The sequence below is a fragment of the Perca flavescens genome, chromosome 9 (assembly GCF_004354835.1).
Source record: "Perca flavescens isolate YP-PL-M2 chromosome 9, PFLA_1.0, whole genome shotgun sequence".
Taxonomy (NCBI): Eukaryota; Metazoa; Chordata; class Actinopteri; order Perciformes; family Percidae; genus Perca; species Perca flavescens.
In genome coordinates, this window is record NC_041339.1 from 26,627,716 (window position 1) to 26,748,230 (window position 120,515).

Genomic DNA, 120,515 nt, shown 5'->3' on the forward strand with positions numbered 1-120,515 from the left:
AATTCCCAATATATCCCAGTGTTTGTCTCCATGGCTGACTAACATATTCAGACACTCAGTGATGTTATCCAGCAAGTCCTCTAAACCATAAGACAACAGCTGTGTTGTTTAATCCTTCCTTCTACTACGGCCTATAGCCTAGGAGTGTTTCATTAATTAGCGCCCCTATCAGTGGCAGGAAATATGACCCACAGGAGCGTTTTCCCACCTCATTTCTAAACCACACAACGTAACTGTCGCAGTTTTAAACCTGTCGCTATCATTGTGAAGCGGTAGCAGTTTGGTTAGCTTTACGCACCGAAAACATTTTATTGAACTATTTAGTTAAGTTTAGAAAACAAAGAATCTCTATAACTAAAGATAGCACATTACACGCTGCGTTGATGATAAGAAAGGTACACACTTCCTGTCTCTTAAATGGGCGTGGCCTCGTTTGAAAGTGTAGTGAATGTCTTGTGGATGGATGAAAAGTTACATTTGTATAATTTATTTATACTTTTTTTTGCTAACATCAGATGTTTACACATATAAAAGCCATGTTTAGCATTACGAATATTTGTTTTGTTAGGGCGTTCGCATTAGTTACCATAACATAGCTTTTCTGTGTTGCCAGCTCTCACGAGAGTTTGTTCAGAGACAGAAACAGTTGTCAAACAATGGGGCGAAAGAATCAGTCATAATCTATTCTCATAAAGAGGCGTGGCACTGATGAAACCCACGTGACACAGATACAGAAAATGACTTGGGGCATTTCAGTTCTAAACCATCTCTGGTTAAAATTCTATGAGACTTGGTCAGTGGCGCATAAAGCCATCATGGAGCCAAAAATCGATGATCGGTACTGTTTCTGCATTGTGCGGCCCATAGAGCGGTTGCCACCCCACTTACCGACCTGTTGAGTCCAAAAAAACTTTTCCACTGGTCTGAGAGTTGCCAGCAGGCGTTTGATTGTGTAAAGGCTTTTCTGACTCATGCCCCAGTCCTGGCTGCGCCTGCATCACTTGCATCAACCGACATTTTAAACGGACGGTCAAATGCAGGCACAGCCAGGACTGGGGCATGAGTCAAGCCTTTACACATTCAAACACCTGCTGGCAACTCTCAGACCAGTGGAAAAGTTTTTTTGGACTCAACAGATCGGTAAGTGGAGCGGCAACCGCAGAAAAGTTTTTACAGAAGCTTCTGTAGCACCCCGCCATCCCTAAAAACTGACGCAGTGAGTGACATGAACGAGGACGAGGGAGGGATAGAATGGCTTCGACCTTTCAATGCACCGGCTTAACTTGACCCCGACCCACAACTTTTCCTAAATACTGTACAGTAGACCAAATTCACATTTTGCCAAATTGAGTGTAAGGTTGGCATCACGCAGCCTTCCAAACACTGCATGAAGCTGCTGAATAAAGTCATAGTCGTAGATTACAATATCATCCAAATAGGCTTTGCACTCCGACAAACCCAATAAGACTATGTTTACCAAGTGCTAAGACCTCTGCCGGACGAGCATGCTACGTTCACTTCAGTGCTTCGCTAACTTGAATGGGGATTAAGTGATTTAATCGTGCGCCTTTTCTAGACTTGTTCAATGTTTCCAAATTCTGATCGTAAAATGAGTCACTCGCTGGAGTTATGATGCTCCAACGAATTGATCCACAGATTTACAGACGTGTCCGTCGCCATGTAAGTCTATAGGAAAAAGTCTTTTTGGGCCACGTGATGGGCCGGGAGTTGCAATTCAACTGTTTGGCCACTTCAATTTGCTTCCATACCCAGCACACTTTGTGGGGGCATAGGCTGAACGTGCCCCTACTACTTACTTCACGTCCGGTTATGCATGCGACACAGAACATGAGGTAGTTCTGTTAAAAAAACTCACCTTTACTTTTATTTTCAAATGAGACACAAACCCCGGTCTACTGAATGAGAGTCCTGTGTTTGTTTGACCCATCTATCCATGGCACTCTTCTACTTCATCACCTTTTTCAAACAAACATTTGGCCATTTCTAGGACGGTCTCATGTTATCTCATAACATGTCACAAATGAATACCTAAAGGAAAGCTTGTAGAGGGTTGTTTCACTGGAAGAAAACAATTCTCACTTGTAACATCAGCCGGTCTTAAAGTTACAATACCTGTTTAGCATGATTACGTAGCAAGATTATTTTAACTCTGATGCACATGTGACACATTAAATGACTTACATATAATTTTACAAATAAATATATGTTTACCAATACTGGGAAGTAGCTACTACTCAGCCTTTGAAAATAGTTGATTGGCTCTGGAGGGAGCTTTTCTAAAGGCTGAGAAAATAACACTGATCATTTCTTCAAGGTTATCTTGGTTTGGGCTCGGAGAATACAAATTTGTAACAAAAAGAGTGTGTTACAAATAGGGGGTATGAAGATGTGGGTGTTTACCAGGGGAGTAGGATACAGGCCAGTTGCATTATGGGAAGTTTAACCCTTAACGCCGACTGTCACTAATTTGCATCAAACCCCTTCCATTCCGACTGCAGGCGAGATAGCGTGTGTATTCCCCCCAATGCCGGTTTGTTTACATGCGATATATAACCTCAGAACCTTTTGCATGCACTGGTTTCTCGTAGGACCGGTCGGAGTGGGAGATACATCCGGTTCCCGGAAGCGAAATTAAACCTAACCCTACCCCTACCCCTAACCCTGCCCCTACACCTAACCCTACCCTTAACCCTAAAGAAACTACTGTCAATGTTTGGGAATAGAAGAGTGTTTTCTTTCATGCCGTTTTCAAGATCCATGTATTTGTCAATTACAGTTTAGAAGTTCTAACAACTGTTTGACATGAATGAAATCTACTATGTGTTTTATTAATTTTACCATTTTGTAAAGAATTTTACCATAATGCCTGTTGTCGCTAATTTGCATCATACCTAAATTTATATCTATTCCATATGCTATAGACAAATTAACAATCTCAACTTAATTTAGCATCAGCTTGGAGCCAGAAACACACATAATATTTTGTTTATATAATTGTGAATAAATTCAGGCGTCAAGGGGTTAAGCTCCAGCATTTATTTGAGCTTGACTGCTACTAGTGACTTTTAGGTGGTTGTGACCTACATGATTGAAAGTCAATCTACTCTCAAACTGGACCAATCAGGGCAGAGCTGAACAAGACTGTCTGATACACCCACATACAGTAGGTAACAAAGCATGCCTCCATAGAAAGGCCAAAAACAGAAAAAAACATCAAGCTAAATATTATACAGGCACACATAAATAAATAAATCACATAAATTATCCAGCCAAAAGTGTTTCCTTTGAAAATAATTTGTACTTAATAAAAGATTATACTACTCAACATGCTCTAAATGTGTAAATGTACTGTAAAGGGATGGTTCACCAAATTCAAAAAACACAACTTTTTGTCACCTCAGGTGGTTTGTATCCCTAGTTTTGGTTTTATTTACCCATATTCTAAGTAACCATTTTAAAATATTTTCTCAGTGCTGTGAACAATTCCATTTACCTCCACTGTATCAGGGAGGTGGCAGATATCTCATCACTTGACTCCGCCAGATGGATTGCTTCGCATTTGCTCGGCATATCCATCTGGGAACTTTCCGTTGGAGAACTTTTGGGAAGGGGCGGAAATATTGGTTAGCTGATTGGATGAACCATCTGTCTATCACCTATGTTGGTGATAGACGGGCCAAATCAACCAATCAGATCCACGAGGCGTATGAAAATACAACCACAAGCCCGCCCCTGCTGCTGCAGGCAAAGCATAGCTCGTTAGAATATTTGCCGTTTGTGTAACGAGAATTTAGGAATAAAAGACACCATTTCAGGTTCCCGGACCATATTCCAAAAGAAGGATCCAAGAGAAAAAAAAGCATTAGCGAGCGGCTAACAGAATTAGGGCTACCGCTGTCTGAAAATACTGGTTAGCTGATTGGATAAACCATCTGTCTATCACCACCTAACCCACCTCAAAACCAACGCTGATTGGTCGGTCGTTTGGTGAACAGCTCCAAATTTTCTCTATCTCAAGATGCCAGACTGATCTGCGAGTGGAAAACTGGAGCTCGCGAGATCAGGACGGTCTCACGAGGCTAGATATCTCAGAGACTCAATCCAAAACTGGACAAATAAAACCAAAACAATCTTTGGGTGCACTGAACCTATAAATGCACATTAAATTGTGCATTTCATGTGCTGTAAAGCACTAAATCTCAAAATTGAATATCTCAATATCTGTGGAAATAAAACCAAAACTATCTATATGTAGATACATGTATTACTGTGATATGGTGTATTTTATACACTAGAAAGAACATTTTCTTTGTATTTTTTGTCAGTAATTGTGTCCAAAACCATTACTAGCTTGCCTGTTACAAAACAACACAACAGAACCACTTTCACCTCCAGAAAGAAGAAAGCCACCCACAGTCTCTCCCAGCCTAAGAGACCTGCTCCAACGCAGCACCCGCTAATTCATTACATTCCCCAGTTAAATCATCATCCAAGGGCAATATTTCCCTTCTATGGAAGTACTAATTAAGTGCTTAGGATACTTTTCTACGGTGTTAGTCCTTTTCTCTGGCACGGAAGCACCTGGCATGGCACCCTGCAGATTTGACATGAAATCTGAAGTATACACAAACTTTTCCTCAGAGGCTTTCTTTAACTTTCATCCCTTCTGCAGTGCCTGTCTGTCTCAGTGTGCAGTGTACAGTAGGAGACGGGAAGCAATCTCAATATTGAAGTTTTCCAGGGCTTGTTAATTTTCACATTCATGTGAAGCTCATGTATGTGCCTGTATCCTCGCCTTTTGATGTGCTGAGTCATTCACATAGCACAGATGGGTTGGGGCCCTCCACAAAGGCCACAATGAGGACACTCATGACCAATGCACGCAAGGATGTGTGTGTGTGTGTGTGTGTGTGTGTGTGTGTGTGTGTGTGTGTGTGTGTGTGTGTGTGTGTGAGTGTGTGAGAGAGAGAAGAGAGAGAGAGAGAAAGAAAGAGAGAGTGTGGGAGTGGAAGGGCATTGAAGGAGACTCCTCTATGCACAATCATATATCCTGCTATTCTGGTTGGGTTATTCAGCTATCCATTTATGTAGACGTTTCCAGTAGAGTGAGCAACACTTTCTCACTCTCCTGAAACAGAGAGGTTGCATTCCTGAGGCAGATATGTCACATGTGGCGTGTTTGTATTGGAGGGTATGGGAAATTCGGGAAATAGGCTACATTATCTGGCATTATCCTTTTGGCTGCTGAGGCAAAGGACCAGCACTCTGAAGAGGGCGGATAAGGAAATTAAAAATTCCACTTCCAAGAAAAAGAAGGCATCAGTGAAATATAGACGTGTCCCACTTTCTTGACTTCCCGGAGAATGCCTGCGTAAACTAGTTTCTATTGGTCAGGAACCACACACATATTGTGTTCCTGTTACTCATGGCAACATCACAGGACTCCCAGCCATAATTTAACATGAGCTCATATGAAAAGGTTAGAAGGTGCCGAAACTTTAATCCATTAGTCTTGTGGTTTGACAAGCAGATATGTCTGTTTTTAATCTGTTTTTAAATTGTATGAAATGAAAAAAAAAAAAGATTGTGTTTATTCACGACATGGAAAGTGTTCATTACTTCCTGCAAAAAAAATACATCTTGATGTGACGCAGGGAAACCCTGACATCACAGAGCTAACGCGGTGGTCTGCTCATAACTTAAATAAATATGTGTACTACAGCGTTGAAATGGTTAGTGGATGCAGTGACTCAGCGGGTGCACACACACACACACACACACGCGGTAAGATCATCTGTTTGGATTCCAGCAGTTGCATCTGGGACTAAATGCTCATGCAATCGTAGGGGTGAAGTATAGATGTTATGCAGGTTTATCACACACTTACAGCTCCCCCAGTGTGTGGGAGTGTGCATTATTTAGTCTATAACAACCTTTATTTCATTTGTAGACTTGAAAACAATATATCTGCATGGGCGTCATTTTTTCCGCACCGCTCCTTTAAACATACTACAACCAAACTTTATTGTAAGGGCACACTATAGATATCTTTCTTTGTATTTTTGTAGTATGTGTGCGTGGATATCAAATGTCTGTGTGTTGTGTATAGGCTATTTGACACCTTAATTTCCTTCGGGATAAATAAAGTATCTCTATCTATCTATCTATCTATCTATCTATCTATCTATCTATCTATCTATCTATCTATCTATCTATCTATCTCCTTGTACACAGATCTGTTTTTCTTTCTTTAAATAAAAGCACCAAAAAAAACTACTAACAACTTTACACACAGTGACACACAAAACATAACATACATAATGATAAATAAATAAATAAAAATGATATGCTTGGATGCTATAACATATTGTATTTGTGTCCGAGAGAAAAAGCACAAATCAAAGGAAAAAAAATAAACGTATATCATATACTGTCATATACTACACTTAAACATACAGTATATACATGCACATATATAAGTTTTGCTTGTATAGCCTAGGCACAGTGGAGAGTTATTATAAAGGTTTATGGTCAAATTTTTTTGTATCATTTTTTTCTTTTTTCTTTATTAATTTACTAATGATCCTGCATCTTAAAATAATTTTGCACACACCTACTAATAATTTCTTTTTAATTAATATTTTTTAGCAAGTTGCACTATCTTGGATTAATAATCACTATATTTAATTTTATGCATGAAATGAGATTTTATTCATTAATCATTTAGTATTTGCTTGTTTGTCAATACTAGAGTATGGGTCATTAGCTATGTTTTCATATTCGTTTTGTGTTTGTGTATTTCTTTTCTTTAAAAAAGGGCAAAACATTTGTTTGAACATGTAACAACAACAAACACAAGGAGGGGTTCTTAAAGTATTAGCCTTAATAAAGAAATAAAAGAAATGTTGAGGTTTCTTTATATGTAGAGAATATTACAGAATACGGAAGAGGATTAGGGCCACTGGTGAAAAATGTATTTGAGTTCAGAATTCTGACTTTATTCTCAGAATTCTGACTTTAAACTCAGAATTCTGCAAATAAAGTCAGAATTCTGAGTTTAAAGTCAGAATTCTGACTTTAATCTCAGAATTCTGACTTTCTGATTTCTGAGATTAAAGTCAGAATTCCAAGAATAAAGTCAAAATTCTGAGTTTAAAGTCAGAATTCTGACTTTAAACTCAGAATTCTGAGAATTAAGTCAGAACTTAAATAAATTTTTCACCAGTGGCCCTAATCCTCTTCCGTAACACAGAATGCTTTTGGTACGGTCATAAATGTGTTGACTCGTGATATCGAATTAAATTTATATATTGTCAGTGTGCTGCTTTCACAGACAGTGGTTACTTTTATTCCTATTGTATTACCATTACGTTGCCTTTTACTTACTGTTTTACAAACTGTTTACACTTCTATATCTATATTTATTAAATTTCATTACGCATAGGCTACAATAATTTGCAAATAGTCTACCATACATTTATATTTTAACTTGCACTATTTTCTGTCTTAAATTGGGTTTTTTTACTTGCGTGATTTTGTTATACATATTCAATGAGCATTGTTGGAGGGAAGATTTTCATTGCCAACGACTGCTTCTCTGCAGTTATTGAAACTTGAAACTACATTCCTTATATTTTGTCGCCCTCTGGCCGCCACAAATGGGAACTACACAGAGCGACTTGCAGTTTCACATTTTGTCCACTAGACTAGGGGGCGATGTCGTGTACACGGAAGCAAAAACCACTCAGAGGAAAAGGGAGGAAGTCAGGAAGCTCCCTGTTTGTGACAGCCGTATTAAAGAAAAGCACTGTTAAAAAAAGGCCGGACTTGAGCTTGAACTCTCGTCCTTCTCGGTTAGAACTCGACTCCCAAACACGCCGCTGACATGTCAAAGAACACTGTGTATGCCCGCTTCAGGCGACTGGACGTGGATGAGTACGACGAGAACAGATTTGTGGACGAGGAGGACGGAGGAGAAAACCAGCTGGGTCCCGACGAGGCAGAGGTGGACTCCCTCATCAGACAATATCCTTTAAATGATAAGCTAGCCTGTCTGTTAGCATGCACGATTTTCTGAGGAAAACAGCCGACAAGTCTGTGTTTGCATTTTGGGTTTAACATTAGATGTATCTGCATCTTTCCTCTGTTGCTTGTATGAATGGGCGTTTTTAGCAATTAGGCCGGTCACTGTCCAGACTTGCCTGGCTGTCGCATTCCAGGGATTTCTGCACATAGACTTGCTGTATGTATATTAACTGCAAGCTAGCGCATTTGCATAAATACAAGTTCACCATTCAGTCTTATAAAGCCTTTATTAACCGCTGTCTTTCAATAATGGTGCAACTTTGAGTTTCTTCAGGCTAGCCTAGTAAAATGAGCGTTGCAGACGCAGAGGTTTGTGCTAAAATATGTTTTCTCTTTGATACAGCAGTTACATTTTGGGTGTAATTGTTTATGGAGGGGCTTGGGAGTGTTTCTGGAAAGTCTGTAGCCAGCATTCTTCAGTCTTTTAGACCTTATAAGGCAAGAAAGTGCAGCACTTCCTCATAGAATAAGACAGTTACCTCCCACCTCATGTTACAATGTGACAATAACAACATGCCAATTATGAACATGAAAATCAAAGCGACATGTTCTTATGTACAATCCCATATGGCACACTGCTCCTGCTGGTTTATTCTGGCTGTGAAGAGTACAAATTCACTCTGTGCTACTGTCTGAGCACAGAAACACTGTAAAGATAACTAAAACAATGTTTTTTTTTGTCTAACTGAAGTACTGTATCCATATATATTAGCTCCTGCTGAACTGTTAGCATGTATTTTTGCCAGCACAAGGACTGGATTTTCCATCATTCAAGTTGCATTAAGATGGTATATCTTTACAGGCAGTATGGACAGGATGAATTCTATAGCAGATATAGCAATAACTCTTATAATATACATATGGACATGTGAGTGTTGTTTTAAGACATACAAGTGAACCTATCCTTTAAGGTGGCCATTTGCATTGTATAAAAGCACATTTAATTACATGTCAATTTAAATGTGCTTTACATTGAAATGCATGTGCAAACACCCACCCAAAGACAGCGAAGACCCCACAGCAATCTTGCATACATAAATCACACAGACACACACCTCAACAGTAACTGATCCTAAGCCTGAGGAGTTTTCGCTTTTGAAAGTGGAGACGTGACAGATCTCAGGAAGAATCTGCATCTTATTCTAAGTTCAGTTAGAAAACCCAGCAACTGATGACCTGAGAGGTCTGACTGGATTGAAGTCAGAAGCCAAGAGTCATAAACACACAGAATAGTGATTTCTTGACACTGGGCTTATGTATCATATTTGGGCTTGTTGCCAATATTGTGATTAGGAGGTGGGTCCCTGTGTGTTGCATCCTTAACCCTCCCTGCACAGGGAATGTCATGGAGGCTTTACAAGCAGTCCTGAAGAACCCGCCAATCAACACAAAGAACCAGAACGTCAAGGTGGGCTTGATTTTCTTGGTCAATAATGCCACATTCTTGTTCTTCTAATGAATAATTTATATTTTTAAATGGTGAAACTTCTAAATGACATTTGTGAGATGAGGTACCTTGGACATATACAGTAGAGAGATGTGGGCAGTGATTCACATGTCTGGAACCAGGCTAGTAATTAACTCTTTAGCAACTCTTGTCTTCACACACACACACCCCCCTCCACCCACCCCCCATTTTCTTTTCAGGATCGTGCTGAGGCTTTGGTGCTGAAGGTGCTCAGCGCCTTTAAGAGCAGTGACATTGAGAAGGGGGTGCAGTCCCTCGACAAGAACGGCGTTGACCTGCTGATGAAATATATCTACAAGGGCTTTGAGAAGCCGTCAGAAAACAGCAGCGCGGTCCTACTGCAGTGGCATGAAAAGGTAAACGTCTAGGCAAACACAAAGTGAGAGGGAATCTTTCCAAAAAAAAAACATCTGGAGAAAGTATTGATTTTCACTATTTTTCTTTTTAGGCTTGTAAACATTCTATATAATTATACTCTCCTAAACATAATAAGGGCTGTTATAATGCAATGCATTCAGCTTGAGCAAACCAAAGAATTTTAAAATGAATGAGTCAAAAAACTGTATTTAACGTAGATCAGTGACCGATCCGCTGTACAAAGTCAGTATTTGCTCTGATAATAATCTGATTGTTGCATCCTTTATTGATTTTGTATATAACACTGGCTTGCCTGGGGAGTCAAGCGGAGAAAGGGAGTAAGTTGACATTTGAGATGAAGCAGATGAGCAAAATTTAAATTAAATAATGTCCAGGACAATCCAATCCAAGCCTGAGGTATGAAGACATAGTGCCTTTTGACATGAGAGAGAATGAGAAGTGGTTGAAACATAAAGTCTGTAACAATGTTTTCTTTTGCTTTAGAAATATTTTTGCTCTAACTTGTCAAAGAAAAGTGATAAATGTGTAGAAGCAGTGACCAATTAATGATGATAATTAACAAGTATAACATGAATGTTTCTTTAAAAAGCATCATGTATGGGGTTTGTAGTTTGAGGCCATGGTGGGACTGTACAGGCCAATTTGAGATGGACTAGTTGTGGCCACAACTCTGCATACAGCATGAGCTACCAGAGTCTGTTTTCTGTGAAATAAATAAGGAGCCTCACCATATTCTTCTTCCTGTGTCTCCAGGCCCTGGCAGCTGGAGGAGTGGGCAGCATCGTCAGGGTACTAACAGCAAGGAAGACGGTCTAAAAGAGGAGTGGAGTATCAGTTTATTCCACATCACTGACACACACAGGATACTGTTCATGTAATCATAACAGATGGCATAGGGACTAAAGGAAAAAACTGATTTTCACCCCAATGTGATCCTGCTGTGTTCAAGGCTAGACTACAAAAAAAAAAAAAATCAAATCAAATCTGGGTCACATTAGGTTAAAAAAAAAAAAAAAAAAAAAAAAGGTTTTTCTTCTTTCTTCCCATTAATGATCACAGCCGACTAAATCATATTTCTCACAGGGTGCTACAGAGAACCTCATATCCCATGTGTCTGTGCTGCTTCCCTGATCTACTCACAGTATCCCGCTTTCTCTCCATGTCATTTCTATGCACACCAGTGGTTCCCAACCTAGAGGAGATAAATCGTAGAACAAATGCAAGAAAAACACATTCCCACTAAAGGAAACCTATGTGAGACCTTTCATTAATTTCCTTTGCTTTTTTGTGAGTTACTGGATAATTTTACCTCTTATTGGTCACAAGCCATAGAGGTTGGGAGCTACTGCTGAACACAATACTGTACCTACACACTCTTATATGAACAACACATTTGTGCTCAATCACAGGTGTGACTCTTAGCAATGTATCCTCCATTGACTTCAACACAGAGGGCTTCAGCTTTGCCTCTCTCAGAAAAAAACCTCTGTATTTGTTTTCCATCGTTCTCTTGTGTTGTCTCTACAGTAGAGACTTCCCGATGGAATAAAAGCCTCGGTAAATCCTCTCATTGCCTCGCCCTGTAACACTTGAGCAGTGGGAGGCTCTTAAAAAGCACAGTCACAGATGGAGGGTGGTGGATTTGCTCGTGGGGGTCACCATTTACCCTGTGGAGTGGGAGAAAAGGGTGTCATCCATCCATCCATCCTTTCAAGCTGCCTGCTGCCCCGGTTCAGGGATTATTACACACGATGCATCTCCACCGCTACTCTTAATAATCCCATTTTACTGTTCCTCACATCCCTCGTGTGTGACTCTCATGCACCCTCTGCTGCTGTACGGGGCGTCATGTGGCTCTGCTGGTACCGTTTATAGGAGCTGCATTTATTTCTGACATGTCCCTGAGAATCCTTTCTCAGATAGTTTATTTTTATTTTTGGTATTTAAAAGAAAAATAATCTAGGATTAAACATTTTCCTCTTGGTTTTGTTTCATAGTAGAGAATTTTTTGCTTCAAGGCCAAATCCCTACTTGATCGAAATTAACAACACTGCTTAAAAGGTTTGACAATAGCAGCGTGGTTGATTTGCAGGAAAGACTAAGTTAAGATAATGAATATTTTGTCTCTCTGAAAACGGAGAGGGAATTATGTAATTTAAAACAAATATTGTTTGCATGATCCCACTTTTGAGTATTTTCTCAAGCATTTCATACCTGCCCTTTTTTTTTTTTTTTGGTATTGAATCAGAGTTTCAAATTGCACTCGTTGATTCAAACCGATCCTCCACACATGGTAATGTCTGGGAATAGGAAGTCATGCTGTTACTACCACATATGCTTTTTATTTCCATACATTTTATAACCCAAGCAGGAAAACTGGAAATGTAAAAGTTTTATCTGCCTTATCAGGTAGATTACGTCTGTTGCCAAATTATTTATTTTGCTTTCATGGAAATATTGTAGCGTACGTTGATGAATTATTTGCCCTTGTGTATTGGAGAATAATTTTTATAACAAAGTGGTTGAGTTCTAACTATAAACAGTATAAATGAACATAAAAGCAAAGTGTAACGGTCAAAAAGTTGCTCTTTTGAAAATATTATGTAGACATAGTGATTAGGGGAATTCAGTTCCAGCATAATGTTTTGTTCCTGCTCATTTCCATTCACACACACGGAGTGGAATTTTCCAATGGATGTTGCTTTTTCTGAAACACGCATCACAGTTGTTTTACTCAAGAGTTATCACCAGTTGTTATTGAGACATGGGTTTTCATGTTTGAATACTGTCATCAGTGATGATGCATCCAGACATTAGATTCCTTTTCTAATGCAGTAAAGTCTAGTTTTACATGAAAACAAAAGGAGAACAGCCTGATTTCTTCATGTATTTCTAGTCCCAGATGCTCTTCCTCGGAGGACGAGAAGACGAGGGAACGTAACAAACTGATGTACAAACTGCCTTACTCAATATTACTTTTTTATGTTTGTGCTTTTTTGACAAATAAATAAGGTATGAATGCTTATCATTACTTTGTCATTAATTTTTATGTTTTACATGCACACAAAGTATGGTGAATACAAGTCCGGGTCTGTATTTATTACTGCTAAAACTGAAATCTTGGACTTAGAGTGCACTCAGAAAGTATTCACTTTATTTACAGTGTTATGTTGCAGCCTTATGCTAAAATGGTTTAAGTTGACACTGACCTATCACATCAACAGAAGTAGTCTGAGGTCCTGAGGTTTTCATTAAGGATCTCTCCGTACTTTTCTCCGTTTAGCTTTCCCTTCAACCCTGACCAGTCCCCCAGGTCACTCTGCCATAAAGCACAGGCCAGTGGAGTGTTGCAGTGATGTTTGTCCTTCTGGAAGTTTCTCCACACAGGTGACCCATCAGTTTATTGGTCACCTCACTTACCTGGGCCCCTCTCCCCCGATTGTTCAGTTTGTCTGGGCTGCCAAACTTCTTCCATTTATGAATTATGAAGGCTACTGTGCTCTTGGGAACCTTCGATGCATTATTCGAATTCAAATTTTTTTTTGTAGCCTTCCCCAGATCTGTGCATCGACACAATCCTGTTTATGAGCTCTGCAAGTAGTTCCTTTAACCTCCTGGCTAGTTTTTGCTCTTGTGTTTTCTGCTGTAAGACCTTCCACAGATAGGTGTGTGTGCCTTTACAAATCATGTCCAATCAATTGAATTAACCACAGGTGAGACTCCAAACAAGGTGTAAAAACAGCTCAGAGATGATCAGGAGAATTAGGAGGCACCTGAGCTAAAATTCAAAATGTAAAAAAGTGAAGGTCTCTGAATACTTTCTGAATGCTTTAAGTGAAAGATAAAAGTAAATATCCTTCTATCCAATAATTTCATCCCTATTTATATAGTTATACATTTCACGTTACATTTGTTTTTGCAGAAACAAATACAAGGATAAAAAAAGAACAATATGGCAGATACAGGGTAAATCTTTGTCTCTGATTGGCTATTCCAGAGCATACATGTTCCTCTTACACTTTTCTGTAAGTAGCTAGATAACTTTGTCTTATGCTGCATTCATGCCACCTCGGAATAACAGGGACCGCCTATTTATGAATAATTTGAAACATATTATGTTTGTGTATGTTTCTTGGCAGAGGCATTTGTCCACATTAAACAGTTTATTGTCATTAAAATATGTTCAGTGAACCAAAGTCGCCTCCATCAAACGTCAGTTATCAACACCGCGTCACCAACTGGGGAACTCGGGTATCAAAATCCAGCCCGAGTTTCCCACCTCTGATTCCCACAGGACGTTACGTGAATGGTGACGTTTTCGCTCGGAAAAATGTTTTTCAGATGTCCATGAACGCACGGTTATTCCCTATTCCTCACACTTACTTCCAGATGTGACGTGCTCATTAATTAAAAGGATCATGGCTGTTTTATGCAGTAGTGCTGCAGACATACACAATGCTTAATTTTAGTGTATATATATATATATATATACACTTTTTTATTACAAAATGGGTACAATAAGTACAGTATGGCAATACATTATGCGGAAAACAAAACATATGTACAAGTCATAAAAATAAAATACATCTTGGTATCAACTATTGGAAGGAGCAGTATATGGCACATTGATGATGTAATCAGTGTAATAATTAGATAGGGTTTCTATTTGTGAATGATAGGCCGCTACCTGAGGATGTAGAATATGTGACAGTCAAGTTTTCAATCTCCAAAATGAGCACCGTATCTGAACAGTCACAACTCCACTTTGACGACTGATGACACAAGGGCTGAACAAAGGTGGGAACTGGCCATTTTCTCATTCAAGCACTTCCCAATAATTTAATAATAGGTATATGTAAATAAAAGGCTAGCTAAGATTTCTTGAGTAGGATAAAGGCTAACTTTCTGAGCCAGCCAGCGGTGGACGCTTCGGCTTTGAGGAACAAAATCTTGTTGATCTTATAAATAAATCTGAAGGGGCAGGGGAAAGTAACAAGGCAAAAATATCAGATGTTTCACTGAGAAAGTTCTAACAAACTGCGGTGAGGATTCCAGGGATTAGAGCCAACAAATAGCCAGTTTTATCCAAGCCACCTGTTAACCTCTAGTGGCATGTAATGTATCCACTTTAAATCTACATCCTTACGTCCTCAGGGCTGTATGAACTCACTGGCCTCTCTCACACTGAGAGTCTTTTTTTCAGTTTGTTTACTGATGCTGCTGCTTTTCCAAAAACCACACCCACTCACTCATTTAGGACGCAAATTCATCACCACATCTTTGTCTCGTGTCATTTAAAGTGCTCTCAGTAAGGGTAGGCAGAGACAGCGATATAGACGATGAAGGTAGTCTGGTACTCGATGCCTCCGTGTTCGCTGTAGGAGAGGGCACGGACCTTCATGCGATATGTGTGGGGCTCTCGTAGCGCCTGAGTGGTGTACAGCACTCCCTTCAGGTTCTCGTCTCGCAGGGCAAAAGGTAACGTGACGTCCTCGTCCACCACCAGGAAGGTGGTCCTGGGGTGCATCACTCCGTCCTGTGTGTAGGCCACCAGCCTGATGAGGTCCTGGTTGGCTGCAATGCCGAAGGGAAGAGACAGCAGCTTGTACTCCAGGGCATAAGGGCTCAGTGCACACTCCAGGTCATTTGGTAGGCAGTTCTTCAGGCAAAAACTAGACACAACATAGACAGCACATTTCAGTTGAGTATACTGTGGGAAAGCTGAAAAATAATAAATATTTTCTAAGATAGATAGATGAATAGTTAGAGTGACTTTATTGTGTAAAGGGAAATTGCAAGTGCCTACCTAGTGTTTATAGTTAAAGCTCCATTGTGTAATTTTTGTATTCACTTTTTTGTAATTACTTCCACCAACTAATCAAAGTATTCTCGTATGCGTAGAATCTGCGATTCAGAATCATTCAGAATACATACGAGCGAGTCGCTCGAATGGCGGCAGCCATGTAGCGCCTCCATCTTTAAAATACATTAGCCAAAGAGGGACATACCTCCGCCTTTTGCGCTTTTACACCCTGTGGCACCGTGACGAATGCCAGGGAGGGGGAGAAGATAACGGAGTCGCCAAGGAAGTTAAAAAGAGAATTAAAACGACAACGCGACAGGCAAAGCAACAAGATCAAAGTTGATATTGGAGTGGCTATTCCAAGATGGAAAGAGCTCATAAGTAGCAAGGATTTTAAAAAGGGACGCTGAAGTTGCCTGCTTTCTTCTCAAAAGGTAATTCTGCCTATTTGTGTAAATTCAAAGTTCTATAGAAAGTAATATTCAGTTGGTTGTCATATACAATTTCACTGCTAGATGGGAGAAATTCTTAGACAATGTAGCTTTAAGGTTTATTTTTGAACATGTGCGCGGTCACGTAAGGCTTGTATCATGTGGACGCGCCGACAGTTTTGTTGTCGTTACTTAGAATTCCTCATGGGGGCGACAGAAAGTACGCACTATAGCTTTAAATCCGAAACTCTCTGCATGATATGGTACCACAATGGCTACGTGAAAAACTTTTTTTGATTAACTGATCCTTTAAAGTTTTAAAGGATCTAAAAATACAAACTGTTCCATGATTGCAAATCCCTTAAATTAAACAAATAGTTTGTGGTGACGGTTTATCTCTTTAATGGGTTATCCTAATTGAGTGTATTTCTGTGAAAGTGAACGTTTACCCTGTGGCTGGATCCCTCTGGTAGTTTGGTGGACAGGGAGTGTCAATACACTGGTAACTTCCTCTCATGTTAAAGCACATCTGGTTCGCTCCACACTTGATGTTCTGTTCCAGGCACTCGTCTACATCTGTCGATACAGCGAACAGCTTATCGTCATTACAGTACATGCTATAATGACCACAAAATGATGGTGATGGAAGGAAACTAGCTGGTGGTTCTCACCTTGACATGTCTTGCCATTGGTCATGAGGTGGTAACCAGCAGGACAGAGACACCTGTGGCTCCCTGGTGTGTTCATACACTCATGCTGACAGGTGTCCCTCACCTCACACTCGTTGATGTCTGTTGGTGTCACACACACACACATACGCAAACACACAAACAGCCACAGAATGATAGAGAGGAAATCAGAGAACATAAATGACACATTAAGACACATTTTCAAAGCTCACAGTTCCATATTTACAGCTAAACCCACAAGCAGCAAAGCAAAGAGAGTTTCTCTGGGACTCTATAACTTTCATACTCTCCCTCATCATAACCCTGCCTTTCCTCCATTGTTACCTAAGCAGGAGCCACCCCTGGACTCAAACCCCTGCTGACAAGCGAGGAAGCCCTGCTGTGAGGAATGTACGGGAGTCTCTCTGCGGCTGTGGCTCCTGTTGCGCCCCCTTGCGGTGGCTGCGTAGGAGTTGTAGCTCTGAGAGGCCAAGTTGTGGTACAGTCGCTGGTAGGAGTTGTGCTCAGGAGAGGATTGTGATGTTCGGTAGCCGAATGAGTAACTTTCATAGCTGGGCAGACGCTCCAGACCAGCACAGGATTTGCCATCACCCAGAAGGTGGCGCCCTGGCGGGCAGGTGCACTTGAAGCTGCCAGGCGTGTTGATGCACTGGTGGGCACAGGGCTGTGGAAGCCGCTCACACTCATTTATGTCTGCCCTCAGCACAAAGAAAGACCAGCAGCAGGAAAAGACAAGAGGACAGATTGATAGGAAAAAAGGGAGAAAAAGGTGCAAAAAGAATGCATGAAGTAATGGGAAAAGGTGATATTTAGAGGGATGAAAAGAACAAATGAGGTGGTTGGGGCCATGAAAATAGAGGAGGGAGATGAGAATGAGGAGGGAAAAAAGGGTATATGTCAATTACCCCACTGTACAACAATACATTTTCATGTCCCTAAGACAGAAATGTATTGAGACTATAAATACAACTGTCTAATTTGAATGAGAGACTGAGATTATTTCCTCTCATATCAAATAAAATGAACGCTTTGAAGATAATAACTTAAAACTCAATTCTGAAACTTCTTAACTTTTTATCTGAAGAAATTATATTAAATATAATTCACATATGATACCAGGTAAGAAATCCAATACATGCCAGATGAATATTTCACAAAGACATACATCAGCGTACAATGTTAATGAAATAGCCAGATCCAAACATAAAGGAAACAGTTTGAAAATTGGAAGATAGTGGGGGAAACAGAGTGACAGACAGAGTTGTGAGGTCATGGTGCTGGTCTTTTTATGGTTGATGCATCAAAAAAGGAGAAATTTATTTTCTCTTCCTCTGTAGTCCTTTCCTACCCTTTCTCATACTCTTATCTGACAGTGTAACAAGACACAGCATTAATGTAGAGCTTTAGAGGACCTGATACCATGCATTACATCTTTGCAGGGTCTTTAATGTTATGTGTTAGTCAGCGGTTTTAATTGCAGCATTTTAGAGATGCAAGCACTGGCAGAATGTCCGTGCTACGTTGCAGATGACAGCAGAGTTATTTAAGTTTTTCAAAAGGAGTGAGTCACTGACACAAAGAGAGAAGTTTGCTGGCAGAAGCGAGCAAACTGGAAGACTGGAAGAGTAAGGAAAGAGCATTGCAAAAATGTTTCACACTTTTTAACTGATTAAAATGCTGTATGCTTTGACAAATATCCTCAGCTAAAACAGAATTACACACCGTTAAGTGGAAGTATCACCTGCCTGATCATATGAAGCCCTTTGAATGTCATAAAAAATTGGATGCATGTTTTGTTATGTTTATGAGAGACATAAAGGATGCACGTACCGAGACAGGGCCGTCCCACTCCCTGAGATCTGTAGCCACGTGGACATGTGCAGTGGTAGCTGCCTCGGGTATTCTCACAGATCTGATTGTATCTGCATTGATGAGTGCCATCTCTGCACTCATCGATGTCTACAGCACAAAGGATACAGAAGTAAATCATGGTGCAGAACTAAAATCTCTCCCAGTCTGTAAATTATTAATATTGTTTACTTCAGCGAATGCTCTCTGGCTTAACAAGGAACACCGTATGTTTGTGAATACTCACCTACACACGTCCCATTGGCACCTTTAGTCATACCATTGGGGCACAGGTCAATACAGGTGTAACCACCCCGTGTGTTTTTACACTGCTGATCTGATCGACAAACCCTCTGTCTGCACTCGTTTATATCTGGGGTGATCAGAGAGAGAAGAGGTCAAATGCAAAACAAGTTTCTTCAAGGAAATTATTTTAGGTGAGGGCATCTGACTGTATTTTTCAAGTAATGAAATTATATAAAAAGGGCAAAAATAGTAACCTTCTATTATGAATAATACAGATAAAGCACTATACAGAGAGCTGTCTTACCTATACAGCGTCGGTTCCGGAGTTGAAAGCCCGGCTCGCAGGCGCATCGATAGCTGCCAATCGTGTTCAGACAGTGTTGATTGCACGGATTGGACTCCTGGCACTCGTTCACATCTGAGCAACAAATAAGACAATCGTAAAAAGTTCCACATCAGCAACACTCACAACAAATGCTCAGCTGATCAATAAAGCTTGTTAGTGTACCCGTGCAGCTGAGACCATCGGCTGTTCTCCTGAAGCCGCGCATACAGCGCATGACGCATCGGTAAGAGCCAATTGTGTTCTCACAGTCCTGTCCATCATGGCACACGTTCCCGCCCAGTGAGCACTCATCAATGTCTACGAGAATGAAGAGCACTGAATTATCTAAACAAGGATCTGTGTGTTTAATAATAATGTTGACAGCACTGATTCAGATATGAGTTGAGTACCCTGACAGGTCCTGCCGTCAGCTGAGATGGTGAGGCCTCGGGGACAAGAGCAGTAGTAGGTGCCCATGGCGTTGTGACAGGCATGAGAACAGGGTTTCCCAACCTCACACTCGTTCTCATCTACAGCACATAAATTATACATTGACAACAATGTTGCAACAATCGGAACAGATTTAAGCAAACAATGAGAATCTGCTAAGTATGTTAGGATAAGATGCTAAATCATTTAAAAGTGCTTTTAAATCCACTATGTGTCTTTAAAAGCAACTCTGAAATAGACTTTTAACTCAACATACCACTATTATTAACTAGCCATGGACTATAATGTTGTAGATTCAACTGATTCTTACTGAGTTAGTAACAGCATACTGTGTAATAATGTTGTGATAAACGTTACCTGCACAGTAGGGACCAGCAGACACCAAAGTGAATCCCTGAGGACACTGGTTACTGCGATCACCTGGAATCATGTAAACATTTCATCATTAATTGAAATTACCGTTGACAAAAATATGTAGGAAAATATGTAGGAAAAAAGAAAGATCAGATGTAAAAGGTTAACTGGGTTACTAAGCAACAACAGAGGAAAAATACTGAGCCTATTATTAAGTTAGTAGCCTTGTTCAGTCCATCTCTCACCCATAATAAAAATATTATTCCTACATTCAGTCCTTTTACAGACCAGTATTCTCACCTTTGGCGATACTAGCTTGGATGCTATACTCCAACATCTCCTCCAGGGGGTGGTAGTTAGCACTGATGGCTGTGGCATGCAGTGTTTCTACGAGGTAGGGCATCTTGCCCTTTGACAGGTCGTATGAGATGGTGTGGTTCCACGAGTAGGGCACACTCTCCCTGTCGATGCTGAACATGCGGGTGGACAGAGCGTACAGCTGGCCTGGGCCTGTCTGGATGTAATCCTCAGTGTAGTCCTGAGTCAAACAAAAGTGTACATGTGAGGCAGCTTTAAAGTGGCCATATTATTCTCATTTCAGGTTCATAATTGTATTTTGAGGTTGTACCAGAATAGGTTTACATGGTTTAATTTTCAACAAACACCATATTTTTGTTGTACTGCACATTGCTGCAGCTCCTCTTTTCACCCTGTGTGATCAGGTCTCTGTTTTAGCTACAGAGTGAGGCATCGCACTTCTATCCCATCTTTGTTGGGAGGCGCACATGCGCAGTAGCTAGGTAGGAATCACATCAGCTAGCTGTTTGTTTCTAGAACTTCATTTAATACAAGGCAGGATTAGCCGGGAGACTTCCAACTTTGCGTGGAATACATGCAGAACAGGGCCATGTAAGTAGCTCTTTTGTAGATTATGGTTAACTAGTGTGTGTTGTAGCAGTGTTTTGCTATTCAGAACGAGCTGGCATGCTAGCTCTAGCATGCTACGGTTAGCCACCTCGTTTCGGCTAGTGACGTAGAAAGCCCCGCAGATTTTGAACAGCTCACCCAGAGGCTGAAGGCAGAAGACATTCAGAAACCTGTATCTCACTCAAAACAGCATGGATGTTGTTTTCTTTCAAGTTTGTATGCATGTGGAAGCACCAGAGACACAAAATAACACCCCAAATCCCAGAAAAAGTGATTTATTCATAATATGGGCACTTTAAAGTATTTTAAAGTATTTTGACATGTTGTAGCTAAGCTCCACAATATGGCATTGTTTATGAAAGGTTATGCAGTGATGTAATGGATATGTGATTTGTAGTAAACTGGTTAAAATAGAGTGAAATACATGTTTTTTTTTTTTACTGCTGTTCCCCTTGATTTTATACAAGATGAAATCTAATCTAAATAAACTAAGTAATAAAAACACCTACCAATAAGCCACAAAGTCTAATCATCTGCATAGATTATTTATTTACCTTGATGCTGATGTCAGCATGTGAGGGCAGCTGCAGGATGTGTCCGTTCACTATGATGTCCAGTAACAACGCTCCATCTGAATCCAGGCCTCTGGCAATGTGGGTCATCCTTAAAATCTCACCTACCAAGATTACACCACAGATCTTTGTCATATTTCCCCCTACTACCATTATTCACATCCAAAACCATCAGTCCACAACAAGCACAAGATTGAACCCACAATGTGTATTATATAAATAGTAATTGTAATTGTAGTAATAATACAGTAGCACCCCGGCCTGTCCACTCTTACCTGTGGCAAACTCCACCTGTGTCTCTCGTCTGAAGATGCTTCCTGTTAGAGTGTAGCCGTTGACAGCCTCTCCTACTTCCTGTGCAGTGGTCCAGTAGACAGGATTCAAGATTGAGATGAGCTTTCTCATTGCAGGACCTTGAAATTAAAGGGAAAAGACGGGCATATTTAATTTATTATGAGATATATGAGAAAGTTCAAGGGAACAACTTAGGTGCACTAGTTGAATGGAGACAGGTTTTATTTGGTGCACATCTCATCTAAAAGTAAAAGATTTAAACATATGAAACTGTTGGAAAACTGACCTAATGTCCTTGGTACATTAGTAATAGTGGCCTTGATGATTCTGCCGCCAGACTTGCTGTCTGTGATGGTGGCATTGAGGATGGCGATGCCAAACTCAATATCGTTGATGTTCCCTATGATGCTTCCCCGTGCCTTCTGGGGTCCACCTGACAAGAAAAAGATGGCATTTGAGAACACTTTGAGAGCTGCACTCGACTGCGCACATATACACTATATATCTAGTTACAAAAAGGCCTCACCTGGGCAGGCCTGACTGTTACACCTGGACAGCTGAGAGGAGTCTCCTGGACAAGGCCGACCACCGTTGCTAGGAGACGGACTGTTACAGAGACGGACACGTGTCCTCTCTCCGCCCCCACAGGAAGCAGAGCATTCTTCCCACGGCTGCCATGAGCCCCAGTTACCGTCAACTGCAATGATATACCCCCAAAAACAAACATCATCATAAAAAAGAGACACAGCAGGGTGATTTTAATTACCTCATAATCTGAGTTTTAGAGGCAATTTAGTCTTTTTGGGATAATATAAAAAAGGTTTTAAACATGCTGACTCACCAGGACAGTTGACTGTGCTGCATCTCTGTATCTGTGTATCTGCACCTGCACATGCTCTCCCACCATTGGCAGGTCCGGGGTTGTCACATGTCCTGTAGCGCCTCATCTGACCTCCGTTACATGTCTTACTGCAGCTGCCCCAGCTACTCCATGGACCCCAGTTACCGCTGACTGAGAGAAAGAAAGTCAAAATGTCAAAGACAGAAATGGAAAAGACATAGAAGAGCAGGTACGTTACTGGGAAGAAAAAATAGATTTTATATATATTATTATATATATATATATATATATATATATATATATATATATAAAAAATCATTTTTTTTTATAGATATACAGATACATATACATATAGAGGATATAGTTTTTTCCTGTAAAGTAAAAGATGTTGCATTTGTAAAATCTAACCAGTACGACTGTTTAAAAGTTAGTATGGCTCACTGGGGCAGGGGTCGCTGTTACAGAAGTCAATGTGCACGTCGTTGCCTTCACACTGCCTGCCACCATGCTGAGGGGCGGGGCTGGCACAGAGGCGTGTCCTCTGTCTGGTCCCGCCTCCACATGAAACACTGCAGGCTCCCCAGCTCACCCAGGACGACCACTTCCCATCCACTGAAGGGGACAAGAGAAGAAGAAGCGGGACATTCAGTCACTTAGACTTCATTATTTGAAATTTCTTTCGATCTGATTTTACCACAAAGTTCAATCCCTGAGCCCTCACCAGGACAAGGTCTCTCCTTGCACAATTGTGTTTGGGTGTCGGTGCCCTCACACTGCGGCCCATCAAATGCTGGAGGAGGGTTGTTGCACAGGCGGACTCTGGACTGTATGCCCTTAGCACAGGTTTCACTGCATGGGCTCCATGGTAGCCAAGACCCCCAGTTACCCGCCACTGCAGGAGTGGAAACAGGCAGTCAATGTATACAGGCCTATAGTCACATATCACATACATATACTTAAAGTACTATTAGTAGTACTATTTTGAGGAACTTGTACTTGACGGCAGTATTTCCATTTGATGCCACTTTATACTTCTACTCCAATACATTTCTGAGAGAAATATTATACTTTTTACACCTCAACATTTATTTGACATCTATGGTAAATGTGCAATTCATTATGGGCAGTTGACTTTAGTATTTAGAAAATGACAAACGTGTAATAATATACAAATATGAGATTTTTAGATAACAAATGTTTGTATGGGACATCCATTTGAGATTAGACAATCATTCCTGCCAGGTACACCTCATCATACCAACTATTCATACAGCTGACAGTCTTCTGCTGCATTTACAGAAAAGGTATTTGGTCACTCACCTGGACAAGGTCTGACACTGCACATGATGACCTCCACTGCCTTCCCCTCACAAGGCCTGCCTCCATGCTGAGCTGGAGGGTTACTGCAGGTCCGGACCCTGGTTCTGTTGCCCTGACCACAAGTGCGAGAACACTCCTCCCAGAGAGACCACTCTGACCAGTTCCCATCCACTGCAGAGGGGAAATGGTACAGCCTTTGTTACCACATGTGCTATTTGCACACAGTCTCTTTTACAAGTACTGATTTATCAAAGCACTCTCACCTGGACAGGGCTTTCCCTGACAACTATGTGTCTCTGTGTCTGATCCTGCACAGTGACGTCCTCCATTGGCAGGTAGAGGATTGTTACACTGTCTCAGCCTCTTCTGGGACCCGACACCACAGGACACACTGCAACGACCCCACTCTGCCCACTCTGAGTAGCCCCCATGAACTGGAAAAACAAATGAATGCACAGTAACTTGAGGAAGTGTGCCTGACTGGCGTGTGGAGAGGACAGTGAGGTTGTTGTGTTTTTAGCGGTTCATACTGTAATTTTAAGCCAAAAAGGTGTGTCTGTCAGTAGGTTACAGAGCTCCGCGTGAGCACGGGCTTTTTTGACTGTCAATATAGCCAGCATCTACCGTTAGCTACTCCGCTGTGCTGTGGAGTAATGTCTGGCTATGTGAGAAAAGCGACTAGCAACATTGTTGTGAATGCTGCGGTCTCAGCCTGGCAACCCCCGTGAACCTCGAGTCTGGGCAGGAGGGGGCGGTGGAGAACGACTCTCCAGTATTTTGAATTAGTAGTGCAGTAACTATTTTAACGGCTAGCTGCCAGTATTACATACAATATTACATATTGCACCTTTAACTTGTCAATTTAGATGAGTTTGTTTTTGCTTTCACTGAGGAGGTTATAGAAGAGAATGAATACTTTTTTTTAATAGAAGTTGACTCGTCCAGCTCAACGTCCAGCTCACCTCGTACAGTAAAAGTGACTCTGACCAGCACTGATCCCAGCAAGTTTCTGGCCACACATTCATATTCAGCTGTGTCCTCCTTCTGGGCACTGCTGATCCTGAGGGAACCGTTGGACAGAGTCGAGAAGCGGTCGTTGCCCAGCAGGGGGCGCCCCTGGCGGGACCACTCTATCATGGGAGTAGGCTCACCCTCTGCCTGACAGTTGAGCACAACTGTGGATCCAGCATCTACCACTGTCTCCACTGGCTCCACTACGATGGTGGGTGCACCTGGAAGAAAGGCAGATCCGTGTGATTAAACCTTTAAGGAGGAATTACCATGATGTCACACATCAAAACCAGTTTACTAGACACAAGGAGCACGAAGAAAACAGCTACTGATGCTTTCACTGTTTAAGGTGCAATACTAAATCGCTGGAGTAGTCTTTTAGGTTATAACAACTTTCACATTGTTTATGTAGCAAATGCTAAATGTTATGCTAAATAGGACTGACACATAGAATAAAAGACACCTACTCTGCAACGTAAGGGTGACACTCCTTTCCACCACCCCGGCATCATTTGTTGCCACACACATGTAGTTGCCTGCATCTTCACTCTGTATACAATTAAATGAAAACAAGGTTCATTATTATAATACGTTATAATAAGCTTTTCAAACAGGCATTTTTAAAGTATGTGTCACACACACATACTTTAAAAATGCCTGTTTGAAAAGCTAAAATAACTTTTTATCAACATTATGTACGGATTAAGTGGTCCCAGTCTTATGTGTTTTCCTACCACTGTGCCATAGATGGCAAGAGAGCCGTTGTCCAGCAGACGGATGCGGTTGCTGATCTGGATATTTATCCCACTTTTGCTCCACCGGATGATGGGCAGGGGGTCTCCCCGGACCTCACAGTTCAGGATGGCATTACCACCAAGGGGTTCAATACGGTTGGAGTGAAGGTCCCCATCAATGATAGGAGGCTCTGGAGACAGACAGACCAAGTTGACATCATGGACGCATCACTTGATTAGGGTTGAGTTGTGAGTTACATGGTAGCTTTTAACTTTAAATGCCCCTACTTAGCAGTTATAAACAGCATACAAACATTTAATAAATCGCTTAAAACACACTATAACACAGTTGTATGCGGCTTTAAGGACATTTTAAAGTTGTAATGTATGTAACTATAGTGTCATTCATTAACTGTTTATAGACCAGCATCCACGTTGTGCCCACATGAGGAGTTATTTGTTAACAAATACATTACATACATCTGCTTACAACTACATTAAATGTGTTATAAACCATTTCATAAATGTTTATACACTGCTTATAAATGCTAAATAGGGGGACATCAGTAAAATGAAGCTGAGTGAAATAGTTTCATGGCAGTGTGGTTTTACCTTTGACATAGACAAAGCCCAGAGACTTGATGGTTCCTACGCTGTTTTCTGCCACACAGGTGTAGGTACCAGAGTCGTCTTTGCTCACTCTCTCTATCACCAGCTCAGTGTGGCCGTTCATGTGGTCGTAGTGAACTAAAGCATTAACCGAAGGCAGTTAGAATAGAATAAGAGAAAAACACAGTTAAAAGTCTTTAATCTAATATATCACGTACAGCCAAATAATTGGGGGGGATATAAGATTCAAAACATTTTCCTAATCAATGGGGACCTTGCTATATACCTGGGATGATGTTGTTGTTGAAGGCCCATGTGATTCTAGGTGGGGGGATGCCACTGACGCCACAGGCCAGTAGGAGGCGCTCTCCCTTGTTGAGGGCCACATCTCCGAGCAGCTCAGTGAAGAGGGGGTGAGTATGAACAGACAGGGTCGTTGTCCGACTGTCCTGTCCGACTGCATTTGTGGCAACACACGTATAACTTCCAGCATCGTCAGGCTGGTACAGAGGGAGGAGAGATGAGGAGAGTGGGAGCATTCAGAAAATCTGTAAATGCATCTTTTTGATGCAAGACAAGCCACTCAAGCCACCTACTGTAAGCTAAATTTAATACAAGCCAATTTCACTTTCCAGCAATCTACAGACATTAACAAACAGAAAGATGATTTGTTGTTTTCGCTGTTTCCCTTACCTGAGCGATGTCTATAATCAGCTCTCCAGAGGGCAGGATTGTGTACTCCCCTGTGCTTTCACTGAGAGGATTACCGTCCTTCTCCCAGGACAGGCTGGGCTGAGGGACCCCGTCCGCCACACACACCAGCTGAGCCTGACTGTTTTCCACCACTGCTACCTCCAGCTCTCCACCACGAATGGAAGGTGGGACTGCAAAGGAAGTCATTATCACATTTTTTTTTTTTTTTTTTTTCTTCTTGTTATGGTTTTATAAAATATACAATCACAGAGGCCCTAATGCCCTGTAAACTACATTTTACATTTTGAGACAAATTAGCTGGATTCCTAATTTAAGATCAGGAAAATGCTGCACAACAAAAAATTCCTTGCAATCACAGATGGTGTACCTAGTGAAGTGTTCACTCCCTTTACTGAAAAACTTCAGTAAAGGGAAATAGAAAACAAATGCACTCAAAGACAAAGTGCAATCAATGAGAAATGGTACTTGAGGTTTTAGGTGAATTGGGGTTTTAAATTATCATTTGGTGGTGTTGAGTGATGTGGCTTGAAATACTGTATTGACTGAAACTCACTCTGTACTGTGAGGCTCATCACAGCGCTGACAGTGCCCGCTGCATTGGCAGCAGTGCAAGTGTATCGTCCAGTATTGCTTGGCTGGATGAAGGAGATCTGTAGGGATCCTGAACTGAGCACCCGCTGGCGTACAGATTCAGTCAGCGGCTGCCCGTCTTTATGCCATGTGACAGAGGGGGGTGGGGAACCATCAGCTTGGCAATGTAGCGTCACAGAGGAGTCCACAGGTGCCAGATACTTTCGAGTCTCTGAGCTGATCACTGGAGGGACTGCAGGACACAGCAAATAGAAAAACCACATGGAGTCAAAACATTTAAATGTATTGACAACATTAGCAAAATAAGCAATTAGGCTACTAATGTTCGGACATGTTCGGACTTGTAAGACACATACAGTTACCTACAGTATCAGGATAAAGGGAATTTATTTAACAGTCAGCTCTGTTTTATGTTGCAAAATTTAAATATTTTGTATTGTTTCAAAAGTCTCATTTAATGCATTGTATCAGAATACCCCTTGATTGTAAGGTGTTCTTCTTTCATCCCTGTACACAACTGCTGAGTAATTACATAATACATCTGTCAGTCAAGTTACTTTGACTTGAGTGTGTGCCCCACCTTGTACTCTGAGTTTGGTCTTGCCCAGCGCAGTGCCTGCAGGGTTTTGAGCCACACATATGTATGTCCCAGAATCCGACACAGAGGCCTTAGTGATCTGCAGACTTCCATTAGGCAGCACTGTAAAACTTCCATCTGGCATGAAGCAAGAGACATGATGTTATGACTATATGACTTATAATTTAGGATTACTCACACATACACATAGACAGGATTAATTACCTGTGGTAGGTATATTGATGCCCTCCTTCTGCCAGGTGATGGTGGGTCTGGGCAAGCCTGTCGCCCTGCAGGGCAGAGTGATGGGGTTATTGAGGATCACATCCAGGGTGGAGGGATGAGACTGGATCACTGGGAGCTCTGAGGAGAGGGATGGTAAAAAATGAAGTAAAAGCACGTCAGAGTCATAGCCTAATGCAAAGTTCATAAACTGTATTATTTGTATCAATGAACATGCAGTTAAGTTCTAAACAATGCATGTTTTGGGGCTTTTTGCACTCTACACAGCCCCCTAAACAGTAGTGTGTCTCTTGATATATTGTTTCTCAGGATGTTCTTACCCTGCACCGTGAGCTGCACATGGCGGTGGGTGGAGCCTGCAGCATTCCTGGCCGTGCACGAGTAGCGTCCTGCATGGCTGAGCTCAGCTGAGATGATCTCTACTGGACCTGAGCACAGACATTCAGCCAACATAACTAATAAAGCTAATAAAGTAACCTGAAAAATGTATCTCTTAGTATAATTCTAACTGCTGTATTATATGAATCCCAGCATAAGCAATTAATAAGATACCTAAGTAGGTATCTTTTGAGACCAGCTGAAGAATTAACTGAATACAAAAACATTATTAATACTAATAAAAGAGTATGTGATATACTGTATATGTCATATGTGACAACATATTTTGCTAGCAATTTAAAAATTTTGAGTGGCCATTTGAAAAGTTCAATTCAATTCAATTCAATTTTATTTATAGTATCAAATCATAACAGAGTTATCTCAAGACACTTTACAGATAGAGTAGGTCTAGACCACACTCTATAAATTCCAAAACCCCAACAATTACAGTAATTCCCTCAAGAGCAAGCATTAGCTGTTGCGACAGTGGCGAGGAAAAACTCCCTTTTAGGAAGAAACCTCGGCAGACCCAGACTCTTGATAGGCGGTGTCCGACGGGGCCGGTTGGGGGCGTGATGAACAGTGGCAAATAATAGTCACATTAAAGATAATGGAACAGTGACTTCAAAGGTAGTCGTGGAAGTTCATGTCATGTCATAGCAGGGCACATCGTGTCATACTGAGTAGTGCAGTCTCCAATACCGGATCCTCACTACTCTGTGCGTATGAACAACACAGCAGGGCGTTGCGGGATGTAACGTGGCGCTGCAGAGCATGGGTGGATGCGGCGGATGCAGCAGGACGCGGCCGGGCATTGCAGGGAATTGCAAAAGTTGTAACAAATAAAAGTTTTGTACTATTTACATTAATTCTGATTCTAACCTGTGGACAGGATGCTGTAGCCCTGTCCCTCTTTGGGAAGCTTCATGCCATCTTTGCTCCAGTGGATTGTGGGCACTGGGACGCCAGATGCAGTGCAGGCGATGACCACCGGGGACAGTCTGGTTACAACGAGCTCTGTGGGTTCATCTGCTATAGATGGAGGAACTAGAGGGACATAAGATAGAAAATGTAAGAAAACAATTTCTTATATTGAAATGAAATGTTAAAAATGTTTACAACAGAAAGATAAATCCAATCACATAATGACACAACATCAATGAACATAGTGTAAAAAGAATGACCAATTTGTAAACAAATGTGTGCTGTGTTACTCACCGTGGACTGTGAGGTTGATGAATCTGGAGTCTTGCCCTGCCTCATTAGAGACCACACATTCATACACTGCTGTATCCTCCACTGTTGGTGCTATAACTACCAGGGAGCCTGATGATAGTAATCTGGAAATAACAAAAAAGTTAGGATTGAAGAGTAGTTTCACTTTGATGTCCACGCTTTAAAAATGGCAAAATTATTGAGATATATATATATATATATATATATATATATATATATATATCTATATTTTGAAACAATGAAACGCTAAAGCAATAAAGCTGTTAATTAATGTGGTCTTAAAGCAACACTAGGTAACTTTTCCCGCTTCGGTCCCCCTACAGGTTGTCTCATTGGAACTACAGCTGCAGCTAAATGTTACATAGTGTTGCTTTAAATTCCAGTTTTGTGTTTGTGAGTTTATAGTCTTGGATTAGAAAACAGAGAGGGAGAAAACCTGGATCAACCTGTACATATTCTCGTTCTGGTCAGTATTGATGACGCGACCGTTTTTCATCCAGCGGACGGTGGGTTTGGGTATGCCGGTGGCCTCGCAAGACAGGGTGGTCTGAACGTTGACTGTAACCGTCACATTGGTGCGGCTTTCAGCGATGGAGGGAGGGACTGAAAGATGAGAACCGAGGATCATAAAATGATTGGATGACTGTGTTTGCGGGTGATTGAGATGTGTGTGTTTTATAAGCACATATTTACCACCCACCATATACTTGCAGATCCACTCTCTTGTGTTGTGTCCCAGCCTGATTTGTTGCCATACACAGGTAGCGTCCAGTGTCGGTCACCTGAGCAGAGTGGATGTGTAATGACCCATCCTCTGCAAATGTGTACCTGCACACAATTTTACAAACTGGGTAAGGTACAGCACAGAGGAAATGCCCATAATTGAGTTGTGCTAAAATATTCATCAATCAATCCACTTTCTAGATTTAATATCCTGGAAATCATTAATACATTATATTAATCAAATAGAACTGCATATGCAATTGTCTTATGATAATGACAGTAATACTCATTTGAGATAAAAAACAGCAAAAACACATAATTGTTGTATATGATGTTAATTTACCTTTGGTTGTTTCCTGCCAATATGGCACCATGTTTCCTCCAGGTTACGCGAGGCGGCGGCACTCCACTTACAACACACTCAAGCACTGCTGGCTTGTTGATGTTCACTGACACTGTCTGGGAGCCTTCCTTGATAGTTGGGGCCACTGAAGGAACAGGTGACGCATATATATTTGTTTACTCATTTGTAGCTGGGTAATGAATTCAGCTCTATTACTTATTACAGACGGAATTGTTCAGCTCTATTAGAAAGGATATACAGTACAGTATCTCTATATTTACATTAGTTGAAGACAAAAGATGTAACTGTACCATTGACAGCCAGGTTAAACTGTCGCGTGGTCTTGCCAGCGATGTTGCTGGCCACACAGGTATACTGAGCTTTGTCGCTGAGCTCAGCCATGTTGATCTGTAAGTAACGGCCACTGGACAGAATACGCACACGGGCAGAGGCCTACACAAAGGTAAAAAATTATTTGTAAATACATTTCAGGAGAATTCATAGCATTTTGTGGACAGTTGTTTGTTTGATTTCTGACCTGCAATGGTTGGCCATCTTTGAGCCAGGTCAGAGTTGGAGGTGGAACGGCATCGGACTTGCACTCCAGAGTCACCTGTCTGTTCTGCAGCACGGAAACGTCCTGAGGTGTGCTCTCCCCCGCAATGTTAGGGGGAACTGTTACCGAAAAACCAGAAAGAGACCGGGGCTGACATTGATTTTTATAGCCCAATCTCATCTCACCTTATTATTTATTAATTGTCTAGACAAGTATGAAAAAATAATATATAGTTTATAAACTAAAATACAGATTGACTAAATCTAATTACCCTCAAGCCATAGATTGTTTCCACATGTTATGTACACACACACACACACAAACACACACACACACACTGCAATGTGTATTACACATCTGTATTACCCACCATGCACTCGAACTAGGAACTCCTTGTCATCATCTCCTGCTGGACTGTGGGCTAAGCAACTGTATCTGCCTGTATCCTCCAACTGAGTAAAAGTTAAGAAAAGTATAAAAGAAAATATGGAAAAAGACTCAATAGCCAAAAATAATCGCCACAATTATGTTATGTTAAAAAGTATGGTTTTAAATTTTATAGAAACACGTTGAATTTCACTGTTACAATCCCTGGTCACTGACCTGTGCCGAGGCCACACGCAGCACTTCTCCTCCCCGGAGGAGGCGCAGACTGTCTGTCTGTGGGAGCGGGCGTCCATCCTTCAGCCAGGTCAAAGAGGGTGTAGGTATACCTGAGGCCTCACAATGAAGCTCTAGTACATTATTAACCACAACAGATACTTCTGCTGGTACACCAGAGGCCTTGATGCGTGGAGGGTCTGAATAAGAAAATGAAACAAAACTATATTTATTTTCTCATCCATGAATCAAAAGCAGAAGCTGGAAAATAAGAGCTATAATATGCTTTTACTAACCTAGCACTTTCAGGTTAAAGTGGCGGCTTGCTTGACCAGCGGTGTTGTTAGCCACGCAGGTGTAGCGTCCTGTATCATTGACCTGGGCCTGGAATATTTGCACAGTGGTATTCAGGTTGAGTAATTTGAGGTGGGGGTCAGGAATTAGAGTTACCCCTTCTTTAAGCCAGGACACAGTGGGCATCGGGGTCCCATCAGCAATACACAGCAGAGAAGCCAAGTTTCCTCTGACTACAGTCACATCCTCTGTGCTCCCTGCCCCATCCAGACCGGGTGGGACTGAGGAGAGTAATAAAAGATACAAGTGATTATTATTTATTGCTGTGATTTATTCCTCAGATTTTAGAAGCAAGTAATGTTTTCAGACTCACCATGCACATGTAGGTAATAATGTCTGTTGTCCACTCCTGCTCTGTTTGATGCGACGCAGGTATAGGTGCCACTGTCGGACACCTGAGTTCGTGTAATCCTGACAAATGCAAAAGGTACAACATATAAATATCTTAGATTAGATTAGAACCAACAAACCACTGTTTTTAACCCTTTTATTGTTAGTAGAGCAGCCAAATCTTTGAAACAGCATATAGTAAACCATGAAACACTCTAATGCAACCCATTACAGTGAAATTGTTTTATGCATGGTGAATTTCCATACTGATTTAATAGTAGGAAAATACCAAATTGCAAAATACAGATAAAGAATTACACCTATATCTCACGCAATGCTTTGCAATAATTGCTGACCAGCATTTTTCCCATACACAAGATGCACAAGAAGTTGTTCTTGATGCAGCACTGTGTGTAACATACTCCTCTTGAGCCCTGTCCACTGACCTACCGGAGCACCTGCCCAGCAGAAAGAAGCCGTATTTGGGAGGACACTGGCAGAGGCAGGCCATTTCTCAACCAGTTCAGCTGGGGCGGAGGAGAGCCTGCAGCAACACACTCAATGTTGACAGAACTGTCCAGAACTGTGGTCAAGTGCTTAACTGTCTCACTGTTGCCGTCTATCACAGGAGGCACTGGAAAAGTAAAATGGGAAGCAGGGTCAGTGACATGAAAACAAACTCATCATGCCATCATCGAGGACAACAGTGACTCAGACTGTTTGTACTGGACGATACATGTAGTAAAATGAAATAAACCTACCATACACATTCAGATTGAATATCCTGTCCTCTTCTCCTGCAGTGTTGGTGGCCACACAGGTGTACTTGCCACTATCAGTGGTGTGAGCTCCAGTCACAGTGAGTGTGCTGCCATCTGGACTGATCCTGAACACAAAGGCAGCATTACATCATCATTATGATCATTGTAGCATCATTTATCACTGGATTGGCGTACTGTGAAATCCCCATTTTTCTTCTATTTTGTTATTGTTTTGTGTGGCAAGCATTACCTGAGCACCTCAATCTTCGTATTGTTGATGACTTCCCCATCCTTCAACCACTGGATGGTTGGAGTCGGAGTTCCCCGGGCTCGACAGACCAGCTGGATGGTTTCATTTAGAAGAACTCCCATTTCACTGGGCAGCTCCGATCCAGAGATACTGGGAGGGACTAAGAAAGAATTACTGGTCTTAGTACAATCCTATGAATACCATGAGAAATCATGAAATGGTAAATACAGTACATTTATTTATGATAACATATAACCTTGACAAGCTTGACAGGTTACGGTCGACACATAAAGCCTGACAAGAATATGTTGTAATATTTGATGGGGCTTCTCTGGAAACAAACAAGTTTTTGAATTCCTTTAATTTGAAACTAGGAACGGGTTAGACCTTTTTTATAATGACCGAGGCTATGCATATGCATGTACCTTGTATGGTGAGGTGGTAGCTCTTGCGTGCCTTGCCCTCCACGTTGGAAGCCACACACGTGTACGTGCCGCTGTCAGAAAGCTGTGACCGTGCAATCTGCAGCTTGCTTCCTCCTGAGAAGATGTGCATCTCCAGAGACTCTGAGTTCTCTACAGAAATATCAAGTTCATATGTTTGGTATAAATGAAATGACAATGACAAAGCTACTGCACCTAGTTACCCCTTACACTTTGCCTCAACCACCTTCACTTTTTTTTTCCTGTGTAAAATTTGTTGAGAAACAACAGGTAATTTGATTTAGATGTAAGATACAGATGACTCATAAATATCCTTTCCCAGGAGGACATTAACAAATGACAAAACAGTTTTTAATGTAGTTTGTGTGATTAACAAAACACTTGCAGCTCACTTAAATCTAAATGTAGGCGTACCTATGGGTCGTCCATTCTTCAACCAAGTGAGGCTCGGAGGAGGGATTCCAGTAGCATCACAGGCAAAGGTGACAGGGTTACTGATGGTTTCCACAACACTCCCCTCTGCTGGGCCATCAATACTTGGTGGTACTGAAGAGAGAAAGAGACAGAGATAGTTCTCTGTAAGTGTTCAGCATTGTTTGAAAACATGATGTGTTTTATGAATTTTCACATTTTTCAATAAATGATTATCTATAATGACTTACCATAGATATTCAAGTGGAAATTCTTGTCCACTTGTCCGGCAACATTGGTGGCCTTACAAACATATTGTCCAGTATCAGATACCTGGAGAAAAGAGGAGACACATAAGGAAGATGTAAAAAAAAATGACAACAACAAAAACAACAGCTATCAATATAAAGAAACAGAGCAGACAACATGGCATCCATTCATCTTTACCTCTGAGCCTTGGATCTCAAGCATCTGTCCCTCTGCCAGGATGCGCAGGTTTGCTGATTCTGTCACCACCCTGCTGTTCTTGTACCAGGTGATGGTGGGAGGAGGTACAGCGTTGGACTCACACTGCAGAGTTACTGATTTCCCAACGAGCACATTCACCACAACAGGAGAGTCCCCACTACTGTCCCGGATACTTGGAGGAACTGAGAGGCCGAGGATAGAGGAAAACATTTACAGTAAGTTTATGATGTAAAGTCAGGCGCTCAGTGTACAGTACACAAAGTGTGAATGTGGACTAACCGAAAACGGTGAGATAGATATGTTTGTAAGCCTCTCCTGCTGCGTTCATGGCCACACATCTGTACTTTCCTCCATCAGATACTTTTGCTTTCAGAATCTGTAGCGTACGACCACCTGAAGTCACAAATGGACACACAGACACATTCAGAATCTGCTGTTGTTGATCATTTTTATGGCATGCTCATATCCAAATATTATAATTATTCTTTTAATGCAAAATAGCTTCTGTCGTCACCAACTGCTCAATGTTCGTTCTATTACATGTGACCGAAATTTGCAGTACCTGGCATGATGAGTGCATTGGCGTTGGGCTGAATGGGGCCCCGGTCATTTAGCCATCTCAAGGTGGGAGGAGGGAAACCAGTAGCTTCACAAGAGAGAGACACAAAGTTGTTCACCACCGCAGTCACAGTCTCAGGACTCAGGCCGATAATGGTGGGAGGCACTGAGAGGAAAAAGAAAACATTCAGTATAGCAAATATGCTTTTAATGCTTCATAACCTTTCCAGTTTTTTCCCCAACAGTTAAGTTTAAGTGAAAAGCAGTATTTTCAACATAAGAGTAAATGCAGATGAATCTTCAGTTTATATTTTTACAAACTGATAAAAAAAGACAATTTTGAATGTAAACGTGTTTTTCTATTTTACATGTGACTCACCATGAACATTAAGGTTAAAGGATTTTTCTGCACTTCCAGCCACATTGTCAGCCACACACACATAGCGTCCTGTGTCAGATACCTGAGCAGCCAACAACTGCAGGTCGGGAAAGATGGAGAAATATGGAATCCAGTAAGAGCAGAGAGCTACTATACATAAACGGAATATACCATATTTGAGTGATGGAGCATTTTTTCTTTTTAATGGAACAGATATTCCCAATGTGTGTTTGATTTATCTGGACCTTAGAAAGTCGTTCATAAATGTAGAATTTATTGCATGGACTGCATTACATTTTACAAGGGTTTCTATTTTCTGTCGATTTTATAGGCAACTGGTATATGAGAGTAACTTTAACTTGAAATTGTTTAATACAAAAATGGGCTATGGCATTAAACCTGTAGAGAACTTGTGCTTCCTGATTGTTACCTGAAGTGTCCGCCCATTAGACAGGATTCTATGTGGCCCATCAGAGCCGACTGACTGGCTGTCCTTAAACCAGGTAATCTTGGGGGCGGGGTTTCCATCCACATCACACTCCAGTTGGGTAGTTTTGTTGACTAACACTGTGACCTCATCAGGCAAATCACTGTCTGTTCCCCGTATGGTTGGGGGCACTGGTGCAGGACAGAAATTCACAATGACAAACTGCTCTAAGTAAAAATACTTTCCCTCCAGCTCTATTAAACTGACTGATACTTCTACCACAAATAAAAGTGTTTTTACTCACATAACACTCTAACATCATACTGAATGGAGTCTTCTCCTGCTTCGTTGACAGCCACACACGTGTACCTGCCTGAGTCTTCCGCCTGGGATCTGGGAATCTGTAACACTCGCCCACCTGATAATAACACTGTCAAATGTTAGTATAAACTCATTCTCTGTCTTGCTCCCTCTCTTTCTCTCTGTTTTATTTCTCAACTCACCTGGCAAGATCAGAACTTTGTCATTGGAGGTCAGCAGATGTCCATCTTTGAACCAGGTGAGTGTTGGAGGGGGGACAGCATTGGTCTCACAGTACAGAGAGATGGGATTGTTAAGAATCACATCCCGAACATCCCCTCCTAAGCCTGTGGAAGACGTGGAATCACCAACTCCACCAGGCCTGTTGAAATGAGGTGGAACTGAAAAGGGGAAAAAATAAAAAAAATAAACATGTTTAAACTCTTCTTTGAGCATTTTTGGAAACTTTATTTCAAAGTGTGGTTGGAAACACAATCAAGGCTATGGCTCTGCCTTTTTGTCAAAGGATGTTGACTTCAAAATTAATGGTATTATTTAAATAGCACAAATTATTTTTGCAGTTATTAACGATTTTCAATGTGCAGTTTTTAGTATTACAATAAAAAGTCACAGCTTGAGAATACTCTTTGAGCCCATATAATGCACAAATAGTCTCAGTTAACACATCTGCATCAGTCAACCCAGTTCACCTTGTATATTTACATCAAAGTCCTTCTCATCCTCTCCAGCTATATTAGTGGCTACGCAGGTGTAGCGGCCAGTGTCTGACACCTGAGCATGCTTGATCTGAACAATACGACCGTTGGCTGTTATGGACAAATGGTCATCTGCTCGCAGGATCTGTCGAGGAAAAAAGAAGTTCTAGCATTTACAGGTTATTTTCTTATTTTCTCCCATAATCTCCCTTGGAATTCGATTTATACCTTTCCGTCCTTGTACCACTGCAATGCTGGGGTAGGAAATGCCTGAGCTGAACACTCCAGGGTCAGTGTGCTGTTTACTTTGATCTTAACCTCTTTCGAGGACAGTCCTTCCCCTGGGATATCATTCTTATTAATCTGCGGGGGGACTGGAGTCAAGAAACATGTTTTAGATTACATTGACACATTTATATAGGTATGTTTATATCATCACCCTTCATCCAACATCAATCATTTACAGATTAAAAGTCACAAGTTAAATTATTGTTAAAACAAATAATCATTATTATCTGTGATTTTAGTTACATTTACTTCTTCATGTGAGCATATGCAATAGGCTATGCTGGAACTGAGATTTGCCATATAACAAGTTTTACACTGTACTCTACTTTTCTTTTCTTGTAAAGAAAGATACAGCATGTTTTCAAAGATGCAGGAATCTCACCATAAACCTTGACCTCATAGTGCTTCAGTTTCTCTCCAGCCTCATTAGTGGCCACACAGGTATATCTCCCAGCATCCTCTTCTTTAGCATTGAGAATCTGCAGGGTGCGCCCACCTGTAAAAGCATGGGTGACGAATGACAAAAGATGTACTATACTACTGTATTCTATTCAGTTCGACTATATTGTTATGTGCGTGTGATCTCAAACCTGGAAGGACTCGGACGTTGCGACTGGAGTCAAACGGAGTGCCGTCTTTGAGCCAGGTGATGAGAGCAGGAGGGTAGGACTGGACTTCACACACCAGAGAGGTGGGGCTGCTCAGAGTTACTGTCACCTCTTCCGAAGAACCGTCAGGACCTGACCCAGCAATGGTGGGAGAAACTGGCAAAAAAAGGAGTAAAGAGCAAAGAAATTAAATCTAGAACATTTCTTAAATTCATCTCAAATAGTCTGATTCATTTTAGAAATGATTAAAAATAGTTGTGTTTGTACCCAGGACATTGAGGTTGAAGTGCCGACTGCGATCCCCTGCACTATTGGATGCTAGGCAGCTGTACCTGCCGGTGTCTGCAACTTGGGCCCCAGAGATTTGGAGAAAACGGCCGTGAGACAAAACTTGGTGGCGTCTGTCGGGCAACAAGAGCTGTCCATCCTTCAGCCATTTAATCTCTGGTACAGGGTTACCTGGAAAATGATTAGGTGAGGTATCTTTAATTGTCATTTAGTAGTAGTCATTTACACTAAGGGTTGATCAAGAGAATTTACATTAGAAGAACATGTGATTTAGATTTCAATGCAGATATGTATTTATTATGTCAATTACCTGACGCCTCACAGGTGAGAGTAATGTTGTGTTGTTCCTTGACTTTAGTATCCACCACAGTTCCCTCGTCCACAATGCTTGGTGGAACTGTCAAATTAGACTGAAAATCAATTACATGGTTCTCACTGTTTCCCCATTCATTCACAATAAAATACATGCTCATCACATCTCTTGATTGATGTCAAAATCAAACGACCAACAGTATAAATGTAAACAGACTTTTAAATAGTATTTTAATCACTATACTGAAGTTGAAGACATTTTCATTCAATATGATGCCATCTAACAAAATACTAAAATAGGTTTCTAATATCTTTACCAAGGATGTCGAGGTCAAAATTCTTCCTTTCCTCTCCAGCGCTGTTAGACACAATACAGGTGTACCTCCCAGCATCCTCGACTGCAACATGCATTAGACGCAGGCTCCGGCCCCCTAGAGATTTAACGGGCCAGTTATTGTCATATATTTATTGTCATCATGGAATGTTTTCAAAAGCTATGTCAGCATAAACCTACCCTTTTTTTCAGATAAGTAAAACATCCAATGGATGTGAAAACAACACTTTAAAGCCTGTTGAAAGTAAATCACCCCTCTTTGAAAACTGGAATCGATTAACAGAAGGAATTTAGACTCTGAGGCACACAGCTGTTAAAACATTTACAAACCACTTCATGGAGATTTAAAACTAATTGCATCTGTCTTTAAAAATAACTTTGTCTTAACAGGGTTCATGAGAATCTCCTGAGAAAACAAGTGACAAACATTGACACAATGTGAACTCTAAAGTGTACTGAATTAACCTCCATAAGATCTAATAAACAATGACATTTGATTGGTTCCAAAAAATAACTGCCACTATCCTGAGCTCATGCACAAAATGTAAATAAGTCCAAAACCAAATGAGTGAACTCGGCAGAGAACGGTACAGATTATTCTGTATAAGCGTCTTAGGTAGTATGCTTAAGTTTAAGGGCCACGGTTTAATTTGGAAGCACCCAATACATCTTGTTAAATGTTTAAAAACACAATTCAAAGGAATTGCTCTTGTTTCACAGATCTCCAATCTCTGTCTGTTGAGTTTGGCCCCAGTTGCAATGATCCTATTACATCTTATTGCTGATGATGTATTGCAACTGCTTGGCCTTTGAAACCCAGCTCGGAAGCAAAATAGTTAAGTTACTCCGTTGAAAATTCAGACTATCATTCATATTCTTGGTAGCTTGCACTCCTTGAGTCTGTTCCTTAATGAATGGGACACTAAACTAAGAAAGAATAATATAGATGTATGAGGATATATGACATGATATATAACACGGAGAGTCAAAGCTTAAAAAAATTCTATTTGAAATACTGCATATTTTATGAGTTCTGTAACTTGTTATCAAGTCCAGAAAGTCAAAAAGGAACTCACCCGAGAGGACGCGCACTGAGCTCGTAGCTTTGATTGGCCGACCATCCTTCAGCCAGGTGATGGCAGGAAGAGGGATGCCAGACGCCTCGCAGCTCAAAGCAACTGGGTTCTTCACTACAACACTCACATTTTCTGGCAACTGTACCTGACCAATTATACTAGGTGGGACTGAACAAGAGGAGAGGGAATGAGGGGAAGGGATAGAAAGACAATTTAAGACCTTCAGATGGACCGTAACTCTCCAAACTGAAGAACAAAAAAAGTTAAAGCAAAAAAAAAAACTTCAAAAATAATAATCCATGATAATTCATACCATGTACACTGATATCATGCTTGCTGTCAGCCTGTCCCGCCACATTAACAGCGAAACAGGTGTAGCGTCCCGTGTCCGACACCTTAGCATCTTTAATCTGCAACAGCCTTCCCTCGTTCAGGACCTTGGCACCGTGCTGACCGGTGATAGGCCGCCCATCTTTCAGCCACGTTACGGCTGGTCGTGGCACGCCTTCTGCAGAACACTGGAGGGTCACGTCACCGCCTTTTGTCACAGCAACGTCATCGGTGTCGCCCTCGCTGCGTCTAATGGAAGGGCGCACTGAAGTGAGAGAAGCAAGTGAGTTGGTGCACACGCTCTATATCTATAACCATTTGTTGCCTAAATATATACCTTTCTGTCAAACTGTCAGCCACAGTGTAAGTAGATTCAGTTATCTTAATTGTGTTTCAGTAATTGTAAACATAATACGAACAAATTATTTATAAATGTGTAATTTGTTTTGGCATCTCCTCAGTTTAAGTCCTGGTCACAAAATTAAAAAAAAAGACATTTTTCCCAAATTATTTCCCCTTGTCTATTCCGGTAGATCACAGAGAGTATATTATAGTGGCACTTTTTCAAATAGGAAGGTGTTAGACTGTGGTGATCCACAGGGGAGTTGCCTAGGGCCTCTTCTGTTTGCAGTTTTTACTAATGATCCGCTTGCAATTGGACAAGCAAGTTTAACAATGTATGCAGATGATTCTACTCTCCATTATGCTGCATCTACATGTTCTGAGCTTAATCAGGTTCTATCAAGGGAGTTCAACATGGTACTAAATTGGATAAAATCAAACAAACTTGTGCTAAATCCATTAAAAACAGTCTGCATGGTATTTGGCTCTAAACATAAATTAGCACAAGAGCCTAATTTGAATCTTGAAGTTGCAGGCCAATCTATAAAACAAGTAAATAAAGTGAAGCTTTTAGGACTACGGCTTGATAGTGCATTGTCGTGGTCCGAGCACATTGACTATATGGTTACTATAATGGGAAGAGCAGTTGCCACTACAAGGAAATGCTCACCGTTTCTACCACCTTCTTTACTAAAGCAAATAGTTTGCTCTTTAGTTCTATGTCACTTAGATTATTGCTCAGTAATCTGGTCATCTGCTTCAAAAACCCTAATTAGAAAACTTCAAGTAGCACAAAATAAAGCTGTAAGACTTGTTTTAAAGTGTAATTTCAGATCCAATATAGTTCAAATGCATGAAAGTCTTAAATGGTTGAGTGTTGAAAAAAGATTATTAGCCAATATGCTTAGTTTGTTGCACTCTGTTGTTCAAAGTCAGACAACATCATTTATTTTTGATAACATAACATATAGTTCAGATATCCATACTTATCTAACAAGAGGGGCCAGTAGGGGGCAGATGATGTTACCTTTACCAAAATCTAATAACTTGAAAAAAAATTTTATTTACTGAGCAAGTTCTTTGTGGAATAAAATCCCTAGTAATATTCGTTTTATCACAGGAAAGGACCATTTTAAAAAGACAGTCAAATCTTACCTTCATTTAAATTAATTATTATGAGGTTTCTGATTGTGTGTTTTTGTGAATGTAACCAACTTTAATGTTAACCATGTAATATATTGTAATATATAATTTTGTTTTCAAGATATTTCTCTATTTGCTTGGTTGTTATTGTTTTTCATTTAATTTTATTTGTAATTTTTGTTTTATTACTTAGTTTTGTTGGCAGATATTGTTGCATGTATTTTATTTATGTATTATATATATATATATATATATATATATATATATATATATATATATATATATATATTTTTTTTTTCTTCTGTATATGCTATGAAATGTTTCAATATTGTTTGATTAAATGTAGTGTTGGACCCTAGGAAGACTAGCTGGTCGTCAAGGCGTCAGCTAATGGGGATCCTTAATAAACTAAACTAAACTAAACTAAAACTATTCAAAGCAGGTTTTAGTGATTTTACCACCCTGTAACTGAATAGACTTTTCTGACAATGAAATCCCCATAAAAGGCAAAACAACGACTTTGTCTTGTGTCTTTGATCACTCAATGTCACAAATCTGGTGGCACACACGTACCATAAACCTGCAGGCTGTACTCCTTGGAAATGGTGCCGGCTTCGCTGGAGGCCGTGCAGGTGTAGGAGGCTGCGTCTGTCCTCTCAGCGCTGGAGATCTGCAGCTGGCGACCTCCTGACAAAACCCTGAGCCGTTGGTCCGACTTGAGCTCAGAACCTGGTTCAGATATGGTGTTCAAACATGTCCCCCACACAGTATTCAGCGCATCATACATTGTCCATATTTGTGACTTTGTGTCTCTACAAACAAACACACACTAACCGTCCTTCCTCCAGGTAAGGCTGGGGGGTGGTATGCCACTGGACTCACACACCAGAGTGATGAGACTTCCTTCAATCACAATTAGAGGAGACACCTCCTCTGAGCCGCGGATACTGGGAGAAACTGTAATAATGACAGGACACCAAAAGGAGGCGCTCATGTCTTATTCAAGTTATATGCTGGTGCTGGTTAACTGAGGTTAAAAGTGACTACAATGTAAATAGGTACCTAGAACATATTAATATATTATTTTTTTTATTTTTAATATAAACACTGAATATAAGGGCACATCAACTATGGAATCTAAACCTAGAACAGTGGATGTAGAACTTAAACCAAAATTATGCCCAGCCATTGCTGCTATCATAAAACAGGCTTCAGCTCAGTTCACAGTTAACTACAGTATGGTAACAGGCCCATGCAGTCTTCCATAGTGGATTCAGCTTCATTAGTGCTCTGCATACTAATTTAACAACTTGAATGGTTTACTTTTTTTCAGAATCAACATCTTAGCGAACACAAACATATTCTTATGGACAGAATAACAAACAAATAGAACCAACAATTAAGATGAACTCACCCCAGACATTGAGGTTGTAGTTCTTCTCCGTTTTGCCGGCAACATTGGTGGCTTCACAGGAATACCTGCCTGAATCCTGCACCTGGGCACCATCGACCTAACAAATAGATATATAGACAAATCATGAGATTGGTAACAATAACTGACAAACTCTAAACTCTAAAGCCAATAAACATTTTATTAAAAAAAAGAGGTGAATTGAAAAAGTACAAAGGTTTTAATTAGGAGGAACAACAGAAACATATAACACCTATGTGATTACTTCAAATTGTCGCAAAACACTATCACATCTTTAGAGATTAAGAAAATAGTTTTATAATCTCCATCTCTGGCTGTACCTTGAGCAAACTGCCATCCGCTGAGACAGTCAGACCAGGCTTCCTAAAGAGTGGACGGCCATCTTTGCGCCAGGCGAGCGTAGGTGGAGGGATTGCATCGCTCTGGCAGTGAAGCTCCACTGGACGACCGAGCATCACAGTGGCATTCACCTCCTCACCCTTAATGTTCGGTGGCACTATGGCAGACATGAATGCAAGCTACTGAAAATGTTTCTCTGACAGATTAAAGAGAATCATTTATACAAAATGAGACACAACTTCATGAGGTAAGCATGCACACGATTCACGTGCTCTTTTACATCAATTGAACTTGAAAGTTGGCCTACTATACCATTCTAAATGCTGTAAATTCTTCACATTACCTCATTAGCAAAAAGACTGATTGCTTCCTGAGATGCACAGGCTCTGTTAAATTAAGCATCTGGTGCTGTTTAAGTACTTATTCTATCTTGGGCTATGACAGCATCATTAAACCAGTTCAACATTTGTTTGTGGTATTAACAATCAAGAGTAGCTTAATTTCCAAGAAATTCATGAAACCTAATTTCCATGGAAATTGCAAACATGCACTGAGATACATAATGACTCAAGAGAAATTCCCACAAGAATGTTTTTGTTCCCCTGTAGAGTTTAGATTCTCTGCCCAAGCCCAAGCCCGAACTCGGCCCGGGTCGGGTCGATATGTCCCGCCACTATCCTCGGGCCAGGCCTTTCATCAAGCATTTGTGTTTTTTTAATCATTACTTTATTAACCTAATTGGGTGGGGAGAACGCTATGCCTCTCCAGCTTCCCCCGGTAGCTCTGGGTATATGTCCTGCACTGACTTGAGTGTGAGGTAAACTGTGCTAAATCGTGTCTCCCCCATCTGTAGCACTGTCTTCGATAATTGCGCAACTAGGCCAGATTGTTTCAGATATCTCACGAGTCTTTTAGCAGCAGATATGGTCTCTCCTATATCCGACAGTAGTGATTGAGACAAGAAAGTCTCCTATATGGTTTCAGGGCTTTGATTATGTTGCTGCCTTGATCTGTTACCCACAGGTAAAAGGAATCGTCAGTTATAACGTCCCACGGGTTTAAATTGGGCTCAGGCTGCACGGTGGGAAGAAGTAACAAGTTTGTGCAAAAACTCAGGAAATGTCTGGAGGTCTCCACCCCATGTACGGCAATGTCTCTAACAGCAAACTGGACTACTTAAATATAACTCTACTTCAGGTGGCAATTATTATCTGAGCTTCTGTTTATCAGTTTTCATTGAGACAGGACCGTCTCCCTTCTCGGATGAATCTGGCGTGGTCTAGAAAATGACTGCTGGCCAATTTCCCCTGCAATATGGTCATTGGGGAAAGACAGAAACAGGCTCTCGGCTCAGTATTTGGCCAGACACAGGAAGCTGCAGAAGAGTGGTAGCAATTACCACAACACATCTGCCTTTATTTCTCTGGACAAGCTCTTTTTGATCTTTCTGAAAAAACACACATCATGTGGATGTTTGTATTCTGCATGCATATGTTCAAACAGACATACAGGGACAGACGTACATATGTAAACTACTACTCCTATTACCTCAGTGACATTAGCTTTGATCAGACTTGTACAACTGATCTGCCATCAAGCTCAGCTCCGTTTAGGAAACTGACAAGGTTTATTGAAATGCTAAACTTAGTCACATCATACTTCCTCTCCATGCACATGTTTAGCTTGAGGACTTTTTCAAATAATGTTTAAGTATTTTAACTCCGGTTTCGTGCTGCATCTGGTGCTGATCTTGCTCATTTCAAAGCACCCCATTTTAAAAAACAAACAAACACTTCTTCTCTAAGGCCTGACTTTATTTGTAATGTAGTGCAGCATTTTTTAAGTCTTGCTCATGGTGACGATGAAAATGATGTCATTGTTGGCTGATAAAGGGCTCAATCTACGAGCCAGTGAGCAACAAGAGGGTGAGCAAAGTGAGCCAAAGGGAAAACCCACCACTGAAAGTCCAAACATAAGATTGAATCGTTGAATGTATTTAAAATCATTAATGTAACAACTCTAGACACATGCTGATTTACTCACCATAAACTCTCAGGTCGTACTCTCTATGCTGTTCTCCCCCGGCGTTGACAGCCACACAGGTGTACCTGCCTGTATCACTAACCAGTGCACTGTTCAGAGACAGCACTCTGCCACCAGACAACACCTGGGGGGCAGAAACAGGTCAGACATTTGGCTTATAATGTGTATTTTTAATGTACTGTAATTCTTATCCTTATTTGAGGAGAGACTATGCCACATTTTTGCCTCATTATAAAATTTGACATAATGATAGTGATAAGTTTCGAAAATATGAATACACCTGTATGCCATGTGATACACTTGCCACAGGGCTGCCATCTTTGAGCCATGTGAGGCTGGGTGGAGGAACACCGGTGGCCTCACATTCCAGCCTGGCAGCCTCGTTAACCACAACTGTTACTGTACCACCCCGGCTGGAGATGATTGGAGGCACTGCAAGGAAAGAAATGGAAATGATTGCATAAATGCATGACATATAGTCAGATACAGGACAATTCTACATTGCTGCTGAAGTTTTAAGATGTTGGATACGGTGGATAACTGAAGTATATCTTAACCCTGTCTCTTAGTCATCTCTTAATTATAGAGAAACATTGTTATGATGTCCACACATCAGATTTCAGACTACATCAGCCAATCTCAGTTTATTGCATGTCATATAAAAAGACACTCACCGTACACCTGCAGGCTGTGGGATAGCTCAGCAACTCCAGCCAGGTTGACCGCTACACATCTGTATATCCCTGCATCAGATAGTTGAGCTCGTTCAATCTCCAGCACCTGGCCACGCTTCAGCATGGACACCCCAGCGGCACTTGTCAGCGGCCGGCCATCTCTGTACCAAGTGATAGCTGAAACACAAAGGGTAATTCAAAACGCATTACATAAAAAAAAAAAACGACATCAGAAAGAAAAATAAATAAAACATGGGACATAATGAAATAAAATTAAAATGAATATAGAATAAAGGAATAATAGATAAAGCAGGATAAAGGAAAACCGGTTGGAGTGCAGTTACAGAGCAGAATCAACACACAATTCAATAAAAAGCAGAAATGTTTTTAGCCTTGTATTTTAGCTTTGAGTTTAGGGTTGGATCACATCTGAAATCACATGTACATTTGATCCAGATATGTTGTGAATAGAAGCTAAAAGCTGCTTTGCAATGTTTTGTTTTAACCCTCAAAAAAGTAAGCAGACCATTTCCGGGTGACCTTAAAGGTCTCGAGAGTTGGGAACACAGTAGCAGATCAGAATATTTTGACTCATTTTACCATTTAGTAATGTAAGTAAGTAATGTAATTCACTATTTGACTACTTGTGATTGTGAAATTGGTGAGCCCATAGTAATGGGCATAATGAAAAATAAACATTTATATTTATATAAACTGTATATATTTATACGTATGCATTTTTTTCCATGTTTTTTGTTGAATAATCAACCAAGCAAAATAGCTGACAAACCAGAGCTTTTATATTTTTGCTTAGGACAAAGAAGCTTACATTAAAACAGATTGACTAAAAATGTATTTTCATATGTACCATGGTTTCACAGATATCAGATTGTTGGACGTAACACATCCCAAGAAAAGAGTGTTCAATTACACTGGAATGTGACTTCTTATCTGTACTGAATTTGCACGCTGGAAAGAAAGTGGGAAGAGAGTGAAGCTGCCTGTAGGGAGTCATCTGAGATCAATTTTCCGCAGTTCCATTAATGGTTAAAGATAAGGAAAGCAGCGGTACAGCCAATTCCAACTCAGCCGTCAAGAGACAACTACGCCCTGTAGCCTGCGAGTGAGCACAGCAGGGCGAAGGAGGAAGTTTGTGAGCCGTCTTACCAGGTAATGGGCTGCCTGTGGCCTTGCACTCAAGCTCAGTGGGAAAGCCTGACAAGATGGTCTGGTTGATGATCTCTCCAGAGTTTGGGATACTGGGAGGCTCTGAGAGACACACACAAGAACAATAATTTATCAGATGATACTCTTCTGCCTCCACCTAGTCCCTCGACACAGGAAGCAGAGAGAAGTATATTTGACAGAAACCAGGAGGTGAGTGAGACAACGGACAGAAACATGCAGAGATAGTGCAGTGTTTATCTTTAAGTTACCATGGACACTGAGCTGTATGTGGTGTTGGGCTTCACCAGCTGCATTGGTGGCCAGGCAGGTGTATTTCCCAGAATCCTCTAACCTTGCCTCTATGACCTTTAGCATTCTGCCTGCCGACTCCAGCTGTGACAAACACAAGCACAAACAAACACAGGACACACAGAATTCAGACTTGTAACTTCTTCATATGTTAAAATGTGATCATAAAAGTACATTCTACATTTCAGAAGAGTTCTGGAATCAAACAGCTGATGCCAATCAGTCAATACAGGCGTGAATTCAGTGCTTTGCCAGAACTAATCCTAGGCTTTATAGGGTTATGTGTTAAAAACACATCACAGGCAAAAGTCGAAACGTCAACTGTAATTGTAAGCCGGAAAAAAGAACAGTGCCTTTTTTTTTCTTCTATGTGTTGCACTGCAGCGATTCAAGTTACCACCCTGAAACAAAACAGTGTATTTTAAATTCAGCGACAGTTTTTGAACGACTTACAGTGTTCGGTGCATATCAGCAGCATCATTCTGCATGTAAGGTTTCCCTGCGCCTATTCCAGTGGTATGCCATTTAAAAATGGACAAATTAATAATCAGTCAATCAGGAAACCAACCTTAAGGTGCCCCTGTGTTGTGTCGACAGGTCGGCCATCTTTAAGCCAGGTGATGCTGGGAGGAGGGATGCCGCTGGAGATGCATTCCAAACTAATGGGCTTGTGGAGAACCACTGAACGTTCAGCAGGCCCGGTGGTACGAATGGATGGAGGAACTGGGGAGATGAAGAGGATAGTTATTCTCTTAAAATCACTTTGCAGCAAATTTGGAAAAAAGGACATTACCCAAAGGCAGAGAGTAGTATTTACCCAAAGTGGGTAAATTTGTGGCTTGCATTTAAAGCACAAATTACATTTATCTGAATTATAGTACCTGTCAGAAAACAATACAATTATAGTGCAAAACATATGACAAAGCATTTTAATATTTTACCATGGACAACCACATTGAAGTCCCTCTCGTGGTCTCCTGCTTCATTAGTGGCCACACACTGGAAACGAGCCGTGTCAGAGACCTGAGGGCGGGAAACGACCAGCCGTCGACCGCTGGCTGCCACCCTCAACCCCTCACCCTGTCTGACTGGTTTTCCATCTTTATACCACCTGGAAAATAATCATTTTACAGTAAATATGTGTGTACGTATGCATGTGTATTTGAATCAGTTTATCTGTATGCATGAGATGGAGATCCTACGTGATGACAGGTGCAGGTGTTCCAGTGGCGTGACACTCCAGCTCCAAAGGGCTGTTGATGATCACCGTGCTGTCTGTCACGTCATCAGCTCCATCAATGAAAGGAGGAACTAGGATTTAAAAAGAAAAAAAAGTATTTCAACTTCAAGTTCAATGTATTCAACTCTGGGAAACCACAATAAATGCATATGTTATTTTAATAATGATATTTTCTTATATTTTACATTTTTAATTGGAAAATGAACGAACAAACTGTTATCCCATTACTTTTATTATTATTCCTCTGTTTTGGCTGCTGATAGTAACAATAACAAAAAAGATCAGTAAAAAGGGTATGAGGAATGTAGAGATAGAATCTTCTGCCTGGGTCTCTTACTCTGAAAATAAATCTTCTGGTTGCAGGGAAATGGCAGGTGTGGAATGGACTAGAAATCCATTGGGGTCTCCCCGCGCAGGTTTAAATCCTGCCGACAACGGCATAATATTTTTCCAGCTGGCACAAACTGTTAAAGAATAAACTAAACATGACCGATTGTTGGAGTGATAAGGTGTGCTCATAGGGATTAAACACGGGAGATGGCAATTCCTAAACTGCGACAACTCCATCCATCTCATGCCAAGAAGATGGACTGCCTTTCCCTCAGGCATTTACTGATTGTGAAAGAGTTAATGGTTGAAATACACATTCGCAAATCAAGTTTTTACTTAGATGATTTATCCAACTTAGAGCTGATGGGAGTGTTTTCTGGATAGTTCCCGATTAATGATGACAACTCAAGCCACATGGCTCTACATATTACAATATGGCTTAGGTAACCTGGACCAACATAAGTCCTCAACAGATATCCTGGCTCAAAGCAGCTATAAAACACTTGTACCTGGGTGGCCAGTTCAGGTAGCAACTTTCTAGGATGTCTTTTTATATACTACACTAAACTAAAATAAACTAAACTACGCTAAATCAAATGTTTGGCTTCTATTTATTTCTTCAACTGCTGTTCATATGATATGCATGGAGACAAATCCTTTTTTTCATTAACAGTTTGAGTCAAAAACTAAAATTGAGGTCCAACAAAGAAATTGATATGGAAAGAACAGCAAGGCCACAACATGCATACACAAAAGCAAGCCAACATCCTAGAAAAGTTATATTTTATAAAATAAAAAAGGTACAGTAGGCATTTTTGAATATAAAGATAGCCCACTTGTTGTCATCATGTCTTGTTACTTTGGGTCTGCCAGATGGTGACAATGTAATAAGTAAACAATGAGGCATGAGTGTGTGTATGTGCTGTCAGTATATTACATCGTTATTTTTGTGTGTTTTGTATACCTAAAACTCTGACGTCGTATTTGACCTCCTTCTCTCCAGCGATGCTCGTAGCCACGCAGACATAACGTCCGGAGTCTGACACCGTGGCTGAGAGGATTTCTATTTTACTCCCCTGCTCGAGAAGACGGACGCTTTCACCATCACGCACAGGAACTCCATCCTTCAGCCAGGTGAGGGAGGGGGGAGGGTGTCCCCCAGCCTCACACTCCAGAATCAGAGACTTACTGAGGATTACTTTCCTCTCAGTTGGCCCATCATCACCCCCTGCAATGGTAGGAGGCACTGGGGGGGGAAAGATGCATTAAAAAGAAATGGAATAAAAGAAGGGTTAAGCTTCGAGGACTTTTCTGCTTGACTGATATCTTATTTACATTTCACACACAAGGCGTTCATCAGCCAATAACAAGGAAAATTGCTTTATGCATCAAGTCCTCCATTCTGTATCCGTTTTTTGTTCTTCAAGGACTTTATTTTTACAATAAATTGCTTGCTGACTATCCACAGCAGTCTGATGCAAAAGTCTTCATGCTGTGTGAGTGAAACCAAATGCCTTAAAGCTCTGATTAATACAATAATAAGATTCAGATCTCCGAACATATGAGAAGGATTGCAAATGCAGAGACAATGGAAACTTATGTTCCAAGAGTTCCTCAGTTCAAAAACCTGATTTAATGTGAAAATGTGCTCTGAATTTTCGAAATCACATAGTGATGAATTTCTAAAAGCTTTTGTTTAAAGCTGAAATACAGCACAGTAAAAAAAACTAAATGTGTGTATATGATCAGGTGTCAGATGTCAGGTTCTTACAGTAGACGTCCAGTTCATAGCTCTTCTCAGCGCTCCCGGCTACACTGGTCACCTTGCAGGCGTACTGGCCGGCATCGGACGCCTGCGCCCGAGGGATCTTCAGGTAGTGGCCTCGCTCAACGTACTGAACCTGTCGGTTGGACAGTATGGCCTCTCCATTTCGGTACCAGGTGATGCTAGGAAGCGGCACTCCGCGTGCCTCACACTCCAGTGTTACCACCGTGTCGAGCAGCGCTGTGACCTCTGTGGTTATGTTACCACCTTTGATGGAGGGGGGCACTGAAACAATGGCACACAAATTATGAATCTGAAATACGTATTTCAGCTGTTTTAGTCATGTTAGGTTACGTGTTAAGAGTAGGCTTTGTACATAGCGCCTGACTGGCTAGGATCTGTCAAAATCCACACTCACCATAGACACTGAGGTTGAAGTCCTTGGACTGTTTGCCAGCTGTATTCATGACACTACACTGGTAGCGTGCCTTGTCCCCAAGACGGACACTTTTTATCCTCAAAACCTGACCCCTGTTGGTGACCTCTACGTTGGGATCACCAAGAAACACCAGCCTAAAAACAGAAGTTTAACTCAGTTTTTTTTTTTTTATTAGTTTGATTATTTTTACCCTAATAGTAAATACTCTAATATTGGAAGGCACTTACTTCCTGTCCTTGTACCACTGGATTGTGGGAAAGGGCACTCCTTGCACCTTGCACTCCAGACTGATCTCCTGTTTGACAATGGCTGAAACATCTCGAGGAGAGACTGACTCTACAATGGTTGGTGGGACTGGGACACAAAGAAAGAGTGCATATTAGCTGACTCATCTAGAAACTGAATAAATGAGAAAGCCCAAAAGTTTAGAGTCCTACACATGTGGCAACGTTTATGTATTAAAAGGGTTTAAAGGGTTTTCCATTGATGTAGAATTAATTTCAAGATCTGTATGTCCACTAGTCAGACACACACAGCACACAGCTCTTTCCATGTAATTCTTTAGAGTTTCCATAGACCAGTGATTCTCAAAGTGGGATCCTGGGCCCCCTAGGACAGACCCTGTGGCACTCTGCTAAGGGGTCCATAATTATTTTTTAATTAAAATTGATTAAAATGATGTATTATTTTGTTTTTACAAAAGGCTTCATGGTTCAACAAATTATATTAATTTTTTTAAATCTATAATAGCTCATAGATAATGTTCTAATCTAACAAATCTAGAACTTCTAGAATCTGTGTTACATATGTTACAATACATATCGAATACAGTATATTTTTAATACATTTTTCTTATGTTGTTCTTTCACATAAGCAAGACTATAGAAGTGTAAAAAATTGGCTACGTCAAATTATTCCAAGGGACATACATGAGGGGGGTTCCCTTTATATTCTCTATCTTCTAAGGAGTCCTTGGCTGCAAAAAAAAAAAGAAAGAACCTCTGCCATAGACAACTACTGTACTAACTGCCCTTACTCACCCAGTACATCCAGGAAGAAGTCTTTTTCTGTGCTGCCAGCGATGTTGATGGCTTTACAGCTGTAGCTGCCTGCATCTGCTGTGGCTGCCTTCAGTAGTCTCAGGGTTTTTCCCATGTCAAGAATCTGGATGCTGTTACTGAAAACTACCTGTCGATCAACATAAGTAAATTAAATCAAACACAAAAGCAAAAAACGCATAAGTTACAGTTTGGGAAATACTGTCTGACAGTAATTATGGTGCGTATTGTAAGACATCATGATAAAAGGATCTAAACTCTAAGCCAAAGATCTATTCAGCTGAGAAATATAATTTACAAAACATGAAAAGTTTTAAATTGTTGCTTAGAGTCAAAAACATTCAGAGAGCAGAACATCCGCCGTTAGATTGCTCATTATTATCAGATTAAAGTAAGCACTCTGAATTTCCTATCTGTGCCTTACTGAAATAACTTGTAAGGCCGCCAAGGGAACAAAAAGCAGCCAGCTAACTGGGATGTTACAGCAAAGTGTGTGCTAACTTTCTGTTCTCACATCAATCATAATTATTCTGGCATTATAGCTTTGACTATTGCTGCCACCATGGCTGGCCTGTCTGGTCTTCACACACACACACACACACACACACACACACACACACACACACACACACACACACACACACACACACACACACACACACACACACACACACACACACACACACACACACACACACACACACACACACACACACACACACACACACACACACACACGATCCACGGTGGTTTCAGGTCTGTTCTCTTGGACAGTGTACCCTGTGATCAGAGCTCATTCAGACTTTATGAGCACTTAGTAAATGAAAGGAAAGGTCATTATATTTTCTCATTACTTTTATGCTTGTAAAGTTTTGTGATCCAATCCTCATAGATGACTTACTAGACCACAGTTTAAGTATAGGTTATGAAAAGTATAAGGCAGCATGTTCCACTCTGACTGTGTCTTTGATGTGCGTATTTACCTTTACAAGTAACATTTGTACAAAAACTGGATCTTAGAGTTGTAAACGTAAATTAAATTGTTTTGTATAAAACACAGTTTAACAGCTTATTCAATGGGATTTCACCTACAGGAGCCCCATCCTTGTACCAAGTGATGACAGGGGTCGGACTTCCTATGACATCACACACCAAGCTGGTGGACTGGCTCAGGACCAACGACACGTTGCCTGACGTTTCCCTGTCACGGAAAACTGGGGGCACTGTGGAAGTTTCAAAAGTGATAACCAAGCTTTATTTACGCATTTCCACGGAATCAAATGCATGCAAAATATAAGATAGAAGGTAACGTTTCAGTGATGTGTCAGCAAATGTCTTGTAAACCTATTCCAAAGTCACAGGTCAGAACCAGAGAACAGGTCAATCACCGTTAACTTTGAGCTGGTACTTTCTTTCAGTGGATCCAGCATCATTGACAGCAGCACAGGCATACTCTCCGTTGTCCAGCGGGGACACAGAGGCCAGAATAAGCAGTGTACCATCCTCCAGGATGGACACACCAGGCTCATTACCAGTCAGTTCCTGGCCATTACGCAACCACCGAATCACTGGCTTGGGAAGACCTGAAAGAGAGAAAATGACGTGTGATACTTGACATAGTCATCATTATTAGTGAAAGTATAGTGCATACTTTTAGCAGAACTAACTTGTAACGTCTCACTAAACCGCTTATTATAGGAGTATGAGTAAGCTTTGTTTTTCTGCACAGAGTAACAGAATGATCAATCATCTTCTTCTTCATAATATCAGTGTCTAGTTGGAAATTTTCCATTACCTTTGGCAGGGCAGGGGAATGCAATTCGCTGATTTGCAACTCTTTCCTGCAGGGGACTATTGAAGGGGGGCTCCAATACCTCGACCACAGGGGGCACTGAGAACCCACAGACACATAATCAATGACAAACACATTACACAATACACTTTAACACACTACAAAGCATCTCCAATTGTTTTCAGCATGCATCTTTGAAACTTATACTGTATTGAATCAGTTGTCATTCAAACAAAGAATTACAAACTGAAGTAAAAATACAGTACATTATGTCTTACTTTACTTTACTTTTTTTTACAATGTTTTGTGCGGCAGATGCCTGATCCATACACAAATTGTTTCTAATAATTTAAAATTAGAGTTGCTTCATTAATAACGATTTTTTTTTCAAATACCAAAGACACACGACAGTCAGACATTTAATTTTGACCAACAAAAATCCAACTTAATATATACAATATATACAACTCTGAAAACATTTCAACACACATAAGTATAATGAACACAGTGCTAGTCTATGGGATCAAGACCTTGAAACCAACCTTGCACAAGAAGGCGAACTTGGGCCTCGTCTCTGCCTGCAGTGTTTGTGGCTGTGCAGGTGTAGGTTCCTTCATCAGCCAGCCCCACATTCCTCAATGTCAGGCTACCATCAGGGGATACTGGGTACCTCTTACCATCCTTTGTCCAGGTGAGGGAGGGCTGTGGAACCCCTCTCACCACACAGGGCAGATCCACAGGGTGACCCACCTGTACCTTCATTACCCTGGGGCCAGCCTGAATGCTCGGGGGCACTGCAGGACAGAAGATGTAATGAGCTTTAGTAACATCATCTGCACCTGCACCTTCGATTACATGACAGTTAGATGAAAATCAAACATTTTATAAATTCACTCAGCAACTTTGATCCAAATGATTGCACGTTTTATTATGTAATCTTTTGATGCTACTACAGCATTTACATTTAGATTAGGCATAGTAGACAAACAGTAATTCTTACATTACCACTGATAATATCAGTATTTAATCTTTTTAGTATTTATGATATACTTACCCATAACATTCAGCTCAACTGATTGTGTTAAGTTGCCAGCAATATTCAAGGCAACACACACATAAAGTCCACTGTCTGACACTCTGGTTTCCAAGATCTTCATAGAGCCTGAGGGAAGCTGAGTGTGCCTGGGATGAACACATACACACAAAAATGGCAATAAACTCAACTGTAAAGTGAAAGTCTAAGTAAAAATCAATCTTCCAAAGCATCCAAATACAAAACAAACACACACACTCACTGATTGTTTTTCCACTCAATGACTTATTCAGTAATTTCTGTAAACAGATACTAATTCTTACTAATCCACCATCAACCACAATTACAGCTGCTGTGGCAGACGCAGAGTAAGTACAACAGATCACAAAGAAGAGTATGATTTATCAGTCATCTTATACAACCACAAACTATATCCTGAGGCTCTTAACAGTCCGGAGACAGAGCACAGCAATGTAGACAGCATTGAGTTTCTCTTAGTCTTTTAAAACTACAAATCTAACTTTGAGGTTACAGCCAGGATAACATGATTTTATCAAATGTTTATTAATAATTAATAGACAATATTATTCATGGAGTGCATTTTAAAGTGCTCATAGTATGCTAATGTTCAGGTTTATAATTGTATTTAGAGGTTATATCGGAATACTTTTTTTTTTTACATGGTTTAATTTAAAAAAAAGTTTTACTGTACATTGCTTCAGCTCCTGTTTTCACCCTGTGTTTTGAGCTCTCTGTTTTAGCTACTGAGTGAGGCATCACACTTTTGTTCCATCTTTGTTGGGAGTTGCTCATGCGCAGTACCTAGGTAAGCACTGCTAGCCATTCAGTTGCCGAGTATGAGGGCGTGTCATGCTAGCAGCTAGGCGAGCATTATAACGTGTTACAAAGCGACACACGTTCGTCACGGAAGTAAAGGCTGGACTACAATAGAGCTGTTTGGAGCAGTTTGTGAACAGTGTTTTCTGTTGGAGAAGGTAAGTCCCTTTGGGGTGGACTTTGGGCTTTTTCACTTTGTAAACCTATTAGATGCACAAAAAAGATATATAACACAATAAAGGAAAGGGAAAAAAGCCAAAAAAGCATAATATGAGCACTTTAAGGCAGCAGTGTGTCTGAAAGAAATAGGGGGGATTTTGGTGAAATTGGATCATCAGTGCTGTGTGTGGTTCTCTATGGGTTTTACCTGGGAGAGAACGGGGAGATGAGCTGCCTTTCCTTGGCCCAGCTTATGGTGGGAGGTGGGACGCTGTGGACCTCACATGGCAAAATGGCATCCACACCCTCAATCACTGACAGTCTCATTGGCTTTGCTGAGCCTCCGGCACCGGCAACATTGGATCTAGGACGGACTGGACATACATACAATGTATAAATAAAGTAAAAATATGCAAACAAAGAGTTGAATATTGCTAAAATTGTCTCTTGTTGCAATGAATGTGTTATTATCTGCTATTGCTCATACTGCATTTATGTACTTTTACATATTCAAAAGGACAAAATCATACAACCCATGATGTTGCCCATGATGTCAGAAAAGCCATTCTCTACATATTTTTTTAGAGCACCTAACTTTAAAGGTGGTGATCATATTGATTGAGAGATGGACATCAAGAAAAGGTTAGTTGGTAAAAGTGGGCTACAGATAATAGCTGTCACATAGATTACAGCAATTTCTACCAGCTGTGTCAGTTAGGATGGCACACATCTGTCCCCCTATTTTCTAAAAAGCCACCTTCAACTGCTCCATCACTGCTGACAAAAATCTGAGTGAGTGGTTGAGCACTATACAGTAGCACAAGCAGAACTGTGAGGAAAGTGGAGCCAATGACTTGCTGAGCACTTGGAACTCTGCCCATTTTCAAACCTATACACATATGCTATTGAAATGACTGAGTGACTGTATATTGTAAATAAAAACATATATTAGATACTGATTTGTATTGTTAAGCTGTTGTGCTGACAAGTCATTTTCTTGCAAAATCCAACTCAGTGACAAGACCTGATCATAGTAATTATACTAATGTCTTAAAATTAGTTTAGTAACAAATTGTTAAATGTTAAATGCTATTTATATCTCCTTTATCTGTGTACAGACTTTATCCAGGTTTTAGCTGGTGATGAGGTTTACCATAGACAGTGAGCTGGACCTTCCTGGAGGCGTAGCCAGCAGCATTGGTAGCTGTGCAGATGAACTCTCCAGTCTCATTTCCAGAGGGAGAGGTGATGAGAAGGCTGCCGTCAGAATCCAGCGAGAAGGCTGGACCACCCAAGTACAGCAGCTCCCCACCCTACAAAACAAATCACAGCAGGAAAAGGGCAGGGGCCACAGTTTGTTTCATTAACTCAGCTTTATTAACACTTGACATGGTGTCCAAGAAAAAAGGTACAGTAGGATGTGTGGTTTGACATATATTCTTAAATTTATGATTTGAGTTACATTTATTTGCTGTTCGATGAAAATGCTGTGAATAAAAATGTTAATAGGTATACAATCAAATACACCAAAACACAAAGCAAATGTGAAGTCTGTGCATCATGATTCATCTCTGGACTGTCCTTTTTTATCTGATATGACTAACTTGACTTGACTTGACTTGACTGATGTTATAGAGAACAGCAAAGGAAACCACATCGTCAGAGCTGGTGCAAAACTTAGCAGGGTCTAGTTTTATATGTCCCTGTAGCCCTGTTCACTTTAACAGCATCACTTTTACAACGCCGAGAAAACTAGTGTAAAAGATGGAAAACAGGGAAGAGCTTTCCACAGTGGCTTATAGTGCACATTAACACACAATAGGGCACAAGACAGTGAACACATTGTCCAGGCCAGTGGACACAGGTAGAGCTGATTTCATGGAGCAGCACATGAGGCACATTCATGGACCCTCACACATAATCCTAGCATGTGCCGTTGTCTTGCCAGAGCCCATTAATAGAGTAAGTATTGTACTAAAAATATATAGCATCCCTGACCTTTGAGACAAAACAGCATAAAGACCTGTTCCGTTGTAGTTGAAGCAGAGCATCTGGACTATTTTAAGTTGAGTTTATCTCTGCCCAAAACTACACAGCCACACTACATGAAGACAAATAGTCCACGTGTCAACTTCAAATGAGCTGCATAACAGCATTAATTTAGAAGAGTCAAGAGGTGTATCTGTGGATGAGTGGGAGTTTGTGAGTTAAAACATCATAAAGTGCTTCATGCCTTTTGCTGTCAGTAAAAAAATTATTGGAATGGCATGACATTGCTGGTAATAGAGCTTTCCTATTGCTGCATGTTGTGGAGTCTCTTCTGGTGATATTTGGCCAAAATGTGATGAAAAGTTTCTTTTCTTAACCTACCGTACATACTTTTCATGGGGTTTCTTATTAGTTTGCCATTTAGGGAGAGACAAAGAAGGCCTTCAGTGTCAGGAAAACAGCACACCACTGCAAACAGAGTACTGGCTCTTACTTTGGCTTACTTTATACTCTGAGAGGTAATACCAATACATACCTTGGTCCAGGTAATGTTAGGGGTGGGTACTCCACTGGCACGGCAGGGCAGAGTGATGGGTGTGCCTTCAATTGTGCTGAACACCTGAGGGCCATACTGAATGGTAGGAATTACTGGAAAAATTAGAAAAAATAAGACACAGTTAGTTTAATGTGTTTTTTGTGCATACATACATTCATCAAATATTTACAAAATCTAGTGTTCTCTGTATATTCTGTGTGTGTGTTTGGTTGTCTGTGTGTGTCTCTTATTTTATTCTTCACTTTTTTTGTCCTTTCTCTCTCTCGTTCACTATCTGTCTTGTTTTTGTTGTTTGTCACGATCCCAGGAATCTGCAAAAAAGAGTAGCACTGGGGGGCTTGGAGCATCTTCTTGGAGATGAAAAATTGGATTTAACTCAACAACAAAATCAAACACAGTGTACACAATATGAAGTATTGCATGGTGGTCTTCTATCTGCATCTTTGCATGTACTTTGCATGATGTCGGCTCTATGGAATGTATTTTTCAAGGGTTAGGTAATTTTCAGTGTGTTGTGTATGTACAGCTGAAAAGGACTGACTTAATTTCATGAGGGAGTCAGTTCTTTTACGTACAATTCCTATTTAAGTTGGTAGAATCTAGCAATGGCTGACATTAGTGTAAATGGAGAACACATTTCCCCCTCTCACTGTGCTCCAAACTCTGCCATTACCCTCAGCTGCTCCTGGTTTTAATGCAACCTCAAAGATAATCCTATTCATGGGTTAAGAGCGCTCTGCCGTGTAAAGGAGACATTTAGACGGGGCAGTCAGAAATGGAGGAGGCAAGAGAATAAAAGAACTAGAAAAAACAGAGGGGGCATTTCAATTATAATAAAACATTTACAATAGGCCTTTTTCATAGAAGATGTTTCGACTCGTCATAGCAGAAAAAGAAAAAGCACATGTGATAAATAACATTAACCATGGCTCAGTTCCATTAAGTGTCCCAGTATGCACAATATATTACATTTAATACATTTCCCCAATTCCTGCACATACAGTACGTTATTGTTCAGGTGAGTGTGCTGATATAACACACACAATGTGCTCAAAAACACACACAAGATGCCTTAAAGACTAAACTACTGAGTTTTCTCCATATTAATTTTCGTGCATATGCATTTCTTTTTACAGTTATTTTGTATGTACGTTTATGTACATTACCATAGACGTTGACAGTGGTGGTATGGTTGGTGGCCCCAATAACATTTTCAGCCAAACAGGTGTAGTCACCCGTATCCTCCAGCCGGACTCTCTCAATATGCAGACTGCCGTCCTTCCTCACTGTCACAAACTGGTCTGAGGTCACCTGAAAGATTTGTAGGTAATATTGGTTCAAATTAAACCATGACTATTTTAAATGAAGACATGGAAGACATTTAAATACTGTACATGTTCTCTCTGTGTCCTTACCAAGCTGTAGTCATGTAGCCACTGCCTTTCAGGCAGCGGATTCCCAGCCAAAAGCACACAGGGCAAAGTCACCTGCTGATCCTCGATCACACTGAGCACAGTTGGACTCATCGCAACGACAGGCGAGACTGCAGATACCATGCAAGGATGACAGGAAAGTATTCAGTAAAATGATTAAGTAGATTTATATTAGCAGAGAGCTGAACAAAAATCCTGTTATGCTATTTGATACTGTTGAGATGTACATTATGTGGTTAGCAGCCTTTTCTGTGCATAGAGACCACACACACACACACACACACACACACACAGACACACACACACACACACACACACACACACACACACACACGTCAACTATCTTTGTCCTTAAAAAAAATAAAATGCAGAAAATATGAGAAATTTGTGGTGTCAATAGATTGGACACAAAAGTGTGGTTGTATTTATTTTAGACAAAAACAATATACTAATAATCAAAGATCAAAATTTAAAAGGAGCACATGTGTAAGTGTTTCTGTGTATGATGAATTGGGAATGCTTGGTTGCTAAAAATTCATCAACAATAACAGTATGCAGTATACCTTTTCCACAACTGCTAAAAGTATCAACACACCCCTTTCTTACATATGAATACCTATACATAAGTTTAATGGTCACATTTGTCTTTATGGTTTGACTGTGTTCACAGCACACACATAATGCTGATGTCATCTGTGGGGGCTGTGATAGATAGACAACGGTGTCGTCAAGGGGAATTTGACGACCACCCTGACTGGCCTGGGAACACAACCTTAAACACACAGACACACACACACACACACACACACACACACACACACACACACACACACACACACACACAGTAGGGAAATGAGGGCAGTGGGGCAGTAATATATGTCATCTGGGTGGGTCTGTGGTTTCTAACCTTTGGCCCACATTTAAGAGCTCAGTGTGTTTCCACTGTAAAGAAAACGGTGAAATAGAAACAGTGGTTAACAAGGCCCATGTGTTCAAACACACCCAGTGAAATGTGCTAATGAACTCAGACTTACATGTAAAGACTAAAACAGAGACACACACTCACACACATCGACAATGACATACAGTACAGACAGATGTAGGCACTCAAAGGTACTGTATATTGTTTTAGAAAATGTACTTGACATGGAAAGTAGATATGTTATTTGATTGGACAACTCAGTAAACTGCAAATTCAGCCAAAAGTAATGTAAGCATGTGTGAGTGTGTGAATGCATGTTGTGCTCCACAGGTCTTTGAAGTGCAAAAGCATTTCAAGGAATGCATATCTGAGCACTTTTTCAGTTCAGCTACACTTCGGTATTCCTTCGCCTCCCACTAAACTTATGACATTCAAAGTATTATCAATTTCCTCTTAGGAATTGAAAAATTAATACATTAATCAATAATAAGTCACAGACAGCCCAGAAGCAAATTCCAATGCCTGCTGTATTTCAGAAATTAAGGTGTTCTGAATGCTAGCATTCATTTGAAGTGACACTATTTTTTGATCTTACAGGAATAGACAAAAAGAAATCGACAGAGAGTCAGAGAAGCAAGACTTCTCAAATGTTGCACTTACCCAGTCCAGTCACTGTGATTCTGGCCCTGGTCTGGATCCTGCCAAAGTGGTTGTTAGCCTCACAGACATATACTGCCTCATCCTCCACCCACAGGTCTGAGAGAAAAAGGAATATTTATGTAGGCATCAATTTAGAGCATTTTCATGTGTAATGTGTATGCACATATTCCACTAAAAAACTAACTGTTGATATGTAGTGCTCCGCTGCTCTGTGTAATAATGCCATGTGTGTGGGGCCTGTTGAAAATTGGAAGTCCATCCTCTCTCCTCCAGGTGACCTGTGGTTCGGGGTGAGCTTGGGCGAGGCACAGCAGCGTCACATTGGAGCCGATGTCTGACGCCACATCTGATGGCTCTCGGGTGAACTTGGGTTTGGCTGGAACGATCAAGGTTGAAGATGGAAAAGATAAAAAAGTGCAGACAATCCAGCTGTCCAACAGCTGTCCATCATAAAAGCTTTGGTTGTTCACTACAAATCTACGTTTCACGGTGCTTAGCCGGCGCTGTGTTCCCATTTATATATTTTACACAATTTATTTATGTGATTATTTGTTTCACAATGTCTTTTTTATTCATTTAATATTGAACATTTTGGGGTTTTATATGTGTTGATTCGGCAGAAGTATGCAAATGCAGTCTTTCAAACAGATACATAGACCTCTGGGTATGCATTGTACTGTGTTACATATTTAAGTTATATATATATATATGTATATATATATATATATATATATATATATATATATATATATATATATACACACACACACACACTATATACTATATTTACGCATGTGCAAAAGTCTAGCTTGCACACGATATTGACACACCCCTGTGTAACCTTGTTTAGGTGTAAACCAGACACGTTCTGTCCTTGGCGTGGCAACGCCATCATTCACTAACTACACCAAAGCAGCCTTTGTTTCATTATAAACAGACATTACACACTAGTGTATACTATGAGCCATAACACCCATTTCATTGACCGTTTAGGGTTTAAGGGTCTAAGATGCATTCCATGAAACAGCTACCTTGCAACACAAGAAATAAGCAATGACTCCATCGCTACCAAACTCACATTCACAGCTATGGTAAGGTTACACAAGTAGCAATCTTCCTATTTATTCTGTCCTTATTATAGGTTCATTAAACTGATTAGTGCTGTTACAGGTTAACTAAACTTGGTGCCACTCTTACCTCCTACATCGAGAGAGATCTTTCCTGACGAGCCGCCAGCAGCATTGACAGCTACACAGATGTATTCTCCAGCATCAACATCCTGGGTCTCCTTGATTGTCAATGTACCTCCTAAAGGATCCACGTCCAAGAATGAGGATGAATGCAACTGGACATCACCTAGCAATGAGAACAAATGCAACAGTGGATTGTGATCAGCTTGGTTATTAAAAGTGTTATAGGTAGGCTATGTGAGCAAACTACGCAATCCTATGAAAATATAGTTCTACTCTGAACTTTTAATAATTGTTCATGGTTTTTGTTTGTTTTTGTCCAGCATGTGTAAATATTGTTTTTTTGTTACTGTACTTCCTTCCTTCACAGTTACCTTTGTACCACCAGATGTTAGGCTGAGGGATTCCAGACGCAGAACAGGCCATCACTGTGGTTTCTCCAATGCCAATGAGAATATCACTCAAAGCCACTGTCACCACAGGAGATTCTAGGGAAGGAGAATTATGTAACAATAGACAGAAAATCTGTATGACAAAGAGTGCAAATTGAAATGCAGTACATACTGTATGGATGTGCATAGTGCAGCTAAAGTTAATGTCTGTTTTATTTATTTCCATTTGACTGCAGGTCCCATGTGCTTGCATGGTTTTTTTCCGGGTGCTCCGGTTTTCTCCCACATCCAAAGGCATAAAAGTTAGGTTAATTATTGACTCTAATAATTGACTGTAGATGTGAATGGTTGTCTGTCTCTATGTGTCAGCCCTTTGATTGTCTGGAGACCTGTCCAGGCTGTACTCTTGCCCATTGTCACCTGGGATTGGCTATAGCCCTCCACGGCTCTCTAAAAGATAAGAGGATAGAGCTTACGGATGGATGGATGCATTTGCACTGTGGCACTCACCAGTGTAAGTGAGGATGGAGGTAACTGTGTCTGTCCCAGCCTGGTTGCTGGCCAGGCAGCCATACACTCCTCCATCCTTTTTCTCCATGTTTCTTATAACCAATGTGCCATCAGGCGTCATCCTGTGTCTGAACACAAGATACACAATTCAGTATTTTCATGACATTTCAGCATGATCAAAAAGTGCACATGGAAGTGGGAGTGGACAAATGGTAGAGAGAAGAAGTGAAACGCATCATAAAACACAAACACAATTACGATACGTAAAAGTCCCCAAATCTATTCATGTGAAAGAAGATGAATTCACCTGCTGGATGCAATGATGAACATGTCATTGTGGGTCCAGACCAGACGGGGTGGAGGGTAGCCCCTGGCCGAGCATCTGATCCTCATTTCATCTCCTGCTGTAAAGGTTTGATTCCGAGGCTCTACTGAAACTCTGGGCACCTCTAGAGGAAAAGAGAAGGGAATCAAAAATACAAATTTGCCAGATTAATCAATGAATCAATATTCCATCTAATTCAGTCACTCGTTTCACTTAATATATTGTAATATAAAGGTGTTTTGGGGCTTCTTTTCACAATGTGAAAATATTTAATGAAATATTTTCATCATTAAGGATATTAGTGTATTTGGCTTTGAAAAATGTCACATAAAATCTAGATACATACATATTGTTACATATTAGTAAACCTAAGATGATGTCACTGATGATTTGGACCTTTATATGCTTCCATAACCCTGAATGAATTTAGGCTCAGCCACAAGATGTATGAGAGCATAAACTTTTATTACTGTAGCAAGAAGAGGCGGCTGGTGGCTGTTACTACAACTAATAATGTTTCACAGCATATCTTTCACCCTCATTTCCTCTTTATTGGTAAAACAGGGAGGAATATTGAATCCAGACCAGGAGAAGCTGTGGAATCTGAAAAGATTTTCCAATTGATTCATGATGTGTACTGTAACTCATCACTTCAAGGGCGTGTTTTCTCTATTCTATTCCCACTGCTAGAAAGATCTCCAAGGCTCTGACCTTTCCAAAGTGTAGAAAATACAATGCAACGCTTCCAAAACAACAAAACTCTGATTTGTGTACATCTAAGATGCCAGAGAGGGATTTATTGTTACTTTTTTCCTATAACGAGAAGGAAGACAGTAAGTCAAACTTGTTATTCCTTGCATGTCATCTATAAACCAAAATATGACAGTGATCTTGGGTTGACTGAGTAAGTGCTGTGGTGATAGAAGGCCAGTAGACACGGGATCAAAAGGTTGACACACCTGACCTGAGTACACTAGGTGTGAAGGAATGTTTAGAGTTTTTGTACTGGTGCTTCAATTTCAATCATCAGTGATGCCACGTTTTAAAAGAAATACAATGCATTTACCAAATGCTGACAATACATTTACAGGTAATACTTTTGATATATTACAACCTTGACTTGAAACAAATTGAAATACCTCAACTTGCAACTGTATTGATCTATGAATCTTAGCGGTGCCTAAGGCTGTACTGTGATGATTGTACGACAAGACAACTCGCGAGATCACCCTGCCCTGAGGGGGGCAGGGACACCTCAGAGTTCAGGAACAAGGAGGTTCCTGAGAGGGAATACACATTGGTCTACCCTGAGTAGCAGCAGGAAGAAGCCTGTCTTTAGCACTCCCTTTATCACCTGCTCGGATTTTCCCTATTTCTTCCTCCCCCACTCATCTGCATTCACTCCCGCTCACAAGCGTTCACTCCCGCTCACAATGCATCCTCCTCCTATCCCAACTTCCCTTTTCTCTTCATTAACTTTGTACATCTAGGGAAAACCTTTAGCTCACCCAGTAGAGCGTGCGCCCAATGTAGGCTGAGTTCTTGGCAGCGGCCTGGGTTTTAAATTCGACCTGAGGCCCTTTCCTGTGTGTCATCACCTCTCTCTTTCCCCTTTCTGTCAATTTGTACTGTCTAATAAAAAGTCAGCTAGAAACCTCTACTTCATCATATTTCTGTTGGCATGTGGTTCCACTGTGTTCCATCCAAGTGTTGTAAGATGTCAACAGACTTTACTCACTTCAAAGTGAGACTAATAACTAGGAAAAGAATGACCAGGGGGTAATTAGGAAACCCCAAGGGCTTGCTGACAGCTGGATTAGAGAGGGAAAGAGATGAGACCAAAAATAATAATAATAACAAAGAAACAGTAAGAAATTGGTTAAAGAAAAGAATAACAAAGAAAGCTGTGACATAAAATATGAAAAATGCACTTTTGAGGAGATAAAAATGTCTAGTTATACCAGGGAAAATGTTTAAGGGTCAACTTTTCAACTCATCACTCAGTGAAACAAGCCAAATGACAGAGTTCACCCTTCAAACCTGTCTGCAGCACTGGTATTAAACCTGCAACTTTTTAATTGGTGTCATTGAGGTTTACTTTGCAGAGGCAACCGTTTGCTCCAAAATCACACTGAACTTTCCAATTAGTCAAATTTAGGTCAAGAAAAATAGTCAGTTTAAGGTGAAGTGGAACAATTTCTTTTTTTTATTCTAAAAGTGAAAGAATAACATGTTTTTGCTTTAAAGCATCAAGACCTGGCAAGACACATACAAGGAGGAATTTAGGCGACAGTAAGCAGCATATGGTCTTTGAATTAACTTCTGACTGACTCTGGGACTGATGGTTGTACAACAAAGTAAATACTGGATGTTCATTTGGATTGGATTATACAGTAGTTATAGTTAGAGTGCCTGCAATACATCAGCATTTCCTGGCCAAGCACGGGGCGCTGCTCTGTGGTGCTGGTCAGATAGCCAGCAATACAAGGTATACTAAAAAAAGTGTTCCTGATTCAGTGTCAGTGAAGTGTTAAGAAAAGGACTATGAGAGCTGTCTGAAGATGGAAAACTGTACTTTAGAGCTGCCTGAGAGTCAGGCATAAATAATTTTCACACGTCCCATAAAGTATTAGGATGAATTATAGGGAGCTGGGGAGGAAAGAAGTGCAGGGGCACTTGGGAGATGATCATGTATTTGGGAAGGGGGTTGTGTTTACCAAGAGTCCTTTTCCCACGCTGTAAATCACTCAGAAGTCTCACAAACATATCAGTACACACATAAGTACATACGTACACACACATACACCAGCAACAAGATTAAAGTTCAACTGTAGCCAAGTAGCCCCAGCTTTTGGAAGGCGATGTATATTTGAACAAGGGTAACAACTTATATACTGTATATATTATACAATAAACACATGCAGATATAAACACACACTCCTCACCTTGCACAGTGAGGTAGATTCGCTCTGCCATCACCCCTCCTTCGTTTATAGCGATGCACTCATACCAGCCCGAGTGATCTGGGGTCAAAGCGGACACCTGTAGTGAAAGGTTGGTCAAGATGTGCACCCGTGGGTCCAAACGGGCATCCTGACCTCCTCTCAGCCAGGTGAGGTTGAAGCTGACCGTGCTGACAACGTGGCAGGTGAGGACAGCACTGGAGCCAGGAGACACAGTTACATTACCCTCAACTGTGATGGCTGGAGGCGGCTCTGCAAGATGAGGGAATAATGTTGTTGACAGCTGCCAGGAACTTTACACCATAAAGAAAGCTAGACAGGAATTCAGAGCAAGTGGTTACTTTCTTGCTAACACTTAAGTATATAGAGACATCTAATATGTCATGGGGAGCAATTTTTCATTTCATTTTTAGAAGTCTATAGCATTTGTTTTTACCATAAATGTATTTTTCTTTGTGCCAAAACTTGACTTTCTGCTTGAGTCAGACAAGTTGTTCCCAAACTGTGGGTCAGGACCCCAACAGTTTTCAAGGTAAATGTGGGGGGTTAGGAGATGATGGGGAAAAAACATTTCTGCTACACAAATTATGTTTGTTGTCACAGTTGTGGACATATGGACAATTTGAACTTGGGACAAGGGGTCACAAGTAGACATTACTTCACTTTAAAAGGCCACTTCCCAGAAAGGTTGGGAAACATTGATTTAGACCATTGGACACAAAAACTCATCTAAAATGATAATGTTTTCAATAGTAGTTGAATCTCATGCATCAAATCTTTAAAGGTGCAGTACGTAAGCCTTATAAAACTAACTTTCTGTCATATTTGCTGAAACTGACCCTATGTTCCAGTAGAACTACATAAAGCAGGTAATTTAAAAACAATCCAGGTCCTCTGGCAACACTTCAGCCTGTAGTGCGATTTGCAAAAATCCACCGCTCCCTGTTCAGATGCACCAATAAGGGCCAGGGGGGGTGTCTAACTGGGTGTCAATCACTGCTCATGCACACGCATTCATTCTCCCTTGTGGGGGGAGGGGCGTAGGAGACCGTTTTGGGCTTTAGCGGAAAGGGGGGAGGGACTGAGAAGTTGTCGATGTTCACATTTTTTGGCTAAGTCCTGGATCTTTCGCAATCCTACCTATGGCACCTTTAAATTAGGAATTCTTAAAAGGGAAATTCCACTGATTTTATACATAAAGGTGAGTTTACCATAATCAGTACTGCTAAGCCTGAGAAAACATTGTTTTAGACATTGTATAATGTTGATTTGATATCACTGCATCTATTGCTTCAATTTGACCATTCTTTATTTAATCTGTCTCTCCCAAGTCGACCAACTTTATGACAGTAAAATACTAACATACAACGTAAATACAATGCTATTTTATCCATATTTCATCACCAAAATCAGCTGCTCTGCTGTCACCTACAGCGTGTGTTTGGGTGGGTTTCTTAACTTTTAATAAAGGTATTACATGTAGCTTATCTTTGCTGTGTGTAAAATAATTTAATACAATAATGTAATGTAATAATTAGAATGATGTTCATCATTTGTCCTTTTCATATCTTATTTCTCTCTCTCTTCCACTATCTCTGTCTTTCTTCTCAACACAATGTCTCAGTGTGTCTTCAATCATTTTTTTTCTAGGGTGAGCCAGAGCAAAGCAGGGAAATGGGGAGAGAAAAAAGTAGATGAGGGCGAGGAGAGGTAGCAGAGGCTTTGGCTCTGATACAAGGAGGATGCTGGGGATTTCAGCACAGCTCCTTGGGATTAGGATGACATAAATTTGGCAGCTGAGTGGGTATTATGTGTATGTTTCTGTGTTGAAGTCTAAACTGTGGAGGCCTATCCTCCTGTTCCAAATATCACTGACCAAGTGACAAAGGCTGGAGTTGTGGCTGAGGTGGATTTTTTTCACCTAATTTTAGAGACGTCATAAGAGGTAAAAGCTGAACGAACCAAGTCCCTTCTGCACCTTTGTACTGCAAACAAAGTGGGTGAGTTATAGTAATAAATTACACTCAGACATTACACAGATCACTGCCTGGCTCCCTTTCTTCTTTTTCTATTTCACAAAGTGTCTTTCAACTACCTCACACTCTCTTTTTCTCTGCGCTCCACCTTCTTCCTTTCGGCTTGACATTCATCATGTTGATGGAACTCCAGTGAATTTCACAAAGCAGAACATTTTTTTGGAAAGCAAAAATTGGACAAGGAGCCTTTTACTGACTGCATTAGGACTTATGTGGTGTCAGCTCTGGGGTCTCATAATGGAAAGGGTTCAGATTGAAAAATAAACGCACTACAGAGGATTTTTGAATAGGCAAATATACATTTTTGCCCAGTGGTGAAACTAAAGGTATAAATCATTAGATCCCACTGATTTTGTCTGTTCTCAAAGCTTTGACATCATGATGATCACAAAATCACTCTCCAAGTAGTTTATTAGATAAATTATGAATTTCTCAGTGGGAAAATATAATATGCATAAATTGTTATAAATTTATTATGGTGGTGACGTGTGAGTATTTGTGTTTAAGCTCTGCTGTTGTATTGAAACTGTGCACACGAGCGACAGTATTAACAACATAAACTATCAATACACTATGTTCTTTGTGCACAGCCTGGAATTTATTTACAGCTTTATATGTATTCTCAGCTTACATCATATTTACAGCCCATTGCTTTACAAATCAGGCACACAAAAATACCATATTTTCAAATTTTCCTTAAAGCTACATTAATTCTGCCATCATGCAGGTTCTCTGCTGGGATGCACAGCAAGAGACCTTGAACCCTATGATATTCAACCCACATCAACTGGCGCTTGGATTCCAAACATATGTCCATAAGTAGTGTAAGTGTATGAGTTGGTGGGACCGAGAGTGTGTGTAAACCTATTGAGCATGACATAAGCTTCCTCTTGCTGCACCATTTCACACAAGGTATTTTGTGTCTTTATACAAGTATTATTTTCCAAACATGATACAGTTCATTAAAGACAATGATACTTAAAAGTCCAAGGGAAATCACATTTTCCATCCCATTTTTGTTGTCAAAAAGAATGTCAACATGCTTTTTAAATGTATTGTTAACAGTTTTTGTTAATAAATGGAAGAAAAAAGGTCTTTGGGGAAATATCTGAATTGCTCCTTTTCGTCTCAGATGGCTGGATTGGCTTGTCGGTGTCTGTGTTTGATTGACAGCAGCTGGCAGGCTGCCAGAGTGCCAATGTTACACCGTAGGGAATGAGAGACAACGTAAACTAACTTTGCGCTGCAGCCTACATGTCAGGGGCAGACAGCGAACATGAACACATCTATGTAGACAGATACCTGATAACAGTATTCTACTGATTTAATGCAAAACTATGGCGTGCAACTACGAAACCAAAAATAAAAAAATCTGTCTTTTGGTTTTACATTCTTTTCTTAAAGGAGAACACAAAAAAAGTTCTGACAAAAAATGCAATTCAATTTCAGTTGGACTTTAAATTGCTCACTACCCTGCAAATAGATCCATCACACACCAATTACACTTGTTGACAGTCTAATGCTTGCCAGCCCCGAAGCATTTCTGTCCCGACAGTCCTGGCTCATTACACATTGTGATGGAGGGTAGCTCGCAATACACTGTTAATTAACATAAATTACAGTATTACAGTCCATTGGCAAAAGTCAACACTGCTGTCTATGTAGCGAGTCTTTCTGACATGTTGTAATAATGTTTTAATACATAATTTGTCTCATATTCTTCAAATTCATTTTGCTTCAGTTATTTTCTTTTAACAATATGGTTACTAATGCCATTGTATTAGTCAACATAGTTGATTTGTGCTGACAGAGAGTTTAGCTTTACTGAGGACCTCAGCATTTTGTGTCTGCTTGTAATTATGATTTTAATGGAATTATTGCATTACAAGTAAATCACTAAATAGAAAGAATAAATTGCCTGTTATCAAACTGTGACAGGATGAATGAGTCTTGTGCTTACCTGATACATCCAAGAAGGTGCGAGCTCTTCCTGTCCCAGCGCTGCTGATAGCAATACACTCGTAGTAGCCCTCATCCTTCAGAGTTACCTGTGCTATTTCCCACAATGCATTGTCGGACTCACTAGAATCAAAAGGAAGAATGTTCAGTATCTTTAGCTTCACTATTCCTTCAAAATAATGCTGAATTCATTCGATCTCCTACTAACTACTACATCCATTAATCTGGTGAAAATCCAATCAGATTTATTTACACAGGAGTGCAGAGATGGAAACATAATATGCACACAGTTTTAAGCTCAATCTAAGTTGGAAGGAGGGAAGAAAGCATAGTTTGGATCCATTCGGTTTGTCTTTCTGCCTGCTGGAGAGATATCTCTCAGAAGCTATCAATAGATTTGCAGACTTGCATGACTGGTCATTGGTCAAAGGGGTAAGTGATATGGTTTCTCAGCATGTAATGATTGAACAGATCGTATCATCATCAAACTCTCAGCAGAGAGAAGGAGCAACAGCTTCATCATCGGCCCCATCTAACAACGTAGTGCATCTGTGGAGCTCATTTCTAGTTTGAAAATGAGTGATGGCTTTCCAAAACTGGTAAGGTAGTAGAAGGGCAAGCCATAAAGCCGCTGAACAAATACAGTTCTGATCAAACACATGTTGCTGAAATAATCTTCTGAAATTCTGAAAAAGACTTTAACAGATGCATCCCATGTTACAGTTCAGGAACAGGCATAAGAATGTGTGAATCTCCTGACTTTAAACAGGTTGAAAAAGGGATATGGATAAAAAAGACCTTATGGTGAAAGTACATCACATGGAACTGGCATATATTGTTACTACAGTCCTGGTAGAGTTTTTCCTTATCTGAATTGAAGGTCTAAGGATAGAGGGTGTTGTATGCTGAACAGATTGTAACCTCCCTTGTAGCACATTTGTGATATCGGGCTATATACTGTACCTAATATTGTCTTGATGTGAAACGACTTGATTTTAAAAGAGAGTGTCTGAACTGACACACATAGTTCTCCCCAACCTTCTCCCTCACCTGAAGAGTTGGTCCACCCCAAGTCGCCTCCCATCCCTGCTGAAGCGCAGAGTGAAGGGGATCAGGCTCTCTACCTGGCAGTGGACAGCCCCTCTCTGGAGGTAGTATCCATTACTTGTGGCTGGCATCAGCACCTTAGGGGCATCTACGAGAGAGATTGGAAATCCGCAAACAAAGTTAATCACTCATATCAGGCAGTTAATCAAATTACCAAGCAATACATATAGGTGACAACCTGTATCACTGACCAGGTACAATGCTGGAGAAGGAAACGCTGGAGAGTCTCTGGAACGGGAAACCATCCCGGTCATATCCTGTCACCTGCAGGAAGAAGGCCTCATTGGGTGGAATGAACTCGGTGATGTTCCAGAGGCCAAATGGCTCGCGCTTAGGGTAGTAGCGGATTGGCAAAGTTTTGATCACTTCGCCCTTGATTGACACAAGGTCTAGCCTGTCAGCCTGAGCAGGAGGTGAGAGCCCGGTGGTGTTCAGAAGGATGTGAGTGGGAATACCTGGAAAGATGGTCAAATTTATACTGTATACTTTAATGTCCCAAAGCAAAAGGCTGTAAGTGAACATAACAGGTGAAAGGAAAGCAAACAACAGCTGTAGTCCTTTTTTTTTTACAATTCGGTATGGTTGACCTGACTGACCTTGAACTGGCCTACTGGAGGTCTTTTTGAAGTCCAGGGTGGGCTTTCTGGAAAACCCGGCTCGGAAGTCAATGGTGCTGAGACCTGAGATACGGACCGAATGTCTTCCTTCACTAGAGGTCTGTATCAACGAAAGGGGAACTGTAGATTTACATATGTCCAGGACTCGTGTTGTATGTCGGGTAATGTGACTTAGAACTACTGGTTAGTACATCCATGTTTCTGGCTTAATCTGATTGATAAGATTTTGTCTTAACATCCTATGAAAGATCAGTATCTATATAAAACAAGCACTTTTTGCTGTCACATCTTTATTGTTTACGACTGTTGTTTGATAAGTACTGTAGTATTAGATGTTTTGTACAAATTGATTTGGTCAAAAACCCCGGCAATTGACGTTTTTTATAACTTGCGAAAACAAAAGAAAGAAGAGTTGTTGCATTACCAGCAGCACAAAGTGGTCTAAATGACAGACACAGCACTGGGACTGTTGTGTAACAGCCTTTTGTATGCCAACCATCCCTGCATGTATAGACAAGCCACTCTAAGTAAGTCAAGGCGGACTGTCGGATGCCTCCCACCAAAGCTTATAAAACATCCACAATTCATAGATGACCCATTCAGTCTGACATTCATACTTTAATTAAACAAACACGACCACTATAATCATGGGGTCTTCTTCATGTGGAGGTCTTTTGAAGCTTTGCAGAAATAGAGACAGAGTAATTACAATAAAATATAGGTTAGAGAGAGGTGGAAACTCCTCATCTTAGGTTAAATACCTTGGAGGTGTCACAGACATTTACTCATGATGCAGAGTGAGGCATGCAAACCTACACTGTCATTTGCAATTGCCTGAAATGAAAGAGAATGCGTGGATTTACTGTATTTTGCAATTACTGAGTTCTACTTGACAAAAACCTAAATCCTTGTTAAAAGAAACCCACCAACAGGATTGAGCAGTGCATTTAGACAGACGCATACCACAGCTAGAGGTGAAATTGCTCAAACAATGAGGTAATGCCAGGACAAAGGGGATCCAGCACAGCCTTAAATGCTAATACCTGCACAGGATGAAAAACAATACATGTAGTGGTCATCAAACCTTCCGTAATGGCTGCCATGGAATTATGCTGGGTCATTAGTTGGTTGTAAATGAGGCCATAATTAGAGGAGAGGTCCCTTAAAGGTCACGCTCTTACCAAAGACAATAAGAATCCCTGTCATTAAAGCCAACTTCACATCCACCCGGACAAATTGAGCAGCACAGGTTTTAAATAGACCCTCACTCAGCTCAATCAGCTTTTGTGTGGTTGGGATGAGATAACTGATACAGATTTTTACATGAACACCTACTGATGTGATTCGTTGTACTCATGCAAAGAGAAAACTGTTTAAGTTCTCACCGTTGTGGTTTGATTTGGTAGAAACCTGACCTAGACATACTATTATGAATCATGAAGTGACATTAACATATGATTTGAGCATATAGCCTTTGCTTTGGTTAAATGATATTACATTTTATCCAATTCTCTTTTACGTATTATGCAAAGCGCTAACCCTAACCCTTTGACCTGATCTGTCACTCTGAATCCCGATTTGCATACAAGATTACACAAATTTATTTTTAGGGCTATAAGGATTAATTCTATTGTATTTTATTTTCACAAATTGTGTGCAGAATATATCATAGCAATATACTATCAAAATTAAGTATTTAGCCCTAATCTGTAAACACATTGGCTTAATCATCCAGCAGCATGCAACAAACAGGATGAAGTTAGCTTGAAGATTTTGCGTGAAGTTCCTAAACATTGTATAGTATTTGTTTTCTATGCGCATGGCAGAAGAAAGTTCTTCAACTCTCTTCATGTCCTGCTTCTTTCCCCCCATTCTTTTTAAATTATGTGATGTTTGGTTTTGTGTTTAGCGGAATACTTGGCTGCTATCTACACATCGGACAGAACAATATAAGAAGAGAGGAGCAGAAAAAGCAGACACAAAGAACATTAGAAGGGCAGGTCACCGACGCTCTTCCTTTGAGCTGTTTGCTTGCTTTTCAAATTACAGCCTTTCTAAACTATTATCATGGGCTACAAAATTCAGTGTGAAGCTTAAAGGTCCAGTGTGTAACGTGTTAAGTTGTTCATTATCAAAATCTGGACCTTTAAATGCACTCATCAATGCTGATGTCACTGCAACACTAAGAAGTCTGACCTAGATGACTCATATTTAGACACTTACACACACATAGTCACTATAGTCCCACGCCCAAGCACAAATTAAATGTAAGGTAGGTCGGCAAGGTTTAAAGGTCCAATGTGTCGGAATTTCTCCCATCTAGTGTTGAGATCATATATCGCAATCAACTCTGTCGCACCACGCAGCAAAGTACATATTACAACTACGGTAGCCTTCACGCTTCAAAAAGCCGGTTTCTTTCTCTTTTCAATATCCTTTTTCTTGTTCTGGGCGAAGAAGAAGACTCCTGTTCCTGACATTTGGATTTTGAATATGTGTGGTCCTACATGTTTCCTTCTTCAAACTTGCCGGGGCTGGGAAGCTACGATACCCATTAGCAGCATTAGCAGCACCTGTGAGTTTATCATGTGACAGCGAAAACGCGAAAGGCGGAGCAGTATGTCCTGTATGTCCCTTACCGGCTAACATATTTCAAGATGGCGCATGAATATGGAGCGTCTAACCCAGTTCATGCGAATGAAAATGTCAAATTTCAATCCAAAAGGAATACTTGGAATTGATGGTGGTGGTAAATATTCATGAAAAAGGACAAGTTTGTGAACGGGCAACACAGATTTTGATAATGAACAACTAAACATGTTACACACTGAACCTTTAAAACCGTGGGCAAAACTGAAGAAGCAGGGGGTGATAGTGAGGTGAGTCGCCACAACATCCAATTAAAGGCAGATTAAAATGGATCAAATTCCTTTTCACACAATCTGTGGCCTGGGTCTTACACTGGTGTGTCACGGGCCATTAGCCTTACTGAAACCCAGCATGGCAGAACAGAGAAATCCCCCTAAAGTATTTATCCACATTTCTTTCGATGTCCTGGGAAACAAGGCTAAAGATGAGAGGGAGATATTTTAGTCTGCAAGCCAGATGAGGTTGGAAAAGGCAGTGTCCAAGAGGAGAAATGGGAAAAACCATGTATTAAGATAAAGATGTATTGGTGCCAAAGAGAGAGAGAGAACAGAAGATCCTCCTGTGCTTCTCTGAGGGAGATAATTAGCGGAGTAAATGTGTTGGGGGGAGGTATGAGGAAACAGAAAAGTGACAGAGAGACATTCATGAAGAAAGATGAGACAGGAGCAGAACGAGAGGCAAATATGGGACAGAAATAAAACAGGAGGATGCAATTTCCCTTCAGTATGTCTGTTTGATATCCCTCATCACTTTTATGAGCACTATCCATGGAACAGCTTAACATATTAAAACAATTTTCTTTTCTTGCAGAGATAGAGGGCAGTACAAAAGAGATCAGTACAGCAAAAAGTACAATGCAAAAAGCATTAACAATGACCCTCCACCATTTCCCTCAAACAGCAAACTACAACATAGTAGTAATAGTAGTGGTGGTTTTAAGTATTACATTAATTTGAAGAAGAAAAAAAAAAATAATAAAATAAGTTAACAAAATAAAAAGTATATAAATTATAAAAATGATATTAGTTGTCAGTTCCGGAGATGGACATGCTATGTACATACGTTATGTTCAAAGGCTAAAGTATTAACCTGAATAAGGCTGCAGTGCACCTGGCTGAATAGGGTCTCAAACGTGAGTAAGCTTCAAGTATGGGCATCATCTCTGAGAGATGGTCTATGGTGTAAAAAGGTTACAAAATCTCCCCATCATCTGTCAAAAAGAAATGGCTTCTTCTTGAGGTTAAACATGATATTTTCTGAAAGTATGTATGATGACAGCTCTTTGAGCCACTTGGATAACCCAGGGGGCTCCTCACTTTTCCAGTGAATGGCTATACGTTTATTAACTGCAATAAGGGCTAGTCTAACAAAGTGTGTATAGCCCCTCAAGTTGTTTGGCAAAACTGAGTTGTCCCCCAGCAGCATCAGCCTTGTATTTCTTGGGAACTCCATCCCCACTACGTTTTTTAACGAAGTCCAGAACAGATAGCCAATAGTTCTCCAAGCACTTGCATGTCCAAAACATATGTATAAGAGATCCTGTTTCAACTTTACACCTAGGGCGGTGTTCTGGATAGTTACTACTTATCTTATGGAGGCGTTCAGGTGTATAATAAACTCTTCCAGGTTGACAAATTTCCCTCCCTGCTGCACTCTGATATAGTCCCTGACTTGCAAGAACTTTAAAAAGTGAATAGAAGGAAGTCTGTAGGAGGATTTCAATTGTTCAAAGGACTTCAAATGATCTTGCTCATATAGGTGCCCAAATGTACAAATACCTCTGTTATACCAGTCCATTTTAATTACATCTCTGAATGATTTTGGTAGAGTATGGTTAAAATGGAACGGGGTAGCTCTATATAATTTTATACACTTTGAAGCTTTATTCTAATTATTCTAATATCATGCCATATCACCAAAGATGTTTTATTGTGAAGAAGACCGCAATAGGTTTTTGAAACTCACGTTTATGGGAAACTGTTCACGTGGATGACATTTTTCCATTCAAAAACGGCGATGAAATCAGGTAGGTTAAGCCCTCTGTGTTCAGCGGGGCGACAGAGAGTTTTAAGCTTGACTCTTGGAGCTTTACCGTTCCACAGAAATCTGGCTGTCCAAATTTTAGTCTTAAACTCCTTGAGGTGTTTTTATAAGCCATATGAAGCATGAGAGTAGTGTGATCTGAATGAGTCATAGCTAGGTATTCACATGAATCTATAAGGTGGATTTTTTCACTATGAATAAGAAAAACTTCGATTCTGGAGTAACTATTATGAGCATGTGAGTAGAACAAGTACTCACAAAGCGTTTTATTCATTTCCCTCCAAATATCTACTAGTTTGAGGTTAGCCATTTTAAGTGCCTTGGCTGCTTGGGTTAGAGTTTTGGGGTTAGAAGATGATCAGTCCTTTTCTGGGTTCAAAACTAAATTCATAGTTGTAGCTTACGTGAGCAAGGAGAATGTGTCATATCTTCACTGGAATAGGGTTAGGAATTAAGAATTTGCACGGGAGCTGATTTCACCGCGTGTGACTTCTACGCCGCCTTGACCGGAAGCCTCCTTACCATATTAATTGGCTGAAATCTGAAAGCAAAGACCTCAATCAAAGACTTCTGATATTAGCCTGGGTAAATTTGAGTTTTGCTCTGCAAGTCAGTCTGGCGAAGAGCCCATTCAAACCCATTTCCAATGTCCCCAAAATCGAGGCACCAATCACAACCGCTGAGGCGGGCTTTACACCAATCACAACCGTTGAGGCGGGCTTTACGCAACGACGATAGGGCAGTGACGGCGAGCAGCTTTTTGTTTACATTCAACATGACGGCTACCGAAGTGCAGCGTCACCCGGATTGTTGGTCTGATAGGTTGGACTATCCAAAGCACCCAGAGGCATTTGAGCAGCGTCCGTTGCTGACGCCCCTTTGGAAATGAACTGTCAATGAACCTTTCCCAGACCCACTCTCAGTTACAACTGAGAAGGGTCTGGTGTCAGCCAGGCTATTCTGATATGGTGTTTAAGTTGAAATTAAACAAAACGCACAGTAATGCAGAACTTTTCACGTTACAGCATCTGTTAACCCCAACGTTTGGTTTAACAAGTTCCACCAATCAGAAAACAGGGTCTTATAAAGACAAAAATCCAATGCAAACAACCAATCAAAAGCTGAAAAAGGTTTGCCAGAGGTAACGCAACATACTGTGGAGTGTTTTCACAGGGTTATCTCACACGAGAAAAAAGCTTGTAATGCTACAGTAAGAAATGTTAAGCTCCTGCCAGTTTTTCTATGTGAACAGAGAAAGGGCTCCTTATACCGGTGTTTAGTGACAGACCACAGCATGAGATTAACATGTGGGTTAAGTGCAGACAGCTGGAAAAGGCTTGTTTCATCCTATACAGTAAATCAACCTCAGTCCAAAAAACAAAAAATGCATTACTGACTTTTTTGAGTTACCTTTACATCAAGACAAATCAACACATGCAATTTAAACTTTGAATACAATGGATCTCCCATAATGCCCGTAATGCCATTGCTGCCCACTGAGAGATGATTACAGAGGCGTTAAAAGATATGACAAGAAGAAGAGAAGAAGAGGCACAACAAGAAAGAGACGCAGGGTCGTATTTGGGGAAGTTTCATGTTGTATAAGAATAAAAAGAGTCTAGAAGTGTAAAAGTGCCAGAACAAATCATGGGAAATCTAATCTTTAAGACATCCTCATCTCCTCACAACTGCACTTTTTTTGGAGAGGAAACGTAGAGATGATACTGTTTTTATCTTATCTCTTCCCCTGTAAATCAAATCGGTGCTAACACATTACACAGCTATGCAGAGATGAGGGAAAGTGTCCCAGAAGGAGTCTAAAGAGAATACAGGGGCCACCAGGGCCCCTTCAACAAATCACTCAGGTTAAAATGCTCGCCATTTCCCAACATCTGGCATCGAAAGTGCAGGCAGTCAAATGTGACCTTTTTTGCATTACCTTGACAGCAGGGTGCCAACAGTTTCAACTCGGCAAGGAGAAAACAACAGCAAGGCTGCCCCAAACAAAAATGTAGCAGCTTGTGTTGACAGCAGTGGCCTTGAACATACTTTATCGTCATCTACCAGGACTTTCTTAAAAATCATTTCAGTGCTCAAATGTGTCTTTGTGATCATGTTTTTTGTTTGCTTGGAGATGCTTTCACCAGACGTCATGCATGTTAAATTGATTACATATCCGTGTATCTCAACATGCTGATATATTACTGCAGTAATTCAACTTAAGAACTTTCTTCAAGGGCACAGTTCCCTGCTGGGGAGGGTTATACTTTTGAACTATTTGTGTTTTTAAAGACTGCTCAGCTCTGGGAATTGTTAGGAAAAGCCTGCAATTTTACACACATTCCCAAAAAGAATGAATTGTTTACCTTGATAGACCACATCCCAGGCTGTGGGTCCTTGATGTTGACAACTTTGGCAGAGTTGGGAATGTGCAACAGCTCCGTCAGGCCGTCACTGTTCCCCACGAGCTTCCCTAGAGGCCAAACATGAACACTGAGACAATTATTCACCTTTTCTGCAGCTTTGACTGATACAAATGCATTCTTAACACTTTTTCATGCATGGCTTCAAGTTACAAAAGTTATCAACATATAAGACTCTGGACATGGTTTTAGCATTCAACATGTGCTAAATTAGTGGACCCCATATGATGTTGGAATACATCCAGCCCTATGATAGACAATTATTTTTTTCTGTGTACTCACTTTAACTAGACCTGGTCTGTGTAATGTACTTCAGCTTCTACAGTAAGCTTCACTTGCTAAAAAGTAAAATGTTCTCCTCGTCTTCAAACTCTTCCTGTATGAATGTGGAATCTTGATCCAAAATAGTCTTAAAAAAGCTTCTCTTTGATTTAGCGAGACTGACACCAAGACCTAAAATTTACACCTCTGTGTTCAGATAGTTTGTCTGCTTTCAAATACACTGTATCTGCACCTGGAAGTATTGGATACTGCATTTTCAAAGTTTGTATTATCTATGCAAACAACATAATAGACCAGGGAATAACCACTAATTCTTTTTTTACACTGATTTCTTTTTGTATCAGTAAAGAAAATGTACTGTAATTGTAATGTGGTCTTTCATTTCATATGTGAAAATGACCTACAAAGACTGGAAAAACTAAAATGAAAGGACTACTTCCTTTTGTCAGTTATGTGCAAAAACACATGGAAACACCTAAGATTCAGAGAAAACTAACAGAAAGCAAAGCTAATTTACACAATATCAGTTTAACAAATAAATGTGCAATAAATACACAAGTTTTTGGTTAGTTTATATACAGATAAACGACACATAAAACCCAACATAAAGTGGCTAAATAAGGTGTTGGGATCACCACAACCAGCTACAACAGTTTCCATGCTACTTGTCGTAGTCTTTAAGTCTGACCTAGCCTGGCTCCACCCTCCTACGTATTTCCACTCAATTTTCATTTGCCTTCAGTACACCATCTGGGTTTGCGGTATGGTTTTCTCCGGCCAAATATTTGGCAGTCCAATCAGCGAACAGAGGGAGTGGCTGAGAACGATGACGTTGAGGACGTCCGCTAGAAAGATGCGAGCGAAGCCATTCGGTCCGTTGTGGCAACGCTGCCGAATATCCAGAAGTTAAAGCCCGAGCAAGAACAATCTTTGCTGAGTTGTGTTGGTGGCCATGATGTTGTGGCCCTCCTCCCCACGGGGTTCCGGAAAAGTCAGTTTTTCCAGCTCGCTCCTGTTAGTGGTGAAGGAGTTGGCTAAGGCTAACGCTAGCAATGCTAATGCTAAATATAAGCCAATAGTTGTCGGTCTCCCCTCTTATTGCACGTGCGCATGACATAGGTCACGACCAAACGTTAGCGATTGGTTATGGCAAATCCAGAGTGGCTCTGGGAAGATCCAATACATGGGTTTCTCGGCAACGTCATCACGGCTTGCGCACGCAACCAGGGGGCAGAAAGAAGACGTGTTGTCTAGCTAGCTAGTAGTAGCGGCATAGCGTAAGTCAAAATGCCAAGGAGTTGTTGCGTGGTTAATTGTACAAACCGAGCCAGTGATGGGTGCCTGATGTTTAACATACCTAGGGGGAAGAATGCTTTTGCCAAAAACCGGCGGAGGTTATGGCTTCAAGCCATAAGAGGGGCAGATTGGGGTCATATGCAAGAGTCAGGCTCCCATTGTATCAATCAGAAAAGTTGCAGCTTGTTGTTGTTCAGCTCAGTGATATCTACCTGTCAGGGCTGTGGTACTCGAGTCTGGACCATAGACAGTTAAAGGTCCGGACTCGTGACAAGTTTAGACAGCTAGCTAAAGCTACGGCGATGTTTTAGTGACGTTAGCGCAACAGCGTTAGCCTAGCCTACTAAGTAAATATTACAACTGCCTGCGTCCACGTTGCCAAGATAAGACCTGTTGAGTTAGTGCTCCTTTTGTACATAACTTTATTGAATGAAATATTAAGCTTCGCTCCTCTGAGAAGGGTGGGTTTTTGTTACGTTACATACAAAGCTAACTGGCTATAGTTAGCCTACATTAGCTAGCGGACATTAGCTAACGTTGCCGAGACAGTGGCAGTAGAGCTTCGGTGAGCTAACCAAGACAGTGTTGTCGCCCTCTCGCCCACAGTCAACCTCTGCTGCTAAAAACAGTCAACCTGCAGTGATGTTTTGAAACAAACATATCCCTTTTCCCAGAAATCCTGGCCATTATTTTAAGGCATAAACCAACCATAAGGGTACACTCAGGAGTAACCCTGCTGCTAACACGGGCTATTACATTAGCCTAAAATGATAATTATAGCCATACATGTATATCACAGTAACACTGCAAAATTAAAAACCGACAAATGATTAAATTGTAATCTGTCAAAAACGTTAGCTTTGTAAGACCATAGAGTATGTGTTATAGAAATGCCATGATGAAATTCAAAGTGTAAATATATGCAATGTATGTCGAAAGTCTAGCCGCGATGTTTCCCCATTGGAATGAATGGCAAACAGAGCTATAGCTAGCATCCTCGTAACGAGACCTCTCTAGTTCACAAAAATGTATTAAATTGTAATCGGTCAAAAACGTTAGCTTTGTAAGACCATAGAGTATGTGCTATGTAAATGCCATGACGAAATGAAAGGACTAAGACATAGTGCACTGAGACAAAAATGCGTTTGCATTATCGGACCAGCTCACCAATCTGGCTTTCTGCCCCTGGTATGCGCACGCACCCTGTAATGTTTGTAAACAGGAAACCCGTCTATAGTTTTAAACTTCAACAGAGTACCTGCCGTCATGGAAGTTAACACTTGTCAATGGAGAGTCTCTGTCTGTACAAATGAAATGTACGAGAGTCTGGTAGGACGAGGCTAAGTCTGAACTGCTTTACTCAAGCAATGCAAGATACATTTTCCAAAAGATACAGTATTTATTCTCCACGACATCTTTTATAATGTGGTGGAGAGCGCTGTGTTACAAATCTGCTATAGATGTCCATGATTCAATCATTTTCATGCTCATCAAACCATTCAATGCACCCCCATACCCTATATAGAAGACTCCTCTGTTATTTATATTTTCTTTGTCAACCATATACAGTATATATAAACATCAATCTAAAAATGAAGATTTTTTGGAATCCCACTAGCAATCCTGCTTATGTATGGTAACACTTATACCCTGGGGGTTCTTTATCTCAATGTTAGGTGCTGGGCCGCTGAGGGCCACAGTGACTTCCTTCAGACTGGGGTCAAAGGGCATCTGCCAAGTGTTGCTGGCACCAGTGACGTGATCAGTGGACAGCAGGTGGACCTTGGATGACTGCACCGCCTCCTCCACCCATTTCAGAACCTAAAGCGATGGGAAGAAAATGTGAAGAATGTAGGAATTACACATCATTTATAGTTGGGAAATGTAATCTGTCTCTATGATGGTATACACGCCAGATAAGGTGCTTTATTTTAAGACCACAATGTTTAACAAATTGAAAATAACATTATTAAAGGAAGTCCATTTATCAATGACTAACACACACACAAACACACACACATTACCCCCTCAGCTGCACACAAGGTCGTCCTCCACCATGTGCAAAGCTTTCATCAGGAAGTTTCTAACATTCCCCCGTGTCCTGCCCCCCCTGTTTCCCCTCTGTCCCTATGGAGAACTCAACAGCTACTGTGTGAGACCCAGACACTATTTAACCCATTAAAAGTCAAACAAGCATTTGTGGCTTGAGAGTAATATGATATAGCACATCCAGAATCTCAGGGTAAAGCTGGGTGCACAGGGAAAAATATTTGGTTTGACTCAAATGTACTGAGATGCTCCATAAAAGTAAATGTTCTGGATTTGTCATGAATTTTCATCCATTTGTTCCTTAAAGCTACAAGCATTTTTAGAGTAATCACTGCAAACAGACCAAACATGGTCAAGATATTTGATGCTAGTGTTTCTCAAAACTAGTTATAAAACAACATTTCTAATTTACGTCCTTGCTTTAATTGAAATCAGCCATGGTGGCACAAATAGGAAAAGGAGGGTTGCATGTTATCCTGCAAATGTTTTTAGTGAAAATGATGCTGCTGATTAGCAAATGTATCAATAAGACAAACCGAGAGGGACACAGAACGTAAATAAAATAGATTAATAGAGAAATGGGAGTATTACCAAAATGACAAACAAGGATTGAAAGACTCTCATGCAGTCTTATAGAAAATTTTTCAAAATCAAGAATCCCTTCTTCCCCTACCCTGACTCTTACTATTAAAAGTAATAAAACAGCAATGCTATTCGAACTACAGGTTTGGACTTACTGCCCAGTCCAAGACTGCTGATTTACACCTCTTGGAATGGTTGAGAAAGCTACGGTATCCATCATTCAATTGAATATTTCCTGCATATTTGATCTGGAGTCCAGACTTGACCATGGGCATAGCAAAAGACATAAGAGCGTCTGTAAAATCGACTGCTATTTAATTTACACAGCTTAGGGGTAGAATCCAGGCCAAGCTGAAATGATGTGAATGCTGTGACCAAAGCATGTCTTTTACCAGAAAGTTGTTCTTCTTGAACAGAAGTGCAGCTCCAAATTTCCGTTTAGTAATGCTCTTACCTCATTGACCTGTTTCTTGTCTAGATGGAAGACCTGCCCAGAGCTGGTGGAGGCAATCTCCTCGTAAACCTTGTAGCCGATGTGAGTCCTATCATCACAGTCCCCTGTCAGCACAAACACCACCTACACACACACATATATATATATACAAACGTGATATATTTACCTGTATGTTAAACCTGTATACAATATGCAATTTTTTGCGGTAATATCCAAACCTGTGACTGTTTCTGCTGAATAAGCTGCAGGACTTCATGAGTCAGCTTGTAATCTTTGGAACGGGCATCTGTGAAGACGTAAATAAAGGATCCCGGCAAGGAGATCTCCAAGGCAATCTTAATGGCGCCAATGCTCATCTCTGGACAGTCCCCACCTCCCTGAGAAAGAGCAGGATATCATCAGCAAATGGTGTGTATGTACATATATGTATGTGTGAGTTTGTGATCAACCAACACAGATTTATTTAGTCATTATTATTTAGTATGCAGTCTAAGGTAATACATGGCCATTTCATTAGGTATACCTGTACAATGACAATGTCAACATAAACTGAACATTATAGGCATTATTCAAGTCAGGTGTTCTCATGAACCATTCGTACATATAGCTACGAAAAGTAAATCACAGTGATTTGTATGTATTTAACGTATGTGTTGCTGTATGCACAGTGGTCACTGTGGTGAATTACATTGACAACCACATTGACTGCTGCTGTATAAAACACAGAGCTTTCAAGCTGGGGAGCGGAGTTGACTTTCCAGGGAAAACCAAAATCTTTTTCCTAAATTCACTTTTTGTCAGTTAAACTTAACTGCCACAGCCCCCGAAAGGACCGTCATCTGGCAGTGCCCTGTAGCCGGCTTCCAGTAACCTTTTTGTCAGCTAAAGTCAACTAGCAACGGCTGCTGATACAGGGGACAGCTCACGGAGCTCTGTAGCCGGCGTCGCATGACCATCATATGTATAGATGTGCATACATTTCCGTACGATATTGTATGAACCCGTTCATGAGAATGCGATGTTCAAGTAGATTTTATGGCATGACATTTGTATTGGACTGGACAGATGTACATCAAAAAGTGATCAATGAGTAATATATATAATGTAATATATAATTATCAATTACCAATGCAGTGCTTTGATAAAATGGATAAATTAACGCACAAGCCAAACACAAACTGTATATTAGGGGTGGAACGGTACATGTATTCGTATTGAACTGAAACGGTACGGGCATCCCGGTTTGGTGCATGAATTTACACGGAGAACACATGGTATACAAATGAATAAAACTTGCATGCAAATTAATTCATGTATACGAAATTACTGTTAGATACGTGCGTTCTTTAGGGACACCTAATCTGTAGCCCCGCCTTAGCTCTGAAGCTCTGATTGGCGCGGCGTCTATGTAGCCGAGCTCCGCCTCTGTATGCAGTTTTAGTGAGTCAGAGATAGCAGCACTAAGGACGAGTATTATGTTCTTTACTAAATAAAAAAAAATAAAAAATAAAAAACTAAGGACGAGTATGGCGAGTGGTGGCGACCCACAAGAGTTAGAGGACCCGCTGGGCTCTTTAAGATCCCAAGTTTGGGAAAACGTTGGTTTCCCAGTCAGTTACAGTAGTACAGGCGAGAGAGTGGTGGATAAGACAGCTGCTGTTGTAAATTAGTGTTATGTTTCCAGCTCCGAACCATAATGTTTCTTCAGGCTAACTATATTAGCTTTAGCCAGGCAGGGAGCAGCTTTCTGCAGTGAAAAATGACCGGGAGACGTTGTGATAATGTTGCATTAATCAGGTAATTTAGTTCGTCCTTGTAGAGAACAGAGATGCTGTATTTTTTATAGCTGATTGTCTTATTTTGTTTACAAGTTACAGATGGAGTCTGGAGATGATGTGGCGTATGCATTATTTACTGTTTACATCTTACTTTACACACTTCAGGCTGTTGCAGCAAGCTCAGGGGAGAGACTGTATGACACTAGGTGGTACAGCCTGAGAAATGCACAATAAAAAAAAATTGCCTTCTGCATTTTTGTTTTGTTTTTCCCTCCATTTTACCGAACCGTGATGTCTGAACCGAGGTATGAACTGAACCGTGACTTCTGTGTACCGTTCCACCCCTAACATATATAGAACAATTATCTTGCAAACTTGCAAAACTCTGTAATAGTTGTTCACATTTCTCTTCAAGTTTCAATTTTTAAATAAAAATTGCATTTGAGTGAATGCTTTGCATTTTAGTAGCGTCTGTAAAAGCCTTTGATGCCAGACTTTCCAATCAGCAATACATAAATAGCACCAACATTAATTTCTACCACAATCTAGTGGTAGAAATCTCACATCCATGAACTTTGTAGCTTTTAAAGATATGCCGCTAAAAATAGAGAAAAGGATGCAAAAACAGTATTTTTTTAATCATACAAACAACAAGTTTGTTGCTTGTATGTAAAGAAAAATAGTTTAAAAAGAATTGTGACGTATGTGTGAATGTGAATGTTCAATTTGTCATTCTCTGTTGGGGTGGGGGGTTTCAACATCTAGCTAGGATGCATCACCCCCAAGAGTAACATCTGGAATGGAGTGACCCATGATTTTAGGCCAAGGAAGGGGGTAGGTGAAGAGACAGGAATCATCTGTGTCTCCTGAACACCAACATCTCCCTTCTGGACAAAAATGCACTCCCCCATACCCCCATTGCCCCCAACATTAAGCCTGATAAACCCTCTGTGCACTTTTGTTCTTGCAGCTTAAAAAAGATGAAGTGTTGCCTAACATCTTCACCCTTAAACACAATTCATGGCAGGAGAATTTCAATTTCAAGAAAAATGTCAATTCCAAAGTGTATCTTTTCCGTGCGTTCTGGCCAAAACCTCTTCAGGGGTGTGCAGGTGAAGAGGTGATGGGGAGGAAAAACAGACTCAGGAATGAAGCGGCAAGTGAGAGGAAACTGGATCTCTTCCATTCTACACACAACACGCTCGCACACCAGATCAACTGTAGCACATGCCAAGGATGCACAGACACTTGCCAAAATATTTTTCTTCAAAGGACAAACCTCTGAATGGTGCTTACAGTATCTCTGCCCGTGTCTGTCTCTGTCTATCATACTGTAGCTAGACATAAGGAGTACCAGCTTTGCAGTTTTTCTGCTTTGCTACAGAACAGGCCTTGTGTACAACTTCTTGTCTCTCTGTTTAGCTGTCTAGCCATTGTATGTTTTTGTTTATACATTTGTTTGTAATGGTGCAGGAAGTCAAATAAATATGGGATGAAGATTTTTTTCATCAGTAAGGTCACCATATGACCAAAGCCATGGGTGTTAGAACCACTAGCTATATTATATGAAGGATGAAACCCCACTAAAACGGGGAACAGTAATGGCACGTCTCTTCTAAAAGTAAAGAAAAATAAACTATTTTTTCATCCAATGTTGACTGACCCATCAGACTTGGTCTTAATCGGCTAACAAACGTTCCCACCCAGACGTCTGGTATGACCACAGTCTGCCACTTTTATCAAGGCCAGATGACATTTTGCTAATGCTACAGCATAAAGGCTACTGCTGCTGTTTCCTAGGTTTGATGATTGTGATCTTTTAACCCACCTGAACGTACAGCTCCCTTAGCTCATACTGGAACTTCTTGGGGTCTGTTGTGATTGTTATGGGTCCAATCTCTGCAACAGAAACAACAGAAAGAGGTTCTGTGATTAATAGGGCCACAGGCTGAAGCATTTTTTGTATCTTAAATTCTTATCCTTAGCCAAATGTTGCTTTTGGCAGATTTGCACGGATGTCCAGATTATAATGTCACGATATGAATTGCAATGAGGAAAAAGTTCAGGAAAGGAGATATATTTAACCAACAGAGAAAGGAGAGGAGGAAATGTGAGAAAGATACTTGACATATAGATTGACGGATAATAAAGAAAAAAAAACACAAAAGGAATGACAAGGAAGCTTGGTTTCTCAAGACAGATGTAATGATGAAGAAAATTTGAAGGTGTACTGATAAGATGTGAGCTCTGAAAGACTTCCAATTCATTCTGTCACTGATGCACAAAAGCTGGTTTCGTCTACATGTAATGAACCAGAATTTAATCTAGATATACTAGAAGTCAGTCCGGCTAATTGATTAATTGACCAATCGTAACAATCCTCACTGCCATTCCTTGTGTTACTGGCTCTTCTTTGGTTGCAGACGAAATACTTTATAATTCGGTTATTGTAATGTTCCTGTGTCAATGTCTGCTTAAGATTTGGCTTTAGTTGGACCAAGTTTTTAACTGTACCATGAAAGTCGAGCACCACCTCTGCCAGTGTCGGTAGTCACCGCTGTTTCTCAGCTTACTTTGTTCTAGCCGTTAATGAGCTGCTAAGCCCCTGAGTCAAAACTGGGTGACTTCAGCCACTGCAGCTGTGCTGTGGAATGAGCCTGATGAGGGACCTCAAAAAGCGTGCGCGCACACACACACACACACACACACACACACACACACACACACTCACACACACACTGCAGTTTTGCACATGCAAGCATATTGTAAAACAAGTTCCCCTTGTTGAAGAGAGGACAATTACAAAGGATCCCTGACTTTTGAAAAAGTTTACTGTTTGAACTGCTTTACAACAGTCTTATACTTTGTCTAGAAGTCAGGGCCCAAATTTAGCGCAGTGACGAGACTTCTCAAACATAATTATCATCAAGGACATTCTATTCTCTTTCTGTCTCAAGTGATTTTGTAAAGTAAAACATTTAAGGTTTTTGAGTTTGACATAACTTTACACCGCATACAATGAGGAATCAGAAGCATTTTCTTTTCTTCGCAACCAGCATTACCTTACATTTCTTCTTGAAAAGCACTCCACAAGCTCTTTCAATTTCTATAAGATACACAAAGAAGGATGAAGCCTTTTTCCAAATGACCCAGATTTTGGCATCCATGTAAATCCTCAAGGTGGAGCGTAGGAACATTTACAGCGATCAGAGACGCTTTTTAAAACTAACATGGAAATGTGTCTGGCTGCTCTGAACGGAACATGCATCTCGAGCCAAACTTTTCAGAGATGGAAAAGCTGACATCCCGTTCCTTATGGGAGAAGTTCCCATGGCTGTTGTAAGTATTGTTTAGACTAGTTTGGCTACGGTGATCCTAACCACTGGCACTGTCTTTGCACCAGCACTGTGAAAAATCATAACTAGTACTCATGAAATCCAAACAGCATGAGACAACATAAACCTAACCTGTGCTATTCAGTGCCAGAGACCAAAGTCTAACACCAAAGAACATCCATGCCTGGAAGCTTCCCAGCTCCAGCAGTCCACTAGAACTAATGGGGGTTAAGTGCCTTTCCCAAGCGCACCATATGAATTGTGGTCAAGGGAAGGGAAATCATTACATCTTCATTTCCAAAAACACATTTCCCTGCAGGTCTGAAGAGTCAAACCAATGGTTCCTTCTCTGCACAAAATATCAGAACCTTTTTAGCCAAATGGACAAATTAATTTTCGACAACTCACTGGAACAGAGCAATTTTCCTCATTTACCACCTGAAGATTATAAATAAAACATGTTTGAGGACATAGGATGCTAACTCCCCTTAAATGACTACACATTTAAGGGAAATCTCAAGGTAGGCCATTGGCTGCCACACAGGAAATAGTTTCAACACGGAGCACATACTGTAAGTGGCATGAACATGACCAAGTGAATGAACTCAAAAGTCTCTAAAGTCTGACAGGAAGGAGTAACAAAAGAGAGAAAATTACCAAAACAAAAACAAATCAAGATAAAGGTCTGCGTCTCATCCTCTTTTTTGTATCTATTGTGTAAGTTGTTGACACAAGTGGACTTGAAATAAATGATCAAAACAACCTCGATATTCTTACAGCACTCATCCGTAATGCCGGCTATAAAAGCATGCAACTGAAAATAACGTGCAAACCTAAACATGCACAGAAATTCTAATGGGATGGAACTGGGCAACTGTCCAATGACAAACTCAGTTTCACCTCCACTGACATTCAGGCTTAAAGTAATTTGCTGGGAATCACTCATGCATTCATTGCAAAGTGAGTTTCTCTTTCCTTACAACATCACCAGCAAGGAATTTCAAGGCCAATGCAGTGAAAGGTCACAGCCGTTAATGTCTTCCAAGCAAATACATTCTGAATTTTGGCAGCAATACATACAACAGGAGAGCTTCACAAGCTGCTACAGACAATTGAAAGAGTCATTGTACTGACATTACTTTAAAGTTGTGACCATGATATGATTTGGCACTTTGGAAAGTTGTGCTCTTTATATGCTCTGTGCCTACAAGACCTTCTGCCACAGTGGAGAATTTATATAGCAGTGATCACATATTTTTAAAGGTACTTTCTTGTCACATACACATACTGTGCATGTAGCGAAATTCATTCTCTGCATTTAACCCATCCCTCGAGGGAGAAGTGGGCAGCCATTTACAGCTCCCGGGGTCCAACTCCAGATCTGACCCAATGCCTTGATCAAGGGAGAAACTAGTACATGTTTTTTGATGGTGGGGGAAACCGGAGCACCTGGAGGAAACCCACGCAAACATGGGGAGAACATACAAACTCCACACAGAAAGGCCCGGAACGACCTGGATTCGAACCCAGAAGCTTCTTGCTGTGAGGCCACAGTGCTAGCCACCATGCTGCCAATTTACTTATTTACACCCATTTACTGTCATTTTTTTATTCATGAAGGCAAAGAACAGGATGTTCCTAACTCACAATTACTCTGGTTTATAAAAACATAATCACAGAGCTCCATAAAACCAGTGCAGTGAACAACAACCGAGGAACCCCTAAACTGAACCTTCTGTTCATCAATACCAGCAGCAACACAGTCACAATGGGTTATGTTCTTTTTCCGATTTACAGCCACCGGTTCATTGATGGTTCAAGATTCTTATTAATGCAATGTGCCCAAAGTGCCCAGTTTATCAAACTAGTTTAATGAGCCACCGTATATTACTGGTATAAGAAATTAATTAAATAAAGATCAGGTAAAGGAGCTTCTATGGCTTTTCCCATCCAAAAATATCCAACAGGTTACACAACATGTAGCTGTTACAGCACTTAACAGCAACCGAGGCCATAAACAGACACAGCTTTCTGTCATTCTGCTGACTCAGGGTAAAATCTGCCAGGAAAAGAGTGGCTGTCATCCTGACCGTCAGCTATGAGGCATAATTCACTTAATCAGCCCCACTGAGAAAACACATGTGAAACAGCATACGGTGCAATTAGTGGGCCTCAGTGAGGAAAGTGACCGGCACTATATACAGTATACTGCATGCAACGGAGCAAACATGTTTGGAAATGCATAGGTAGGTAAGGCATGAAAGTCCATTTACGCTCTTGACATATAAATGAATGCACAAACACATACGCGATGGATAAAAGGTAAACAAAATAGTGCTCTGTAATTGCCTCAGTATGAGCAGCCATCAGTATTATTAGAGTGTGCACATATGCTAAGTCTCTCTTGGGAATAGGCAACAAAACAAAAAAAAAGGTCTGAGTACACTGCATGCAAACTATGTGCGGCACTTAATTGTTAACATTCTTTCTTTTGCAATTGCTGTCCTTTTCTTCCATTTTTAATTATTCATTTTATTTTTCATTGTTAACTTTTTATTCCTTTGTTTTCTTTTTAATTCTTCTTTTTCTCTTATGGGATAATAATCTCCATTTATTTCAAATACAGTCGATATTTCTGGTGTTGTCCATCGCCTCACTGCTACAGAACAATAGCCACACTTGTAATGGTGCCAGATCAGAAATGTGTTCTTTCACCACGCTGAGCCGAACTCAAAGACATTTTAATTTTATCTTCCTCTTCTAGCAGTATGACGTTTGAAATAAATTCAACAAATAAAGTATTCAAATGTAGCTTAGCAGGAAGGTAATTTAAGGAGCAATTACTGCTTCCAACGTGGACAGGGTACGGTTTACACATTTTCATTTCCTGTCACATCTACCGTCAGGTATATTCTCCCTAATACATCAAAGACCATAAAAAGATCACATTTTGGCTTGATGCAAACTGAATGTTTTCAAAATCTCTCCTTTTACTCTTTCCTCAGGATTGGAGGACGCTTCTTGGTTACGAGGCTGCAAAATCCATGCTCAATCTCATCTCTTTTTTTATTTTTCTTCACTACATTTTCTTTCTGTCCTTTATTACAGTATGTTTCTCTTTCTCCCTATTTTCTTCCTTACCCTTGCTCTTTTAAACTGCATCTTTTACCCTGCCTGACTTCACCAGCTGCCATCTAATGACTGAGGTTTAGCCCAGGACGACAGAGCTGACGACAGGCTTGATTTCAAACCACCACAAACTTGAATTTGTGATGGAAACTTCCCACAACCAACAGAGTGAGAGAGCGGGACCACCAGGCAGCTAAACTCTGCTAGCTGTGCCGCTGCCTCTCTTGTTTCATTTCGCTCGACGCTATTGGATGTTTCTCGGGACGATGCGCCACAAATCCACAGATCCCTAATAATGGCACTCATGAGTTCAAATGATCACACACAGCCTTTCGCACATAAACATATAGTGAGACCCAACTGATGAACACACCACACACAGGCATGTAATCCCTCCCAGATGCATGGCCTGATGGGGGAGCGTGTTCCAGAGACAGACAGCTCTGAACCCTGCACCAGTCATCAATTCCACTGGATAACTGGTGCCGGAGACAGAACACAGAAGAGGATGCAACCCGAGGGTAAGTGTTAATTAAGTGTGTGCCACGTGTGTGTGCCATGTGTGTGTGTGCCACGTGTGTGTGTGCGCGCGTACGTGTGTGACTGTGTGTGTGTGTGTGTGTGCGTGCATGCGTGCGTGTGAGTAAATATATGATTGTCATTTGTGGGGATGTGTGGTTTGCGGTGTGGCCATTAATGTAACCAAAGAAATATGGTGACCTTGCAGTAAATGGATATATCAGACAATGAAATGCTGAAGAAAACAATTCTGCTTTTCATGTTCTGTCTCTGTCTATTTTTTCCTGTCACTGTCCTCTTTCCAAGAAAGCAGAAATAGGGTTAAAGTAATTCTTTAAAACGTCTGACTTAATGGTTTTGTTTTCCAACTTTTTTTATTTAAGTAAAAAAAAAAGTGACACATAGCACAGGTCGTGGTGAACAAGGTATAGTGAAAACAGTGTGTCATTTCCCTACAAGTGACTTAAGGGTTTTTAAAGTAAAGTCAACATGATACTGTTCATTTGATATGCTAAATAATATATAATGACCTGAACAGGCAATATGTAATGTTAATTGTTGAGATGTGATTTTGGTGAGGTATGCTCCACAAACTACCATTATTTTACTTTATAAAATCATAATAATGTACCTGAACGGTTTTGGCCTGTGCATACACTACATGTTAACCTCCACCATCCTTTTTATTTGCCCCTGACAGCAGTATCTCATTAAAATTATCTGAGGAAATAACTGTTGTGGTCGTCCAAAGATTGCAAAATATCTCAACACGGCCATCTGAGTGCTATTATCGCCCGGTGATCTTCATAAAAATTTGTGGTGACGTCATTAACTCAAACATAATAGGCAGTAAAGTTTGGGAATTGAATGATAATTTCAACTTGTTAACTGCATATTTTTAATGCTCCATTTACATCTGGCTTTGGAAAGGGTGGAGGCAATCAGAGTGGAACCAACAAAGATGTCTTTTCTTTAGGATTCATATAAACATTATCACATGTCGACAGTCAGAGCCTTCTCACTACATGTTCTATATGACTCAATGTGATGTGTGGAGTTGCAAATTTCTACAAAGAAAAACATAAAAGAGGGCGCTGAATGTAATCTTGTCTGCGTGGTTGGGTGACCGCCTAGACTTTGTGTCTGAATACCAGCAACAAGAGAAGAACACAAACAAATGTGGAAGGAAGAAGGCAAAAGGAAGTGAATAATTTATTGATAAAAAAGTGTCTGACAACAAGAGAGATGTTGAGTATGATTTTTTATATATATATATATATATATATATATATATATATATATATATATATATATATATATATAAATGGCTGTTTACATAAAACTGACTTGGTGACTGGGGTAAAAGATGAGGACCATTTGGAGGAATGAGTTATTAATTTAAAAGGACCATAAGGAGGAATGAGTTATAATTTATATATATATATATATATATATATATATATATATATGCCGCAGCAGTTTTTGAAAGCAGATGTTTCACATAACAAACATCCCCCAATTCAACAATCTATACTTTTCCGACATTTTATTGAAGCACGGCACTCCAGTCTGTTAACAATCTGACATCCTAGGTCAGGTATTGTTGGATATCTTTTGAGTTTATCTCTCTTTTGAAATCTTTGAATACAGCTTTATGTAGGCAATGAAGGTATATTTTGAGATTACTTGGAATTAACACAGTCCTCACTTATTTGCAATAAGTAATGTTTTCATCATCTTGACCTGTGAAAAATGTAAAACTCAAAAACATACAAATCATGGTCATGAGTCCTGGTGGTGACACCTTTGCATCGATAAAACGACATCTTACAAATCCAAACTGCTTACAAGACTGCCCCCACCCCTGATGTGTTGTGTTGTGCAACATATCCCTTAACCCTAATGCATCACAGCAAAGAGGTAAGACAGATGATCCTTCTATTGCCTTGACAACATATTATATATATTATATTAAGAATGAGGAGGGCTGGAGAAGAGGATGAAAAAGACAAAGCTGTGGCTTAGAGAGGCATCAGGTAGTGTTGTCTCTGTAAAGCCTCTAAATGCCTCTCATTGAAAGGGCAAAAACTGGCACGGGCAGTAAACACACAGAGAACGCTGTGATGTTTCTACATATGGTCTCCATTGTAGAAATACAGGCCAAAACCCTGAGACTTGGCTGAGGCTGACTCTATGATTCACTCTCAAAAAAAAAATTACCTTTACAATTAAGTGTGGCTTTTTAATTGCATTAACTTGCCTCAAAAATGAAGTAAAGGCTTTAAAATAAATGTCAACAACCTCAATACTACAACCACAAAACGGTTAAGCTCATGACCAAGTATTTCATGAGTGATGGTGTAATCCCAAAGAGCTCAAAAGTGACTGGGTGGTGTTTTCTGTTTTGTGTGCCTTTTCTTGTTTTACTGAGGAAATTCTAATTGTGCGTGCTGAGCAGATCAGCACGGCCGACCACACACAGATGCACACTCAGATGTCTGAGGCCCTGATTTTCAGCCAGTGTGCCACAAAAGTGCCTTCAGAACTGCTTAGATGTGTTGTGAAAATTTTAAATTAAAGTTCTAAATGGTTATATGGAAAAGAAAATAGATTATTTTAGTCTTTTCAGGTTTCCATAACAATTGACCATGAGCCCAGCATGTGCTTGTCATCAGCTTGACACAGAATACCAGGTTCATCAAAACAAGCTCAGGTTTCAGACATAATTATACTATATTTATAGGGAATGAACAAAGTTAAATGTGTATTTTGTAATTTGCAAATGCTTTATGGAGTGCCCAGGGATTTTTGGAACATAGAAAGTGGGCTATGGCAAAGAAAACGTTGGGAAACACTGTTCTGAGGGGGTCTTCATGATACATGATTTCCCCCAACACACACCCCTCAGAGGCAGGGGCAGAGGGCACTGACAGCCTGACCTTAAGCCTTGCAGCCTTTAATTCAAATTCCCAAAAGACTTTTTGCTACAACTAAAAACCACACAGGCCTCCATGTCAATCAAAATTCTTAGATGCCTTGTTGTTACATTTTTACTTCTATCCCTTGCTTCTATATGTCCTTTCCTATAGTGCAGACACATAGACATGTCACTAGTTGTGCAGCCTTTCAGTAAATCATTCAGGTTTTTCTGGAAGAAAGAAATAAGAGGATGAGAAGACCTAAAAAATTATAAGAATATACCTGCAAAAAGGCAATTAAACAGTAAGCGTCAGAAAGATTTGGCTCACTGAGCCGAAACTGACGAGACTTCTTCCACAGTTACCCATGAACTCATCTAGTACATCCTGTCACTGAAAACGTCCTCATGTTTACACCTAATTGTCCTGCGATAAAAAGATCATTAAAGTTTCACAAGGAAGTTATGCCCTCCTTGGTCTATTCCAGTATAGTAAAGCTGGCCCAGTAGACAGAATTTAATTAACGCAACAATAATTGACTTTTTTGGCAACAACACTGACATATTATCACCTCGTAAAGCGGTGAAGGTGTTAGCAAACAGTCAACATTCATTTGGAGTTGTGTCTCTGGCAAACTGACATACATAAGTCCAATATTCACATTCTTTTTACCTCTGTTTTGGTCTAGACTAACTGCTGAGGGAAATATCTGGAATATATCTGAAATATCTCTTTAGCAGTTTAACGCTTCACTGTTTCGTTCACAGATAATTCTCTGTCGGTTTCTCACAATGAGCTACTGAATTGATAATTGCAGCTTTACGGATTCAAATCTGTACCAAAAAAGGAAAATTAAGTTTGGCCACAAAATCAAGAGACAGGCTGTACCCCTCCTATCCTACTGTCATGCACATTCACGATGTACATGGCATGTGTTCAAGGTTCATCCAGCTCAAATAAATGCCTTCATGCGGCATAAGACGGAATAATTCAAAAAATATGTCCTCTGTCTGTTTCTATGGGAAGGAGCATATCACTCTAGTATTAATGGTTTGGCAGTAAATGTCACTCCGAACACACCCGCCAAGCTGCTGAAACTTTACATATGTTTCAACTAAAATGTACATAAACAGCTTACACAGTAAAGAAAATGATGTCATGCCATACCAAACCATGGGAATGTTCAACTCTGGCACCAGTTCTATATGGACGCAAATCTAATGTGTTCCAAATGAGTCCTCCAGACCCTAAAAGTCTGACGTAAAACAATGAAATCAAATGAATCCGTGCTAGGAAAAATGCATTCTTAATAATATTGTCTAGACATCGATCTGGAGAGTCTAAACTAACTATAAAAACACTGATTTGAGGAAAGCCCTCATTAAAGGGGCAACCGTTAAAGCACTAAGGTCCTGCTTATTATTATCATGAGTAATAAGGCACTAAAAATGCTTACTGGCAAATACTAAAATACAATATAGTGTATGTATGTCTGCATGTCTGCAATGAGAAGCTGGAAACTATCCACTTGGATTCCAGGGTAGTGATTTTGAAAGAGGACCCAAACATTTGTTGTAAAGGCATGAAAAATGGGTCAGTATGTTAGTCACAACTTTATTTGAAAACTGCAAAGCAGTGGACAAAACTGCAAGAACAGCATTTAAAAGTCGCTCCCCGCCAACATATGGCAACCAGTGGCAGCTGTTATCAAAATCACCTGACTTGCCTCGGGTGCTCAGCTCTCCTAGATGAATGGACTTGGAGTGACTGGCTGCTTATGCTGTAGACACATGGTAAGAGTTAGGGATAGGTCAGGTAAACGTGTCTGCCCAAGGAAAGGGAAAACACATCTCAGACATGCAGCAAAACGGGCATTTGTGACATAGTAAACTGCCTTAACTTGTCATCTTAAATAACACTCTCTCTCCCTCTTTCGATGTAGATACATTTTAATTGGGCAAATTATACTCTAAGCTTGACAACTGGACCACAAGCTTAAGGGGACGTAGGGTTTACAGGGTCCAAATAAAATATTTAGTACATTGTTGACTCCTTTACATTTAAATAATCATACCACGTTCATTAAGATATTAAGTTGGGCGTTCAGAAAAAATGCAAAGGGCTGAGTAGGTGGTGTGTTTTATCAAGATACCGGTGAGACAACAAAATGCAAACGGTTTATAACACTATGAGACAGGATGGTACAAGTCTGGAAAGTTACCACGGTAACAATCATTCAATCTTTGGTCACAAGGTAAACAGTAGAAATACAGCATTCACATTATAAATTAATCAACCCGGGATGTACCGTAAGCTTGCAATCGTCTTGGATGACATCATATTGCATTGCGGTAAAAGTTGAGCCAGGTTTAATGTTTTTGCTAGTGCCCTCAGTGTTGGCACCGATGTTGTGCCAACAGAGTGGCCTCATTCAGATGAATGTGCAAAGCATTCCTAAGGCCTCCATCATTACATTATTCTGTCACATAATTAACTTCCACAGTCTGGGGAGATGAAAAAAATATTTAGTTTTATTGCATACACTCTTACCATTCTTCCTTTCTTTCTACTTTAAGCCTTAACTCACTTCCAGCCATGAAGCATAATGTCTTCACCCCTACATGTCATCTAAACTTCCCAAGTCAGTTTTTCCACTTTTTCACTACTGCAGCCTGTCCAACATTTACACCTCCATGCTCAGACAGTTACCCGAAAATGCTGTTTCACAAACAAAAAAACAGGAACAAAAGGTCAAGAGGATATTAATAAGAGCCCAGACACTGATGTCAAAGAGCCCTTAAGGTCACGACCAGGGCACAGGAACCCTCAGGAGCTCAGGATGAGGTTTAGAATTCAACAGAGGTTGGAAAACAAATTTCAAAGCCTGGAGGGAAACAAACCCAACATGGTGGAGAGTACAAAGTACCACAAACGTTTGACACATGGGTCATTCATGTCAACCACTGCATTCAGATGTCAGCTACCTGTGACTTTTCTAAGCACCTCGGACTCTCTAATGCTGTCATACATACACATTTGTAAACAGGGAACAGAAATTGACGTTGAAAGCGTTCCTAGCAGCCCTCAGGTATGTGCTGCCTTTCAAGATGAAAGGGGGACAAAATCTGAGCACCGATTACAAAGCTAAATAGAGTTAAAATTATTGTGCTAAGAGCACCAGGGGGCACTTCAGAAGGTGCATGTACAGTCCTAAAAATTAAAGGCCATTTTAATATTCCAGGGCAGGTCTATTTGAACATGAAACACAACAACACACACTGCAGTCCACCACACTCCTCTCTCCTCCTCTAATTCTCCAAAAACCTCCACTTCTCTCTTATGGCATTCCTGCCTAATAGCATCATTATTGACTCTGTCCAGCTAAACGCAGACTCCTTGTAATCTCACACGGGCGGGTCGGTTCAGACAAAAAACTGCTGCTCTGGAAAGAAGGAAACAAAGGGAAAAGGGGATGGTGGAAAAGGACGCTGAACACCAACAAAGGGAGCCCTGAGATGAGTGCCTTTGATCATGCAGAGGAGGTAGAAGCTCTAACGTCACCTCCTCTCATCACTCCACACCCAGAGCTTTGGGCCATCTCCTTCTAACTTAAGTTAATTGGCTAGAAAAAGGTAGCAAGGCAGGCCATTAACTCAGCGTAACCAATCTACAGAACTCATAGCTGAAACAAATACTTGAAACAGAAGCTGTCACTGTCTGATTGATTATTTATCTGTGTTCATATGCAGATATCTGTTAAAGGCATAGTAGGTTATGTTGAAAAGCTAACGATCTGAAAGTTGCATCTCCTCGGGCTCCGTCCAACCCCTCCCTCTGCCCTCGGGGCTCCGACCTACACACGGACGTGCACGAGCACCACTGCGTCACTGCTTCAGAGCAAAGCTGAAAAAGGACCACAATTTTACTTCACCTTTTATACCATGCATAGGACAACGTAGAAGAACAAAAACCAAAACAAGCAAACTAATAATTGAAGACGGCACAATTTCAAGACATCAGTGATTGATTGCATCCTGGAAAGGGTCCAAACCTTTACTGACTGCAAAGGCTTCGCAACCAAACATTGAATAGAATGACTTTATTTAAGTTTATGTTAACGTGTTGCTTTTGGACATTTAAAATTGGAGGACTACACTGCTAACCACTGTGAAAAAAAGGGGCCACTTTTGATGTAGATGCAAACACCCTCAAATTAAACCATCTCGAGGATTTCAAATGGAGCAATGAGGTTATTATGAATGATAACCTTATTGTTCCATTTGAAATCCGTTATGCTGGAGTGCACAGCTAACACAACAAAAAAGTGTCGCTAACCCAAGGCACTGGGTTCTGACCCATCTCAAACTCAGCTAATTAAACCCTGACACGAGCATGTACAGGGCACACAAACACACCCTCTCACAGCAAGGTAGTATTTACAAGGACGAGCATGTAAGTAGGGACGTCAGCAGAGCCATGAAGAACGTAGAATCTCTGAGGACACAGAAAACAAATCTGTGGACATGTGCACACACACTCTTAGAGCACATTATTCACACATTGTGTCTTTTTTATATGGTTAATTGGAAAACTCCACAATTTAACAATAATTCTGGGATAAATGCTACATTTCCTGGCTTGGTAATGGTAGGAGTGTTGTGAAATGAAGTTTATTTGGCTGTAAACTCTCAAATAAATGTTCCATGAGTCCAGAGAGTCTGCTTGCAATACACCTTTGACTCCACCAGCCTAAGACTGGATTCCTTAATGATGTCACTGTTCTCTGGACTGTAGCTACTTAAGAGAGATGTTCATGTTTACAGCTGTTATTAGGACGGTATTTTAAAGGGAATTCTCTGATGAAGTGAATGTTATTTTCAAAAGTAACCTCGGTATGAAATGATAACACAACAGGTTGGCCAAAAATTCAACCCTACCACTGTGTTATTAAAGTGTTTTCAGACTGTAGTGCTAAATACACAACCCCTGTGCCTCAGTAAAATGACTTGTAAAATATCCTCTTGCTTTCTTTCTTTCTTTCCCTGCAGGATGGAGGAAGGGGGGGAGGCTTCCTGACTGATCTTCCCACACAAGCCTGACCCCAATATCCAGGCATCCTCCTGACACTCTCGCTTCACGCACACAGACAAGCACACACAGACACACACACACACACAGGCCGAGAGAAACAAAGATACACAAACACACACTCTAATGTTTACCGTGTCAGATTGCAGTGTAAATAAAGGGGAAGCTCCGGCCTCTGATTTAAAAAGAGCCAAATCAAACAGGAGGGACTGTGTTATCGCACTGGGTCGGATAGAGAAAATGGATCAGTGTCAGAACGAAACAAACCCAGAATAAAAGTTCTTATGAAAACAAAGCTGATTCTCTCTGAGGATCTGGGATATTGACAGAGAAGGACAAAAAGTGAGGCAGGGGTAGAACAACATTTGGAGAAATGTTAAGCCAGCCCTGCTTGCAGTGCGCTCTGCTAATCATTCCTCTATTCTTGGTGGGGGGACATCCTCGTAAACATTTTAAGAAGCAAACGAACGTCACTTGCTGGTGAGGGACAAACACAAAGAGAAGTCAGGAGCCGAATTTCTGAATCAAGCTGTTGCAGTTTCAGTTTACTGTAGGAGGAGAATTGTATAATTACTTCCCAGTGACAGTAGTAACATATGCTATTAATCAATCGTTGAAATTGGACACAGGTTGTAATCACATAATTCCTTCACTATCACTGCTTTGTCCAAGATCCAATGCATCTCAGCTCTTTTATCATCTGCTAACGATCTAAGATTTACGCCCCGAAGCACACAATAATAAATTCATCATTTATTACACTTGTGTATACGGAGCATATTTCTTCCTTGAATATAATTATTATTCTAGGCACGGACTCTGTGATGGAGGAATTGAGCTTCATAAGAATTTGTGACATGCTGAAATTTAGCAGAGGAGAGCAAACATCTGGAAAAGGCATCTGTCTCTTCAACACACAGATCACCTCTGTCGATTCATCTCGTTCTTTCTCTCTGCAGTTGCTAAGTGTATTCAAGTGAAGTATATAGTACACACACATATATATATATATATATATATATATATATATATATATATATATATATATATATATATATCACGAAGTAGCGAGGGGGAAGCACATCTAAAAAGACCCAAATCACATTTTTGCAGGATACTACCCAAATACTACAAAACAATTCAAAAGAGTCTATCATAAGAAATGTTTGAAATAGGTAGTACCCTAAAAAAAAGTTTGCTACTGAGTCCAACACACTCTGATTTTCCCTCTGTCATTTCTGCCGCTAACTGTCTCTGTCTGCTCTTGCTTTTGATGGAGTATTTTTCGCAGGTGGACATTTAACACATCTCACCTCCGAATCAGCACACAAACCCCCTTCACATGGCATCACAGCAGCCTTTGATGGTGCTTTTGCAAGCAGGTAAGTGACCTCTCCTCCTTCTCAGAAAATAGTAATTACAGGGACTTTAGAATGTCTACACAAAGTCCTTACATCAACAAAACTTTTAAACTTTATACTTCAACTTCAGTAATGTGGATGTGATGGTAAAGTTGCATTTTACTTGAAAGTGATATAACTAGTGATACAACTAATGTAAGTTACATTGAATGTACATTGTTTTTATCACCATACTACAATACAACTGCCAAGGAGGACTCAAATCAAATGAGTCCAGGTTATTTAACATTAATTATATAGAACTTCTTATTTTTCCATGACAGTGCGCCATGCACCTCTGACCTACTGTACACGCCAGTGTTACTGTTATATAGCCCAATGATATACTGTCTGGGCATTATTAGCTGTTCAGAATGAGAGAGCACCCAGGGGTGATGATAATCATCAAGTTGCATTGCAAACCTAACGCCACACACTAACCCTGGCGGAATGCTAATGATAGTGACCGTCAGGCTGAACATCTGTGCGCAGAGACAAAATCCCCCAGAGTCCCTCCTCTGGAGGTGTGAGGGACATTGGGCATTCAAAGGGCGGATTGTGAACAAACTATTACATTTCTCACTTTTCTGTGTGCTTTTGTCGTCACAGCAGAGAGTAAACTCCAAATAATCCCAAACGTGTGCAGACATATATTACAAAGAAAGCGAAACGAAAAATGTCATGCGTAAAAAAAGTGACCACTATAGAATTAGACTTTCACTCCACATGCTTTCATTACATTACCTGGATCATGGAAGGGGACCAAGGCAAAGTTATACAGACTTTTCTGTGGTCTGTTCAGGGATGTTTCCAAAATCTTGGACGCGCCCTCGATGACCTGAACCAGGTCGTCGTACATGGAGCCGGTTACATCAAAGACGAATGCCAGGGTGGATGCGCCCTCCGGGATGTCCTCCTTTGTGGTCCCGGTCCCTGTGTCTTGCCCGGCGGAAAACGCCACTGACAGCGCAAGGGACAACCACACCAACCTGCTGCCCATTTCGGATCCAAGATGTTTCTCAAGCAAAGTTCTTGAGTATTTTGTTCTCGCCAGTTAAACCTCAGGGTGAGTCTCGAAATAAAGGAAGAGACATCGGGCTCTTAAAAATGGACTGGAACGTCTTTAGAACAACTTACAAAGAAAGGGTACAACATCAACGGAATAAATGTAGGAATCTCTGCAGTTTGTGTGCGCGCAAGTCGCAGCCACTCACGTCTCTGTGAACTGATCTGCGTTCCCAGCAGCTGCAGCAGTGCCTGTCGTCTGTTGTCTGCAGAGTCAGGAGCCCTTGTTCAGCTCTGTCATACAAAGACCACCTCTCAGCTGGGCAGAAAGTCTTCAAGGCGCAGACTACCCCATGCAGAATCGCGGTGCTCTGATTGGACGAGATGTTTTGGGTGACTTCGAGGGACCGGGTGTGCGTATAATTTACTTTACGGCGTTACACAAAGAGCTGCAGCGCCGGCTGCCATGTTTCCCGTGATCCCTTATAGGGTCATAAATGTGTATTGTTGTTGGATTTGCATGCCAGTAATGCACTTTTTGTGTTGCAGGTCTCATTGATTTTTGTTTTGAGAACCAATTAGGGATCTGAAGCGATTACATGCAAATTATTAGAAGTGCAATTAATGTCTAAATATTGTGAATCATAGAACTCGGACAGAAAGTAAACAATAGTTTAAAATGCTGATCCTATGCATGAGACAAGCTGGTATGAGACAAGGACAATCAAAAAGCAGCTCTTCAGTGATTTTTAGCTCTCTACCGCCACCTGGCGGTTGTAGTTTGACCTCACAATCAATTGCCTACAACATAAAGGACATTTTTCCTGTAGTGTGCAATGGACACTATACTGAAAAGTTTTAATAGGAATAGATATATACACCACTGTCGTTAAAAAGTCTTGATAGGGGATATTTTGTAAGTTTATTTTTTTTTAAAAGGTGGCAAAACACAACACCAACAATAACAATCTGCATCAACATTAGCAAAGAGTTTTACATGAGTGAAATAAAAACAGAAAAAGTGAAACATCGAAGTAAATAACTAATAATCAATGGATTTAAATTATACATAATTTTTTCCCCCTTGGGACACAGTGGCACGTACACATTTTGTCCTTCAAAAGCAGTTGTGGAAAGTAATTGAGGCTATGTACTCAAGTATCACTTAAGTACAGTTTTGAGGCGCTTAAGCATTTCCATTTACTATTTCGTTACATTTTAGAGAGGAATATTGGATTTTGTTTACTCCATTACATTTCTCAGACTGCAGGAGTTACTTGTTACTTTTTAAAATTAAGATTTGACATTAGAAGCACATGTGATCATGTGATCAGTTGGTGTGTGCAGGGCTCTGTTAAAAACATTTTATGACTCTGTGGTTGCGTCTGCTATATTTTATGCAGTAGCCTGCTGGGGAGCTGGGAGCACAGAGAGGGACAGGAAAAGGCTAAACAGACTGGTGAAGAGGGCTAGCTCTGTTGTGGTCTGCCCTCTGGACACCATAGAGGAGGTGGGGGAGAGGAGGATGTTAGCCAGGCTGGCATCAATCATGGGCAACACCTCTCACCCCCTACATGAGACTGGGAGTTCCCTGAGCAGCTCCTTCAGCAGCAGACTGCTGCACCCTCAGCCCAAGAAGGAGCGCTGCCGCAGGTCCTTCATTCCAGCAGCAGTCAGACTCTTTAATACAACATCATAATGTAGCACTGCTAAATGTTTTTGCAATATGAGCCAACACTGGACAATATTCTGCACTACACTTTATTATTTATTACTCTGTGTCACCTACAACTGTGCAATATTTAATTTCTATTCATCCGCACTTTACTCATCTGTATATCTGTGATTATATACTGTCTGTTTATAGAAGGGTGTTTATTGTTTAAATATGTTTGATTTATTACTATTATTATTATTATTATTATTATTATTATTATAGCTAATTCAATTTTTTTCTGTTTCTTATACTTAATGTATATATTTTTCACCTATGTCTACTTACTACTCTGATGTGTGTAATTTTTTTTTTCTTCTTTTGAGCTGCTGTAGCACAGGAATTACCCCAGTGCGGATTAATAAAGTTTATCTTATCTTATCTTATCTTATAAATAAAGCACATTTCAATTTAAAACAGTGCAACAGAGTAAAAGACTGACCTCTAATAATATAGCAATGTCTAGTGTGGGCTCCTTGCCATGTTTCTGATGTCTATGAGTTGTTCCTCCAAAGAGACATTTAAAGGTCCCATGGCATGAACATTTCACTTTATGAGTTTTTTTTTAACATTAATATGCATTCCCACAGCCTGCCCATGGTCCCCCAGTGGCTAGAAATGGTGATAGGTGTAAACCGAGCCCTGGGTATCCTGCTCTGCCTTTGAGAAAATGAAAGCTCAGATGGGCCGATCTGGAATCTTGTTCCTTATGAGGTCATAAGGAGCAAGGTTACCTCCCCTTTCTCTGCTTTGCCCGCCCAGAAAATTTGGCCCACCCATGAGAGAGAGACATCATGTCTTTCATGCAAAGTGGCAGTTGGTCAAGGCCACACCCCCACCCTCCACCTTGCCCCCCCCCCCCCTCTCTCCTCCTCAATAGCTACAGACACAGAAATGGCACATACTAAGGAAAACTCATTGTGGGACTGGCTCTAGTGGCTGTAATTCTGCACTAAGGCTGAATTTCGGTAAAGAGACTTCAGATACAGTATAAGGGGACCACAAGGCCTATATAAAAGCATCCAAAAAGCAGTATGTCATGGGACCTCTAAACTTCTCACATGGTTTAATTTCAATAACTGTTCAAATTATCTAATATTTCACAAAGACGACCCCTTAGATTTATTTTTGGGACCCTTTGAAGGTTAGCTAACTGTATATAAAATAGTTCAAACTAACTCCACCTCGACCAGCTCCAACAATAAAGAGGGGATACTACGACCTCCTGACCAGTTTTAAAGCTGTAGTACATCCTCAAAGTTTCCAACACCTACAAGTACTTATCAAGTAAGATTTGATCAGCCTTTGGTTTTTTGAGAGCATAAATCATTGGCATTTATTCACAGCTGACATTTTGACTTGTTATAAAAGCACAGGTGTTATTAACAAGATTAACCACAGCGCCACGCAATTTAGCTGTTCCAAGTATAGCCATGCTATGAGCCTTTTTCATGGAAGACATTTTGACCTTACACAGTGGGAAAAGCACCAGGTGTAAATAATCAAATTAATGATAGCTGAATTCCATTTAGCTGCTTGGATTTCAGGGTCCTGGTATTGTGCATGCTGGCTCACTGCCCCCCTCACTGGGACACTTAAATAGAATGGAGCTGTTATTATATGTTATTAGTAACACCTGTTCTTAATGTCTGCTGTGAGAAAGGTCTATTATGCATACTAAATGTCATGCAAAATTATGGCAAAATAAAATGTTGCCATAATTCAAGTCAAAATGTCTGCTGTAAAAAGGTCTATACCAGCCATAGACTGTAAAAATAATATATATATTTTTTTACAGTCTATGATATCAGCACCCTGAAACCAAAGCAGTGTCAGTATGGAAAAGGGCTCTTTGGCTGGGAAGTTGTCCTGGTAATTTAACATCTTATTTCAATCCATATCTGTTTGAAGTTTAAGCACCAACGAGCAACTGCTGATGAATATCAGAAATGTGAGTTATGATGGATGTTAATTCAAAGTTCAACTGTATTCAAGTTGCAGGGTTCTTCTGTGTATGAGAAATAGCACAAGAGAGGTCTGAGAGACTGTGTTCATGCACATCTGTAAGTACAAAATACTTTTTTTTTTGCCTTTACCATATGTTATTTGCCCTAAATAGTTCTGTCAAAACTGTTTAAACTATTCTAAATATTTCTGATGGGTTTGGCATACCTTTGCACCAAAGAATAGAAACCTTAAATCTAACCAGTAATGTCACATCCACAGGCCAAAACGGAATGATTTCCTGTAAGTAAGATAGATCATTGTTTGGAACTAACAGTAGGCCTACTACCTGATTATGAATTGTTTGTGAGGCATCAATATCTTCATTCTTATTTACTTTCCAGTTTGTATGTCTAGGCCACCAGAACAACATTGGTATCATCATTGTATTAATAATAACTGTGTGGAAAAATAAAAATCTTTCTCATAAATCTATTATTAAAATGTTGTCCATAGGGGTGGCTGGGTAGCTCACCTGGTAGAGCATGTACCCATATATAGAAGTTCACTCCTCAATGCAGTGGCCGTGGGTTTGACTCTAACCTCCAGCCCTTTCCTGCATGTCATTCTCCCTCTCTCTCCCCTTTCAAGTCTAAGCTGTCCTATCAAAATAGATGCCTCCAATAACCCCAAAAAATAATGTTAAAAAAAAATTGTTGTTTTTACTTCGTACAGACAATCGTTGTAAACTGCAACCAATTAGCATAGTTTGGCACTAGGGGGAGCCAGTACACCACTGATATATCATATTGCTGTTGTTGCAGGGCCCTAAAACTGAATAAGTGAGATCAGGGCAATATAAAATAACAAACAAGTAAAGGTAAAGAGATTGAGCATATAAAAAGGATGAATGACTAAAATTATTGGCATTGGCAAGGGGAGTGTCTGACTTTTTTCATAGGTAATTTGACCAGGTCTTGAAGGACTCAAGGATGTGGATGGAAAGTTGCACGGAAACATTCAAATAAGAATCCAAACCTCACTAACCAAAACACACTCAGGGGATGTAGGAAGAGAGCATATGCTGATGAGAATTTTGCATGGCAAACAAATAGGGATGCTAAAGCTTTTATAAAATGCACCATGACAAATCTAGCATGCAGGCAGTGATTACACAACACATTTCTCAAAATAAAAAAACCCTGTCTTGTTCAAGGAAAATGGTTGGAGGTGCATCCTGCTCCTAACAAGTTCATACAAGAAAAAATAACAAAGGGATTGTTCACGCTCTCACAAACTCATTTCACATAATTTTATTTGCACAGTATCATTTCTTTCTACTACGGGCAAACCAGCAATATGATACACTCATCAAAAGGCAATCTGCAGAAGTAGGTTTGTTGAAATACAGTAAATCCACAAACAAGGAGGAGAGGTACTGGTAATCTCAGACCGCAGGAAGCGTATAAAGGACTGTATGAAAAGTATATCTACTGTCAAACACACACAAGCTGAATATATCTCTCTGATACAGATACATATTGCTTGTTTTCAAGGTAAACAGATCCAAAGTGAAGAGATTAATTATCAGGAGTGGAAGGTGAAGTTGTTTGAGTTCAGTTGAAGGTGGGTTCTTTATCCCAACCCAGGTAATCTGGACACATTTAAATGAACCTCCTTGACCTTTTGACTAGAAAAGTGTAAATGATTAAGTAGAAAGAAGACATCAATCATTCATCATTACAGCAAGGTATTTAGATCAACTGGTAGCAAAATACCCAATTACAATGGAAAATTACATTTTCATTTGGCATTCATTCCTCCAATATTCTGTTTAAAATAAGAAATTGCTGTATCTAATATATTTACTATCTAATCAATACTGTAGAACTCGAACAGTTTGTACCAACAGGATATTTGTTCACTGGCACAAGCACCGTCCCAAGGCAACCACAGCTCTATCCAAAGACAGTGAATCAATGATTTACTTAGTTAATAGGCATAGACCTTACTTCATTGCACCAGCTCCACAAATTGTCTCACAATGACATCACAGATTACTGTCTTGTTTGACTGGTTTTTGGTTTAATTTTATTATGACTTATGACGTACTATGAATTGTATGTACTTCTGCTTAAGTTTTTAGGTTGTCTTCCTGTGGCTGCTAATCCAGGTACTGGGGAAAACACAGCGTCACTTGTCATTCAAAAAGCAAAATGCTCGGTGGGAATACACTGGTTTGAGGCAGTTTCCCCAAAGAGTTACCAAATCTGACAAAGCCAACTAATTCGATGGACTTGACATTACAGTTGCATAACTTCCTTTTTCGTTGTGCAACAAACCCAGGTTTCGCAAACTAACACAAGACTAACTTTCTTCTTCGTCTACCGGTAGTTTTTGGATAATACACTGAAGAGACAAGGAAATGGAGAAGGACAAATTTTAGTCACAAACCCCACTGTGACTCTACACTTACAAAAAAAAGATGGAAGAGGAAAGAAGCCTATTTTTCAGGCTAGGAAGGGAAAAGTACAAGTTCAAGTTCCACTTTATTTATCCTTAGAAAAGGAAATTTGGTGAGCAGCAGGATATCTAGAAAAATATACAGTTAAATTTCAATTCAATTTTATTTATAGTATCAAATCATGAGATGATTTGAAGAGAGATTTACATTTGGGACATTGTTTGTAGTACAGTATAACGAGCCACTGGGTAGCTCTCTTGACAAGAGTTATCTCGAGACACTTTACAGACAGAGTAGGTCTAGACCACACTCATATATATAATTTACAAAGCCCCAACAATTACAGTAACTCCCTCAAGAACAAGCATTAGCAGGGGCTATTACGACAGTGGCGAGGAAAAACTTCCTTTTTGGAAGAAACCTCGGCAGACCCAGACTCTTGATAGGCGGTGTCTGACGGGGCCGGTTTGGGGGTGATGATACACATGTCAGCAACATTATAAACACAACACAGGACACACCTTCAGTGGAGACACTCCTTTCCCCAAAAACAATGACAGAATCCAAGAACAGATCTAATACCAGCCAGCCACATGGAAATTATTTTTCAACATATGCACTTTGACCACCATGCACTTCTAAAAAATAGAAATTACACTTTGCAGTCTTTTTTCAGTCTTTATTATACATGAAATAATTTATTGGTTGCACAATGAAGATAATGTGCTGACAATAGACAAAGTCGTTGAAAGCAAGAGATCTCAAGAGAGGTTTGAGAGAGAGTTAATGCATTTTGTCAAATAAATGCTGTGTTATATGTCTAAGTGATATAGTTATTATTTGTCACTCAAGAGTGGTGTACAAATGCCTCTCAGAAGGAAGACAGCTAAGGTAATGACAGGATGGAAATGGTGAGAAACTCAGGCCACAATACAGGTTTTACATGAAGAACTTTCATGTCTCCACCGTTCTCTGCCTCTAGCAGTCACATCCTCTTTTATTCCCTGCTCTCTCTCTCTCTCTCTCTCTCTCTCTCTCTCTCTCTCTCTCTCTCTCTCTCTCTCTCTCGAATGTTTTCCAAAATACCCAGGATGGGAGAAAGTGCTAGAAAAGGTGTGTGTGTTCTAAGTGTGAGCTGCTCTGCAGTCTGTGATAATTTTGTGAGATAATCCAGCTGTATATGCCAGGTGAACCACATTACGCTGTTTCTTTCCCCAATGTGAGTGTGTGTTTCTGCATATGTTGGTAGTTTTCTAAAGGTTAGCTGGTAAAGTGCAAATTACTGCCTCATAAATGCAGCCTTACAGGACAAGCATGACTCTAGCTCACAAACACGAGCCACATGACACATGGGCTCCATTCCTCCAGTAAGCCAACCAGAAAGCCCGTCCTGGGGCCTAGTGCTCTGTTGCCCAACAGACTTAATCCCTGGGTTTACTGCCTCTCATCTCGGGAAAATCACTCTTTTGTAGGGAACACAACTCATCTGGCCAATAAGGCTCACTGGTTGTGCACACCAACATATCCTTTGTAATCCCTCTCCATTCTTTTCTTTTTATCTCTCTCTCACACTCTGGGTCTCCCACTTTCATAAACACACACTGTACAGTTTAAACATGGGTAACCACGCGAATACCAACATTTGTGTGCACAAACAATTGTCCCCATTCTCTGACTCTCTGATCCTCTCTCTCACCCACTCAGACGTCAGTCACACACAACGGAGTTTGAAAACATTGCTTTGTTCCTTGGCTATTTTTATGAGGAGTTTATCAGGAGTTTGTTGAAAAAAGAGTGAAAGTACGGAGAAGGAAAGAACAGTAGACTGTAAACATTTTTTTTTTTAAGTATTAAAAAAATGTGACGTGACATTTCATTCAGTATGTGGCTTCTACCGTCTGTAACTTTAAGGCACAAACCACTGCTGACCTCACACAAAGAGAATTTAGGACATCTGACTTCTGAAGAGTTAAGACAGACTGCGTTTTTTACTCAAGTGTAGTCAGTTGATAATGGAAAAGACAGATGAGTAAAAAAACAAGATTTTCTTTCTCCGTCAGACTCAGATCTGACTGGATCTGGCTAGACTGCATCTCTCTCTGTCACTCTCTTTACTCTGGTGCTATTGCATTTGCCCTGCACATTCCTCCCTTCAAAGCTACTGTTAATGCTGAAGACATAATTATAGTTCATTCAGGCTTTGCTTTTTCACTGACACAGACTCTGCGAGAACGGTGTGCGTACGTGTATGTGTGTGCATACGTGTGTGTGTGTGCATGTACTGTAAGCAGTGTATGGGCGTGTCAGAAAGTGAAAGTGAGATACAGAGAATAAGGATGAGAGAGTCAGAGAAAACTCTACAACAAACCTGTTAGCAACAACATGACTCGTGACCCATAGCAAGGTCTAAAGGCTCGTTTACATTGGAAAAGGCACCTGTTTGTCCCAATTCACTGCGTCTGTCACTATCTTGGTTGCCATGGCCATAATTATGAAACTACTGCTAACAGGCCAAGAAAGATAAATACATGATTAAGCCCCCCAAAAAAGAACATGACCTCTATCGACTACTACACAACTTGAGTGGGTATACAGGTTTTGGTGAAAAGGTAAAAATAAACCACATTTTCATATTGACACCATTGTGGTTTTGAAATATAAGGTTCCTCCGGTTTTACACCGTGTGTGTGTGTGTGTGTGTTTGTTTGTGTGTGTGTGTGTGTGTGTGTGTGTGTGTGTGTGTGTGTGTGTGTGTGTGTGTGTGTGCCTGACTGCCTGCCTGTCTGCGTGCGTGCGTGCATGTGTGGCAAAAAAAGCGAACCCAGGCATTTGTGAAGCTCAGTCACTGCTGCTTTCTGGTGACAGTGGATTTGTCAGAAAAAAACAAACACAAATCCACCAACTATAATCCCACAGCGGAAATGGACACACAGTAATACCAAAGCTGTTAGGAGGATATGGTACTGCCCATGTAATATACTACTGTAGCTATTACGTCTGTGCAGAAAAATGTGGGTCAGTGACTGTTTTTATCAGGGTAATTACAGATTTCCCCCTTTACCTCTCTGCTAAATGGACCAATCTAACTGTGGCAACTGGCTATTGTCTGTGTGCCAATCTGCAGCATGCACAAGAGAAGAAGAGAAAACTGATGAACTGTCTGATATTTTCTGATACTCTCCACTATCTATCTATGTATCTATCTGTCTCCATCCCATTCCCTTCCTTGTATCCTTCTTACCATTATTGCTGATGTCACTTCACTTTTTCCTTTCGCCAACATCTTTCCATGTCTTCCTTCCTTTTTCCAATCTTAGCGAGCATGTGTGTGCAATAGAGAGTTTCTGTGGAAATCAAGGGACAAAAGAACAGTGGAATATCAAGCAAAAACCGGCATATAATGACAACAATAAAGCGCTGTGCCATAAATGATGAGGGGAGGGATTTAAGTTGTAGAAAATAAAGTAAAAGCTTAGAGAAAAGGGAGATGGAGGGTGGGAGGACAAGCACTACAAATGGCTGTATTATGCAATAAATACACTGTCTGTCTTTCTCAGTCTGGTCGACTATCGCTTTGTCTCTTTCTCTCCGTTTTACGTAAATTCACGCACCTGTGTGTAGGCAGCTAAATTCTCATTCACACACACAAGATACAAAACAATAAGTAGACACACATGTGCACTAGATCATGGGAAAGGAGACTTTATCTCTTCCCATACAACCCTTTTCTCAAAACATTTTCCTGACCTTATCCCACTGAAGGAACTTCTACCACAATCACAATGGATTTTCTGACAATAAAGTCTTTTACAGCCCACTATGTTTTCTCCTGACAGAAGGCATTTTTGTGTGCATCAGACATACTGTGTGTGTATAGACATTTATGTGTTTGTATGTAGGGGAACATTACACTGTGGGGAACATAATGTCTCTAAACTTCCACCGCCTCACAAGGAAGCATCAGTCAAAAAATAGAGACGAAGTTTCACTTCCCATGGCCTTGAGGAAGCTGACTCATCAATGTTTATCTTACATAAGTGTATGTTTGAAAATTCTATGTCTGCATGTTTGAAAATACAGGCTTTTTACAGTTGAACAGGAACTTAATAAACAAGCTTGCACATGAAACATCTCTCTTCCTTTAATAATTAGCTTTAATTATTGTTAGTTTGATCACATATTTTCCTACAGCCTCTCCACAGAATTGTTGCTCTGTGCAAAGAAAAATTGTTCTCTAATTTAGTGTCTGCCATTTTGTAATGCTTTATTCTAGTACTCTACGTGTATTAGTGGAATCATAACAACAACACTTTTTGTCACGGAATTGATCAAACTATGAGTAACATCATACACGTTCAGGGAAAAAAAGAACGATTGATATGCACATTAAATTTACATTTATATAAGCTTTTATTTTTTTTATTTTGGGTTGCTTGCATACCTCCTTCAGTTATTAACATATCCATGTTTGAAGTTTGAACATATCTATCTAGGCCTAAAATGGAACAATTGCAAACGATTTAGACTACTGAGATAATGTTACATTACCAGCAACAGAGTTTTCATATGATTCAAAAACGAGAGTGATACAAGTATCCCTGTCAGTCAAAATAATATACATTCACAATAGAAAATTAATGGACAGCAAAGTGAACTAGCTCTGTGGTTCCCAAATTGTGTCTATAAAATATGACAATTTTGTTTTACGCTATTCGTGCGGACGCAGAGAGAGAGAGAGAGAGAGAGAGAGAAAGAGAGAGAGACGGTGTTGTCTCGTGTCGTATGATCGTTAACAAATTTAACACTTCAGCAGAGGTGTTCATTTCCATACAGGTTTAGTGGCTTGACGGTTAACGGTGAAGTAGCCTATGGATTTGATTCGCGGGGGTATTTTGGCAACGGCAACGTTATTAGTGTTGTAAGTTAGCAGTAGACTTAATTAAGCTGACCCAGGGTGAGTCTGATGAAAACAGATGTGTCTGCCTGGTTCAACTCTGAGATCTTCTCGCATTGCACAACGCTGTAAAGGAATAATCTCAGAGATTACGTTATGTTCTGCCAGCTCAAAGCAATTTAATACAATAGCAGGAAAAGAGTCCCCCCCCCACTGTTGTAAAGCGTTCTGCATGTGGCGTCTGCGTGTGATGTGCAGGTGTGCAGGTTACTTTCCCCCCAAACACGCCCCCAAACAAAGACACACATATACAGATACGTCTCGCTGCCACTTGTTGTCTGTAGCTGGTTGTGCTTTGCATACGGGATTCTGAAACGTCCTATGTGTGCTTCTGTTACCTATATATTTAACGATATCTTTTGGATTTCTTATTCAAACAACGTCAAACTTGGCACTGCACTTACTCATGCCTGTAGCAAGACACCTGTCAAGTTTGAAATCCATCGGAATAACAGTTCGAGAGATATGCGCATAACACCCAGACAGACAAACAGACAGACAGACATTCCTGCAATTTATAGATGAGATAGCTACAGTAAGCTAGCTACAGCTATAAATATATAAACTATGAAACTATGGCCAAACATTTTATTTCCAAATCAACTCAGTTAAAGGCATTAACTGTCGGCAGATACGAACTGTTGACTATGCTGTGTCTTCACAAATTGTGTTAGATAGCTGCACATGCTAACCTATGCTAGTATTTGGATGACAGAACTGCACCTGTTAAAACTAGGTAGCTAATTGTTGTCAGTTACAATTATTACACATTACTGTTACACTTATGCCACTGGTTTGAATATAAATAAAATATGGCGAACAATTATGTTCCAAGGTCAAATTTGAATGTTTTAAAATAGGCTTACCTGCTTGTAATTTTCCTTGAGGAAACCATTAACTCTTGTGCTAGTTAAAGATTGCTGGTCTGTTTTGGCAACTGTGTCAAAGAAATCCATAAAGTTAATAGAAAACTAGTATAAGGCCTTAATACATTTAGAAAAAACTCTTTGTTTTTAAGAAGTTTATTATTAACGTATTTCTAGTTATGGTGTTACCTAGTTTAGCCAACATCTGACAGTAAAGTCATATGCACTGGATTATGAAATCAATATCTGCATTATAGCTAAAATTCCTGGTGGGGAGGCAGAAAAGAGTTTAATTTAGTTGATCTAAATTAATGCTATCATGTTATATGATTAGTCTGTCCTTCATTTGTGGTATTTGGTATTATAATGTGTGCCTGACCAATTTGAGAGAAGAAGGCACATTTAATCAGTTTCTAGGAGAAATATGCACAGAAAAACCCACACACAGTATCACACACTCATTCACACACACTGACACATAGAAGCATGCTTAAAAACAAAACAACACATTCACACATGTTGTAGAATATATGCAGCACATGTAGTAAATAAATAGCACAACACACTGTATTTGCAAGAACAAAAAAAAATATCAACCCTGTCTACCTTAATGGTACTTCAGTAACTCATTTGTACAGGATTCAAGATTCAAAAGATTCAAAATCCTTTATTAATCCCAGAATGGGGAAATTCACACTGTTGTAGCAGCAAAGGATTCAAGTTACTAATATACTTAACCATGGTAACACCGTGATATAGACTAGTGAGTAGATTTATATGTGGAGAAAGGCATATCAGGTATCAACAAGGTCACGTCAAGGGCTTTCCTAATCAGACTGCTGTATGTGTGTGTGTGTGTGTGTGTGTGTGTGTGTGTGTGTGTGTGTGTGTGTGTGTGTGTGTGTGTGTGTGCAGGTAGGTGTGACAGATTGAATGCTTAAGGCTCTATTGAAGCAGGTGACCTATGATGTCTCTTGTTTTGTTTTCATTTTCTAAATGAAGAAATTCTGACAAAAATGAATCATTAACAACATTCCTACAGCATATTCAGCATATTCCCTTCACGGTAGATATGCTGTACTATACAATACATCATAGTGACCTCTGTTAAATGCACATTTGTTTCTGAACGGCTGAACTTTTTACTGTATGGTGACGCATGTGCCATAGGCTGCAAGGTACAGTATTTAACAGGAGGTGCACTCAAAACTAAAGAAAGAATATCCATCTATCACACGTGTTTACATTTTATTTATTCCTCGTCATTATCTTTCTCTTCTATACATATTTTTGTTCATGCCATTAATCTGTAACTTACTTGATTTGATTTGATTTGATTTTATTAGGATCCCCATTAGCTGATGCAAAACATCAGCTACTCTTCCTGGGGTCCACACAGAACATAAAACTCCATTTTCAGACAAAACAAACAAACTACAAATGAAAAGATAAACAAAACAAAATTTAAAAACAAGATAACTAATATTTGTCTCCTTGCAGATATACACATTTCTTTCTATGTATATAAATAGTAATATAAGATCTCATAATGAATACACAAATGCAGAACATAAAAATTTCAACTTCTCTGACTGTACATAAGTGTCAATACAATAATTCCTCCAACAACCATTTTACCCCAATGATCGCACCACACTCCCCCCTTCTCTTTCTCTACACTTTTCCCTTTAAACCACACCTACATACCCAACCACCTACACAGTTTTTCCAGGAAGGAATTTTGTGTTTATTGTTGGGCTAATTGTTATGTATTTTAGTCTTTTTACTCTTGTGCACTAGAGTAGTTACTGTGCTGTACTTCCTATGGGGAATTAATGTTAATTTTTCACTTGTGATACTTTCGCTCTTCCTGGCATGGAGCAAAATGGTCTAACTCTGGTTTATGTAATCTCTTCTTTTTGCTGATTTGCAATCTCTATTATTGAATTTTTTGTCCAATTCTGTTTTCACAGTTTCACAATTGCTTCCGGTAAAAACTTAAAAGGCAGTAATCTCTCTCCAACATTTATTGGAAGTGATAAGCTTACATGATAGCTGTGCATCTACATGCATAGCAATGCAAAAGGCAGAAGATTATTAATATTCAGTGATTGAGAAAATTGACAGCAGACAAATGTGTCTATTCCGTATAATTTCAGTAAACAATGTAGAGTAGACTGGAGTGAACACCTCTTAGAGAACACACATTAGACTGGGGCCATTTAGGCTACTTTGTGGCCTGCATTCATCAATGCTGCATCAATTGTGCAGTTTTAGAGGCTAAAAAGTTCCATTTTAGCTCAACCAATGCAAAATGGTTTTACCGATTTTTCTCTAAGCACTAAAATGTATTAAACTGGCTAACAAATACCATTTCATTAAATAGAATGAAGACAATCCTCTATGTGAGGTTGAGGACAGGTGACAGTCTTTGAGTTGAGTTCAGCTTGAACTATCATGTTTTACAGGGTGCCATCACTTCTTCCTTGTTTAACATGAAACAGCTTGGTGAAAGCTTTAGGAAGGCCAAAGAAAGGATTGTCACAATGGGAGTCATTGTTTTGGACCAAAACACAAGATCATGGCCAAAATATCAACACTGCTCTTCACTTCTGGAATGTGACATTGAGAAAACACAAGATACACGTGGAACCAAGCCACAATACGGGACTAGTTTTTAAGAAGCCACTCCATCTAAGGCGGATGCATTATTAATGCATCTACAAAAAAGGCTGTATATTCATTTTAAGAAGCACCTCACATTGCTGTCTTGCTGCAATGTATCCACTTTACTCTTTTTTCTGAATGCTTTGAATGAAAAAAGTACTCTCCTTGGCTCTCTTTTAATTCGTTCTGAGCACAATTCTTTATTTTTTTACTTTTTAATGGTCACAAGCATACAATCAGAACATTCTCTCATACTTGCATGCTGCTTGTAATGTCAGCTGTGTCTTTCAGGGATGATACACATATATATATATATATATATATATATATATATATATTTTTTTTTTTTTATAAATAATAAACACAGGCATATTTACACTTAAAGTAGTTTAGGAACAGCATTGAACCATAAAACCATCTACAACACTTATCAGTAAGGAAAGAAAGGCATTTCTTTAAAGCAATAAAAGCATAAAAAGTGTAACACCTGCTACAACTTTTTATTGATCAAGCTTCTGTCTTACTGTCCTTTAACTTCACCTTTACCACAAGCCAGTGTTTGCCATTTTTACAGCCAAAAAAGCTAAATATGATAAAGTTTGCGTATTATGTAATATTAGGCAATGTTTATTATATAAGACTGTGCAAATTATTATATAATTATTCATGAATATGTTATTTCCTAAATTCAATGTTATAGTACATTGTTGTGCCATGTTCATTTATCCATCCATCCATCCATCTTCGTCCGCTTATCCGGTGTCGGGTCGCGGGGGGAGCAGCTCCAGCTTTTTCACATTTTTATATGTGATGCTGGAGTGAGACAGCCATGAATTTGTTATGATCCTGTACTGTAAATATTGGTCATGCCACGGAATAAATGCCTGCTGACATTTTTCATTGGTGCCATAACAAAACAAATCACAGACAACAATGATAAAACAGAAGCTGCTGGATAACACAACAGCACAGAGGATGATCTGCACACTTTCCACAAAATAAGCACGTGGTCTCGTTATTGTATACTTGAGTGAGCAGAGAGTACAGACATAATTTATGACCAAGGCTACTGTCTCAATTTCTGTTTGGGCTGCTGAATTTAAACAGGAAACATCAATGCCACTTTTTTTTCTTCCAGTTTTGTTTTCTGCAGTCAAACAGAATGCTAACTTTCTATCTGTTTACTCTCAATAGC

The 120,515-nt window shown here is 40.3% G+C and overlaps 2 protein-coding genes and 1 long non-coding RNA gene across 5 annotated transcripts; 2 read left to right on the plus strand and 1 right to left on the minus strand.

Annotated features, from left to right (window-relative positions):
- The first annotated feature begins 7,746 nt into the window (after positions 1 to 7,746).
- arpc5b (actin related protein 2/3 complex, subunit 5B) lies at positions 7,747 to 12,977 on the plus strand. The gene is made up of 4 exons (XM_028588353.1): positions 7,747 to 8,046; positions 9,442 to 9,514; positions 9,754 to 9,930; positions 10,706 to 12,977. The coding sequence occupies exons 1-4, from the start codon at positions 7,907 to 7,909 to the stop codon at positions 10,766 to 10,768; spliced, it is 453 nt and encodes a 150-aa protein (XP_028444154.1). The 5' UTR covers positions 7,747 to 7,906; the 3' UTR covers positions 10,769 to 12,977.
- Positions 12,978 to 14,451: 1,474 nt separating this feature from the next.
- On the minus strand, positions 14,452 to 105,068 carry hmcn1 (hemicentin 1). 3 transcript variants are annotated; one of them, XM_028586733.1, is made up of 107 exons: positions 104,451 to 105,068; positions 89,146 to 89,216; positions 85,758 to 85,916; positions 85,540 to 85,662; positions 84,104 to 84,275; positions 80,820 to 80,926; positions 73,741 to 73,861; positions 73,336 to 73,599; positions 73,088 to 73,232; positions 72,039 to 72,160; positions 68,025 to 68,294; positions 65,062 to 65,203; positions 64,755 to 64,882; positions 64,227 to 64,340; positions 63,860 to 64,018; positions 62,847 to 63,038; positions 62,663 to 62,758; positions 61,063 to 61,190; positions 60,814 to 60,958; positions 59,627 to 59,739; positions 58,256 to 58,415; positions 57,311 to 57,476; positions 56,128 to 56,255; positions 55,616 to 55,867; positions 55,077 to 55,172; positions 54,670 to 54,864; positions 54,374 to 54,504; positions 53,264 to 53,411; positions 52,451 to 52,577; positions 52,203 to 52,357; positions 51,791 to 52,069; positions 50,984 to 51,265; positions 49,652 to 49,760; positions 49,391 to 49,560; positions 49,018 to 49,172; positions 48,410 to 48,533; positions 48,141 to 48,242; positions 46,974 to 47,150; positions 46,580 to 46,731; positions 46,300 to 46,423; positions 44,238 to 44,413; positions 43,900 to 43,996; positions 43,320 to 43,442; positions 43,059 to 43,214; positions 40,984 to 41,265; positions 40,671 to 40,838; positions 39,578 to 39,691; positions 39,259 to 39,345; positions 38,928 to 39,119; positions 38,643 to 38,816; positions 38,435 to 38,548; positions 37,993 to 38,138; positions 37,759 to 37,909; positions 37,252 to 37,449; positions 37,053 to 37,166; positions 36,752 to 36,939; positions 36,322 to 36,418; positions 35,947 to 36,108; positions 35,664 to 35,777; positions 35,364 to 35,566; positions 35,168 to 35,249; positions 34,920 to 35,051; positions 34,488 to 34,637; positions 34,063 to 34,222; positions 33,813 to 33,937; positions 33,502 to 33,685; positions 33,035 to 33,132; positions 32,664 to 32,942; positions 32,371 to 32,567; positions 32,138 to 32,219; positions 31,750 to 31,886; positions 31,523 to 31,664; positions 31,212 to 31,356; positions 30,846 to 30,973; positions 30,592 to 30,748; positions 30,128 to 30,249; positions 29,792 to 29,956; positions 28,852 to 28,959; positions 28,514 to 28,651; positions 28,292 to 28,426; positions 27,674 to 27,943; positions 27,100 to 27,290; positions 26,693 to 26,906; positions 26,410 to 26,544; positions 25,798 to 25,988; positions 25,531 to 25,612; positions 25,015 to 25,284; positions 24,316 to 24,486; positions 24,053 to 24,223; positions 23,454 to 23,624; positions 23,174 to 23,344; positions 22,733 to 22,903; positions 22,418 to 22,588; positions 22,178 to 22,324; positions 21,873 to 22,010; positions 21,580 to 21,701; positions 20,399 to 20,636; positions 20,102 to 20,164; positions 19,705 to 19,824; positions 19,478 to 19,612; positions 19,274 to 19,387; positions 18,971 to 19,096; positions 18,706 to 18,834; positions 17,200 to 17,568; positions 16,858 to 16,977; positions 16,636 to 16,762; positions 14,452 to 15,624 (listed from the first exon to the last, which is right to left on the minus strand). In XM_028586733.1, exons 1-107 carry the CDS (start codon positions 104,704 to 104,706, stop codon positions 15,258 to 15,260), a joined length of 16,875 nt encoding a protein of 5,624 aa, XP_028442534.1. In that variant the 5' UTR covers positions 104,707 to 105,068; the 3' UTR covers positions 14,452 to 15,257. The 3 variants fall into 3 exon arrangements, with proteins under 3 accessions (XP_028442534.1, XP_028442536.1, XP_028442537.1); XM_028586735.1 differs by lacking the exon at positions 17,200 to 17,568 and having other exon boundaries at positions 104,451 to 105,067; XM_028586736.1 differs by lacking the exons at positions 62,663 to 62,758; positions 62,847 to 63,038; positions 63,860 to 64,018; ... (12 more) ...; positions 89,146 to 89,216; positions 104,451 to 105,068 and adding an exon at positions 61,988 to 62,022.
- On the plus strand, positions 82,365 to 88,914 carry LOC114561066 (uncharacterized). The gene is made up of 5 exons (XR_003693309.1): positions 82,365 to 82,435; positions 84,131 to 84,305; positions 85,564 to 85,620; positions 85,782 to 85,947; positions 88,083 to 88,914. It is a non-coding gene; the product is annotated as an uncharacterized LOC114561066 (long non-coding RNA).
- Positions 105,069 to 120,515: the final 15,447 nt, after the last annotated feature.

What these genes read in the sequence shown, in the direction of transcription:
- arpc5b (XM_028588353.1), top strand. Translation starts at nt 7,907, where the DNA reads ATGTCAAAGAACACTGTGTATGCCCGCTTCAGGCGACTGGACGTGGAT. An exon ending in GTGGACTCCCTCATCAGACA is followed by an intron (nt 8,047 to 9,441) that starts ATATCCTTTAAA and finishes CCCTCCCTGCAC; the next exon opens with AGGGAATGTCATGGAGGCTT. An exon ending in TACTGCAGTGGCATGAAAAG is followed by an intron (nt 9,931 to 10,705) that starts GTAAACGTCTAG and finishes CTGTGTCTCCAG; the next exon opens with GCCCTGGCAGCTGGAGGAGT.
- hmcn1 (XM_028586733.1), bottom strand. Translation starts at nt 104,706, where the DNA reads ATGGGCAGCAGGTTGGTGTGGTTGTCCCTTGCGCTGTCAGTGGCGTTT. An exon ending in CAACACAGGGGCACCTTAAG is followed by an intron (nt 48,534 to 49,017) that starts GTTGGTTTCCTG and finishes TGTTTGTCACAG; the next exon opens with CTGGAGTCGGCAGGCAGAAT. An exon ending in AGTGGATCTGCAAGTATATG is followed by an intron (nt 30,749 to 30,845) that starts GTGGGTGGTAAA and finishes CTCATCTTTCAG; the next exon opens with TCCCTCCCTCCATCGCTGAA.